General features: G+C 38.1%; 6 protein-coding genes and 1 non-coding gene across 7 annotated transcripts in view; 5 read left to right on the forward strand and 2 right to left on the reverse strand.

Annotated features, from left to right (window-relative positions):
- Window positions 1-1,271: 1,271 nt before the first annotated feature.
- On the reverse strand, window positions 1,272-8,069 carry cox7a2l (cytochrome c oxidase subunit 7A2 like). Its single transcript, XM_014968553.2, has 3 exons — window positions 7,913-8,069; window positions 3,685-3,819; window positions 1,272-2,120 (listed from the first exon to the last, which is right to left on the reverse strand). The coding sequence occupies exons 1-3, from the start codon at window positions 7,982-7,984 to the stop codon at window positions 1,980-1,982; spliced, it is 348 nt and encodes a 115-aa protein (XP_014824039.1). The 5' UTR covers window positions 7,985-8,069; the 3' UTR covers window positions 1,272-1,979.
- Window positions 8,070-14,598: 6,529 nt separating this feature from the next.
- kcng3 (potassium voltage-gated channel, subfamily G, member 3) lies at window positions 14,599-21,230 on the reverse strand. Its single transcript, XM_014968585.2, has 2 exons — window positions 20,338-21,230; window positions 14,599-15,914 (listed from the first exon to the last, which is right to left on the reverse strand). Exons 1-2 carry the CDS (start codon window positions 20,961-20,963, stop codon window positions 15,269-15,271), a joined length of 1,272 nt encoding a protein of 423 aa, XP_014824071.1. The 5' UTR covers window positions 20,964-21,230; the 3' UTR covers window positions 14,599-15,268.
- Window positions 21,231-28,822: 7,592 nt separating this feature from the next.
- On the forward strand, window positions 28,823-58,346 carry mta3 (metastasis associated 1 family, member 3). Its single transcript, XM_088016390.1, is given in 18 exon segments — window positions 28,823-29,065; window positions 31,946-32,013; window positions 35,303-35,396; window positions 38,448-38,574; window positions 38,751-38,814; window positions 39,642-39,759; window positions 39,883-39,985; window positions 40,741-40,840; window positions 41,148-41,336; window positions 42,340-42,414; window positions 43,149-43,207; window positions 43,316-43,434; window positions 44,394-44,551; window positions 47,129-47,351; window positions 50,510-50,602; window positions 50,718-50,896; window positions 51,899-52,047; window positions 58,160-58,346. Coding segments are annotated over 18 exon segments (2,118 nt in total). The 5' UTR covers window positions 28,823-29,037; the 3' UTR covers window positions 58,332-58,346.
- A 3,516-nt stretch (window positions 58,347-61,862) lies between these two features.
- On the forward strand, window positions 61,863-61,956 carry trnai-uau (transfer RNA isoleucine (anticodon UAU)). The gene is made up of 2 exons: window positions 61,863-61,900; window positions 61,921-61,956. It is a non-coding gene; the product is annotated as a tRNA-Ile (tRNA).
- A 4,195-nt stretch (window positions 61,957-66,151) lies between these two features.
- Window positions 66,152-90,786, forward strand: ppm1bb (protein phosphatase, Mg2+/Mn2+ dependent, 1Bb). Its single transcript, XM_014968617.2, has 6 exons — window positions 66,152-66,564; window positions 78,086-78,928; window positions 82,560-82,677; window positions 83,682-83,793; window positions 85,181-85,238; window positions 88,692-90,786. Exons 2-6 carry the CDS (start codon window positions 78,098-78,100, stop codon window positions 89,010-89,012), a joined length of 1,440 nt encoding a protein of 479 aa, XP_014824103.1. The 5' UTR covers window positions 66,152-66,564; window positions 78,086-78,097; the 3' UTR covers window positions 89,013-90,786.
- An 8,919-nt stretch (window positions 90,787-99,705) lies between these two features.
- six3b (SIX homeobox 3b) lies at window positions 99,706-104,805 on the forward strand. Its single transcript, XM_014968669.2, has 2 exons — window positions 99,706-103,265; window positions 103,627-104,805. The coding sequence occupies exons 1-2, from the start codon at window positions 102,571-102,573 to the stop codon at window positions 103,775-103,777; spliced, it is 846 nt and encodes a 281-aa protein (XP_014824155.1). The 5' UTR covers window positions 99,706-102,570; the 3' UTR covers window positions 103,778-104,805.
- A 3,386-nt stretch (window positions 104,806-108,191) lies between these two features.
- The window catches only part of prkcea (protein kinase C, epsilon a), a 49,630-nt gene continuing 13,642 nt past the window's right edge, over window positions 108,192-144,179 (forward strand). The window contains exons 1-7 of the mRNA XM_014968608.2: window positions 108,192-109,326; window positions 129,838-129,901; window positions 138,069-138,234; window positions 138,343-138,377; window positions 140,053-140,141; window positions 140,660-140,789; window positions 142,835-142,977. Coding sequence (XP_014824094.1) covers window positions 108,982-109,326; window positions 129,838-129,901; window positions 138,069-138,234; window positions 138,343-138,377; window positions 140,053-140,141; window positions 140,660-140,789; window positions 142,835-142,977 — 972 coding nt within the window. The 5' untranslated portion in view covers window positions 108,192-108,981. The remainder of the gene's footprint in view (window positions 109,327-129,837; window positions 129,902-138,068; window positions 138,235-138,342; window positions 138,378-140,052; window positions 140,142-140,659; window positions 140,790-142,834; window positions 142,978-144,179) is intronic.

Here is a 144,179-nt window from a genome sequence, read left to right on the forward strand (position 1 = left end):
CTAAACACATGAAGATATTCCAGCTTACTGCAGCCAGCGGACAATAACAGGGTCTTGAACCTGTTAAGAATCTCTCCATCACACTGGAGAAAGAAATCTCATATACACTTGAGTCAGGAAGGAACTTTATTGAAAAAAAAATCCAGATTAGTGATGTTTCACTCTGCTTTTATCGTTCTCATGGTCACTGGTATGATAAATGAACACAGAAACATCACTCTAAACCTTCCTTCCTGTTTCCACGAGGTTTACAAGATAGCAAGGCAAACCTTTAAGACCTCGCTCAATTTCCACATGAATGGCTCGTCAGTTGCATGCTGTAAATGTTTTATCTCATGCCAGAGGCACTCAGCTGGAGTGGACCGGTCTCTTGAAATCAAAATCAGAGGCTTGTTTTATGGAATCCGTATGCGACTTCTGCTGCGCAACATAATGCATCATTACAGGCGGCATCTGCCCACAGAAAAAGGTAAACTGTTGTCGTAAAGGGAGCCTGGAGTCCTCAGTTGCGCACTGAGTCATCATCATTACCCAGGCTGTTGACACAACGCAGATTGGGTCTGTGGAGTCATGCTATGGATGGATTAATATTTGACCCGACCATCTGGGCCTGTCGATATAAATGCAGATTTCTCAGACCAGGCTAAATGTGTCCAGCGTTCAGCCGGGCAGCTTGGTGAGCTTCTGCAGACTGCACCCTTTCATACTTCTGTTGGTGGCAGACGGGAAGATGAAGCCATGATGATCTGCTGCTCAACATGTTGGACGTTCTGAGCTTCCGATTCTCCAGAAAGTTTGTAACGCATGTCTGTCTAAAGTTACAGCTACAGGCTTAATCTGAACGCGATGCGTTTTATCCTATTAACTTCTGTATACAAGCTCTTCACTGCAAAAACAAATAGTTTTGGTCTAGATTAAATATCTTAGCACAACCCACAACTCTGCTTGTTTTAAATCAACAATTCTTTAATATTTATGAGAAAGTATTTGTTCCACTGGCAGATTATTTCAATTATAATATGGGAAAATGTCTTGCTATAATTTAAATAATTTGCCAGTGGAACTAGTGTTTTTTCATGATTAAGGCAAACCATATTTTGATGGAAGTTACGTATGTTAGTTTTGTCTTATTTCAAGAGTGCCAAGAAATTTGCACTAGAAACTACATCAAAAATACTTTTTTTTTGTTTCTGCAGAAAAGGAAGACAGGCATCAAGCCCATACCACCCCCCCCCACAACTCTGCAAGGCCAAGCAGGTACAGACAATAGATTGATGACATACAAATTTATTTAAAATGAATCTGCAGAAGAGGAAAAGCATCACCTAAAATGACAGTGAGGAGAATGTTGCATCCCACCAGCGCCCCCCACATGGTGGCTGTATTTACCAAGTGTGGGGGCACTTGTTAGCCAAGTGAGCGGCAGCTACGTTCCAGACGTCTCCATCAGGCTCGCTGATACACTAGTGACATGGCAGACAGACCCTGTAGAGTGTTTCATCACGGTACAGCGAGGTCGTTTCTTTGGTAGCAAAATGAAACAAACCCGAACTAAACCATTTTCTTTCTGGGATTTATTAACTTAGACATCTTTCTCAAAGAACACAAACATAATGGTCATTATTGGCTTTGTGTCCCAATATTGATGAGGCTAAAAAAACATTTATTAAACCTTTTCTTTTTCATATGTGGCGAGTAGTAATTGATACCAACTTTAAACCTGAATTATTTGAAAAACAAAAAACAAAGTCGTCATAATAATAATAATAATAATAATATTGATATTCATTTAATTTTGGTTAGTGTGACAGAAATTACGCCAGAAGGTCGTAAAGCTCTTCCTGTCCTTCAAAAACCAAAGTACAGAGGGGAGGTTTCTCATTTAAAAGGGCCAAAGAGGGTCTGGTGAAGTGAGACCCGGTGTTTGCAGCAGCAGCAACGAGTCAGTGGTGTAACACAAGATCCTGAGTTTGTGTTTGTCACTTCTTTTTGGGCTGAGCTGCAATGTAGAGAGCCACCAGGCAGTAGACGACGCCTCCGATCGTGAGAGCCATGGTGGTGCGGTACAGTAGTTGGTCGGGATATCCGCGCTTTAGATGGACTGGGATACCGTCCGATGTCTGAAGGTTGGGACAAACGGACGAGAATATGATTGTCAAAACACACAAAGTTGTTGCAGAGCGTTCAGATCACAACACTTTTTTTAAACATGACCTATTATGGTTCCTTGAACAGGTTAGCATAGGTTAATGGGTTACACAAACCATGTTCATCACATTTTTTGCACAAACTCATTCTTAGATAATGAGATTTTAGTCTGATCTCCTTTCAGAGTGAGCCGTTTAAGGGACTCTTGTCCCTTTAAATCCAAATAAGCTGCTGCTGGCCACGCCCCCTCCCAGCTAGGTTGCTAAGTAACAGGGTTGCTAGGTAACAGCACAGTGCCCATCTACTTGTGACTTACAAATCAGGAGGTTTTTGAAACTGCTCACTTTCCAGACACCAAAAAACCTGAACTTATTGCCAAAAAACACCTGGGTGTTTGTCTTTTTAAACGCTCGAGTTGTTTCTAGAAGCAGTTGACACCCAAATTGGAGTTCAAAACATGCAAAATGTGAATTTTGCGTAACAGTTTCCCCTTAAGCTCCAGCAGTCGATGTTTCATTTGACTGGTGTGTTTGTTTTCCTCTGAAGTGGTGAGCTGTGGTGGGCTGTGCGGCAGAGGTTGCTCAAGGCCATTCAGACCATGTAGAGAGTGAAATAAATATTAGTCATTACCTAAAATCTACTCTGCGCTTTGAAAACCGTACTTTAGGACTCAATGTGTCGCTCGTGTTTGACCTCGATGATAGAAGGGCTTTGAACCGGTATTGTTTAGCAAATGAAAAGGTCTGTAAAATCTCAAAACCTAGATTAATCTATCTTAAAGTTCTTGTGTAAACTCAACTCCCCAATCCTGCTGTTGGTTTACCATCTGTGATTTTGCACTCCCAGCTCACTGGTCGGCTGCACAATTTGCAGGATTTTTATTTTTTTAACTAGCAAAACTGTATGACAGGACATGAACCTCAGTTTTCTTTTAACAATTAAATTGTTTGTCACCTTTTACAATGATATTCACAGTCGGATTGCACAATATAAGAAAGATTGTACAATATTTTTAATGGTTGCAATGCTAAAGTAAAAAGGGTGTTGGAGAACTTGTGATGAAGAAAAAGTCAGAAAATGTGGGTTAATTATAATAGTGCAATTTTTAGAAATGGGATCAAAATAACTGGCAATAACTTTGGAATAATTGGCAATGTAATTGAAATATTTGGCAACTGCGCCAAAGTAATCGGCAATAGTATCAGATTATAAGTCAATAGCATCCAAATAACGATCAACAGCATCACAATAATAGTTTCAATGGCGTCGGACTACTAGGCAATAGCATCACAATAACTGTTTGAGTCAAGTACTACACAATAACAATACAAATACATATTTCATCAGAAATACATGTGATACCAAGTGTGCATTTTTTTTATACACACAAACATACTGCATTGATTTTAATTACATTGGGATAATTGACCATTTTGTAAAGGATTCTGATCCGTACCAGGAACAAAAAGAAATCCTGATCTGGCCATCACTCATTTTTCCCCCATTACATATGAAATTTTTAAAAATATTTATTACCTGGAAAAATTTCTGGAGGTCAGGAACTTTGTTTGCTCCCAAATACTCCACTGTGGACCCTGCTTCTGAGACCACCTTGGTGGGTGTGGCGAAGATCATGGTGGGAGACTCTGCAGGCAGGCTTTGCTTCAACCCCTAAATCATAACAAAACAAGATTTTTAAATACATTTAAAAGAAAATAAAAAATTACATTTTTGATGGCTTTAATTCGTTTCCATTTTCCAAAAGTCCTTGATTACATTCATGGGAAAATAAAACCAAGATATTTATTTTTAACATTCTCCGCTTATATAAGCTGCTTTTCTTCCCCGCCCACCCAAACCAAGCCTGTGGGTATGAGACCTTGACAGAGACCTTAATAAACACAAAAAGCATTGAATCAAATAAAATACACTAAAAAAAAGAAGATGAATAAAGGACATTTTACATAAAAAGAGGATGTGAGGCAATCAGCCAACATCTTCCAGCAACAAAGTCAAGGATTAATTATAAGAAGGATTTAAAATTTAATTACTTCCAGCTCAACACAAGTCAGTTTCATAGATCCAATGCTTTAAGTTCAAGGACGAGGCTTTCACTATAAAACAAGGCTCTTTTCTTTACATGCCATCATACTGAAAAACCTTTAAAAAGTCTAATTTATGTGCTAGAGAATGGTGAGTAAATACTTTTTCTCTTAGCAAAAAGTGAGTTTTATCAGGCACAAAGTTGTGAGCAGGTCTTTAATTATCTGATTTACATCACCATAAAGACTTGATAAGAAGTCTCTTCACATCGATCTTTTGTAAATTAAGCTCAAAAAGAGTCAATATTCATTTTGTAGGCTGTGTAATATCTCTGATTCTGTGAGTGTTTTATTGATTCAGAGTCATGTCTCGACTTGATTTAAATTGGTTAGGCTGTTAAGTGTAAAATATACAGCACCCTTAACGGCTGTTGGCAACCCCGGTGCAGAAAAAGCTTTAAAATAAATTACACTGTAGCAGTGTAATCTTAAATTGAAAAATCCTACCATTAATTGGCAGAAAAATCCCATTTTCATTTAAATCTTATGTATCACACTTAATGGTTGGCAACAGAGCATTTGAAATTTGCCATCTTATATTACCAGGGAAACGGGAAGTTATGAAATATGAATCAAATGTTTCATCTTAAAAAGGCATTTGAAATTCTAAAAAGTCAATTACATTCATGTTTTAAGAGTCGGTAGTGGTGCTATAAATTATGTCAATGATTTTGTTTAAAAATAAGAAAAGTTTGGACATTTTCCCACAAAAATAAAACAATTGTAGAAAATATTCCAGGGTAGATCATTTTTATTTTTGTTTTAAAGGAATTATTTGGGTTGCCACAATAAATGTTTCACTGGATTTTCTAGCAAAAAAGAAAATCAAGTGAACATTTCATCACACTATTTTGTGAGCATTAAAAAAGAAAAAAATGCAGCTAAACTGAGACTACTAATTCAAAAAAAGGTTATGAAGAGCAACATCCCCAGAAAAGACTAACCTTTCCATTCATTTGACCACGTTCCCTTTATGGATGGTTATATTTTCTTTTGGAGCAACATTTTGAAATCAAAGCCCGACCCGGTACGTTTTATAGTTACCTTCTATTTTTCTGCAGTGTGCTGAGTAACGCTGGTAAATAAAGCAGCGGTCTCCTGGGTGTCAGTATCCTTTAATTTACATAAAAGTTTCTGTCAAAGCGTGTGGAGGCAGATACGTAGGCGATGCAAATCAAAACCGGACACATAAAAAAAAGAAAAGAAAGGAGGGCAAACTTTCACATCAAGAGATCAACATATTTTTTTTCCCTTTTCTGTTATAGAAGTGTCAAAAAGCCCAAGTTAAATGTTATTTTTATTTGTAGAAGTACCATAAAATATTCCAAATCATAAATACGATTAAGGAACAAATAAAGAACTACATTTTATAAAATATATATTTTATAATCCAATCACAGTTAAGACGCAACACAATTTATAAATCAGATTTGTTCAAAAAAGTTTTTAGACATTACTACATTTGTCATATTTCAAAAGGACATTAGAAACTGGTCATTGTGTAGTAACTTCTACGGTGACAATAAAATACAACTTTACAACATAATATTTTAGATGCATAAAAGCACAAATGATATTTTAAGGTTGAACCTGGTGGCAGAAAAGCCAAGTGCACTGCAGCTCAAATTTCGTTACTGAAAAACTAAATAAACTTAACGTTTATAACCTACAATAGGACATTTTTGCCCAGCACAGCTGCCCTGCAGAAGCTTAATCCTTAATAATAAAAACTGCTGAAAGTTGTCAGCTGTAATGTGATTTTAGAGGATGTAGTCTGTGTTGCAGCTCTCTTTATATTAGTTGTCCAAAAACAAAAGAAGCTAAAAAATAAAATGAAGAGATGACGGCCTATTTAAGAGCATAACATTTGACAGTGAACTGTTAAACCTGTGGAACAAATTGGATCTGTGAGTGTGTGTTATGACCGGGTGAACAGCATTATAAACAACACACACAAACACACCGTTTCACATGAATTGTGGCTGTAATAAAATGGAAAATCTACCAGTGTGGGTTTACCCATGAGCTGTAAAAATATTAAATCAATGTTTATCACATTATCCGGGCCATCTGCTGCTGTTTCATTACAGGTGGAGACTGAGCGCTGTGCTGTGTGAATGACGCCTGCACCGGCTTTAACCAGATTTCAGCCCAGTGGCTCTTACACTGTTTACACTGTTGTATGAGACACGGTACATAAAATCTTCTCCCACTTAGTGAGGACAAAGTCTAGAAACTAAAATATTTGGCAGAGAAAATAAGAAAATTAAATATCCTTTTTTGTTCAGTTTAGAAAAGTTTGAATTATTCTGGGGAAAAAAAATAGTAAAAGAAAGCGCGCACACACACAAACAACCCCCTCCAAATGCTTGAACACAGCTCCTAATTTAAAAACAGGGAGGATAATCAATGTCAATTGCTTTGCAACTGTCTGCCTGTGGCAGCAGTGTAATGAAACAGGGCTGTGGTTCCACTACGAGTAAATCCTCCACATTGATTACCAACGAGAAGGTGCAGAAAAACTTGCTTTCTCAACCTATAACAGGTTGAGAAAGCAACCTTTTCCACTAATTTGACAGTGGAAAAGTTAAAATACAGCTTGGAGGAACAGGCCTACAACTTCCCAATGTTGTTTTTTCCATACTAAACATTGCTTTTATGCAAAAGGTACCATATCAGAGTTTTGATCTGATATGGTACCCATCTCTGACACTGAAAAATCCCAGTGTCAGAGTTGGGTGTTGTCAGTTCAAGTGGGCGATATGGCTTTTCTACTTCTACCTACTTTCATTTATAATCAATTTTGCAAATTTCTCTCTATGAACTGAGTGAAGAAGTAGCCTTCTTTATCTGTGCTATAGATCTGGTGGTGGAGAGATTTCAAGTGACGGGCATTCATTGTGTTGTCATCCAGGACATATTACTGTGGAATGTAATCTCTGCTATTGAGAAATTGAGCTGTTAGCATTGTCATGACAGCCATGAGACTGTCATTCAGTAACTGTCTTCAGTCAGAGGCCTTTTCCTAGTAGCTGCAAGACTGACTGCTACCAGAAATCCTCCCAACCAACAGAATCACCATGCATGATGAAGATACTTGAATGATACAAGTTGCAACATTTAAATTCTCTTTGGAATTTAAATAATTTTTAATTAAATAGAATTTAATTTTCTAAATCGGAAACTAAAATTGGAAGCCAACTTCAGCTTTGTATATATTATTTGACTGTTTTAAATGCCATTAATTTCAAATAAAGTCCGGATTAAAACACTGAAATATCCTTTAAGGTCAAAGCTGAAAGACTAAGACTTAAGAGGTGAAAATGGGGCACTGCACCGTGGAAAAAAGGCAAACTTTTCATAAGGTACCGAATGTCATAACAGGTGAAAACAGAAAATTACCCATACGTAAAATAACGATGAAGTTAAGCAATATAAATTTTCGTTGGGTTTAAGCGTAGCAAAGGGAACATCACCAACAAGTGTCCTTAATATACATATTTGTGAATATAATAAAAAAATCCCAGATATTTTTCAGCTGTGGTGGTCAGCTCAAAAGCTAGCTAGCAAGAGCAGGATCCGTTACCTAACAAACCCACGCCAAGGTCAGTAGAGCCATTAAAATTTCGGTTTGTGACCTACACACCGCTTCAAACTCTCACCTGAGGGTTGTAGGCCGCCGTGGGAGCAGCACCCGTCAATTTCTGGGTGAAACCGCTGAACTTATAGTACATTTTCCTGCTGAAGGACAGAACAAGGTGCTGGTGCCACAACAAACCGACCGGTTAAGGACCTTTCCCTCTCCAACCTTCACAGGAAGAAGACGCTGTGAGGTGCCCCCAGCACTGCCTGATTAAAAATAAAGGCAGAAAAGGTGAAAACAAGGTACGCCGATAATAGTTGTGTAGTTTGAAAGTTTTATTTAAATGTGTAAATCAAATTAAAATATTTAAATAGTAAAATGTACATTTATACCATAGATTGAAAAATACATATTGCAAAGTGACATCAAAAGTACCATAATCTTACTCTTCAGTACGGAAAGCAGGAAGAGACAAATGTCGAAAGAAATACGTGTGTCTGGATTTGTACCATATCGATTCTAAGGTAAGATTTGAGAAGATAACGATTCATAGGTTTACTGTTGTGTTTAAAATTTCTGATAAATTTATAATGTACTTTTGCTCATAAATGAAAATGCACTCATATTTTTTTAACCTTTAGGATAGTTAGTTTATATGGCTAATGCTAAGAAATTTGAAATGCCCCCTTTAGATGTATTTAGGAATGATTTTTCAAAGTAGGAAAAATGCATCTAATCTCTTCAGCCACAAACATTCAAGTTACATCCTCCATATTAGCATCTTGGATAAAATTGTATGAATGACTTAAACTATTTATATTTTACATCCTGCTTTTGAATTATTCAGATGGAAATGCAGTACAGCATTAAATTTGTTTCATATTCACCAGTACTTAGTTATATTAACAGTGATGTAAACAGACACATTCAACCCTGAAAAAGAATTCCTGCTTTTTTAAATGTTTCAAATTTGCCACAAACTACAATATTGAGATTTTATGTTAGACCAATATAAAGTCACACATAATTGTAGTGTACAAATACTTTTTACAACTGAACATCTGAAATGTGGCATGCATTTTTATTCAGTTTCCTAGAGTCCATTTTTTTAGTAGGTCTATGCAAGTAGAAAATGTCTCATTATTGCAATATTACACATGATATACATATCGCAAAGAAATGTGTGGACTGCTATAATGCTGGCTATTTGTTTTAAGTGCTTATAAAATATTTGGTGACCCCTATTGTTTTCTGCAGGGTTTTAAAAAATAAATTAGTTGTAACTATGTTGTTTCAATACCAAAAATGCATAGGTGTTGATGAAAATGGATGATTTTAATCAAAAGATTGTCCCACCTGAGCTGTTAATTTCTGCAGCTCCTCCAAAGGTACCACAGAGTCACCCACAATTCTCAAATAATAAATATAAATGGAAAAAAAAAATTATCTTTAGATTTTGTGCTTTTTCAGTTATGGGAGTCTATGATTATTATATTCAGTCTGATTGCTTAGGAACTTTTAATTTGAAATCCTTGGCTTTCTGTCTCCCTGGGATACAAATATAACTACAGACAAAGGCCAAATTTTTCCAAGCCACTCTTCTAAATGAGAATTACCAAGAAAGCGTGGCATTCGGATATAAAACAGTTGTGAGTGCCTACCTACACATACTTTTGATTTAGTTTGCAAATGTCTTAGTACACTTGAGATAAAACAAAACTAACTTACAAGTACCTTTTCAGAAAGATATGGAAGCTTGTTTTAATAATAATAATAATAATAATAATAATAATAATAATAATAATAATAATAATAATAATAATAATAATAATATTTAATTAATTATTGGCAAAAATGTCTTGTTATACATGAAATAATCTGTATTATTTTTTTTAAATCAACATTAAGGAACTATGGATTAAAGTAAAACAAGCTCCTATATTTTGCTGAAACATTACTTTTAAGTTAATTTAGTCATAATTCACATATACCACAATATTTGCACTAGAAACTACACAATACCGGGTAAAATTTTATGTTTTTCCTGTATACATTGAAGACAGTTGGAGCTGACAGAAAAACACCAGATGTAAATCTAAGGTTATCTTGCTGGCACAGAGTGCAGAGGACAGTAAGGGAGATAGATATAAGATCAGTATGAGATTATTGTAACGTAATAAATAAGGCTTTATTTCCTCACTTTCACTGGAGTTTCTCTTAAACTACTTCGTACAAAACACCAAAGGGAGACTTTCCTTGAACATCAAAAATCTGTTTTTATTGTATCCTAATAAAAGGGAGAAGTGAAGGAAAACCAAGTTTTCAGAAAGCTTATTGATGATGAGCATGAAATAGGTTTTTTTGAAGAGTTTGAACTCCGGGGGCATTCCCTCTGCTTCAGGCATTTCCTTCTTTTTGCTGCTTTTTGTGAGACCAGCAGTGGTGCAGCTTTCACCGCACATGTGACTCGGAGGAGAGCGCTGGCGGGCTCAGGTGTTCATCGTTCTGAATGTTAAGATTCAGTGCCTACATGAAGCAGAAATGCAGCTTATTTTTAGCCTACAGTTACATCATCATCACTTTGAAATTAGGAAGCACCAGCGACCCAAAGAAATCTGTCTCCCCTGGTGATCGAGACACGTGACTCTATGGACTGACAGTAATAAGATATGACACTTCATTTAATGAAGATGAATTTGGTTGGAGCAGCCAGCTTATGGAGTCTTGAAATATAAAGTGCCTTGTGAATGTATTAGTACCCAGTGAATCTGTTCATATTACAACTATAAGCTTCATGTTAGTTTTATTCAGATTTTATATTAGCACAAGGTGGTGGGATGAAGTGGAAAGAAACCTATCAAAGTCTTGGTCCATTTTTCTCTTATTTTAAAAATATGTGGTTTTGAAGTATAAATACACAAACAGATTTGTAGTCAATCTCCAATACCTGGATAATCCTAGATTAAAAACTCATTTGTTTCCCTTCAGAAGTCACCAAATTAACAAAAGGAAAATATACTTGTATTTAAATAATTAACTGAGCTTACTGTGCTGTTTGATAACTAGAATAAATTGGAAAGTATGTGTTTAAATTAAAATAATATTTGTTAAAATGCCCTGAGACAACATTTGTTGTGAATTTGCTCTATATAAAGAAATTGTTTTAAAGCATTTCATAAGAAGTGAAATGTAGAATGAGGGGAATTGTTCCTACCAGAATGGAAAACATGAACCTATAAAACTTTCTCTAGTGTTCAGATATTTAAAATGAAATACCTGCTATTTCTTCTTGTGTATGAAATTGCATTTTGTGTCACTTTATGGCACTGTTTGCTATAAAATTACTTGGCAAAATTGGTAAAAATCAACTGATCCAAAGTGTGGCCCGACATCGGTATTGGAAGTGAAAAAAGTGGATCGGTGCATCCCTAGCTGTAACATGATAAAATGTGGAAAAAGTCCAAGAGGCAAAGATACTTTTGCTTATTTATCTTATGATAAAGTTTGAAATAAGCAGTCAGACACTTTGGTTCTACATATCAGAGGTTTTATTAGAAAAGCTCAAACACTGATCACATTTATCATGAGTATCGATGAAAAATGTCTGATTGAAGGTTTCAATCAAAATGTTCTTTCCTGAAAACAAAAGCTAAATGATTTATGTCAGAACTCAGCTAATGAAATATTTGATTTCATTTCAAGACATCTGCTGAACTTAAAGAGCACACAAAGAACAACAAGAATATTCAATGTGACAAGCACGCTCTAAACTAATACAGACTTCTAAAACAGTGCTGGAAACACTTAGATTGACTTAGACATTTGATTTATTTGGGAAAAAAAAGTCAGTTTAATGTGTATTAAGGGGGAGGAAAAGGAGAAGAGATGTAGAGAAAGACTGTTGTGTGGGAGAGGTGTTGACTTGTTTGTTTGGATCATGTGTCTGTTCAACAAATCGCATCATCTTGGCAAAGAACGCCACAAACATGCGTGAGTTATCAATGTATCAATGTCAAAACCATCATTTTGTGGCAGCCCTGGATGCTCCTTTTTTTTTTTTTCAAACACACTTTCGTTCTTTTGCACTCAGTTTTATCTCGATTTGTGTTATGATTCTCCGCAAAAATCCCAGGACAAAGCTGTTGTGCACCATCCAAGAGGTGTGCGTGGATGCAGTCTATTTGTGTGCACAGAAATCAACCACCATAATGATTGGCATGTTGGAGGATGAGGTTGCCTTGGAGACTGAGAAACACAAAATGCCTCACATTCACTCGCAAGTAAAGAAGCAGCTTTTCATTCTTTGTGCTTCGGCTTTGTCTTTTTTCCTTTTTTTTTTTTTTGCAATATTTTTTCCATCCTCCATCTCAGACTCCATCTGTCCTGTTGTATCTGTGTCTGTTTTATTGTCTGCCACTTTGAGGTCCCTCCTGACCTAAGCCCATATTTCATTATTCTTGGCTTAAGGCTCATCTAACACTCTGAGTTCTCTGTGTAACCCCTCGCATTTGTTCGCGCCTCTCTCCTTATTTCACACCGGTCTCACAGAATGCATCTAGGTCACACATCATTCTTGTGTAACTTGCTCCATCTGGGTTTAAATTTCTGAAAAAGTGAGCGGCCAACAGCCAGACAAACAAACACACACGCGTACACACGTACACACACCGATGCAGCCATGTCTGCCTGATCTGTAACCATGGGGACACAGTGTAAACAGCAATCATAGATAAAATGGGATTGGCTTTACATGTGTGTCTCTAATAAATAATTCTCTCTCTGTGTGTGTTTATCTGCACGCTGTGCTTTTAAAGGTACACTCCAGGTGGTGAAGCGCGAGTTCTTTGAAGAAGGTATTAGTAGGCTGTAGCTTACCTGCAGAAGACAGAAATCATCAGGAGGTGAGGCTGGAGGAACACGGAGACTCTACCACAGGACTACAGGTCAGTACTGGTCAAACTGGGGCTGCTGTTTCAGCCTTTAAAAAGTCCTGACACCTACTTTTTACACCAACCATTATTGGGAGGAGATATAATTTAGGATATAACTCACACCAGAATGAGGAGGGACATTCCTCAGACACTTTCATCAGAAATGATGATATATAATCTGTTTATCAGATTATAAGATTATAACGTTTGTAAGGTGCACAGTAAAAAAATAATTAACAGCAATATTATGATGTATTTAGTCTGTCATAGAGTCAAAAATTGTGTTAATTTTTCAATCATATTTGAACCATGTCATTCATATGTTTATAAATGTTTTAGTTCCAAACTAAATATTTAATTCATAAACCAAATGCTTATCTTGAAAATGTATTTAATTAATTTATTTAGTTTACAAGCATTTACATTTAGCTCCAAATTAAATATTAATTTGTTAACTAAATATTTTAGTTTCAAAATAAATGTTTATTTTCCAAACTAAACATTTAATTTTCAAACTAAATATTTATTTCCTAATCTGAACTATTTTGCTTTGACCTAAATATTTTGGGCCAAGCTAAACATTTAGTTTGTGAATTAAATATTTAGTTTGGGATGAAACATATGGTGAACATATGACTTTGGAAAATAAACACCCAGTTTTGTTCTCTATGACAGGTTAAATAAACCAAAACTATTGCTGTTAATTTTTTTTTATTATATAACTTTACAAATACAAGTTGGAAAAACAACAATTTATGTCTTCAAACTATTTTTTAACAAAGATAAGCTGATTAAAATAAGAAATAACAAATTTATTGGGGGAAATAATCTATCAAAAAAGAAAAAAATCTGGGCAGGTGTGAAAAATGTATTTCCACTTGGTTCATCTATAGTCAGAATATGTGATTCAACAATAAGAAAGAATATATAGGAGAAAAAAAAAAGGTAAAATCACTGATGGATAAAAACAACAAAGAAAAAACAACTCTTCATGATCTCCAAACATTTTAGAAAAATAATCCAAAACATCTGGGGATTGACATGTTCAAAGAAATACTTTTAGAAAGGTGTACATTTTATTACACCTGCTGTACAACTAACAGAGAATTGAGAAAAAGAACCTCGTACTAGCAGTGAAACACGGTGGTGGCAGTGTGATGGTCTGGGGCTGCTCTTACTGATGCGACAGAAATCCTGAAGGAAAATATCAGACCATCAGTTCCTGGCCTCAAGCTCAATCCCACTTCATACAATGACACAATGATTAAAATACTCTGAAAATGAACACTTTGTAGTGGTATAGTCAAAGTTTAGACTTAAATCTGACTGAGATGCTGCACATAAACAGGAAGTTCATAATCCAAAATTCCTTCAAAGCAATATTAGATTCTCATCGTCAATTACTGTGATGGAGTTGTTGCTACCAAGGACTAAGTATTAGATTTATGGTATAGATAACTTTCTCCCCCTGTTATAAAACTTTTTTTTGTATTCAGGTTATCCTTTAAATTAAAATTATTTTATGATCTGAGAAATTTAAATGTACAAAAAAACAAAAACAGGAAAAGGGGATACCTTTTGACTTTTATTTTGAAAATTTGTCCTCTGAACCTCTCTGCTGTCCTCTGCAGGTAAGATACTGATTACTGATTACTTCATGTTGTTTGCTGGTCAGTTATAATCAGTTCTACTGGAGACAGGGACTATGTAGATAGAGGAAGGGTGTCCAAAGTGTGGCCCGGGGGCCACTTGTGGCCCTTCAAATGACTCCTCAAGAATGGTTCAGGTTTGTGAAACAAAACAGAACAGAATTGATTATCCAAAAAATAGGCAATTTTCTTTTATTAAAGCAACAGTATATGTTTTATCTTTAATGATTTAAAGATTTCCAAAAAAGAAAAAAAAATTTCAGCAGGTAAAATAAAAGTCACAGTTAACTAATTTTTGCATTTTTAATTTAATGGATTTTGTGGCCTGTGAGTGGTTTAAATTAGCCAGTTTTGGCTCCTAGAGCAAAAAGTTTGGACACCAACGATGTAAAGCAACAATATCGAATGCTGTACTGCAAAAACACAACATCTTACAAAGTATTTTTTTTGTCTAGATCCTAGTGCAAATATATTTGGACACTTGAAAACAAATGAATTGACTTACAAGTGGCTTTTTAGCAAGATATAGGAGCTTGGTTTAAGTAAATAAACAGTACTCACTCATAATAACGCAGTTTTTTCATGTTATAAATTCAATAATGTGCCAATGGAACTTGTACTTTTTAAAAAAATCAATATTAAAGAGTTATTGTCTTAAAACAAGCTCCTATATCTGGATGAACAGTTACTTGTAAGTTAGTTGTCTTCTGAGACATTTCACTAGAAACAAAACAAAAACACTTGGTAAGACTTTGTGTTTTTGCAGTGTGCCAAAGCCAGGAGACAGGGCAGTTCACACAGTTGGTTATTTCACAAGGAGATCCTCTGGTTTGCTGTGTTTGTGTCTGATTTGGTTCACTGCAGAATCTCTGAAGTCACGTTTCGTGCGTATCTAGCGGAGCGGAGCTTCAGTTCGTGGTAGCACTGAACAAAGCTGTGGTAGATGAAAGTGATGGGCAGAGCCAGGAGAACAATCCCGCTCACAACACACATCCCCCCGAGAACTCGTCCCCAAGTCGTCACTGGATACACGTCCCCGTACCCGACTGTAGTCATGGAGATGATGACCCACCAGGCGGCGGCCGGGATGCTGGCGTAGTCCTGGTTCGGGCAGTTATTGTCCAAGCCGTGCTCCAGCAACTGTGCCAGGGCGCTGTATATCGCCATGGCCACGAAGACAAACACCATGAGCATGACCATCTCCCTGTAGCAGCGCCTGAGCGTCAGCCCCAGAGTCTGCAGGCCCAGGAAGTGTCTGGCCAGCTTCATGAGCCAGAACACTCTCATCATCCTCAGCACGCGCAGTATCACTCCAGCGACCCCGAGCCCGGCACCCGGCATCCCAGCTCCGGCCATTGCCATGGTGACATAGTAGGGGGTAATGGCAATCACGTCGATGATGTTCAGCGGATGGCGGATGAAGTCGCACTTGTCTCTGGCCAACAGAAAGCGCACGATGCACTCAGTTGTAAACCAGCCGATGCACACTGCCTCCACTATCCTAAAGAAGGAAGATGGAGAGAGAAAGACTTCAACAATAAACAGGAAATGGAAGAGGAGCTCCAGAGAGATAACAGTACGCTTGATGTGAGATACTGCTTGACTTGGTCTGTCAGTGTGAGGCAGGAATAAGTCAAGCAAGAGGATTTAAATCATTGTAAATAAGGAGCACATCTGATGCAATTTAGACATACAAGTAAAGAAAAAGAGGCTGAATTAAACTCCACACAGGGAAAGAAGAAAAAGCCTTAAAGAGTAATTGTGACAAAATCAGCCACACAATTAATCCCCCAATTAACACAGCAACGGCCATAAAGCTGAATTAGAAAGCCATCCCGCTGGTATTTGACACAAACGAGATTCAAGAAAGCAAAGACCGCATGTTCCAACATTGTAGCGATTACCACAATTGAATCAAATCAAATTATGAAGCAGCTGAGAAAACTGCATCATCTACTGGCATGAAACTGGATCCCTTTGGCCCCAAGTACGAGCTACGCTTTTAGTTGATTACCTAACCCCCTGGAAAAGCTCCAAACTCAAAGCTACATCCAGCTTGAGAGAACAAAACCTAACCTTATATAGAAAATAGATTCCTCAGGACTTCTTCCTTCAGAGGACAGGCTGTAGCAAAAAAAAAAAAAAAAAAAACACAATGCAGAAATGGAAATGCAGGTTTTCATTTTGTGACCAAAAGAGTCACTCAGACCGAAACTGCCCTCTTGTGAGACCGCAAAAGGAAAAGGTAAGAGAAATGAGAGAGAGCTCCCTCTGTTATTAACACTTCAAGTTTAGTAGATAATATTGATTCATTATTGATTTTCTCTGAGGGGGCTTGTGTGACAGCCATGTGAGGATGCTAATGATTGATGGGGTTGTCTGAAACTCGTCAATGAGCATAATGTCCTCAGAGGCGCCAGTTTACCAAGCACCAGGATATATTTACCATGTTTCCACTAATACACTAACAACTGCTGGGTTATTTCTTAAATCCAAATGCTCAGTTTATGCTGCCAGGCAGAGGTTGGAAAGTTTAACCAAACACTGGATCAAAAATGACTTAATTCTAGATATATGAAACCTCATCGTTCTTCACAGGCCGCCATTTCGATGACCAGATCAGACTTTCCTATCGCTTCTTCCACCTGATCAAATAATGGTAACATTCTCATTTATGCATTTTAAATCTATCAATAAAGGGAAATAGATAGCAGTAGCTAACGCTCTGTTTCACAATTTGGACATTATTTGTTGTAATTTTCCATTATCAACTCATGCATGGAAATTTCATGAGTATAATAAATAACAGTAGATTGTTTAAGAGTTATTTTGGTTGCATTAGGGAACATAGTCTGTCATATTTCTGTCAAGTTAATGCAAAACAAAGCTGAGATAATGTGATGTGTAATTGATGTATAATTCAATTTAATTACACATGAGATTAGAGGATTTTTCTGAGGATTTTTTCATAATTGATTAAACTGATACCATGCAGGCTTAGGTGCATGGTAAATGTTTTTTTACAGGACACATAGGTAGGTGTAAAATAGGTATTTGAACTGTCAGTTATGATTTGATCTGGAGATTAAAACTTCTGTCTTGTTTTCAGTCTAACTGTTATGGGAATGGTGTTTTATTTTTAATATTAGTTGTACTGAATTAGTCATAAATTGACCCAGTTTGGGAGTTTCCATCAAGATCCAGTGATAGAAATATGATCAATGTTGGATCGCTGAAGATGAGTTATTTGTTAATAAAGGCTTTGCAAATATATGAGGGTGTTGTCTTTTTTCATCAAATTATTTTAAGGCAGAATCAAAATGTCTGTGTTTTTAATTGCTTTGTGTGAAGGCACGGCTTGCATGAGTTAATGCTACAGTGACTCTGTTGTTTTTATCAGATTCTGGCAGACTGGAGTTAAATTTACATTAATAACTTCGGGGATAATGCGTCTGGTATATCTGTCCATCTCTATGCTGATGACGCAGTTGTTTACCGCCATGGAAACTCCATTGCCTTAGTTTGCGATCTTCTACAGGCTGCTTTTGACATTATTCAGTCACATTTGTTGCATTTCAAACTAATTCTCAATACTGACAAAACTAAAGGTATTTTGTTTTCAAACTAAAAGAGAACCTCTGCTACTCTCCTTGTTATCCTGTCTGCACAAATTAAATTTTTCTTGTTAAAAATGGATATTACTAGTTGAAAATCTGTCTTTTATGTCAAATATTGATAGTATGAGAATCAAATAAGGCTCTTTTCATAGAATTAAAGCATGTAATTTTCATTTAACATTAATAAACAACCTGCGGCAGCTGACCTTTTACCTCACATTGATTATGGTTTTATTATTTATATGAATGTTCCTGTTAGCTCCTTACAGGCTAAATGCTGAGGTTCACTACAGGATGTAAAAGCCCGGCATTGTACAGTGCATTCTCTGGTTACCTGACATTTACCATTTTGTCTGACTTCCTTGGACTTCCTTGAACTGGAAAAAAAATATATATATATTTTCTTAAATTACAGCAGGACCTGAAGCTGTGCAGCTTAATTGAACTAAAAGTTTTAAACACCTTAAGGTAAATTGAGAAATCATCAGTGGGTGGCTGTTTATGCTCTTAATGCTTTTTTGGTATTTTCTTTTATTTTGTCTAAGTTTTACCTTGTCGAGACAATTGGATAGACTTTTATGACTATCAAATTGCTATGTACATATAAAGTAGATTGCTTTTAAAAATGAGGCTTCATGTTGCTGTGAGATCTACCTGTATAAAAAAGTGAAATAATAAAGAAATATGTTGCAACTTTACCTGTTTGACTCCAGTGATCCCAGGATAATGTGTGAGATGACAAAGTGAAGCAAAAGGTCACGATGACAATGATTTATATTCAGTACATAAAATACAGCTTTATATTCCTGATTCTTTTCATTTGATTATTTCTTACAACTGGAAAAAATACGTTTTTGTATCCTTTAACATTTGCCCTTACTGTACAGTTTTCCATTCTTATTTTTCTGTTTTTATGCGTTTTTGCTTTTGTGTTAATCTGGATGCATCCATTTACCTTAAACTTGCTAATTTTACCATTCTGGGACAATAAAGGATATTTATTTTCTATCATTTTCTGTACTAATAGAGTATTTTCATCAGGTTAGTTTTTGAGCAAGTTTGCCCCTCATAAAATGGCACCAGATGCAGTCTGCACTCCTGCTTCACTTCACTCCATCAGCTCCTCTTCCTGGGTGATGGGTGATTCCTTGTTTCTTTGATCACTACAATGGAACAGACTGTTCTGTACAAGCAAATTTTCCTGAACTCTATGATACTGTAACATTTCTCTGCAGCAAACTTAATACAAGTGAATACATCTGAAGAAAGAATTTGATTAAAAATATCGAAATGAACTGTATCAGGGTTTCAAACTTATTTTTAAGACATTATCACATAAGATAGTTAAGTCTCAGAGCAAAAGTCTATGTAAATTTCTTACATGAGTCTGAAACTTGAGTTTTTATTTTGAGCAACAGAATTATTTTTGCAATTTTACACCAAAAAAGCTGTTTTTGGCATTAAAATCCATCTTACAGGTCTATTTCTACTACCCTCCATCCTGGCATTTTAACAACATACTAACTATGTTGTACGTACAGAGTTTAAGTTTAGACGTAACTAAATGAAACTTAATGGTGCATGTTCAAGTTCCCTGTCTGACAAACAGGAGTTTTTTTTCCAATATGGCTGAAAAGGTGATATTTGTTATCACTTCTGACAGTTTGCATGTCATTAAAGAAGAGTCACACAAAGTACTGTAACATTTCTTTTTGTAATTTTGTGCTTAAGCCTGACTTTATAAAATAAAGAGAAATGTGCGGTTATCAGATTACATTGCTAATAATAGATCCAAAAAAGGGGACAAATCCGGTTTTTAGATTTGAATGCTCTCAAATTAGTGATATCTGAGCATATGGGTCCATCTTCCCTTCACATAAATAAGACTTTCTAAGACCTAAAATTGAGAGAAAAATACTAGTTTTCATTACTTAACAGAACCACATGAAGAACCTGCAGAGAAATGTGGAAAAATACTCTGAGGAGGTTCGATTCGTCACCTTATGCCTTATGTGATGTCATGATGAGAGGGGTGTGGTGTGGAATCCTGATAGTGGGAGTTTGTTTATCTTGATTAAACAACATTTTACCACAAAACAGCAAAACAAAGAGTGACTTGACATAGTGACAAACTATATTTAGAGTCAGTGTGGTGGATTTTACTCAATTTGAAAGATTTATTCATGAAGTGTCTCACTTTTACGCACAGGACTTAAGAGCACCATCTCATTGCGCCTCAATGTCTGACCGCATTTCACTGAGGGGAGCCCCTCAAGCACTGCAGTTTGGTCGCACACCACCGCCTACCTGTGCTCTTCCACGGTAGACTTCTTAGCGGTATCCCAATCCGGCAGCGTGCTGGCGCACAGCATGATCATAGAAACAATCACGAAAATCACGGACACCGAAGCCAGAAGCTGCGCCACCAGGGAAGAATTAGGGTCCTCGAAGGTTTTGCGCATCCTCTCGAGCCATTTGGTACGTCCGGTGAGCGCAATCTGTTGCACCGTCTCCTCCGGAGTCAGGCACTCATCCCCGGACAGTATGATGTCCCCCTCTGAGAGACTGTCCATCCCGATGTCGGACATCCTCTCGTCCAGGCGCTTCTGGCAGCAGGAGTCCAGGTGCGCGGTCTCCAGCCCCCAGTACAGCATCTCGGTGTAGAAGGACAGCTCGCAGACTCCGGGGACAAACCGGAGTTTGCCGGAGCGCACGTACAGCATGATGAACACGAAAGCTTGCGCGTGGCGGTCGAAGAAGAACTCGTTCCGGTCCCGGTCGTAGTCGTCGCACAATTCTAGGACCTCTTTCTCGGTCGCGCAGGCATGTAAGCGGCTGACGCGCCGCAGTGGGAAATCCCTGATCACCTCACGAGTGAAGGCGTACCGGGTTCCCCCCACATTCAACACGCATATGCTCTTCCCGAACTTCATCTTGGCGACCTGTACCCGACTAAAACTCTTCTTCACTGTCCATTCTTCCTTTCATCTCAGGAGTCAGGGCACCTGGGGGGAGCGGACGGTCTCCCCTGGCCCCCGGGGCGTGGCTCGCCTTTCCTGGAAGCGGACCTATAGGTTTGGTCCGTGTGTGGATGAAACTAAATCTCGTCTGTTTCTCCCACTGCCCGCTCCTTCTGCCTCTGTGGTCTGGATAAAACTCTCTCCACCCCACTCAGGGCGAGCCAGTCCCATCCGTGATGTCATATGCGCGCACGCAGCGAGAAACACAAACCCCCCACGGTAAAACCACAGCTTTTTGTTTTGTTTCCAAACTGAAAAAGCACTGTCAGAATTTAACCAATAACCCAGAGGTAATAGTATTGTATTTGGGCAGCTTTCAATTAATGATACTGAGTGGAAATAATGTAGAAAAATGCATTTTCAATCTATTTTGAGTCAAACATACTATTTACTCAAATGTATTGTTCTGTTTCATGCTATACATGTATAATTCTGGGCTTTTTAGCAATAAAAAATAGGCTGTAATGGATCATTTGAAAACTTTGTTCATCTATATCTTGTACAAATCTTTAGATCATCAGTCAGACATGATAAGTCAGTCCTACTCGCTTCAGCTACCCCACCTGTTTGGGCCAATACAAAACCTTTATTTTTAATTTATTTGCTAGCTTGTTTTTTTTAGCCTTTGGCTTGTGGGTTCATTCATTGCCCTGCTGCATAGCATAAGTAGCCTTGACCTGAGCAAAGGTCATGAACCGATTAGTTGGACAATTGGCTTCAGGATGTTCTGGTAGAGAGCAGAATTTCTAGTTTAATCAATTACAGCAAAGCAGTCCATGAGACACCACCACCATGTCTGAATGTTTACATTAAGTTCTTTTTCTGAAATTTGCTGTCAGTTTTCCACAAAAGCTGCACTTTTCTCTCGTTAGTCTGCATACTTACCCAAACATTTGCTGTATGACAAATGCGACACAAGCCTTTGTGTTTCCAGCAGTGGATTTTGCCTTAGAAATTTCCATTGGATGCAATTTTTAACGGTGTCTTTTTTTCGTCATGCATTGCTTTATATGCTGCTCTATTTTCTTTTGTGGCCTCCGGGGTGAGTCGTTAATGGGTTCTTGAAGTTAAGCTTTGGTTGGTCGGCCTCTCCTGTAGGCTTTCTTCACTGTGACATGTTTTTTTTTTACTTTTGCAGATAATGACTCTCTCAGGGGTTCACTGGAATTTTACAGATGTTTCGGCAACATGTTTAGGACTGTTTAATAACCTTGTTTCTCATCTATTCCTGAATTTATTTACATAGGGGTTTTATATGTTTCTTTTTCAGCGTGAGATAGTTTTTCCTTTTAGCAGTTTCTTTATTCTTCACATTTGGCAATCAGTGGACCTGGGTAAATGGACTGACTATATTTTTCTAGTCATGCCGATCAATCAAAGTGTTTAATACTATAGGGAAATTAGCGTTGACTATCTTGTCCAGGAGTACATCAGCAAGTGACAAGAGGAAGCACGAATTAAATCCAAAATAAATCACTAATAAAAGCAGTTACTTCTTCTACATTGAGTTAGATTACTTTGGCAAGTTTGTTTTCCCTTAACAAATGAAATCAAAAATTTTGGCTAGCACCAAAAAAGGCTAAACAACCTGATTAAGAAGGCTGGTTTCTTTCTGGATACTACTGGAATCACTAGATAATAGTGCAAAGAATGATTCTTCATAAAATAATAATAATAATAATAATAATAATAATAATAATAATAATAATTAAAAATTATGGGCAACCCTGAGGATCTTCTTTTTGAAACTGCTTCACAACAACAGTGTCTTCAGTCAGAGGCTCCCTCAGAATCACTGTAATACTGACCACTAGAGGAAATCCTTACTGCACACAGCCATCAGCATCTACAACAACTTTTAAAAGAATCTTCAATAATATGAGTCACAACAACATTTAATGCCTATTTTGGAATCAATAAAGTATTTTTAAATTTAATTTTAAACATTTAAGTGTGTCAAAATGCAAATACAGAGCGTATCTTTAATACTTCTCAATGTTTTTATCTGTAAAAAAAAACAACTTTTATTCATATCAGGTCATTTTACGGCTACTTTTTGTTGATCTATCTTATAAAATCCCATATTACATATTAGTTAGTTGTTTCGACGTGCCTGTGTTTGCGCCTGCGCAGCCCCCTCCGCCGCCTCCGAACAGTGAGTGGTTTTTCGGGTTTATCCGACTTCTGTCGGCCGCTCTGAGTTTACTGTATTGTAATAAGCTGCTGCTGCGAATCGGTAGAGGAGGAGTAGGAGGAGGAAGGGGGGTCTGAGACCGCGGTAAAGCTAGCCGGCTCTGACTCCAGCCGGCCCAGCACACAATATACAAGTGCGCGGTCGCTCAAGACATTATGGTACACCCATTTACGTGCTGCTTTCACAATAAAAGCGCACATCCGGTCCATGTTAGAGCTACTCAAATCCGGCCGCAGCATTTGCAAACAGAAAATAATATATGCTGAGAAACTAATACTATATATATATATATATATATATATATATATATATATATATATATATATATATATATATATATATATATATAGTCATTTTTATCTTTTTCCCCTAAGTTGCCGTGCACATTGCTGAGAAACTCTCTGTTTCCAAAGACTGCTACCACTTCTGGATGAAAGAGGGGCACCTCTAGAACAGAACCAGAAAGTGGCAACTAGATCTGATGTGTAATTTCAAAATAAAAGACCATTAAAGTAGTAGTTCAGATCTATTCCACCTAAGTTGCCGTGCCCATTGCTGAGAAACTCTCTGTTTCCAAAGACTCCTACCACTTCTGGGTGACAGAGGGACACCTCTAGAACAGAACCAGAAAGTGGCAACTAGATCTGATGTGTAATTTCAAAATAAAAGACCATTAAAGTAGTAGTTTAGATCTATTCCACCTAAGTTGCCGTGCCCATTGCTGAGAAACTCTCTGTTTCCAAAGACTGCTACCACTTCTGGGTGACAGAGGGACACCTCTAGAACAGAACCAGAAAGTGGCAACTAGATCTGATGTATAATTTCAAAATAAAAGCCTATCAAAAAAGTCATTTCTATCTTTTTCCCCTAAGTTGCCGTGCCCATTGCTGAGAAACTCTCTGTTTCCAAAGACTGCTACCACTTCTGGATGAAAGAGGGGCACCTCTAGAACAGAACTAGAAAGTGGCAACCAGATCTGATGTGGAATTTCAAAATAAAAGCCTATCAAAAAAGTCATTTTTTATCTTTTCCCCCTAAGTTGCCGTGCACATTGCTGAGAAACTCTCTGTTTCCAAAGACTGCTACCACTTCTGGATGAAAGAGGGGCACCTCTAGAACAGAACCAGAAAGTGGCAACTAGATCTGATGTGTAATTTCAAAATAAAAGACCATTAAAGTAGTAGTTCAGATCTATTCCACCTAAGTTGCCGTGCCCATTGCTGAGAAACTCTCTGTTTCCAAAGACTGCTACCACTTCTGGGTGACAGAGGGACACCTCTAGAACAGAACCAGAAAGTGGCAACTAGATCTGATGTATAATTTCAAAATAAAAGCCTATCAAAAAAGTCATTTCTATCTTTTTCCCCTAAGTTGCCGTGCCCATTGCTGAGAAACTCTCTGTTTCCAAAGACTGCTACCACTTCTGGATGAAAGAGGGGCACCTCTAGAACAGAACTAGAAAGTGGCAACCAGATCTGATGTGGAATTTCAAAATAAAAGCCTATCAAAAAAGTCATTTTTTATCTTTTCCCCCTAAGTTGCCGTGCACATTGCTGAGAAACTCTCTGTTTCCAAAGACTCCTACCACTTCTGGATGACTGAGGGGCACCTCTAGAACAGAACCAGAAAGTGGCAACCAGATCTGATGTGGAATTTCAAAATAAAAGCCTATCAAAATAGTATTTTTTAAAAATCTTTTCCCCCTAAGTTGCAGTGCACATTGCTGAGAAACTCTCTGTTTCCAAAGACTGCTACCACTTCTGGGTGACAGAGGGACACCTCTAGAACAAAACCAGAAAGTTGCAACTAGATCTGATGTGTAATTTCAAAATAAAAGCACTTCAAAAAAGTCATTTTTTATCTTTTCCATCTAAGTTGCCGTGCACATTGCTGAGAAACTCTCTGTTTCCAAAGACTGCTACCACTTCTGGGTGACAGAGGGACACCTCTAGAACAGAACCAGAAAGTTGCAACTAGATCTGATGTTTAATTTCAAAATAAAAGCATTTCAAAATAGTCATTTGTTATGTTTTTCCCACTAATTTGCCTTGCACATTGCTGAAAAACTTTGTGTTTCCAGTGACTTCTCTCACTTCTGGGTGACAGAGGGACACCTCTACAAGACAACCAGAAAATATCAAACACATATGATCTATAATTTCAAAATTAAATCCTTTTAATATAATACGTTTTTATTTTTATATACACAAATAAGTAGAAAATGTAAAGAGCTGCCTCACTCAATCATCTTTTTTATATACAGATTTTTCTATAATCTCCTATACATGTACTACTTATATACAAACCAGATTTCAAAACAGGTGTGACACTAAACAATTTGTGAATAAAAACTGAATGCAATGATGTGGAGGTGGCAACATATAATATTTTATTCGTAATAGAACATAGATGGCAGATCAAAAGTTTAATCTGAGTAAATGTAACATTTTACAGGAAATATATGTTGAGTCAAAATTTCACAATATCTATAAATCCCAAAAAAGTTGGAACACGGACATTTTGACCACTCTGTGGCATCTCCCCTTCTTAAAACACTCAGACGTCTGGGGACAGAGGAGACGTTACTGCACCTCAAACAGGAATGCCACTGTCAAGGAAACAACAGTATGGGCTCAGGAATACTTCCAGAAAGCATCGTCAGTGAACACAATCCACCGTGCCATCTGCCGCTGCCAGCTGAAACTCTACAGTGCAAAGAGGAAGCCATTTCTAAGCAGCTCCACAAGCTCAGCCGTTTGCACTGGGCCAGGAGTCATTTAAATGGAGTGAGGCAAAATGGACGACTGTTCTGTGGTCAGATGAGTCACGATTTGAAGTTCTTTATGGAACACTGGGACGCCATGTCATCCGGACTAGAGAGGACAAGGATAACCCAAGTTGTTATCAACGCTCCGTTCAGAAGCTGCATCGTTGATGGTATGGGGTTGCATGAGTGCTTGTGGCCTGGGCAGCTTGCATGTCTGGAAAGGCACCGTTAATGCAGAGAACTATGTTCAGGTTCTAGAACAACATATGCTACCATCTAGACTTCATCTCCTTCAGGGAAGACCCTGCATTTTTCAACAAGATAATGCCAGACCACATTCTGCAGCAATCACAACATCATGGCTACGTAGGAGAAGGATCCAGGTACTGAAATGTCCAGCCTGCAGTCCAGATCTTTCACCTATAGAGAACATTTGGCGCATCATAAAGAGGAAGATGCGACAAAGAAGGCCCAAGACGATTGAACAGTTAGAGGCCTGTATTAGACATGAATGGAGAGCATTCCTATTTCTAAACTTGAGACACTGGTCTCCTCTGTCCCCAGACGTCTGAGTGTTTTAAGAAGAAGGGGAGATGCCACAGAGTGGTCAAAATGTCCGTGTTCCAACTGTTTTGGGATTTATAGACATTGTGAAATTTTGACTCAACATATATTTCCTGTAAAATGTTCCATTTACTCAGATTAAACTTTTGATCTGCCATCTATGTTCTATTACGAATAAAATATTATATGTTGCCACCTCCACATCATTGCATTCAGTTTTTATTCACAAATTGTTTAGTGTCACACCTGTTTTGAAATCTGGTTTGTATATAAGTAGTACATGTATAGGAGATTATAGAAAAATCTGTATATAAAAAAGATGATTGAGTGAGGCAGCTCTTTACATTTTCTACTTATTTGTGTATATAAAAATAAAAACGTATTATTTTAAAGGGATTTAATTTTGAAATTATAGATCATATGTGTTTGATATTTTCTGGTTGTCTTGTAGAGGTGTCCATCTGTCACCCAGAAGTGAGAGAAGTCACTGGAAACACAAAGTTTTTCAGCAATGTGCAAGGCAAATTAGTGGGAAAAACATAACAAATGACTATTTTGAAATGCTTTTATTTTGAAATTAAACATCAGATCTAGTTGCCACTTTCTCGTTCTGTTCTAGAGGTGACCCTCTGTCATCCAGAAGTGGTAGGAATCGTTGGAAACAGAGTTTCTCAGCAATGGGCATGGCAACTTAGGTGGAATAGATCTAAACTACTACTTTAATGGTCTTTTATTTTGAAATTACACATCAGATCTAGTTGCAACTTTCTGGTTTTGTTCTAGAGGTGTCCCTCTGTCACCCAGAAGTGGTAGCAGTCTTTGGAAACAGAGAGTTTCTCAGCAAGGTGCACGGCAACTTAGTGGGAAAAGATAAAAAATGACTATTTTGATAGGCTTTTATTTTGAACTTACACATCAGAACTGGTTGCCACTTTCTAGTTCTGTTCTAGAGGTGCCCCTCTTTCATCCAGAAGTGGTAGCAGTCTTTGGAAACAGAGAGTTTCTCAGCAATGGGCACGGCAACTTAGGGGAAAAAGATAGAAATGACTTTTTTGATAGGCTTTTATTTTGAAATTATACATCAGATCTAGTTGCCACTTTCTCGTTCTGTTCTAGAGGTGACCCTCTGTCATCCAGAAGTGGTAGGAATCGTTGGAAACAGAGTTTCTCAGCAATGGGCATGGCAACTTAGGTGGAATAGATCTAAACTACTACTTTAATGGTCTTTTATTTTGAAATTACACATCAGATCTGGTTGCAACTTTCTGGCTCTGTTCTAGAGGTGTCCCTCTGTCACCCAGAAGTGGTAGCAGTCTTTGGAAACAGAGAGTTTCTCAGCAATGTGCACGGCAACTTAGATGGAAAAGATAAAAAATGACTTTTTTGAAGTGCTTTTATTTTGAAATTACACATCAGATCTAGTTGCAACTTTCTGGTTCTGTTCTAGAGGTGTCCCTCTGTCACCCAGAAGTGGTAGCAGTCTTTGGAAACAGAGAGTTTCTCAGCAATGTGCACGGCAACTTAGATGGAAAAGATAAAAAATGACTTTTTTGAAGTGCTTTTATTTTGAAATTACACATCAGATCTAGTTGCAACTTTCTGGTTTTGTTCTAGAGGTGTCCCTCTGTCACCCAGAAGTGGTAGCAGTCTTTGGAAACAGAGAGTTTCTCAGCAAGGTGCACGGCAACTTAGTGGGAAAAGATAAAAAATGACTATTTTGATAGGCTTTTATTTTGAACTTACACATCAGATCTAGTTGCAACTTTCTAGTTCTGTTCTAGAGGTGTCCCTCTGTCACCCAGAAGTGGTAGCAGTCTTTGGAAACAGAGAGTTTCTCAGCAATGTGCACGGCAACTTAGATGGAAAAGATAAAAAATGACTTTTTTGATAGGCTTTTATTTTGAAATTCCACATCAGATCTGGTTGCCACTTTCTGGTTCTGTTCTAGAGGTGCCCCTCTTTCATCCAGAAGTGGTAGCAGTCTTTGGAAACAGAGAGTTTCTCAGCAATGTGCACGGCAACTTAGGGGAAAAAGATAAAAATGACTATATATATATATATATATATATATATATATATATATATATAGTATTAGTTTCTCAGCATATATTATTTTCTGTTTGCAAATGCTGCGGCCGGATTTGAGTAGCTCTAACATGGACCGGATGTGCGCTTTTATTGTGAAAGCAGCACGTAAATGGGTGTACCATAATGTCTTGAGCGACCGCGCACTTGTATATTGTGTGCTGGGCCGGCTGGAGTCAGAGCCGGCTAGCTTTACCGCGGTTTCTCAGTAGCCAAATTTCTCCCCTGATAGTGAACACATCCGGAGTACCGACGATCGTAATTTAAAAATCACGTTGTCTTTTTAGAAAACAGAGTTTTAGATGTATATATTTTAAAATTAATTTATGTCAATTCGATTAGTTTATGCTTTACGTTAACACGCTGGGAGGGCAGAAATGGCGGCCAACATGTACCGGGTCGGAGGTATGTATGTTAGTGGATCCTTTTAAAAAAAAATCAAACAGAAACAACTAAGTTCTGGATCTCCTTTGTGTTATTTGGTGATGTGTTAGTGATTGTGCGTGTATTGGTGAGATGCGGTTGAGCTGCATGTTTAGATGTGAGTGAGGCTGGAGCCGGAAGGTGAGCTTTTCTTAATATTTGGGATCCAAAATGGGTCAGGCCTCTCAGCAGCTAGCCGCCAGCTCGCTAACTGGCTACCTGGTAATGTAAACATTTTTTTCAGCTGTCGGCACTGTTAGCCGCTACAGTGGTTGCTAAATACTTTCACGGTGGACGTGGAAGAGCCACCAGCTGTGTTAGCCCACGGCTGGAGGTGTATTTAAGCGGCTGGTGACATTTCATTTCGGTCAGTCTGAGGCTGCCTTTGTATTTGCTTCTTCTGGCATGCAGCCATTAGTCTACGAGTCCTTATTTAGCTAACGTTAGCGCAAGCCGCGGCTCACCGTCCTCTTCCTCCTTGTATTATCTCTGCATTGTAATTGGACGACCATCTTTGTGACATTAAAACCTTCTTTCCCCCGTAGCGCTTAACATTACACACACATTGACTTATAGTGTGGTTAGTGATCGGTCTGCTTGGTCGACCAGCTAGCTCGTTAGCACTCTGCTGGAATTCAGCATCAAATTATTGTCTTCATGGCGTCGGTGCGTCTGCTGGGCTGAACCCTTACACCTTCATTTGCTCTTACTCGACCTTTCCTTTACCTCAAAATGGAAAGTTATCCTAAATGCCTTGATGCATCATTTGTTTGTTGCAGCGTAAACTATATATTTTGCCATTCTGGCAACCACTTCCACATCACAATGTATCTTATCTTCATTTCTGATGCCTTCAGGTGCTCTTTGTTAACTCCACGTTGCATTCAAGTCCTCTCCTGCGTAATACACAGAGCATGTGCATCTCACTAAACCATCACATGCATTTATATGAATTATGCATTTCAAAAATTGAAACACATTTATTATATAAATGCATTTCACAGAGGGTAATAATGGATTAAGGGTTGAATTCTGTTTAATTTTTGATGATTAAAGGGTTTGAAATTCAAATGTACCTTTATATTAAATGTTGTCGTAACTCAACCAAGTATCTTTAATGAGTTGTTGTTGATGGTGATGCTGTGGGCAGGAAGGATCTACAGTAGCAGTCAGTCTTGCATTGAATCTGAAGAACCTTCTGACCAAATCTGTTGTTTATACTTTATGACATGCTAACAGCTCAATTTTCAGGCCGCAGAGATGATATTACACAGTAGCATGTCCTGGTTGACAAAATCAGTTGTTGGGAAGCACTGCTAATCCATCTCACTTGCTTTTGTCGCTCTTCTTTAAATCTGTCTGGCTGTACGGTCAGAAAGCCGGACAGAAACGTAGGAGATCCTTTCCCCCATTAGGGGGAAAGTGATGGCTTGAACCTCTTCCTTGTTTCTCTGCTCTGCATCACCTTTTCAACTTCTTTGGGATTTGTTGTCATAGTTCAGATATCATTTGAGCTTTTGGGACGCTAATCAGCTGCTCCAAGTTGTGAAAACAATACCTTATTGCCATGGTTATGCATCGATAATTGTCTAAAAGTCAAAAAGTAAGAAGAAAGATTCTTCCAGCTGCACAGCATCCAAAACCAACATCCAACTAAAAAAAATCTAGTCACTCCAGCATCGCTCCTGAATCAGAGACAAGAGTCAGTAGCACCTTACTTAGGCTAAGCAGAAAATAGGCTGGATTGTCGTCTAAATCTCTATTTTTAGATGGAATTAAATTTCATTTTGAAATTTGACTTTTGAGGAAGGGTAACAGAAATAAATTATGACAGAAGCCGCCATTTTAAACCAACTCCAGTCTCAGAAATATCACCTTTTGTTTAAAAAAAGGAAGCTTTAAGCAGCCGTCATGTTTCTATTGAAACCTTATTTACATAATCATCAGTTTTTATTCACAAGGAAAGCGGTAGTAGGTCTGTAACAGTGACAATCACATGTGAACTGTCTGCTGCTAATCATGTCAGAAGCATCTTGGATTTTGAGTGTGAAAATGACTAATGATGCTTTTTCACTACCGTAATATTTAAATTTATTTAAGTTGCTTCCTTGCAGAAGCTTTCAGACCTTTGGCACATTTTGTCAACTTGCAGACATAATCTTCAAGATTTTATTTTAAGAGTATATTTGACAGATCAACACACAGTAATGCATAATTCTGAAGTAAAACAAAAACAATACTTTTTTTAGAAATATAAATCATGACTTCATAGAGCCACTTTATACTCCAGTTGCAGCTGCAAGTCTCTTTTGCATGTTATATACAGAACATTTTGGTAGTTCTTCCTTGAATACTAACTCAAACTCAGTCAGATTGGATGGAGAGGATTTCTGAAAATCAGTTTTCAAGTCTTACTACAGATCAGATAGATTCCTGTCTGGACTTTGACTAGGTCCCTGTAATACATAAACAAGCTTTGATATAAACTTTTCCATTGTGGTTCTCATAGTCTGACTGTTCAATTAGATGTTTTTGGAAAATGTTGATTTAGGTCTGCATGAACAGTAGAGAACGGGTAAAAGGAAGGATAGTAATGTGAAATTGGCTAAAGTTTTGAAAGGTTACGGGATCTCTACACCCATAGTCCAACTTTTCTGGTAACTGTCTCAGAGCTACAAATCATGCTTTACAGTATTTCATAAATTTGCTTTCGGGAATTTTATTTTGGTTGTAATTCACTGGGAGTCATTTTCGTTACATCCTTACAAATAGAAATGTTCCAAGTTGAAGTTGGATTTGTTTTGTCATAAGTGTGTTTATTTTGGCTATGATGTTCTGATGACCTCTTGTTTGGCGTTGCAGATTACGTCTTCTTTGAAAATTCCTCCAGTAACCCTTACCTGATCCGTCGGATAGAAGAACTCAACAAGGTAACTGCATTGTTTGTCATTTTTGTGCCGAAGGGGGAATAACTTGGATTCCTGCCTGCAACCTCCACCTATTGCCCCTATGTCTATGTGCGCTCTGGTATTTCAAGTGTTAATTGTTTGACTGAAATTGACAGGTGTTCCTTTGTCTCCCAACTGTCGTTTTTTTATTTTTTATTCCTGGACACACCTGTAAGGGCGTGTGCGCTTGTTGACGTAATAATACCTGTAATAAAGGCTTTTAAAGCACACGTATTTGTGCTTAGCATGCACGGTTAGCTAGAATCTGATACCAGCTTTTACCTGGAATAAATCTGCAACATGATCTGATGCTGTTCTAGCTTGGTCACGTGTACAGGTTCCTCTTTTAGCATATCTGCAAGGAGTGTGTCAGTTAAGCCAACACAAAGCTTACCAAAACATTGCATTGTTAATCTAGACTTGCTTGCATGGAGTTGAATACTTAAATTGGAAACAAATATTTAGTGAAAAAAAATGACAAATAAGGTTTTATTTATTTTTAAAAAATGTATTAATGTAATGGAGACAAAACGGGGAATTGCTGCATCAGACTTTTTGTTCGCCACACAATCAAGGAATTTGACTTTGGCTGCACTTTGCTCTCAGTGGAGACATTCAGTGTAATATTGCTGCTTCGCAGAGAAAAAGGAGCTTATACGTCGCTTATCTTCGTTGTTTGCTAAATAAACTTGAGATGGTGATGGGTGAGTAACATGACTTCTGCTGTTGTATTGCTTCACTATATATTTCTTATTTTCTAATCAAAAACACACCTGGTCTGATCTGCTGATTGCAAACAAATGTGCACCTTGTTTGATTAAAATATGACCAAAAAGTGAAATTGGTGGATTATATAAGTTCATTACACACACACACATCAATTTCAAAGATTTACACAACTCGAAAGAAACTTTCTGAGCTGTTCATTATAGACACTTAATAATTGGTTGGGGCTCCTTTTGTATTTCATAGAGGTGATGAACCTTCAACTCGTCTGCATTGTTTGCTTCCTCTGAACAATACGCCATGAATTTTCCATATGCAGTTTTGGTTTGGTTAGTTTACTAGTCGATCAAACGCAGTGATTTGATCATTATTAATGAAAATAATAATTGTACTTTTGGGAACGGGGGCAGATGAGGAGTAAATAAAATCATCTCAATAAAGAAACATGAAGTGGATCAAACAGATATGTCTGTAATATGTGGAAAAAATGTTTCCGTCATTCTCGCTTATTGAGAACTGAAATATCACATAAATCTGACCTGAGTAGTAAAGCCACGTTTACTGAATCATCCTCAAACTCTTCAGTGTGCTTTGCATTTGCAATCCTCTCAAAATTGTGGCTCTCCCTGTTGATTTTGCACAATTTGTCTTCCACGAAACTTTCCATTGTTATGCTTAAAGCACTTTGATCAGAATGCAGTTTCAGCAGTGACCTTTTTGTGGCTTGATCTCGTCAGGGAGGGTTCCAGTGATTACTATCGACTCAGCAGCGCACCGCATGATGGTGTAGACCACTAGTGTCAAACTCAAGGCCCAGGGGCCAAATCTGGCCTGCTGTAGCCTTTTATGTGGCCCTCTAACCTCCAAATTACATCAACAAGTTCGTCCAATTTTTCACAAATCAGGACAATTCACACAAAATCAACAGAGCCCCAGATTTTTTCTGATTTTACTGAATTTTTTTTTCTCAAAATTGGCCAGAAATATTGGGTTTAAGTGACAGCTGCCTCAGCCTTACTTGATGTCAAGTTATAATCCGTGACCAACAGGGTAATTAATAAAGTAAATTTTAGCATCATACAAATATTGTAAAAATTCCTTACAAATATTTCTAAATTAACGCCACACAATCTGTGATTTTGATTGCAAAAAAAACAAACAAAAAGATTACGAAGTCCTGGTTGGACTGATCAGTGTGAAAAGATATTACACTTATTGAATGCTGAAACAAACAGTTATGTATTGATATTTTAACAATTTAATTGGTTTTATCTATACATTCTAGTCCAAACGGCCCTTTAAGAATATTCAGATTTTGTTGAAAACCTTTTGATGAAGCAGACAATCTGAATGAGGCTGCAGCTTTCCTAGTTTCATATATTTGCTACATTTCTTCCTTTCTCTGCACTTCTTCTTGTCCAGCTAAAAATGAAAAAGGCATCTAGCTCTGTATAACCATTTTAATAAAAACACCCTTTCCTTACTTTGTTGGTCTCATTTAGCACTAATAATTTTATATAAAAAAAAAAAACTGACTTTAAGATCTTATCAGTGGTTTAAATTGTGTCAAACTTGAGGCCTGTGGGCCATATCCGGCCCGCCATAACTTTTTATGTGGCCCTCCAAGTTCTAGACGAAACCCTAAATGTGCTTAAGTATTACTTTATCTATCAAATCAGTTCAGTTTTTATGTTTACTGCCAAATTATATCAATCAATACGTCCTGTTTCTTGAGAATTGTCATGGAAATTCACACAAAATCAACGAGTCGCTACACTTTTTTGCACTAATATTTAATTGGTAGTTTATAGCAGATTTTCCACAAAAATTGTCGAAAAGTTTCTTACTTGTACTAAACAGATGCCTCAGCCTTAATGTCAGATTATAGTCCACAATCTAAACAGCGAGTAATAAAAAGTCACATTTACAGACATAAAAAAGCAGAAATATTTCCAAATTAGTACCACAAACACTTTGATTTTTATCGCAGAAAAATCACAAAACAATTGTAAAATCCTGGACGGACTAAAACGATGTTCAATATTATTTAATTTTAAGGATTTATTAACAGTTTGTGAACAGGTTTTATCAATACATTCTGGCACAACCGGCCCTTTAAGAGGATTCATGATCATATTTGGCCCAAAACGAAAATGAGTTTGACACCCCTGAGTTAATGAATCAGTTATTTCTGAATCTATATGCCAACTTCACCTAATGAGTTGAATAACTGAAATAAATCACTTTTTCTCTATTATTAAGATGCACCTGTTCTCCCACATTAAATCACTCAGCATCAGTTTTGCCATTTAATACTTGTCAGTCCACCCGTTGGACTAATTGTACAACGTGACAATAAATCAATCAGCTTTTCTTTCTTTTTTTTGTTGTTGTTTTTTTTAAACCGTTACTGTTCTCTCCAGCTTGTCTCAACTTGACGGATGCACAAAGGAGGTGGTTCTTCTGGGAAATTGGAGTCGTGTAGATGGGCTTGTTTGCTGCATTTCTTCATGCCAACCTTGATCCTCATTCTCTCTTATTTCAGACCGCCAGTGGGAATGTCGAGGCCAAGGTGGTTTGCTTCTACAGGAGGAGAGACATCTCTCACAGCCTCATCCAGCTCGCGGATAAACACGCAAGTGAGTCGCTGGCTCAGACCATTTTCAGTTACAGCTGAAGTTTGTGTTTGGAGAAGTGCATGGATATAAACTGCAGAGGAAAAACTGGACGTTGTGTATTAATGTTAATGGTGGCGCGACTGAATGGCAGCGTCTCTTTTTGTCAGTTTGCCTCAGGGCAGCTGTGGCTACAATGTAGCGTACCACTATCACACCACTAGTGTATGAATGGGTGAATGTGTATGTAGCGTGAAGCACTTTGTAGTTCCTGTATTTGAAAAGCACTGCACAGGATTTCCTCTACATGTAACTGATCACACCGTGGCAAAATAAAAGCCACCACACCTTCAGAATAAAAGCTTTTTAGAACATTTTTTTATATTTTAGGACGATGTAAAGCATATATACATTACATATCCTAGATTTTCTTACACTCACCATAATCAGAGTTTGAAATGAATTTAAACATCATGAAAGGTTAAAATGTGCTTTATTTTGAAAAACAAACACTTCCGGCTTGAAACTGTGTGCTGCTCTCAGGAGTGAAGGAAAACTGAATACCTGTCCGAAGTAGGGGGAGAGAAAAGGTGAAAGAAATTTAAGGAAGGTTAAGTTTAATTCATTTTTAGTTTCTTAGTGTTACATTTGAACCACAGTTAATATAGTTTGGCCTTCCTTCATAATGTTTCGAATACGGTTTGAAATCTTTCTGATTTTGGTATTTAATCAGCAGCATCGTGTCTAAATACACAAATACCTTCGCAAACTGGGTCTAACATGTAAAAACAACTTTAATTTGTTCAGTCAGAGCAAAGCAGTGGAAAATAAATAATAAAGAAGCTGACAAAAACAATAAGTTGACTGCTGTGGTCAAATATGTAAAATAAACTGCAACAAACCTTCTGCCAAATGGTTCAGAAGGTGCAATTAGGAAGTATAAATATGATGTAAAATAAGTAATAAGGCATGATGTCACGGAGAGCACAAAGTACAGAATTAGACTGCATAGATCTGCCACATTGTCACAGATACGTTTAGATTTTCTTTTCAATATCGGGACTGATCCAGATATTACTATCAAATTGTTGTATCATCGCTATTTATTTTACAATACCTCACAAAAAAATGTTAAAATAATAAAAATAAATACAATATTTTATATAAATAAGACAATATCTTTTCAAAAATTGCAGCTTTCTCCAGAATCTCCAAGTAAAGTAAAATCCTCCAAATCATAAGCCGAAGACAATTATACAAATAAGACAAGAATTACAACATCTTATTTACAATGCAGATTATAGCTCCATACCTTAAAATATCACACAATATATTTATTTTTCTTTAAGTTAGAAAAATAAACTTTAGCACCACATACTTCAATATTTGAGAATAAATATCAACTTATGTTAACGACACAGGAGCCTTTTGAGCCTGATAAATTATTAAATATTTCTATTAGATTTTGGCTCATCCATTCTGTATGAGAGCAGTTGGCATCACACAGCTCTGCAGTTACACAAAATTCCACTAATATTCCATATTTATGATCTTTAACTTATGTTAACATTCAGTGTTTGCAGTTCCTGCCTGTATTTTCTGTTGGTTTATAAATCTTTACTGAGATTTTCAGAAGGCTGACAACATAGAAGGCTCCACGGATCAAACAGATATGTCTGTAATATGTGGAGCGTTCTTAGAAAATAAGGCTTCCTTTGAAATAGCTTTTTGCATCTCTCTGCTTCCTCTAACTTCATTTTTTAGAGATCTCCCTGAAGCAGCTGCAGCCCCTTTACTCAGAACATTGTGTTCAAGCTCCATCATGGAGGAAATGGAAAATTCTGCAATGAGCTCACAAACTGGTTTGATTCCCTTTGTTCCTGAAACCAGAGCAAAAAAAAAAAAAAATCAGGCTTGATGCATAACTCACTTGTTCTTAATCTTAAAGTGGCAAACCTGCATTCAGGACTGAGAATCTGAGACTTTTGGTCGTTTGAACTTGATAAAGGACTTTGATGATTGTCAGTAGATCACAAAAATGTTTTACAGCCATCATAAAACTGCATTGTTTTCATTAGTGTTTAACAAATCCACTGGAAAGTAATTTAAGGCGTTTCTGGATTGTAGTTTGAGCATTTTGCGCTCATCTGCTGCTGTTGTCTTTCTGTGTTGACTCAGCTGCTCCAAACCAGCAAATCCAGTATTCATGGATGGATCCCGCTCTTCAGGGCACATTTTAGGTTTGTCTGAAGGGCTGGTTTGAAAATAAAATCTACTTTTTTTTCCCGTACTTGGATTCAGTTTCTGATTTTAACCGTTTTTTCCTCTTTTTTTCTATTAAAAAAAACCAAAAAAAAACTGCAAATGTTAGAAAATATTTTCAAAAATTGGCTTTTATTTTAATCATCCGTTCTGTGAGTTGTATGACTTAATATTAGGGCCAGGCTTTACTAGAATATAATCATAATATCAGCAGAATAAAGATGCAATTGCACAAGAAGACTGTCTTAAACTTACAAGAAAAAATTCATTTTAATTAGAAAAAAGTTTGAATAATTTGTTGTTTTTCGTGTTGGCATTCCCATAAAATTGCTACTTCATTCTCCAAATATTGCGACTTTATTATGGTAATATTAGGACTTTATTCCTGCATTACGCTCACTGTATTCTTGTAACATCATGAATTTATTTAAAAAAAATAATAATAATAAAATAAAATCTTATCCTGATCCTAATATTCTCTCAGAGTTGACTTGAATTCAAAGTCCAAATAACTTGAAGCTGTGAAACGGATGGTGGATTTTGGGCAAACCGACATCATTCTGATCTGAACCCAAAGAGTTAATTGGCGAACATAAAAAGTCAGATTTTCCACAAATTAAATCTTCAAAAACCAAAAATTTGCCCATTCTTAATCTTACATAAATTCCATTGAAAGTTTTTGATTTTGAAGCACTTTTATCATCCAACAAAACAAAATTAACCCCTTAGACTTGTCATTTTTTTCCCCTCCTCCTGCTTGCTTCTTCGGTGGGTTTATTCTGACTTGGCCTCTTCTCTTTGTGCCTTTTGCAGAGGAGTTGGAAGAAGAGAAGGAGAACCCAACAGAGACCGAGCTCACAGACAAACAGAAACACCAGCTTCGTCACAGAGAGCTCTTCCTCTCCCGACAGTATGAGAGTCTACCTGCGACACACATTAGGTACTGAAACACAAGCCTCACACACGCATGCAGACTGTTCTCTGTGCCACGCCGCTCGTCATCTGCAGGCAGCGCACGTGGACAAGTCATTCAGCCACAGATGCATTACAGGCACAGGCCACTTCCTTTGAATATGTTTTACATGATGGGTGCTTCCCTTCCTCCCTCTCCATCAGGGGGAAGTGCAGCGTCGCTTTATTGAACGAGACGGAAGCCGTTCTTTCATACCTTGACAAAGAGGTAAGCCTGAGGGTGGGGGAAACCAGATCTGCTACCACCGCTTGATCTTTTATCTGAACATCATGGAATAATGCGCCACACTTATCTTTTTTCCTAATTTTAGATTCCTTTTAAACTCATTTATTTGACTTCTATCTTGGTTTATCTTCACAAAATGAAAAGCTGAAATAAACCTGAAAAGGTTTGATCTCATTTAGGGTGTTTTCACGATAGACTCTGTTCGATAATTATAGTTTTCAGACGTTCACATTTGGATTTACTCCGTCTGGCTTCTGCCGGTGCAGAATCATAACGCAGAAAACAATCGGATACGTATCTGACTTAGTAACACATATAAAATTATGCAAATCAGTTTTTTTTTCTCCATGAAAAGCTCAGAATTGGGTGGTTCAGACTGGCATTTGAGTCGCATTCAGCTGCTGTGTGAATGAGCTTTAGTCTGTTTGGATTCTGGTCTGCATAGATTACAATTTTAATTCATAACCTACTGCTACATATCGTTATAAACTAGATGTAAAATCCCCTAATGAACCAGTTAGTTTTTTATAATCATATTTTATTCAACATTGCCAGATTGTTCAGGCAGAACTTACAACCAAGAAAGTCTGAACTACTTAGTTCAGTTTGCTAAATGAATAAATTGCTAAAACATTCTCGCCTGACAATTTATCAGTTGCTTTTAAATGTAGCCACTCTTTTCTTGCAGAAAGGTGTTGATTTTTCTTTATTTTTTCCCACATTGCCTGGCCCTATATTGATTGTGTAGCTTCGTGGATTTGACAGAAGAGAGCAGTCATATGCAGTGACGTCTTTCTGCTTCTCTTCAGGACACTTTCTTCTACTCGCTGGTGTACGACCCGACTCAGAAGACCCTGCTGGCCGACAAGGGAGAGATCCGAGTGGGGCCGCGCTTTCAGGCAGACGTACCTGAAATGTTGCAGGAGGGTGCGTCGCAGTTTATTGTTTAAGATTCGCTTGAACATTTTGGCCGATTAGTTTCCCCTTCTTGGTTTCTCTGAAGTAATCGTGCTCCTGTTCGCTCTGTAAGAGGCTTCCTTTGTGTTGCAGGAGAGGCAGATGACAGGGACCAGTCCAAACTGGAAGAGAAGCTCTGGGATCCAGAGTGTCCTCTGACCGACAAACAGATAGACCAGTTCCTAGTGGTGGCGCGGTAGGTCACCTTTCTGTTCGGATTGCTGCCTCATGGTCACATAAACCCAATCTGCTGTCAGAAAGATCATAAATCCTGGCTGAACTAAGTTGTTCAGCTGTGTCTTATGTATAATGTTTATTTTCTCATTTAATTTAAACATTTATAGAACAAATGTGGTTCTAACTATAGTCTGTTTTACAAAAAGCATGTTTCTGGATGAATAGTGTTTAGAGTTCAGTAGTAACTAGTTACATTTACTTGAGTATCCTATTGGGGAAAAATAAAGTACTTTTGGGAGTATTTTTACTACACTGTTCTTTTTACTTGAGTAATTTTATTATAAAGTATTGCTACTATTACTTAAGTAAGTTTTGGGTGAAGTTATTACCCACTGTGAGTAATTTTACTGAATGAAGAACAAACCAAACATTCACCAGACACAGACCTGCAGTTTATATTGGAAGAAACTGATTTGGAAAAATTTTTCTTTTGCCTGATTTTTTAATTATGTTATGTGAATTATTTTCATTTTGGTCCTATAAAAATGCCAAAATGTCTGATGCTGCATTTTGAAATATTTTATTTTATTTTTTTACTTTTTACTCTTCCTGGAGTAAGTTCTTGGCTACTTTTTCCTTGAGTAAAAATTCATCATCAAAGTAGTGGTTCTCTTATTTGTGTGCATGTTTTGCGTGTTTATAGTGAAGTTGGGGAAAATTCCACCTGTTCGCTTTTATTTCACGGGTTTCTTGTTTGTCGTTGGGTTTTTTCAGAGCGGTCGGGACCTTTGCCCGAGCGCTGGACTGCAGCAGTTCAGTTCGACAACCAAGCTTGCACATGAGCGCGGCTGCAGCTTCTCGAGACATCACACTGGTGAGTCGGGCACGCTTTCTTTCTGGAAACGACCCACCATTTTCACTCTATAAATGCTTCAGTCAACAAGATGCATTTCTAAGCACTTTGAGTTCAATCATAATCAGATTAACATATCTGGGATGAATGTTTGGATGATATAAATGCTTAAGTCTCTGTTGCGTTCAATATTAGCGTCTCTATTTAGGAACCTGCAGGATGCTTTAAGTGTCTTAATGTTTTAGAAGAAGCTCTAAATGGTGCTTCCGTTTCTTTCACGCTGCTGCTTTCTAAGTAGGCTTTCATCGTAACCCTCGTTCTCTCTTAGTTCCACGCGATGGACACGCTGCACCGCCATAACTACGACCTGTCCAGCGCTCTGAGCGTTCTGGTCCCGGCGGGCGGCCCGGTGCTCTGCAGGGATGAGATGGAGGAGTGGAGCGCCTCGGAAGCGGCCATGTTTGAAGAGGCTTTAGAGAAATATGGGAAAGACTTCAACGACATCCGACAAGACTTTGTAGGTGTTTGGTTCGTTTTCTTACTGAATTGCGACTTTGGTGTTAATTATGTGCGAGTTTAAAAGTTGATCTGCTGTGAGAAACTTCAAAACTTTCGCTGATTTTAAATGGAGCACAGACTAAGTTTTATTAGGGCTACAGCTAACAATTAATTATTATGATGATTAGACAATTAATCTGATAAATCTTATATCTTTTTTTATTACCTTATTAGAAATAACATCAAACATGAAAATAAACATTTTATTGCCGTAAAATGCATTGGAAGCTTTCATTTAGTGCATGCTTGATCATTTGTAGCAAAGGATGCATCTGCAGCTAAAAATACTTCGAAAAGCTCATCTGTTTCTGCTTGATTTAACATGTCTGACTTTTTTTGTCTTTATTGATTAATAAATGGATGCAGAAGGTTCTTATTTGAGGATTTTTAACAGAATTTGAACCAGAGGAATATAAAGCTATGACAAGATAAAGGTGTTTTTTTTTTTTTTATCTTAAATGCAAAACATCTATATCTTTTGTACATTTTTGGATTGAAAGAGTATGTTGTTCTTTCAGCAAGTAGCCATTTTTTGAGTTTGTATTCTCTAATTACTAAATCAGTTGACGGTTATTTTAATAATCGATTCATCATGAATAATTTGATTAATTGTTTCATCCCTAAATTTTCTGAATGTGCAAATTTTGCAGTTTTCCCTCTCAATCCTCATCTGGACGACTCCGTCATTTTCTAATCTCTCTCTAATTGAACTTCAACAATACAACCAGGATTCAGTTGAATTAGGGCAGCTGCAGCAGGTGCTCATGAATACGTATTAAGCATGTGAATCACTGCGCGTGTCGTCGTCTGCGGCCAGTAGCGAGCGAAGTCAGTCGCTCCCAGCCTTTGTGGTCACGACGTCTCATGAATAAACATGAACGCTCTGCGCCCAGACGGCAGGAACATGAGGTATTAATATCATTAATCTGCTCTCCGTCTCCCTCTCCTCCTGGGTCGTGAAGCTGCCGTGGAAGTCCCTGACCAGCATCATAGAGTACTACTACATGTGGAAGACCACAGACAGATATGTGCAACAGGTGAGGCTGCTGCACTGATTTGTTTTTTTGTTGTTTTTTTTTTAGGTATTCAGCTACTCTGTGTTAATTAGCTCAGAGCTCCTGTGTGAAATTACAGATTATGTTTACCGTGTTCATGCAAGACCAAAAACAATCAGGACCAAATGAATAAAAACTCCACAGGGAGCCTTTTAAGCAGCTTATAATGAACTGAAAACAAACTTTCTCCCTGCAGCCGAGCCGTTTGTGCCACACGAAGGTTTTACATTTACGCTCGTCATCTTCTTTTCCTTACAGAGTGTCTCAACAAAAATTCTCCAAATGTAGTTTCTCACCCCCAGGGAGGGATTATTGATTTGAGTTCAACTTTGAAAACTTCGGCTCTAACTTTTCAAACTAAGTTATGGCTCGTATAAAACTTTGCAAGCCAGTAAAACTGCATTTGAAAGTCTGAAGGGTAGAAATTTGGTCTAAAATTTGATGTCTACGACTTTGGAAAGCCATAAATGTAAAACATGAGCTTCTACCCAGTCTGGAAAAGTTTTCTATTGTCTTATTGCTTACATTTGTAATTCTGTATCTTTAATTTCTCACAGATTTTAAGGTATTGAGCGAGAACTCACAGAAAACAGAAGAACTTTTTTAGGCATTTTGAAAAAGCAAATTTAGGATGACAGTGTATTGGTTTCTGTTCAGGGCGACTTGTTGTTTTTGATTTCCTGTTGAATAAATTCACTCTGTGTTTCCACGAGCAGAAAAGGCTGAAGGCAGCCGAGGCAGAAAGCAAGCTGAAGCAGGTTTATATCCCCACGTAGTGAGTTTCCTTCCTTTGCTCTTCAAATTAAAATGTGAAGTTAAAAGTTTTTCATATTTTGGGTGTAATGAAAGTGCAGCGTTTTCACATCGCTCTCCATCTCGACAGCAACAAACCCAACCCCAACCAGATCTCGATGACCAACGGTAAGATGGCGACTGTGAACGGAGCGGGCCCCGGGGCCTTCCATGCAGCGGGAGGCGGCCGAGCCTGCGAGAGCTGCTACAGTAAGTTTGGTTTGTCCACATGAATCCAGAACAAAACGCCAAGAAATGTTTAAAGTTTTCCGCTGGGCGACAGAATGTTTGATGACAATGTGTTTGGCTTAAAAAGAAAAGTCCTGAATTCAGATAGTTTCCATAGAAAGTTTTTATTTATTATTTATTTTTGGGAAAATTAAAAAAAAAAATTTACATATAAGATAAATATTTAACATCTTAAGTTGTTTTATAAAGAATCTGTAGTTAGTGGAATATTTTCTCTATTCATCAATTATTTGGTTAAGAAAACTGACACATTCTACTGATTTTTAATTTAAACACTTAAGTGTATTTTATGCAATACTGTACATACATAGAAATACAGATAACTCAATTCTTTTTAAATAAAATAATCATTTTTGCATAAATTGAATATTTTAATGTGTTTCTAATACTTTATAAAATAAGTTAAAGTGGCTAAATGAAAAATCTGTAAAATGCACCAATTTTTTTGTATCCAATTAATCACCAAAATAATTAATTACTGAAATAATCATTAGTTGCGGCCCTAGTTGGCAGCTGTTCAGAATGGTGCATGCAAGAATATTAACTGAAAGTTGAGTGAAAGGAAAAAGGCTGGCAGCTGTTGGCTCTAATGATAAAAGTTACCAAAAATAAATGCTTAAAATATCGGTGTGTGAGTGGTTAATCTAGACTACATGTCTATTTTTATTTGAGTCATTGACTTATATGAACTTTTTGATAATTTACTGACCTCTATGCTACAGTAAAATGGACGGACAGAGGAAATGCATTTGTGCTTAAAACCAGTTTATGTTTTGTCCTGCCAGCTGTGTGAACAGCGTTTCAGATGTTTACTAATGGAGTTCAAATAACAGCTGAATTATTTAAGGCACTGTGGACAGGTGTCGATTCTTCCAGTGCGCTCCGCTAACAGGATTTATTGCGTTTTGTGCGTTGAGCAGCCATGCAGTCGGCCCAGTGGTACTCCTGGGGGCCTCCCAACATGCAGTGCCGCCTGTGCGTTTCCTGCTGGATGTACTGGAAGAAGTACGGCGGTCTGAAGATGCCGAGCAGAGCCGAGGCCCCAGAGGAGAGGACCTCCCCCACTCCTGCAAGCAATGTAAGTTCAAGACCTTGTGTTACAAACTGGAGGTCCGCTGGCCACATCTGGCCCGCCAAAACCTTTAACGTGGCCCTCGAGACTCCAGAGGGACGCATAAGTGGAAGCAAATCAAAGCAGTTTTTATTGGTTTTCTACCAAGTTTCAGAAAATCGATTGAGATTGTGCTAATTCTCACAAACTCAGCAGACCCTCGCATTTTTTCCACACTAATACATAATTGTAAGTTCATTGCAAATTCGGCTGCAACTAATGATTGTTTTAGTAATTATTGATTATTCTGATGATTAATTGGATAAAATAGATGGTACATTCTAAAGATCTTTAATTTAAGCCCTTTATACAATATACATTGAAAGATGCAAATGAATGAAAAAATTTTAAAAGATAAAATACATATTTATTGCCTAACATGAAAAATCATTCCTAATTATGAAATCCAAACTGCATGAACCTAAAGTTTTGCTAAAAAGTGTTTTTGTCTTGAATGCAAAATGTTAATATTTTTTGTAGTTTTAGCTTAATTACTGCTCTGAATTTCTTTCTTTCAGCAAATTACCTTTTTTTTAACCGTATGCTCCAGTTAACGATTAATCTATTACATAATTAGTTGACAATTATTTTAATAATTGATTAATCACTGTTACTAATTTCAACCCTATAGTAAATTTTCCAAAATAGTTAAAAACATCAGGTTTAAGTGACTGCTAACTCCCACCTGCAGGTGGCAGTATTTCATAATCCCCTTTACTTCGTCTCAAATATGAATAATCAATACGGCAAGTAACTGAAAGTCACATTTACCGTCATACATAAGCGCAAACATAGCAAAATTTCTTGCAAGTATTTCTAATTTAGCACCACAAAATCAGTCATTGTGATTACAAAAACAATGTTCAATATTATTCAATTTTAAGATGTATATATCAAATGCAGACAGCGCTATTTATTAATATTTTTACAGGTTTTTTAAGGTGTTTTTGTGTTATACATTCCAAGGTTTCCCCCAGAAAGCTTGCTTAGCTCAGTGGTTGGGGAGTTGGCAGTCGTTCATCCAGCGGCTCGTCGTGTTTTTGAGTTAAAAATTGTTTAAAGTTGACAGGAAGTTTGAAAACATCACTTGATAATCATGTGTTATTGAAAGATTGGAAGATTAATACCTGAACACTAAGTATAAAGTCTTTAAAAATGCAAACACCTTTAAAAGACTTAAATAAATAAGCAATGCTTAGCCTGGTGGGGGCACAAGTAAAGCCTGGTGGCCTGCCAGGCTTAGAAAACACTGTGGGAAACCCTTCATTCTGACACAACCAGGCTCAAAATGTCCTAGATCAACAAAATGAGCTTTAAAACTCAAAGTAGTGGCCATTTGTAATAAAAAACATTACATGAAGAATTTGAAGCAAAGCAAAAAGATTTTAATCCATGTAGAATAAGCAGAAATCATTCAGTTGTAAGTGTGTGAAATGTACCGATACAGTGTGTCTGTGATATCTCCAGCTAGCATCAATTATTCAGCGCGCTAGCAGCATATTGTAGTGAGTTTCACATATTGGATGCTAATAGGGTCACACAGTTTCTCAAGGCCTTTTGTAATGGAGGAAGCTGACCATTTGTAACAAAGAAAATCGCCTCAGACGAGGACTGCAGCTTCATCTGCATAAGCTAAATGGAGGTCAACATAATGTGAGATAAGTTGGTATTCAAAACCAGTGGTATTAGTGGTATTAGTTAGCGCAGTAGCATACTGGGAGCCCTGGTTGTGATGGATGTGAGTGTTTTAGTTCTCATGGAACAACATAAAGGTTGTTTCTGATGCTCAGAGTTGGTTTTTTAAGAGCTTCACAGTTTCTAGTGGTGGATTAAATTACAGTGTTCAAACACAGACTTCAATCTGGAATAATCTGGATTGACTGAGTCCTTATTCCCTGTTGGGTTAAAGTGATAAAGAACTGCATTCCTAAAAACAAATAAGAAAAAGCATAATTCTGGAGCATAGAAATGTTTTAATATGTCATCCATGGATCCATCCATCCCTCCATTAATTCATTGTCATCCATCCATCTGTCATTCATTCACCTATCCATCCCTCCATCCGCCCATACCTCCATTCATTAATCTACCTCAGTCCTTCTGTAATTCATCCATTCATCCATCCATCCGTCCATTAAATAATTTATCAGTTCAGTTTCTCTACATACTTGTCAGTCTCTTCTTCATCATCAATCCATCCTTCTTGCCATTTATTCACGCTTCACTCTGTTACTTTTATTCGTCCATTAATTTGTCCATCAATGTGTTCATTTATCGACGCCCACCTATCCATCCATTCATTCATTCTCTCCATCCATCTGTACTAAATCTGAGTCTGGGAAAAGTGGTGTGAAAAATATGTAGGAACCCAGGAATCAGTTTTTCTGTAGAAGAAAATCACTAATAAAACCAATTTAACTCATTTTAATCCTAGTCTGTAAGCTTCTTTTCTGTAATTTTTTAGCCTGCTTACCACAGACTTTAGTACAGTTTAAGATAACAAAATGGCAGCCTGACCGTTTCTTTCCTCCTCTGCCCATCCAGGAGTCCCGCTCCAGGAGTCACGTTCCCCGCCAGTCCAACCACATGGTACCGATGAGGAACAGCGGCAGCCCCAAGTCCTCCATGAAGACCAAGCAGGCCTTCCTGCTGCAGGCCACCCGCCTCACCAAACTGGCTCGGCACATGTGCCGGGACATCATCAGGCTGCGCCGCGCTGCGCGCCGGCCCTTTGTCCCCATTAACTGTGGGGCCATAAAGGCGGAGTGTAAGAGCTCTTTCAATTCCTCCTAACTTCTGCCACATACACACACACACGCATACACACACACCACCCTTCCTCTTCTCTCCTCACCCCAACCTCCCCACCATCGACCACCATCGCTGCCCTCGTTTGTCTCATTCTGTTTTTATTATTATTGTTATTATTATTTTGTTTTTGTATTCTCCCACCCCCTGTTTCCAATAAAGGCTGCCTGTCCTCATAACTGAGTTTTGATCATCTTTTCATTCGTTTTTTTTTTTTTTTTTGTTCATTTTCTGTTGTTCTGATCTTTTAATTCAGATCTATTGGTTAAAATATTCATTTTGCACACTCACACGACAGATAATCTTCATATAAGTAACAATATTATAACTTGTCTGAGCCGTATCTTTGCAGGAGTTACATGTAGAGAAAATGTATTTTAGTAAGAAGCTCTATTTTGCATGGCGCCATCTGTGCTGTCATGACTCAAACGTAAATGTTGGCTGTAAATACTGAACCTCAGCTCCGCCATTTTGTTTCTTTTGCTCATGCATCTCCTCCTTTCTCATGACTGCGTGTGTTTTTATTTGTATTGGAAAAGCTGAACTGTGATTGGACGGACTCCTGAGTATTCATACCTCTGGTTCTGTTTCACATTCCTGCACAATCACCTTCAGTTTTATTTAGATTTAATCCGAAGTTATTTTTGGTAATCTACCTCATTTATCAGTCCGGTGTTTTTACGTTTTACTCTTGCTGTAGGACGGCTCTACAGGCAGCTCAACCCAACGCTCCCATTCGCCTTCAGAGAGATGGGTCAACTCAAACAAAATATCAAATGTAGAATTTGGCTTTTTATTTGTGAAATTTCTCCTCATCACTTGCTGAAATATTCCCCAGCCTCCATTCAATAGACTCTTTATAAAAATAAATTCATTTCTTTCATGTTTTCTGGACCAAAGAGTGTTGCGGAAAAAGGTTAGGGCCACAAAAAAGAACAGAATTTGATTTTAATGTCAGAATTTGCTTTTTTTCCCCCCCCTCTTCAGAATTTTTTTTTCCTTTAATCTCAGAATCAGAAATGTTTATTTATGCACCACCAGCATAGGTCTGCTCTTAAATCAAATCTGGATAAATGAATAAATGTGCATTTATCCACATTTATTCACTGTGGATAAATGTAGGTTTTCAACATAACTGACATAACACTAGCGTAGAAATATTTAGATTAATCTCATAAATGTTCTTGAAAAATCAAGGAAATCTTTAAAGTTTCTTTTCTAGCAAATTTCTGGGAATAATTTTAATGCTTGAGTTTTATCTTGCAGTTTTCCAACTTTTGGACATCAGAAATTTCCTTTTTTTTTTCTTGAAAATTTTGGAGATGGAGTTTTTTTTTTGTTATGGAAATTTACCCCTTTTTTTTTTTTGTCCCAATACGGCGTCACAGACAAACACACAAGAATGTTTGGTTATTTATTTGTGTTTTTACACAAATTGATACAGAATTAGAATTTTGACATTAAAACGAATTTTAATTTTTTTGGTGGCTCTAATCGTTTGAGACGTCATTATTGCGGGTCAGTTTGGAACAGTTCACACTGAAGTCAGATATAGGCAACATTTTTAAGTAATGTGAGCGCAAAAAAAATGTAAAAATCTAATTTTAAAAAAAAAAATCAGATTGGAGCATCTGCAGTGTGAACGTAGCCTGAGTTTCACCCCTGGAGGAGTCGGCCTGACTTTCTGGGAAAAAGGAAATCACAGCTTTTATTCTGACCCATCTACACTGAAAAAACAGAACACGTGATCCAACTTAAATATTTTGGGTTAATGGGTCACAAGGAATCAAATTAAGTTTACCCAAGTTAATTTATTTATTTTATTGTCAAGTTAAGGGGTAGGGTTAGGGTAAGTTAGCCAAACTTCATTGAATTACTTGTGACCAGTTAGCACAGCTTTTTAATTTTAGTGCTCCATTCTCTTTTTTTCAGTGTACTGTACTCCTTACACTGAAAAAACACAAAGTCTTACAAAGTACTTTTGGTCTGGTCTCTACTTCAAACTTGAAATAAGCCAAAACTAACCTAAAAGTAACTTCAAGCAAGATATAAAGGCTTGTTTTAAGTAAATAATTCCTTAATATTGATGAAAAAAGTACTTGTTCCAATGGCAACAAGTAGTTAAACAGCTAAATAATAATCCATGTTATAATTACTTATAACATGGGACATTTATCAGTCAGTAGAACAAGTACTTCATTAATATTAAGGAATTATTTACTTAAAACAAGACTATATCTTGCTGAAAAGTTACATTCAAGTTAGTATGTCTTATTTCAAGTGTAATAACATATTTGAACTAGAAACTAGACCAAAATTACTTGGTAAGAGTTTGTGTTTTTGCAGTGTAGTGAGACCTTTACTGAACAACTGGATTTAAACTTTAGCTTAAGTAACACAGACGTGACTCTTGTTTACTAATAAAGTGATTTCTATATTAAATACTAATCCATTTTCCTTTCACTACTTTGTTAGTCTCACATAAAATCCCAGTAAAGTAAAAACCTGTGGTTGTGATGTGAAAGTATTACAGGGGTATGAATACTTCTGCAGGGCACAGGAAGTGTTTGCTGCATCACCATCTCACCCACCGTAGGACGGACCGCCTTCTCGTGTCCTGCGTTCAGATCATGCAATATTCATTTGAAACCATCCTGAAGCCTCGTCTGTCTTGTAAATCCTGGAGACAGGATTTTACCGTCTTCCTCTCTTCTTCGCTCATTTTCTTCCTCCTTTGATTTTCCTTTCATTAACTGTGTGAATGTGAGGGATACATCTCCAATAAAGTCAGTCCTGAAAGCATTTCCTCCGAGTCCTTGTGCTTCATGTGTCTGTTTTGTGTCCATCAGCAGTTACAGGAACACACACCAGCCATCCTCCCCATGCATGCACTCTCATGCACATCCAGCTCCTTTTGTGACTCCCTCACCTTTTCATCTACATGTCTTGCAAGGCATTTCTTTCTGAGTGTGCATGTATGCATGAATCCAGATCTCAATTTTGGTTTTTCACGCTCATGCGTCGCAAATACGTCAAATTAAAGGGAACGACCGATGCAAAGATATATATGTGTGTGTGTGTGTGTGTGTGTGTGTGTGTTATGTGTGTTTGGTTTAGACATGTTAAGGGTGTCAGAAGGGCAGGGGACCCGGCTACCCAAAACCAGAGCGGCCCAAAGGAGCACTCTGACCAGTGTCCTGCAGTTTCTAGGTAAACGCTCAGTGATATCAGCCCGAACTCCGTCCGAACTGCGTCTGAGCATCAATTATTCAGGCGGTGTGACCGAGCCAGTTCATGCAGCTCCAGTGTGTGGTGTCTCTTCCAGAGTCCCGGCCCATGGCCCACGCCCCTCGCTCCCACCGCACCGCAGGCCTGCAGACGCCCCCGCCTCGCCGCCTCCTCTCCTCTCTCCCGCACGGACCCCACGGCATGCTGGGAAAACGCAGCTACCACCACCACAGCAGGGCTGACCCGGAGAGGCGTTCAGGTACAAGGGAGGAGTTTGTTTTTTCTTTTTTTTTTTTTTTTTAAATCAGGATATCTGAGATTATTTCAAGAACGTAGAAGATGGAAGGGGAGAAAGGCACTCTTAATGCTTTATAAAATTAATTAAATTAACTTTTGCTGCTAAATCGGAGCCACCTCAGCTAATTCTAGCAAAAACCAGTCAACCTTTGACTCTCGGTTTAAAAAGGTAGTGTTTAATAGCAGCTTAAAGCAGAAAGATGGATAAATGCATTTAATTAATCTAAAAAAATGATTCACAATTGAGTTTTCCTTGTACATGTGTGTTTAGAAGCTTAATAAACTTTGAACCTTAAGGACTTAATTGGTGTGTTTTTGTCAGATTAAGAACTTGGTGCGCAAATAAAATTTTTTTTTGTTTTTTTTTGTCATTTTCTTGAATTGGCACACAGCAAAAATTACACATACAAGTATACCAGTTTCTCTGGTTTTACTTTTTATAGGTATATGTTTGAGTAAAATTAACATTGTTCTTCTAGTCTATGAACTACTGACAACATGTCTCCGAAATTCCAAGAAAAAAAATTTGTTTTTATTTGCGGAAAATGAGAAATGGTCAAAATAACGAAAAATATGCTGAGCTTTCAGACCTCCAATAATGCAAGGAAAACAAGTTCATATTCATTTAGAAACAACAATGCTAATATTTTAACTCAAGAAGAGTTCAGAAATAAATATTTGGTGGAATAACCAGTGGGGTTCAGTGCATCAAGTTTTCTGGCATTTAGCAAATAGAAATAATTGTGCTAATTCTACCTAAGCTAAAACAAGAAAATTTTGGTCTGATTTAACTCCAGACTGTGAGAGAAAAATGTTTTTATGTAAATATCTGGTTTAAACTGGGCATGTATGTATACATATTTATTCTTGTGCCATCATTTTTATTATTTATTTTTTTGCAGAAAACCCTGGTTCAACAGGAGGACCTCTCATCGTAAGTGAAAGTCTTGTTTTTCCTTTACATCTTCATCGCTGTTGTAGTAAAACCATCGTAACCCATTTTTCCTGCAGCACAACGGCCGCAGCAGCAGCAGCGGAAACACCAGAGGAGGAGTAATGATTCGCAAGAGACGCCCCAACTGGATCGATGCTCCCGACGACAGCTTCTTCCTCGTCACCCGGGAGACCAGGTAAGCAAAGGTGACCCTTTATTGACACATGATTGTCATTATTCTGTGTGTGTTTTTGCATTTCTCACCTTGTAAGGCCCATTTTCACAACAGATGCTGTGAGGACCCACTGCTCATTAAGTTTTCACTTTCTTGGATGTTTTATCTTCTTTTTTATTTTTTTTATTTTTTTGCAAAATAGACACATTTTGTTGATCATGATTAATTTAGAAAATAAATAAGTGAAATAAAACATCCAAGGGTTGAAAACTTTTTATAGGCACCAAAAAATCTATGTTTCTACATTTGGTTTAATCAAAAAGCAAAAACGTTTGGCTGCTTGGTGTCAACAGAGTGGGTCGTAAAGGTCATCATGCTAACTAAACCATAAGGAGAGAAAAAAAAAACACTTGTAAAAAAACATCATCAACAGGAAAATGGAGATGTTTCTTCAGGACTTGCATCTCCTGGGCTTTGTGGGACATCATATCTGGGGAGATGCTGGTCAGTCGTGTAAGTTTGCAGAAACAGCTGGTGAGTCACATCGTTTTATTTTCAGCAAGGTCAGGTGGGATCAACACATTTTTTACTCTATATCCCAATTTTCTTTTTTTCCCTCCATCCCTCTAATGTGCTTCCTGGTTTTGACTCTTTAGATCCCATCTAGACAATTTCAGAGTCCAGAACAAAAGGCTTAATTCTTAATCTCGTGATCTCCTCAGTGTCTCTCTTTCACAAAACACTGGTAAAGGATGGACGCGTTTAGCCAATGGATCTGTGCCACTGATGTCATTCAATCACTTTCCACTTACTTCTGCCCTCAAAATGTCCACTTCAACCACTTAGGAGGATGAAAATGACCGCCATTTCATGCCATTAGCGCAGCTTGTGATGCATCAACATCAATTCAGCTGCAGAGCAGCCGCTCGTCATTGTGAGGGTGTGACATTAGCTTTTAGTCCAGAGCAGCTCGATGCGTTTCGCCGCAGCGTAAGAGACCCCCATGCGGGGCACAAAGGATGATTGTGATTTACCAAACTGAACCAGCAATACGTGTGAGCTCTGAGCAGAGATAATGATAATTCAAAAAAGAAACCAAGCAAGAAAGAAAGTGGAGGTTGGGTAAGGAGTCTTTTTTGCTTTCAAGAAATTTATAAACTAACTTCTGTGCATTTTTTTTTTTTAGCATTTGGTGCTTCCCTGTCTTAAAACAAGAGGTGGAGATAAACAAACAAACAAACAAACAAAAAAAAAACACACAAGTGGATATTTATCTTCCTAAATCATCACATTGTTAAAGAAGGTTACAAAAATAGGTAGAAAATACATTAAATTGTTATATTTCTTTATTTTTCTGCATTTAATTCAGATTGAAAAGTACCTTACTTATTTATCCCAAAGGGAAATTGACTGTTGTAATTCAAATCATTCAAATATCTTAAAGAGTTGTGGATGGTGGTGCAGTAGCAACAAATCTGAAGAGGCCTCTGACTGAAGACTGCTGTCATGACATGCTAAGAGTTAAATTTCTGGGATTTTAGTGAAATTCAAGGGAGCAGACAGATTATTTCATTATAACTATTACTTTTTCATCAATATTAAGGAAAAATGAACTTAAAAGAAGCTCCCATTTCTTCCTTAAAAGTTACTTGTGAGTTAATTTTGATATAATTGGTAAGATTTTGTGTTTTTGGAGTGAGCAATGAAATTTCTGGACACAAATTTGCTTTTTTATTATTTTCTGCATTTTTGTCTTTCTTTTGTCATTTTCAGATGTTAACACTTCATGATACCAGTTTAAAAAAGCAAAGTAAGAAAATACTAGAAAAATAATAATAATAGGAATTATTATTATTGGACTGAATTTGTTATTTTTGACTTTTTCTTTTTTCATTATTGGATGTTAAGACTTTTTTGATACCAGTTTTAAAAAGTGTTTTTTGACTTTATGTCCTTTTTCTGTATTATATACTACTACTACTACTACTACTACTACTACTAATAATAATAATAATAATAATAATAATAATAATAAGTTATTGTTAGTGTAGTTGTTGTCATTGTAATGACTATTATTAGGATTATAAGGGTTGATTGAAACTGAATCTGAAGTTTGAAGAAATATGCTTCTCTACTCTCTTCCCACACACACACACACACACACACACACACACACACACACACACACACACACACACACACACACGCACACACACACACACACACACACACACACACACACACACACACACACACACACACACACACGGTCTGTCCCGTGCGTGCCTTCAAGTAATCAGAGTTTTCAGCTCCTGTATGTGCCAAAGAAAGATGTTCCCCCATTAAGCCTGAGCCTAAATGAGCCACGGCACCCGGCCCCCGCAGCCGCCCGCCCTCGGACCACCTCGGCTAAAATTAGAGCAGCTAACTGGGTGCAGATGGAGCCAGGCACCGGCCGCGGCTCTGCGTGGAAATATCATTACCGCATTAACCATGGCTGCACTCACATGCATCACTCACTCACTCGCTGTGTGCTGGTGTGTGACAGAGTCGGCATCAATCTCAGAGCCTGAACAGCTCGTTATATTACCCTGTCATTCAGCCTTGCAGTGTAACAATTAATGCCTTCCTGAATAAAAGATCTGGTCTGATGCTGATGAAGGATGATTGGAAGCTGCTCTCTCTCTCTTTTTTCTGCTCTCTCGGCGTGATGAACACTCTGTGTCGTGGTGCGGAGAGAAACGATGGGAGATTTTTCCCATTTACGCAGTGAAGGGGAAAACATTGTGCTTTCAGAAACAAAGCTGTGTGAGAAAGATTGTAAAGTAATTTAACTGGACGAAAATCAGAATGTGGAACCAGAAAGTTAAAGGCGTAACTCCATCTGTGATGCAGAAAAAAAAAACTTTTTATGACACGCAGTTAAAATACGATTTCCTCGATTTCCTCTTTATATCCTGGTTGATCATCTTAAATCAAAAGTACTTGAGTTAGACTTTGTTGTGCAAGAACACACTCACTCAGTTCACATAGATAAAGATCAATTTGTTTGATGTTTATTGATCCATGTTGGAAATATGTAAAATGCCATAACAATGCTTTCAGACAGCCTCAACTTTTCTGCTTTTTGTCAAATTTAAATGTATTTTATTGGGATTAGAGTAACACAAAGTTGTGCAGGTCGGATTTACAAGGATGTGGCGCCTGAGCAGGAGCCAGTTTTGGTTCCCTATTCACTAAGAAAAAACTAATTCACTAATGCAGATTGCAGAATATTAGGTAATCATATACATTAGTATGAACTGATGAATGGCAGGTTTAATATGACCTCTAAGCAATAAGTCATTGTTGTTTTCAAAGAAATAAACGGTAACTTTCAGAATCTTAATACAGTTTAAGTAAGACAAAACTTACAAAGAAGTAATTTTTCAACGTTTTTACTAAAAAGTATTAGGTATAAGTGAAATAATCAGATGTTTTCTTGTATTATAAGTTATAATTGTTTCCTGGTATTTTTCATCAACATTAAGGAATTGCTGACTTAAAATAAACTCCTATATCTTGTTGAAAAGTTATTTTTAAGTTAGTTTTGTGTTGTTTCAAGTATAATAAGACATTTGCACTTGGAGCAAGGCAAATAATGCTTAGTAAGACTTTCTTTTTTTGCAGTGTAATGTTTGAAAACATGCAGTCATTAAAAAAACAAAAAATAAATCTGATTCTGCTCTCATTGGTTTTGCCACAAAAATTGGTTACTGCCCCTGCAAGCAGTAACCACTTGACATGCATAATTGTCAAGTGGGAAAAAAATATGCATAATTTTCAATGTTTTTTCAATAATAAAATGTATTTGTATTTATACCAAAGCATAATCATGTCAGAATGGCCTAGTCAAAGTCCTGATTAAGAAACTGTGGCAAGATGCGAAAAAGAATGTTTCCAGACGCTCTTCATCAAGTGAGTTTGATTTTAATGTAATCCAAACCCAGATGAAAAAGCACCAAAGTGTTTCTGCACAATCGCTTTCTGAGATGTCTGAAAGTGTTTGAAAAACTTTTTGGATTTTATTTGTAAAACAAAGAGAAAATAATGTTTTATTTTCTCCCACTTTATTATTATTAAACACTACTTTTTGTTGGTGTCTTGCATGAAATTCTGATAAAATACAATTAAGTGTTTGGTTGGCAGTAATGTAAAAACGTTTGCACAGGGGATGTTCACCAAAGAATTATAACTTAATCTCAATTGAGATTATGCTTCTGATTTCCTATTGTTGTCCTTTTAACGTATCTTCTTTATTGGAATCCCGCTTTAGCTGCTGAAACTCAACCAAACAAGATAAACCCTCGCTCCTCCTTTTCGACCGAATGCAACTCTAAAATGCAACACAACCCCTCAGTCGACGCAGGTTATTTAGATGCAAAGCAGGAAACACGAGGAGGCAAAGAAAGAACCACAATCATCAATCTGCGGGTGTAGTGCACTTGAAGGATCTGCGTGCAGATCCATGGGTGTTGCATGCATATTCAGACACACTTTAGCTCCACTTGGAAATGCTGCCTCGTAATTTAATGTGCTTGTTGTGTCGGCAGCAGGACTGTTTCCCAACTGAGGGAAGAAAATATGAAGATTTAAAGAGCATTAAATCTTAAATGGCCTGCAGGATAACTATGAGTTATTACCTGTACTTTGCATTTGTGTCCAATCGAATCGCATTAGCTTTGTGGCTAGCTGTGTGTCCCTTGGTCTTCCTGGGTTTAGTGCAGCAGGTCGTTGTGGGCAGCTAAGAGCTTCTTGGTCTCTCAGCAGGCTGAAATTACGTCTGTGCTCCTTTACAAGCCTGAAAATCCTCTTTGTTATCTTGTTTTTTATTTTATTTCTGCTCCTTTATGCTTTATTTTAATGTTTCCAAAGCTAGAGCTGCAGCTAACTGCCCTGAAAATTATAGATTTTATGAAATTATGTGAACTAAACAAAGGATTTCTCTGTGCGATTCAAGATAATTGTTTATTTGCATCTCATCAAACAAATTGCAAGACGATGAATGATGAATGCTTCTGAGCTGCATCCTGATACGAGACTTTGCTATAAAAAATAAATTCAGCTGCTGATTTACTGAAGCAACATGTAAACAATGACTTGGCCTTGAAACATGAGAAATTTAGGAAATAGGAATGGAAACAGTTAAACGAGTTTACTGCTGATTTATTGGTGTTTTTATTCATTTTTATTTGATTATTGGTTTTATTTATTATAAATGGTGGCTCTTTATTGATATTTGTGTTTTAAATCTAGGAATCTAAATAAAAAGAAGTTATCCATCCATCCATCTGTCCATCCATCCATCCATCCATCCATCCATCCATCCATCCATCATCCATCCATCCATCCATCCATCCATCCATCCATCCATCCATCCTTCATCCATCCATTCGTCCATCCATTCATCCGTCTGTCCATCTTCCATCCATCCATCCATCCATCCATCCATCCATCCATCCATCCATCCATCCATCCATCCATCCATCCATCCATCCGTCCATCCATCCATCCATCCTTCATCCATCCATTCGTCCATCCATTCATCCGTCTGTCCATCTTCCATCCATCCATCCATCCATCCATCCATCCATCCATCCATCCATCCATCCATCCATCCATCCATCCATCCATCCATCCATCCATCCATCTTCAATAAGCTGTAATATTATTTAAAAGTTAATTTATTCCAGTGACTCATTTTACCAAAGAAAACACATTTTATAGTCTTCTCACATAGATTGATGTTTTCAAACTTGTATTTCTGTTAATTATGATGATTTTCCACTTAAGGTTTATGAAAACAACACATTTAAGATCAGATTAATAAAAATATGTTTAATACAGAAAAGTAACCTTAATAAAAAGTATGTTTAATACATATTCTCAAAAGGTACTTTTAGTCTGACAAACAAGCCTCATTCTAATTTATTGAATATGACTACGTATAGATGAAGACAGTAAAAAAAAAAAAAAGAAGAAGAAGAAGAAGCTTAAAACATGTAAATATCCGTGGCTGATTATTTTTACATTTCAACAGTATTTTTTAACTCTCCCTCCTGCCTGATACCTCCTGTCGTCTCCTCCCATCCAGGAGGGCGCGACGGCTGCTGTCCCGCTCCCAGCTGAGGCACGCCTGTCGACAGCCCTGCGAGCAAATCACCCTGCGCAGGGTCTCCCACGGACCCCCGCAGGGGCTTGTCCTGGCCCCTCCACACCCACACCCCAGTTTGAGGATGCGGGGCCCCATCGTCATCCACGATTGATCAGTCAAACTTCGGACTCTCAGACCTCCACGCTGCGCCTGCACACCTGTTCTCTGAATACATCCTCGGTTCTTTGGAAGCTAAAAATGCGGTTTTAACCCAACAACACGATTAAACACGCTGTTTGGCAACAGAGGGATGCGTTGATGAGCCTTGATGCAATAGAAACACACAAGCCTGACTGATAACTGCTTCCTGTCTTTGACTCTCTTAGGAATTTGCTCCTACGTATTCACGCAGGCGCCTGTCAATAAATTAGAAACGTCACGGAAAAGTTCATTTAAGACAATAATTTGTTGGTTGATATACAGCTCTGGAAAAAGAAATTAGAGCCCACTGCACTGAACCCCATTAAAAAACTCATTGTTATTCCACCAAATAATGATTTCTGAACTCTTCCTGAGTTAAAACATTAGTATTGTTGTTTCTAAATTAACATAAACTTATTTTCTTTGCATTATTTGAGGTCTGAAAGCTCTGTGTCTCTTTTGGGATTTTTTATTTTTTTAATTTTTTTACCATTTCTAATATTCTGCAAATAATTACTAAATTTGTGTTGGAATTTCAGAGACATGTTGTCAATAGTTCATAAAGTAAAAGAAGAATGTTAATTTTTCTCAAACACATACCTATAAAAACTGAAATCAGAGAGGCTGGTCTCTAAATGTTTTCCACTGCTGTATATTTAATAGATTCAATATGCACACGATGAGAATTTTAAAGCATTTGTTCCTGTTCATATTTAGGATTTTGACTTTTTCACCTTCCACTCAACTTTTAGATTATATGCTTGACCAGATGTGGTTTTGAAGATTGTATTCTCTCATTAAGTGTGAATTTTTTCAAAAATTATACCAAAATGTTATGTTATCATTTAAAACAGCTGACTCTTTGTTAGCTAGACCCTCTGAAGCTGGCTGTTCAGAGCATTATGTCCAAGCATTTTAATGGAAAGTTGAGTGGAAGGAAAAACTATAATAGCTGAAATCCATAGTCATTAAAATTCACATAAATAATTGCTTGAAATATATTTCTGTGCACAATTAATCTGTGATATGACTTACTTTTGAGTCCATTTATTACAATGAATGACTTTTTGATGATGTTTTGGTTTATTGAGATGCATCTGTGTGCTGTATATGAGTGCATGTGAGTGCGTGACTGAGAGCGTGTTTATCCCAGTGACATAAGGGAATCTGTGTGCTGTTCCTAATGGCTGGACATAGCGACACGACTCTGTGCGATCTTTTGTTTTCATGGTGAATTCTTGTGAAGTTTCATCAGCTTGTATAAAGTTATTTTAGGACTGGGGAGTGGGAGGGTAGATAAAGATGGGGTGGAACGGGATTTCATGGGGGTTGTCTTTTAAAAAAAGGACCAATGTTCAGAGCTGACATTGAAAAAAAAGAAACTGCACTACGCTGAGTTTGGAACAGCTTTCCAGAACCTGCTGCTTTAAACTGGTTAACATGGGGTTGCGGCGTTATGGAACAGTCAAAGTAAATCCACTGAAGCATTGCTGGCATCAGCCTCTCACAGAAACCAGTGTATAATAATTTGTATATCTCATTACAAAACTGTAACTTCTTCACATCCAATTTCTAACATGGATACTGAAGCACCTCATTTGCATAAAAATAGGGCATGGACGTGTCACACTGACCCAGAAGGCTGCAACTTTCAGTGCCTCGCAAAAGTAATCAAACCCCTTGAACAGTTTTCACCATTTGTCATGTTAATATCACTAACTTTAATATACTTCATTTGGATTTTATATTATAAACCAACACAAAGTGGTACACCACCATGTGTCCATATGATGTGTTAGTTTTGATATCCTCTGACTTTTTTCCCTCCTGATCTCTGCAGCTCCTCTGCTTATCTGATTAGTGCTCTCCTTCCCAGGTTGAATTCAAATACACGCCACACTTTTCAGCTACACAAATTAGAAACCCAACCCTTCCTCTTCACAATCCTGCATTACTTTGTGTTGGTCAAAACACATTAAAAGTTTCCTGTCGTGTCGTGACAACACGTGGAAAACTTCAACGCGTTTCAATACTTTTGCAAGTCAACAAACCTGCAACTTTCAGAGGCAGAAAAATATGTGCAGCTTTATCAGGAGCTCTGCTTTTTTTCCTTTCCTACAAGCAAACAGTCAGGTTTTACTCTGTTGCAGCGTTGCCTCCTGAAGTTGCCCGTCCAGCCTTCAGGTGTGTCTATTCTGAGTTTTGAAACTGGCATGTCTTCGACCGACGGGTCACATGGTTTCTTCTCCTTCATTCAGAATGTTTCTGTTAGTGTTTCCTGTCTGTCATGTGTTGAATTATGAATATGCTGAGAATAATAAAAAGGGGGGGGGAAAAACACAATGCTGCCAGGTTTTGTGTCCATTTCCTGAGTCACCATGACATCCTAGCCCGTCTGCCAGCCAGCTACTCCACATCTCACACTCCGTCTTTGTTGCTGCTCTCCAGGGGAAGTGACAGATCGGAGAGATGAAGGGAGGCTTGATGCATACTGCAGCCTGTCTGTGTGTGATTGGACGTTGTAAAAATGCCCCCACAAAATATGGCAATTTGACACAGCGATGAAGAAGGCGACGTGTTCTCCGAATACAAATAATGCTTTTGCTTGCAGCCTGCCCAGAGCTGCCTCAGTCTCTGCAGGATCCTGTACATGCATACAAAGTGTGCCTGCACACTTTTTGTGATGTTGACTTTGTTCTCCATTTTCAGCTTTGAAACAATACACCAAGTGTTTAAATCTGTACACACAGATGGAGTATGTGCAGCAATTTCAAATATACAAATCAGGAGTGACACAATACTCTGAGCAAAAAAAATTTTTTTAATAAATGTAATTGAAACATTTGTTTTTTTTAATTGATCAGAGTGTAAAAGGTTCTAATTGTGCTCAAGTAATACTAACATGAAAGCATTAATGAAAATAAATAACATATTTTGATACATTTTTGGTTAATATATGTTTGTTCTTCATTCAGTGAAGTTACTCAGCAGAAATTTTGCTCAAGTAACGTGCTAATATCGCTCAAGTAAAAGTAAAAAGCATGGTACAGTAAAAATGCTCCTAAAAGTTTTTTGTTTTTTTCAAGGAAATATAACTGAGTTATTATAACTTATTACTACACCTCTGACCACAGTGTGTCGATAAGAAATATGCTAAAGAAGATCTCTGAAGAATGTTTACATTTTGTAGAAAGAATGAAAAAAATGCACAAACAGAGTAAAGGATATTAACATGAAGCTCATTTCCAAGCTAGCGGACAGAAACGTTTTTTTTCCCCCGGTTTTAGTTTTCATTTTCGAGCTGGTACTTGAAGGCAGCAGCAGAGTCAGCTGCGAGAAAACCCCACTGAACTGTGTGACCATCCGGAACCCCCAACCTTATATGGTCTGTGTTGCCAACCCGAGACAACTGATGAGAAAATAAAGCCACAGAAGGACACGCGTATGTCGCGTGAGGTCAGGAATTATTCTTAAAGCCAATTTCCGGCCGGTGACAACGGAAGTTCCAGTGGCGCAATCGGTTAGCGCGCGGTACCTATATGACAGTATGCAGCAAAGCAATGCCGAGGTTGTGAGTTCGAGCCTCACCTGGAGCAGAGTTTTTAACCTTAGTTCTCCCAGGTAACGTGAACTCATCAGGAGCCTATGATGAAGTTAAACGACACTCATGGAACTTTAATAAGCGAGTATTAATATTTTCCATTAATAATTAAATACACAGACATGTAACATGAGCCTATAATTAATAAAATACATTCATAATCATGTCCAAACATTTTTAATTTATGATATTTGAAGTTCTTCTTCAAATATCACCGAAATTTGAACCCGAAACCTAAAATATTTTATAGTTATAGCTACTGATGTAGAAAACAATCTTGAGAACTAACAGCAACCTTTTTATGTTTTACTGCAATCAATAAAGTGTTATAATTTATTTATAGTTTATTTTATTTGACAAAGTGAAAGTAACTGGGAAGTGGAAAGGAAATCATATTTGGTTTTATTTTGTTTCATTTTTTACACATAAAAAGTGTGACATGTCTCTGTATTCAGACCTCTTTTATCTTCCACAAAACCTATTTAGAAGCCCTCTTATAGGTGGAAAAAAAGTCAGCTTGTATGTAATTTGTCATTAATGGCTGTTACCGACAACAGAGGGTTGATAAAGAACATTAGCCAACAAATACATCATAAAGATCAAGAAACACAGCAGACAGGTCAGAAATAAATCTATGGACAAGTATAATGCAGATTGTAAGCGTTCTACATATAGAGAACTGTTCAATCCACCATCTGAAAATGATGGATTGAACTGAAAAATGTTCACCTAAACATTTTGACTTAAATGTAAAATACTAGAAAAACTAAAGCATCACCTAACCCTTAACACACCATAAAAATGATGGTGGTAGTAAGATTGGACCTATCCTGGAAGAAAACCCATTGGAGACTGAAAAAGACAAGAAAAAGAGCCAAGGGTTATAGTAGAGTGGTTTAAATTAAAGTATATTTGTGTTCCAGAGTGGCCCAGTCAAAGCCCAGACTATTGAGACATATGCTAAAACACCTCCTAATCTTTCTGGCTTGTAGGTGGGCGTGTTGTAAGAAAAGAAAACAATGAAACATCATGACAGTCAGTCGTTCTCCATCTATATCTGAGGTCTGCAACCTGTGGCTCTTGTGACCTCCCATGGTGGTTCTTAAAACCTAAAATATTAATAAAATTAAAATTCTTTAAAGAAGACAACGCTTTAGGGATTTCTCAAAAATGATCAATTTTTATTCTCTCAAAAGTTGATGTAACATTTGCTGCTCTAAACAGGCTTTAATTGGCTGGAGTGCGGGTCAAAATGGCTCCTTGAATGTGAAGGTAGCAGCCCCACCGGCTCAGTAGCACCCCCTGCTGATCATCTGTTGGAACTGCTACTTAGAAATTAAACCAGTTAACCACCACTAGAGGGCGATGTAGCTCCATCTAAAGCTTCCCTGCGGTAGACGAAACAAAACCATGTAAACCTAAAAATCAACACTTAGAATCAAACTGCACAAGTTTCCACAAACTCACTTAATCAGATTTATTGATATTAATTCAATTAGAGTTTCTTTTTCTTCAATATAACACACATGGACTTTCTCCAAAGAATCCCAAATCTTTGAGGACTGCTCACTTTTTTTTTTTTGCCACATCCTGTAAATCTAACTAACCAAAGACACTACCAATCATTTTAATCTTCCTTAAAGGCGTTCTTTCATTTAACCTCTCATGCCCATCAGCTGCTAAGCACACATCCGTGTCTGTAAGCCCCTGCAAAGCTGGGAATGAACAAGCAGAAGATTGCAGTAATGATGTGACCCAGTTGTCCTGGGTGCAGAAAATGAGAGTGCAGATCAGGGCCTGGTACGTCCCTCTCCTTCCGGCCTGAGACACAATCACAGGCCGGGCATTTAGCAGCAGGGTGGGTGTGCTGTGGTGTGTTTAAGCTCACCCAGATTCATGTAAGCATCAGATTTTATGTGTGTGTGCTACTTGTTGGTGTTCTGGATTAGATTTACCAGTGTGTGTGTGTGTTTTTTTTTTTTTTAATTTACTCTCCTTAGCCGCCTCTTTAAGAAGCCCCCCCCCCCTTCCCCCGCCCATTGCCCCAACCAGATCCTGAAAGGTCACCAGGTGGTTGAACAATCACACAGCACACACCCCTAACGGTGGGCTCAGCGGGCCATTTTACTCAATGAGTAGCTCGGTAATTGGAGCGGCGTAAGCATCTGTGGAAATACGTTTGTGTGTCTGGGATTGAAAAAGGGGGACAAAAGACAGAGAGTTTAATATTTGGGATAAGCTGCGATTGAACATCCTGAGATCAGAGCCGGAATGATCAAATTCTGCCAGTGATAATCCCTCATCTTGGAAAATTAAATACCACTCTCCTCTGCTCACACACACATAAACCCGCTCAAGGTCTTTATCTAACATGTGTCTCATAACCCCGACTCATTCCTCAGGGAGCTGTTCTGATATCTGATGAGTTTTTCATTAATAAGGCACAAGTCTAATCCTGAGGGAGAAGCACAAAATGACAACGGATAAGCCCCGCTTTGGCCACACAACACAGTTTTACTCAGGGGCTATTACAAAACATCTTTATACATGCACTCATATTATAACTTAATCTGCGCAACCCAGTTTTATTCAGTCCAGGATGTATTTCTGCAAGTTGCTCGCAATAATAAAATGTATGTGATCTTTAAGTTCTGGATATTCTCGGGGATACAGACCATTTCACAGGAGGCTTTAGGCATGAGTTCATCTGCTTGTGTAGGTCCAAAGGTAGTAACTTAAGTTTTGTTTCTGTTTAGCATAAGAAAGTTATAGCAATTTGTTCTATACATCTACTTAACGTTTGATTTGGTTCATAGTCACCTGATGACATCGTAATGTTGTGTATCGTCTGCATAATTAAGGTATCTCTTATTATTTATTGTAATTTGAGCTAGCAGAAGCATGTAGATTTTAAATAGAAGGGGCCCCAGGATAGAACCATGGGGAACCTCACATGTGACTTTCTGTCCACTCTGATGAAAAGTTACCTATTGAGACAAAGAAGTCCTGTTCTTTAAATAAAACTCAGACTAGACCTGATTACAGCTACATTCCAGATTCAACAACACACACCAAAAAAGACATCTTGATGATCTCCAAGACATTTAGGAAAATATTCTGTTAATCGATGAGACAAAAAGGGACTTTTTGAAAGGTTTGATGTCCTCTTACATTTGCAGCAAAACTGGCAGCATTCAGGAAAAGAACATACTGGGTAAACGTGATGGTCTAAGGCTTGTGCTTCTTAATAACATGACTTGCTGTTATGGATGTATCCGTAAATATTTACTCTCCAGGAGAAAATCTTGAAGAAAAATGCCCCCCTAATCAGTTTGTGACCAGCAAGTTCGCCTCTGAGTGGCTTAAAAACAGTTTTCCCGGTGGTCTACTCAAACTACGGCGTTAAATCCGATTAACATCGCCTGGCATGACTTTACACAGTCCCTTCAAGCTTGAAAACCCTCCAATGTCGCTGAATTAAAAATAGTTCTGAAAAGAAAAGTGGGCAAATATGCAAACAACTCAGTCAAGTAATCAGTTGTGGCGTCAACTGTGACATGAGTTATTACGCTTAGGGGGCAATTCCTTTTTCACCAGGTTTTAATATTTTATTTATGTGTATTGTTTTGCATTACTAATATCATAGATATAAATAAATGTGAATAGCACATTATACAAACCGGAACAAACATGGATTTAATTATTACTTACTACAGATTCTTTAAAACACATTTTGTGGTTTAACCATTACCACTGGTGGAGACTCACTTTCAAACCTCTTATACAATCCATGCTGCATGTAAGTGATCGGACGCTCGTTATTTACTTCAGGACGGGGAGTTTTTCTAAAACAACTTTCAAGCTTAAAAAACAATTGAATGTTTCTCTAAAACGCCTGTGGTGTGTTACATACATGTTTTCGTTTATGACCAACATCATGAGGTTAATCGACTTCGGCCTCGAAGTAGAAAGCTACTGTTTAAAGGTTTACTCCGCCCGTTCAGAGATCCTCCGGCGTACGCACGAAAATGTTACGAGCGCATCCCACATTTCAATCACACACAAGAAGTTTGTAATAGACCAATGAAAATGTGAAATAGCGAGGGGTAGAACTAACTGACACAAGATTCAGCCAATTAAACGTTGTTTTGCCCAGAGGTTTCAACCAATCACAATGGAGATGCCAAAAATAGCACCTCCTCTTGTTCAGCACCCAAAGTCGAAGGATAGCTCTGGCCTTTCAATGGAAGAAAGTGCTAGATTTGTCAGTGTTGTATAATACTATAACCAACTCTCAGGTTCCATATTTTGTTTTGGTGCGATCGCGGTTTGTCTTCACCTGTTGTGAGAGACAAGAGCTGGCGTCCAACATGCGTAAAAATCAACGCTGTCCAAGCAGGGAACCGCCGAGAAACGAATTACCGCCGCTCAACTGAGGCCAATCTCGATTTATCTTTTTTTTTTTTCTTGAATAAGGAAACATTAACTCAGCTAGCTGGCTAACATCACTTCTGCGGGTAGCTTGGATAACATCATATCTTCAACTTGTATCGAAGCCACATAGCCGGGATTGGAACTTCACTCGCACAGCGCAGGAGAAAAGGTAAGTAGCATGTCATTAGCTCGAGTTTGACAACCCAAAGAGGAGCTAACATTAGCATGCTAGCTAACGTTAGCTCACATTAACACACCAGCAAAGTAGGCCTGTGAGCGTGAAGTGAAGTGAAGTGGAGTAGAGGGGAGGTCAGCGGATTGATATTTAGCACAGAAACGCCAAATTCCTCCAACTATTTGGCCATGGCTAAATAAACCGTGTTGTGAATAGATGTTAGCGTACATGTACACTACTTCCTAAATAAATCCTGGACAAATAACTTCACTTCCGAGTGACTTAGCTACCATTAGTGAACCTGACAAGAATATTGAACTAATCACAAGTGAAACAAAGTGTTTGGTCTGGTCCCAGATGAACTAATCTGGCTGTAACAAGCTAATGACAAGTTTGCGGACTCAGTCATTTGAGTGTCTCATTATGGCCATGTGACGTTTGCTTTACAGCCTGATGTTATTTGTTGCCGTACATCATTTTGTAAACTGCTTATAACAATACTCCCATGTAACTTAACAGTATTTCTGTATCTGTTCTGCAGAGATGGTAACGAAGAGTATATGCTATACATTTATCTAGAATACCACAATGCACCTCCTAATGGGTATTTGTGAGATTTTCAAATGTTGTATGTCAAAATAAACATTGAAACAGCAGAGAAAAAGAAAAAGCAATCAAGATCAGCATTTGTAATTTTAATTCTGCAATGATTTTTTTTTATCATCATCATCATCATCATGAAGTATTTGCATAAGACATTTAAGCAACAAGGAAATTTAGATTTATACAACATCAAATTACATTGAAACTTGTATAACCAAAATTCCATCTAAATTGTAATTTTCCAAAAAATCTTTTGGATATTGGCCTAAAACATTCAAGGAAAAATTTGTTTAATGTGAAAAACAAATATAACTTAACTGGTAATAGTTGTTTTATTTTTCCAAAGGTCATATTGGAATATGAATTTTGGTCATTTTAAAAATAACCATTAACAAAATTCTGCCACCAAATAAAATAATTTTACCTTGCATTTTTAAATTATACATTAGGACAAGTTGTAGATTTCATTGTTGATAGAATTGAGACCTTTCTCTAGCTAACTAAGCATGTTGTCACTGGTACATTTTTGATACAGAAGTCTAAAGAACAGACTATGTTAATTTTAAAAACTATTTTATGTTCCGGCAAATCCAAATTGAAATAATAAAGCACATCCATTTCCTAACAGGGATTTTAAAAAAAGATAATGAATGGTATACTGTATATGTTTACATCATGTTGGAAGTTAAAACTTCAACCCTCTGTAGCAAATGGGGATCAGGTTTTAGTGGATAATGCAGCAAGGAGTAGCAATATACCTAATGGTGTATATAATCAGCAAAACATAAAGAACCAAAGCGACTCCTTGGTCAACAGCGTCTCTACCACAGTCTGTGTTCAGTCTCTATGGTCACCAACTTGTGTGTCCTATACACTTAAATTGACAAAAATGCTTCACTAGCATGCAGTGAAGCTCCACAAAGCTCTGCTAATGAGCCAATATTTGAGCCGGGTGTCTGAAGCAGAGAAACATTGACGAGTTGCAGGACAATGAGGACTATAGTTTGATACCAATGCTCTTCTTTTAAATCAGACACTCGCCACAGCATCAAGTTGTAGGTTTTGCAAAAGATTTTATGTTTTATCGTCTGGATCGAGGTATGCCAGCTTTAAGAACAGCCTGCTGGATACAGGCATATTACTATGGAGATGGTCAAAAACAAAAATCTGTGTCGGTCTTCTTTCTTGCAGATGGAAATGCTGCTTGTGTAATTGCCATCGTGATAATACATGTTCTTAATGATAGAAAGCAGTGCAGTCAATTTTTGCAGGTCACTTGTAAGTTGTGCTAAGCTAACACCTCTGCTGCCTAAACGCATGCCTCATTTTGTGCGTTCTTGCTCAGTCCGAAAAGGAAAATAACAAAACTTTATGAAGTCAAAAATAACCTTAGTTTTCCTTTTAGGAAGAGAGTCACACAGTGCTGTGTACAAGTATAGTATGTGTTCCAATAAAAAACAATATAAAAAAACCCTACAGTTCAAAATCAAAACATTAGTGTAATAAAAACATAAAGCAATATAAGTAAATAAAATGTAGAATAATATTACAGTTAATTATAACTGAGAATAAAACATTAGAAAAAGACAAGCTATAATCTGGCATTAAAAAGATAGGACTTTAAATTGTTATTGTAAAACGGTTAACTGTTTAAAGTAAAATATTGCCAATTGGCGGTTTATACGTATATCTTCTGTATCATTAACTTCTCAACATCATAAACAAGAATGTGTGAGGGATTACAAATAATTTCGTTCATAAATCAGTGTACATTGCTTTTACAGCTGTTGACATGCATTGTCTTTGAGCGTAGTCCTTAACTACATCATAACCTCAAACTACTTGAACTTTGTTCATGTTTGTTTCTCTGTTTTCCAAGAATCTTTCAAAAGTAGTAATCGGTTGAGTACAGTTCATCTCTCGAAGGTTAGATAAGAATTTACAGCCCCAGCTATTCACACATTTTTTCTGTGGAACATATCTTCATAGTCTTTGTGGAAAATTTGCTTGTTCGCTAATTTAATTTTAATTTTAATTTTTTTATTTTTTTTTTAGCATTTCCAAAGTATTCAACAGAAAATGCAGCTTGGGAATGTTAAATACTTTTAACAGAAATGCCCAAATGTAGTCATACTAATTTAGTTGTGCTTCCAGGAAGGCTTGTTGCCTACAGTGTCAATAAGCACCTTATATTTAATTCTATTATATTCTACCTTTTCGAGCGTTTCTCTACTCAAACAATTTGTGGGGTCCAACAGGGCTTTGTCACTGTTCCTCTATAGTTCACCTTACATATTTAACCTTAAGGTCATATGATTCACTGGCATAACATGATCATCCTATGCAGATTTATCTTTTTGTTCTCAGTGAACCAACTATCCAAATGACGGCACTCTTGAACTTAAGTCTTGGATGACAAGGCTATGAGAGCGACCCACAAGAGTTGTAAGGAATCAACTCTCTGAATTTGAGATGTATTTTAGACTTAATTTAAATATCTACAAAGCATTTTTAAAAAACGTAATCTCCTAACAGCGTCTGCTAATTCACTGACAAGTAAAATCTTTGCTAAAAAGACTTTTATATGCTATAATGCCAAGTTTGCAGCTGACTGTTTTACTGCCTTTTGTTTCCCTTAACTGATCTTGGATCTGTGAGACATTTCATATCACCAGCCTATATTGCAGCAGTGTATCATCACGGCGAAGGTTTATGGTGTATGTCATCATCAATTTTGTATTATGAGGTGCTGAAATGCAGCCACCCTGCTCACCTTCTCCACTATATCAAATTGCGATAAGGTGCACAGGTGAGCAGAGCATGACATCAGTCTGTGCTCTGGTTGGCAGATGCAAGAGGAGCTCAATAGCTGATAATCTCATCTGAGTCGGCTGTCAATGGGAAAACACTGAGAAGAGTTTCCTTTAATTAATAACAAGAACATTGATAGTTTCTGTTCTCTGGATAGAAACTTTCCATTACTTCTCTTTTTCCACTGTATCATTGTTTATATTGGGTTATGTTTTTATCATGTAAAGCTAGACCTGTCACAATAATCAATAAATTATCAGATAATAAATTAAAACAAGTTCAATAATTTCCTTTGGCATGATTTATCATTTCTCTTTTTAAATTAAATGTTAATTAAAATGTAAAATGTACTGATCTTTTAGAATGTGTTCTTGCATTATTATTTCACCATTACTGTTATATTTCTTTAAAATGGTCTCAAAACAACAATATTATCATTTATCGCAATAACGTCTGGAACAGTTTATCGTCCAGCAAAATTATTTATCGTGACAGGCCAACGTAAAGCACTTTGTTCTGCTTTGTTGCTGAAATGTTCTCGCTGCCTGTGGGAGTATTGGCTCCGATCTGATCAAATTTTAGGTAAAACCAAATTTTTACTTAATTCCTAAATTCATTAAAAAAAATAGACGATTATTTACACTCAGAAATTTGATTTCTAAGTAAGTAGTGAAAATCCAGAATTCAGTTTCTTAAAAATTAAAATATTACTTCAAAAACGTGATTAAATAATTATCTGTATTGCAGACATGTTTGATTTTTTTGTGGAAGAATGGTGACTTGACATTTGTTGAGCAGACTGAGTGTCTGCTCAACACTGCTCATTAAGATTCATTCAGAATCGTATTGATTCTGAATGAATCATTAAGAGTTTCACTTTTGAATTGAATTTAAGCACTGAAAAAAATTAAGATGGTAATATTCCGATTTGTTGAGATGTAAGATCCCATGTTGGTCTTTAAGGTCCACGTTGAATAAATGGATTTAAAAAAAACCCTACGGATATGATGAACCCTTCTGTTTTAGTTCAGGCTTGTTGTATCTCTTTAAAATGCTTGAAAATATTATTTACTTTGAGAATTATTCAGTTCCATTTATTTATTTATTTGTCCAGTGGACTCAATTGGCTGAAATTTGAAGTGTAATTGTGCCCTCCATAAAGCGTTTCCGTCAAGCTACGTAATCTGGAATACGTAGCTTAAAAAGATAAACTGCCACTTATTTTGTTTTCCTTGCAGTGAGTAAAATGTATAAACTGAAGTTCTGTTATGGTTCTCGCTGTCTGTAAACATTTAAATACACATAGATCAGCTTGTTTGGACTCGTGCAACTAAACTGACATCCCTTTAATATGGCACTTGAATGTCAAATGGTCCAAACTGACATCCTGTCTCAATAATTACATTATCTACGTAATGTCATTTTGTTGGAGCACCGTTGCAGAATTTCAGTGCTTCATTAGATGCCAGGTTGACAACAGTTTTGTCCCTGTCACAGTTTTAACTGGTTTCTGTGACAAGTTTGCAATGTCAATGGTTTGCAATGTATTTTTAAGTTTCTTAGGTTTAATTCAATGGTATATGTGATTTATAAATGTCAGTTCTCTTCCTTGTTTTGAGTTCAGAGTACTAATGTCTGTTCTTTGGAATTGATTTGCTCATGTTGTACAGTGCAGCATAATTTTTTCTAAAGTGTATTTTTAATTTGTTTTTATTGCTAAGTACTGCTTCTCTGGTGCCATTGCGTCTTCACCCATAATCAAAATCTTGGAATCCTTCTGGGATTTTCCACATAGGACTGATCTTACATTCAGATAAGATTACTTAGTTCAAAATGGAGATTTCTGTGTTAGATCATTATGACTTGCTGGAAATCTAGATTGAGGTCAAACATGCCTCATTTCAGTTTTGACAAATCTTTACACGCTGTGCTTCTGGTAAAGATGCACCGATGCGTCACCAGGTTTTTAGATCTTTGTAAAGGTTGTAGCTGATTTCTCTTGAAGAACAATGACACAAGAAGATGTTAGAAAAGCATTCAAAGGGTGTGTCAAATTCCAGGCCTGCATCCGTAACTCTGCGTTGGCCGGGGAAGTTGCGTCTTTTGTCTACTATGAAGATCAGAAATGAGCGGCTGTAGGATCTAGGCCCCATATTGATTTTCACCCTTACCTCTACGTATTTCCTGTTATCTCTTTAAACCTGTGGAAAAGATGGACGCCTTTGGATTTGACCAGCCTTTATTTGCGGCTTTCAACGGATGCAGTCCCTGAATTTTGACACGCCCAAAGTAATTGGTTTGCCCTCCTACCATAAGCGGTCATTGATTTATCATTAAAGGAGCATAAGTTGCTTCGTACCATCTTATGTGAGAGCAATTCCTCATGACTCTCACGACTGAGAGGTAAAGGAATTAATGAATCAACAAAACTGGGATTATTCTTGTCCCTAATAATATTCTGTTTTAGATTTAATTGTGGTTTCTTTTAGAAAAAGAAACTATTATTCCACATCAGGTAGTAATCTGAATTGTATTTTATTACCTTCTTTCTTGTAAATGTGTCTTAAAAGGTGCATATTAACCATTGGGATTAATTGTTTTTCCGCGAGATGCAGTTTTGGGGCTTGTAGTAACATTTCTTGCAGGTATCGTCTTGTCTTGGGAAGCAGCTGAATTCCTGTGAGGTTTAAGATTATGTTAAAGATAATTCCGCAAGATTTAAACCATCTACTTGCACTTACCTCTGGGAGATGCAGGTTTGATTTTGATTTTTGAAAAAGTGAGCACCAAATGTTGTAACATACAAAATTGAGGAATTAGTCCGACAAGATCCTTTGTTTCGACTGTCAAACACTTAAAATCTTTAGAGTACATTTTGTTATAGGATGTTTATGAAACCGCTATAAAACAAAGGACCAATCACACAACCTTGTGCCAATTCAAGGTTTCCTGCTTCAAAGTTCAGTAATTCAACTCTCAGTATGTCAGAACCATTCAGAACATCACGACGAGATGTTCTGTTCCCTGGGCTGCTTCGGACGCGCTGGTGAAACGTGACTCTGAGTCTCCTCTCACTATCCCACCGGCTTCCCAGGGGTTGTTAGTCTAATGCTGCATTCATGTGGTTCCTTTTTACTGGGTAAACATGTAGAAATGCCGTATGGTCACGTCAAAATTATCTGGCATTTTTTCGTTGGATATTTCAGTCAAAAATATTGAATTTAAGACCTTAAACCTAACGTGTCTTGGGGAGGGAGAGATTAAAACAAATAATTTTATTGTTTTTCCAAAAGAAAATGGTAATATAATAAAAATGGCTGCTCATCAATTAATTCTTAATTGATTCGTGAGATCACTCATTAATCATTGACTTACATCTGACGTAAAAATGGTAGAAAAATATTTGAAATATCGGTTATTGGCCATAACAGAAATATTAATATTGGAAATTGATATTGGCTCACATTTTCATATTGGTGCATCCCTAGTAAACCAGAGATGAATAATTATCCCCCAAAACTCTGCTTTGTGCATCGGTTTGTGCATATTTCACATTTTAAAAATGCCCTGCAAATCTGTTTGATGTGCTCTTTTTTTGTCACCAGCTTATTGTATAAAAATGTACCGAAAAACCTACAATGTCGAAAACTATTAGAAGTAAATTGTGGCCTTTTTTTTAATTCTAAAATTTGGCATTAATTTGTTTTAAATGTCAGCTTAATGGCTCTGCTCTCTGTGTGTAGACGACTGTCGTTCAGCCTTTTCTTCCAGGTTTGCTTTAGCTAGTTTAGAGCGACGGCTCGTATTTTCTGAGCAGCGTTTGGATCCTCTGCAGCATTATGTAATCTGTGACGTTCCGCTTCTCTCTTGAAATGCTTTTTTTGGCGGATGCGAGTTTTGCTCGTTGGTGTTGGTTTCGGCCTGCGGTTGCAACACTGGTGACAGCAGTGACTGAGCCTTCCTCGTTCTCCTCTGGTGTTTTCTGGGGTTTCTGTCTTTGTACATGTCTGTTCGCATGATTTCCCCTCGCTCTAAAGGTATTGTGAGCAGCCAGTGAAACCTCACAGTATCTGTGTGTCTTTAGCAGCCAGCCTGACACCTTTCTGGTTCTGTCGGCTGCAACTGCTTTAACGGACGGATGATGCAACGACCCGCTCCTCTCGCTAACCAGCAGCTGAGTGTGCGCGCCTCTTTTTAGGAGTGTGAGAGAGAGACTTTTGGGAGAAAGAAGGGTGGGGAGGGGGTGTTGCTGAATGAAGCTCAGGCTGGATGTTTGCACTGTAGGGTGGGCGGTTGCTAGGCAGTGGCAGTGTGTTTGTTTTATTTTTAGAGCGAATCACAGCTGGTCAATGTTACAGAATTGTCTTTCTCTCATACCTTGCACGTGAGAGCAGCTCCACATTTACTAAACCACACTAAAAACTTGGGGCAACATCAAACGGCGAGCCTGAGAATACACTTTTTTTCTTTCTTTCTATAACCGTGCGACAGGAAGGCGGCAGAAGTATGAATGGCCCGTCCCTGCTGTCTCACGCTGGTCGTGAAATGTAAGCCGACCTGCCGTATTTATAGAGCATCTTTTTCTCGCACACAGACCGTGACGGTGCACACATGCGCAGACGCACACAAAAACACACTCGGCGTCCTGAGAAAGCAGCCGGAGTCACTCCCTGCATGTAACGGCCTTTTTTGGGCACACGCTTGTCATGGCGCAGTCATGCTCATGTGGGAAGTGAAGCTCTGTGAAGAATCAGGGCGGTTTGATTATTGTTTTTGTTATTATTATCATGCTTTTTTATAGACTTCCTGGTCTTAGTATTGCCAAGCAAGAACTTTTACTTCTTCTGCATAAAACACAAAATATTTTTACCAATTGGTAACAAGAGATACCAAAAACCCTGATTGCTTATTTGGTTATTTTTCAAGCCTAACATTTTATTAGCATTCTTACTGGATAGTAAATTGTATTGGACCATTCTTCAGTTTGCCACAAATTCACTTTGATTGTGATCAGGAGGAATAAATTTTATATTTTTACTTATGTAAAAAAATAGGTTAATGCTTTGAAGCTAAATTAAGTTATCTTGTGATTGTTTAATTTTCTTCTGGATTCAAACCCACAAACTCAATCACATAATCTGCACATTTATTTGATTCCCATTTTTAGAATAAAAAATTCTGAATCTTCTTCAGATTTGTTAACATTGTTTTTTTTTGTTGTTGTTGTTAATATTGTGATGTTATTACTGTTGTTTTGCTGAAAGTTTGAAATTAGCTTTTAGTTGTTTTTTTTCAGATGTGAATACATTTATTTAATACGATTTAGATACAACAGGACATATTTAAGCCCAACTGTTCACACCTGGCATTAAAATCCAGATTATATAATGGATATATATTCATCCCATTACTAGTGTTTGTAATATTCATATTGCAAAGGACTGTTTAGAGAGCAATAATTGTTAGCTAGTATCTTCCATGTATCACAGACTTGCATACTATTGTAATATTCATCCGGTTGGGTGGAGCCTCATGGCAGCAGATGCTCACAATAAACACAAATCTCATTAGAAACAGAGAAAAAGCCTCAAATCACATCTGATGTCCTCATTGGAATATTTAACGATATTTTCACCATCGTAAAAGCTTCTAATATTGTGCTGCCGTAGACAGTTTTCAGCCTGATAAACTCTCACTTTTAACTTGCTGGTCAAAAACAAACAAAACAAAAAAATATATATACATTTTTTATCATTGCTACCATGTCCAGACAGTTGAATATGAAGTGGTGCTTATGTAAAAAGACATGTTTATGTGGTGTTGTAGTGTTTTTCAATTGTTTCTATAAATTAGGGGCGTCAAACTCATTGTCATTTTGGACCATATAAAAAATCTGAATGTTCTGAAAGGGGCGGTTGTGCCAGAATATATTGACAAAACCAATTATAAACTATCAATAAATAGCTGTTCCTCCATGATTTTGATCGTTTTAGTGTTCATTGGGATCAAAATTATAGATTTTGTGCTACCAATTTAGAAATGTTAGGAATTTTTACAGTATTTGCGCTAATGTATGATGTTGAGTGTAACTTTTTATTACTTGTTTTGAGAAAATTTGCAGTAAAATCAGGAAAAAAAATTGGAGATTTGTTGATTTTGTGTGAATTTTGCAGATTTGTGAAAAACTGGAAGGGACGTATTGATGTAATTTGGAGCCACATAGAAAGCTACAGCGGGCCAGATTTGCTCCCCGGGCCTCGAGTTTGACACAGGTGCTGTAAATCGTCACACAAACCCCAAATAGAGGGATTTAGACGGTTGTTTTGTTCAGGCAGACTTTTATTAACATTTAGTTTTAGAAATCTGGTCTCGGGCTGGTTTCAGAGAGAGGTGTCTTTCTGTGCTCCCCTCTGTCTGTTTCAAACGTTCTCAGCAGCGATTTTAATGTATCTGTAGAGACGGAGGGGATTTTCAAATTCAAAAGGGGCCCCTTTCCAGCTTCTTGCTTGGTGTGATTGTAGTTCTGGGCCTCTGGTGCTCCAGGTCGGCTCCAGCGCTGCCAGGATCACTGCTTCTGTCCACAGTTCATCTGGAAAGTATTCATAGCACTTCCCCTTTTCCACATTTTTACAGCCTTAATCCAAATTGTATAAATTGACTTTTTTCCTAAAAATTTTACACACAAATGTATGACAGTGTGGAAATGTATCAAAATAGAAAACCAAGAAATCATATTTGTTTGAAAGTTTGTTTACAACAAAGTTGTCAAAGTAGTGATAACTTTTTAAGGAGTTTTTGTTTTTTTGTAGAATGCTGTAATTAAGTTTTTATAAACCCTGAAGTTGCCTCAAGTAATAGCTGAGAAGCCATTTGGAAAGTCTCTCTTTTTTCTTTTTCTTTTTTCTTTTTCTTTTTTTTTTTTTTTTTACCATCGAGATGATTATATAAAACACATACCTGGACAATAAAACACGCAGTGGAAACATTTCCAGTCATGAATCTGCTTTACCCGAGCCCAGAAATCCACATTGTAGAAGCGGAGAGCGATCATTTTGACAGAGAACAGGACACAAGGTGTATAGACAAAATCTGGGATGTTCTTCAGAAAGCCACTCCTATTGAGTGATTTAAGAATGCAAAAAAAAAAATTATATAAATCTCTAAGCAGGCATGATTTAAAGGATAAAAGTTTGTGGATTGTAAATAATTTTATGCAGTTTAGACAGTTCTGTGCAGAAAGATTTGTCTCTATGATATTCAGATGGGGAAGGAGCAGCATTTAGGATAAGAACAATGCATGAAATTCACTGAAGCACAAATCTACTTGATATTGGACTCAAAAATCAAGTATAGGGCTGAAAGAATTCATTGAATTAGTTGTGATGAATCGATAATTGTTTCATAATCAACTAACGGGAGTACGCAGACTCGGCCATTTGCTGAAAGTACAGCAGTTAAGCCAGAGCTGCACAAAAGATATACATATTTTTGATTTAAGATAAAAAAAAACAACAACAAAAAAAACCCAACCTTTGTCTGTATTATACCCAAAACTGTAGTGGCAATTTCAGCTTCACTAGGTGCAAATTATGTAAAATTAAAAAAAATATATATATATATCTCCTCTTGCTAGCCAATAATCCAAAACATATTCAATGCACTTAACACTGTATTGATGTTAAGTCAAGCAGAAAAGGCCGAGCTTTCCACTTGTTGATGTTGGAAGTATTTTTGTAGCTGCAGATTCATCCTTTGCTGCAATTAATCAAGCGTACATGAAAGGAATGCTTTATTATTATTGCATTTCTGGCAATAAAACGTTTACTTTCTTTTTTTTTTTTACAGAAAGGACTTAAATTATTTGTTTGCATAATCTTTTTCAAACATTATATAAAGAGTTTGTAAAAGAAAAATGTGCAGAATGTGCTAATTTTTAAATCAGTTCATCATCAGAATAATCTATAGCTAAAATAATCGCTTTGTACATGTATGTTTACGGCACAGCGGTGTTTTGGTGAAACTGACTCGGATTTTAAAATCATGTCTTTGCAGGCGATCGTATAAAAGTTTTCCTCACCGTTTTTCCTCCTTTGTTCTCCAGTTGTAGGCAGCGATGGGTGCGTTCCTGGACAAGCCGAAGACGGAGAAGCACAGTGCCCACGGCGACGGAAACGGGCTGCGCTACGGTCTGAGCTCCATGCAAGGCTGGCGGGTGGAAATGGAGGACGCCCACACGGCGGTGGTGGGCCTTCCCCACGGACTCACCGACTGGTCTTTCTTCGCCGTTTACGACGGCCACGCCGGCTCGCGGGTCGCCAACTACTGCTCCGGGCACCTGCTGGAGCACATCCTGTCAGGAGGCGCCGAGTTCGGATCGGGGCCGGGCTCCGTGGAGGGCGTGAAGGACGGGATCCGCTCGGGCTTTCTGAACATTGACGAATACATGCGCAACTTCTCCGACCTGCGGCAGGGCCTGGACCGCAGCGGGTCGACAGCCGTGTGCGTGCTGCTCAGCCCCACTCACCTCTACTTCATTAACTGCGGCGACTCGCGGGCCGTGCTGTGTCGAGACGGAAAGGTGGGCTTCTCCACTCAGGACCACAAGCCCTGCAACCCCCGCGAAAAGGAGCGCATCCAGAATGCTGGCGGCTCGGTCATGATCCAGAGGGTAAACGGCTCCCTGGCGGTGTCGCGGGCTCTCGGGGACTACGACTACAAATGTGTGGATGGTAAGGGCCCCACGGAGCAGCTGGTGAGCCCGGAGCCGGAGGTTTGCGTGTTGGAGCGGGCGGCCGAAGGAGACGAGTTTGTGGTTCTGGCGTGCGACGGAATCTGGGACGTCATGTCCAACGAAGAGCTGTGTGATTTTGTACGATCACGACTATTGGTTTGTGAAGATCTGGAAAAGATCTGTAACTCGGTGGTGGACACCTGTCTTCATAAGGTAAGGCGTTTTTAACAATTAGTATCTGCTCCTATTGAACACAGAGCTTTGCTTTCACTTGAACGTACGTCTGTCACAATAAGCAATTAATTAATCACATTATTATGAGCTTGATCATTTATATTCTGGTCATTGATATTTTTGAAGGGCAGTTTTTGTTACAGACCTTGTAATCCATTTTATGTATAGTTTTTGTTGGTTTTTGTTCCTTTTTATTTTTGGTTGCAGACTTTTAATTTGGATATATAAGCCTCAGGAGCAGCGCAAAAAATGTCACAATGGGACAGCGGACAGCATAGTTTCTATCGGACCATACCTCCTTATTTAATAATCCTAAAAACGGGAATCTCCTGGAAATAAACAGTTTGTTGACTGAGTCATCTGGGAGGAGGTTTATCACCTGCATTCCAGCTTAAATTATACACACCATCCTGTTCTTCCTAGTTCCTGTCCACATCTTGGACGTTTCACTGTCCACGTGTCTTTAGCTTTGCGTCCTGGGCTCTCCAAGAACCAGCAAGCGTAGAGCAGCTGAGTTATTTTTACCTTACTGGATGGGTTATCTCAAGTATCAGCCACACAGGCATAAATCTGCTCTGCTGTCGCTACCTTTTGTGATGTATGTGAAACTGGACACCTTCAGAAATCTACTGTGACCACACCGAGTCCTTCGGTGTGGTGAGAAGTCGACGCCTTTGGTTTTTTGGGGGGGGATTTTTTTGCTGCTTTGGGCTCCATCTTCCGTCGCTGTTTGTCTTGAAAAAGGCAATTATGATGATGTCTGGTTTGTGTGTTTATTATCTTGAAAACTTTGAAACATTGAAAGGCATTTGAGAAGCTTTTCATTATAAAACTACAGGTAAAAAAAAAAAATAACTGGTCCACATCCCTACAGTATATCAACATCAACATTTACTTTTTCATAACTTTGTCGACAAATTATGATTTCCAGTTATGGTAAAGCTCTGACCTTGTGATTCTCAGTGATCTTTAAGAACTGTAATATAAAAAGGACATAAGAGCAACATTTAAAACCACAGGATTCTTCTAGTTTCACAGAAAAACAAAATGAAACTCCTTAGGAAAAAAAATAGTAACGTAACCTCAAATAATTTAAATGTTGAAATAAATATGAGGTAATCAAAACTAGAAGTTGGCTAGATTCCTGATGATTTTTTTTTTTTTTTCGATTATGAGCTGGTGTAAAAACTAATAACTCCCAATTTTTATTTTTGTTCTTGGTCTGTAAACTAGTCTACACACATACGGGTAATTCTGCAACACCTTCGTTTTCTGTTTTATTCAAAACTGCAACCTTTATTATAACTCTTTAGTTTAAACTAATAATTTGTATCTATTAGGAGGCTAAGAAAATTTGACAGACTTCAGTGAAAGCCTGGTCGGTTCCTCTCTTGTTCCTCCTGTCTTTGCGGTGTAACTCATTAAGTTGATGAGTTAGGTGATGAGTTTACCGCGACAGGTAGGCCTGTCGCGATTAACAATAAATCAATTAATCGCACGATAAATTAAACCTATCGACCTCATTTTAATTATCGGCTTTATCGTCTCTTCCTGCCTTTTCTTCTTTCTCTTGATGACACTGAATGAGAAAAGGCTCAGCTCCAGTGCTCTTCACTGACCCTCCCTTCCTCAATTCCTTAGTGTAATGTCCAGTGCACACTACACGAGTTGTCGGCCGACTGTCGGCCCATTTTCAAAACCTGAGAGACACATTAGCCGACAGAAATCCTAGGTATAACGGTTCGATCGTGCCGTGTGATGTCCAGCCACCTGGGCACAAAATAATGGCTACAAGTCCAGTTAACTAATTTTAAAATCAGGCATTAATCAATGCTTTACTAGAATCTAGCTGCAATGCATGTGGCTAGAGTCAGCGTAAAGTCATGACTGAATGAAAATCATTGTAACCTATTTATGTCACGTTAACGAAGAACAGCTGAAAACTTACCGGGTTTATCAACTTCCGTAGCGATTTGGCTCCAACTCCTCCCCTTGTCATTTCTATATTCTTTGCACGAAATGTTGAATAAATATTAATGTTGTTTCCACATATCATCTCCGATGTCCGCTGGACTCCGGGTTGCACCGTGTCAGCTGTTTGGGATTCCCCTCCCTAATTTCCCCTCAAGCACGAGGAGAATCCGCGCTTTCTGATTGGCTACCTGTCACATTCAACAGGCTGCATTATGATCCCAGTCGAGGAAACCTCCTGATTTAAATCGGAGCCGGACCTACGATCTACCTTAGCACACCACACACTGCAGGATGATCGGTTACGAAATCACCAGCGACAATCTTAGATCGGCCAACGATCTAAGATTGTCATAAGGGGAAGATGGGGGCAAAAAATCGTGTAGTGTGAACGACTGCATTAGGTAGTCGGATGTGCCCATCTTCTTTATTTAAATCTAGTGATTACTGAAGGTCAATATAGTATACAGACTTCATAATCTGCACTCTTTTGGTTGAATGCAGTATTTAATTCCACTTTGGCTTTATGTTGTTTACTTTTTATTCAAGTACGTTTTTTTGTTAATGGAGACTGAGATTCCTTTTTGTTGTTTTGTTTATTTAGTTTATTAGTTCCAGTGTTATGTGTTCTTTTGAAAATAAAGTGCATGTACCTATAGCAGGAAATCACATGCATTATTAGTCATTTCCATGAAATGAGTGTCAAAAGGTCTTGAAACAATATTGTTTATCGCAATAATTATTTAGACAATTAATCGCTCAGCAAAATTTGTTATCGTGACAGGCCTAGTTGATGGAAAAGATGTGAAACCATTTTCAGCAAATTAAAAAAGAAACCTAAATTGCTTTGCTCAATAATAAAACAAATTCTGTTGTTCAAAAATACTTAATTTACTCCAACGGGAAATTAAATGTTATAACTTAAATGATCCAAGTATCTTCAATGAATCGTGGAAGGATCTCTGGTAGCAGTCAGTGTCGCAACAAATCTGAAAAGGCTTCTGCCCGAAGACTGTTGCTGTGCGACAGTCTCATGACTATCATGATATTCCTCACCAGCACCATCAGTCGTTTGCAGTCGCTGCTAACCCACCTCATTTGCTTTTGCCACTCCCCTTTAAATTGTCTGCACAGAGATTTTATGCAACTGTGGACATTTATGATGCTGGTTACAGTAAAGCGTAGCACTTCCACGTAATTTTAGTTGTAGCTCTCAAAACGTGCCACAGCCTGGCACAGATTAAATGTTGGCTTTAGGGAGGGGTTGCCGCTGCATGCCACTGTTAAGAAGGAAGCTATATCGGATTTGTGAGGCAAGACAAAACAAGAGCAACGTTGCAAAACAGCATTTAGAAGAGCATCTCGTTTTTGTTGTTTTTAATAACCTGTGAAAAACCAAAATCGTAATTAGGAAAAACTGGACTAACTCGTGTCGTAGACGGAACGTTTTGTCTCCTGATGTCGATTGCCTCACGTTCACTGGTTCTGGGTTGTTTTATTTTCCATGCAAGCAGAGAAAACTCCTAGTCGGGTTCAGTGAACCAAAACCCTGCTATTAAAGTTTTCTGTTTGCATTTGCATAGTACAAACTTTACCCCATGAATCTGAGTTTGTCTTCTCTCTGTCTGTGTTTCTGCAGGGAAGCAGAGACAACATGAGCGTGGTGTTGGTGTGTTTGCCCGGAGCGCCTAAGATCTCAGAGGAGGCCATGAAAAAAGAAGAAGAATTGGATAAATATCTAGAAACGCGTGTTGAGGGTCAGCATTTCAAACACACTCGTCCGGAGAGACGTTATTTTGAATTGTACTTGTTTTAAGCCGCTCTACTAATCATTGCTGACGCTACACTCAATCATCTAAAAGAAAAATATAGCAACAAAGTGACAATTCATATAATTGAATACATTTTTAACAACTTTAAATAAAAGGTATTGATTTAATTACCGTCTTTCGTCACACACAGAAACTCATCTGCCAGCTATGTAACTCCACAATGCGCTCCGCGATCCGTCTGTTGCGACGGGGATTTTCCTGTTTGTCCGTAAAGCTACGCTTACGTCAATCCACTACAGCGCAGCCGCCCGCAGTGGTCAGCCTGTCCGCTCACCTCTTCCCCGCCGTTCGCGCTGAACCAGGAGGAGAAAGGCTGCTGTACCCCAAGCATCGCGTCAGTCAACTTAAAGATGCTTATTCATCCCCTGAAAAGCAACAAAAACCCAGACATTATCATCAATCAATAAATTCCTCCCAGACCAAACTGAAAAAAAGTGAACGTTATGCTGCTAGCACTTAGCAACAACTCATAGGCGGACGTGACGGCGTTGCCCAACACAAGCAATGACCCGTCCGGAACACGGTGCGCTAAATAATAAAACATAATTTAACGAAGATTCGAGGCGGATCAATTTTCCTTGAGGAATTTTAATAATCGAGGTAATCGCATCATTTGAGGAATCGCTGCAGCAGAATAAGAACATTCTGCTTAGAAATTTTGAGCTGATGGCGTTTAAACAGTAATAAGTAAAATTGTGTAAGATCAGCCTCCTATACCAAACTTCACAGGCAGCAAGTGTTTTTCTAAACATCAATTTAGCACAGTCACACTTTTGTGAGTGTACAACCAATTTCTTTCCCTTATTGTTTTATTGATTGATTAGCCTTCATGGGGGCTAAATCGTACACCTGACTTGTGCGATATAACCTCAGCAAAATGACCACAACATCTGGCCTTACTGTGTCCAATCTGCTTCTTTTGCTTGCAGAGCTGCTGGGAAGCTGTGGGGAGGACGGAGTCCCTGACCTGGTGTCTGTCCTAAGGACTATCGCCTCAGAAAACATCCCCAACCTTCCGCCTGGTGGAGGCCTGGCCAGCAAGTAAATATAACTGAGCTGCATGTTACGAACACACACATCAGATCAGGAGTAGACGCAGCCTTGACTGTCCACGTTTTAGGTTTGATTACTTAGAAAATTGGCCTCAAATTGATGAATAAACAATGAAATTCTCTACACTTTTCAAAACACCAGCTGGCAAATATCGATGTACTTCTGCTAATGCATCCAGTTAATAATACATCTATAGAATAGGCCTGTCACAGTAAACAATAAACCATTTAATCGCATGATAAATTAAAAGAAACTCAATCGTTTTCTTTTGCTTGATTTATCGTTCATCTCTTTTCTCTTTCTTTTTACCAAAAACTGGATGATAAAAGTCTTCAGTCTGGTGGTTTGGCTTCAACTAGCCCTTCTTTGAAAGAAATTTTGTATACAAAGACTTCATAATTCACTTTATTTGTTGTTTTACATTGTTTTCTTTATTTATTTTGGATATTTAAAGTGTCTTCGAGTTCAATCTTTAAACATTTATTAGAATTTAAAGGTTACTGATCCTTGAGAATGTGTTCTTACATTATTGTGCTATATTACTTGAAAATGGTCTCAAAACAATATCATCATTTATTGCAATAACTTCTGGGACAATTTGTCCTCTGGCAAAATTTATCGGGACAAGCCTACTATGGAATTATTGCTAATATTTTTGTTCGATATTAACAAAACAAGCGAATGCAGAAGTGCTTTTTTTCCCTTAAGGAATCTATTAAATAATTAAATTATTAATTATTAATTGGTGATTTTCAGCATTTGAAATGATTAAATCCCAATTGATAAATCTGTGAATATGAGCTCCTACAGAAGAAAACTCATTTTAGAAGTTAAAGATGTTGAGTGGGAATGTATTTTTATGTATATGCTGGATTATTTTTTTGTGGTAGCACAACACAAAGTAGCGTAGAACGTTGAAGAGGAAGAAAAATATGTATAATTTTCCACTTTTTTTCGTGAATAAAAGTCTGAGAAGTGTGGTGTGCATCTGTATTCTCCCCACCTGAACCAACGCGTTGCCTTCCACTTCAAAATTAAGCTCTACCTTGTGCTGGTTTATCACAAAACATCCATTGAAGTCTGAGGTTTCAACCTGACAAAAGTGTTTAAAAAAATGCAAAGGATGTTTAAAACTGATGGTTTTGCATCAGCATGTTGGTGATTTAGGTAAAAAGTGAAGCGATAAACAAGGTGGTTGTCGTTCTGAGCAGAACACGGGCCAAAAACGACGTGGCTCCGCATTTTCAACTGAGAGTTTTACTTCCATTAACCTCTCAATCAATACACATTAGTGAAGAACGAACAGAGGCTGCATTATGTTGGGTGACGTTTTTCCCCACGGACCAATGTGTGTGTGCTTGTTTTCTGTCTGCAGACGCAGTGTTATCGAGGCGGTGTACAACAAACTGAACCCTCACAGAGAAGAGGAAGGGGTGAGTTTAATGTTTTCTAAATTACCTTCCAGCTCCACACCCCTCCAAACACACACCCACACACACAAAACAGGACATCCATCTGTGTGCAAGTGTGTGCTGTGTGTTTGTGCTGCACTCTGAATGAGATTTGAGCAAAGATGGGTGAAATTAAATCATCTGTCTCGCTTCTATGTTCAATATTGAAACTAAACGCGCACAAAGTCCTTTTGTAAGCCTTCTGAATTTTTCATTTACAATCAACATGAAAGTCGTGACACACTGAGCTGATGGTCGGTTGTTGGGAACACTTTGAATGTTTTTGCCGTTCGATTCACCATCGTCAGTCTTGTCGGACCAGCACGGCGTATTTAGAGTCTCTTAGCTCTCAGCTAAGTCCACAAAGCACAAAAAAAAATTTCAAAGCTTCTACCGGGGTGTAACGGTGCAGATATTTGTGCTAAAAATGTTCTGTGCCTGCTCGGTAAGCGTCTTTAACCAGGAAATATGGAGTTGTTTTATTGTTTGTACGCGGAACTAAGTGCACTTTGCAAAAAGCAGCACCAAAACAAAACAGACAGTCCTCTCTGGGCTAACTAACCTTTAGCTAATGTTTAGCTCAGCTATGAGGGAATATTAAGGATTTTCATGCAGCTGCAGAGGAGAAAGAAAGTGAACTGAAACACAACTTTGTCAGCATGCACTTCTTGAATCAGCTAAAGTTCAAATCCGGCTTCATGGAGCATTCAGCCTGTCCAAAGCGCTGCACAGCATACGAGACGCAGCAACTGACTTGTGCCGTTTCTAGACCTTCTGACCAGAAGGGATTTCTCAACAGCTTTATTTTTACGGCCCATTTAAGTACATCCAGTAAACTGAACTGTCTAAATATCAAAACAGCACTAAAGTGGTTTAGACTTGTTTTATTCTCAAATGTCTGCACAGTCGTATTAAAAAGAAATCGTAAACACTTTTGACCATTTTCAAATGGTTTTATTGTTATATAGTCAAAACAAATCTGTCAGTTTTGCAATGACCACCTTTTGTTTCTCTTGACTGATGCAAACCAAAAACATACAAAACTATGACTTTAAAACAAAAGTATGTATCAAACATGGATTTTTGTGTACTGGTTCACCATGAGTTATATCCAACTTCGCTGAAAACATGTTGTGTATTTAAGAAAAATAATTTCTGATAACTTTACTTCATTCAATTAGAGATTTAGTTGTGTTTTTATCAACATGAAGCATGTGGTGACAGTAGGAAGCCTCTATTCTAACAGGAAGAAATCTGCAGCATAAACCTTCATCAGCAGTTGAAAGAGGGGAATGAGACAGAAAAAAAAACATGCAGGACTATTTGTGGTCCAGCAATGCCTGTGTCAAAAATAAAAAAGAACACAGGAGTGTTTTTTATGAGAAAGTTGAGTTAAAAGCAGAGGTAGGAAGCAGACATGGGTAAACATGGACGCCAGCAGTACTTCCTGTGAGGGTAAACAAAGAGAGTAATCAGTTAATTGGAGCAATGTCTCTGTTATCGACTTCACCCAGGAAATAGACAAGGATAAACACCAGGTGTGTTTTCTATCCAAAGGAAAAAACTGATGACAATGACAGAAAATATTTCCAAGACACATTCTGTCTCCTAAGAGTCGGTGTGTGACAGCTTGAGGTTTAGATTATCTTCTGGCGTTTTGATTATAACATTTTTTCATGTTCTAATGGTTATATTGAGACGAAGCAGAAGTAAAAAGAACGTCTCGTTTTTAATTTGTAAAATTAGATGGCGTTTGGGTCAACTTTATAGTAACAACATACAACATGCAAAATCTACATTTATTGTGTAATGCATTTCACTAAATTAGTGAAACAAATTAGTTAATTTATGTTAGTCCATTTCACACATCACATTTATTTCTGTTATTCTAACTTTGACTTTTAGCCAAAGAAAACACAAAATTCCTTTTCCCAGACACAAAAATATAGTTGTTTTTTTTTTTTGTTTGTTTGTTTTTTTATGCAGAACTGCTATGTTGTAGCATCGAGTGGAAAACCATCAGAGCAGCATATTAATGGAAGGTTTAGTGGAGGACAAACTGCTTTGGAAAAAGTTGGACAATCTACAAAGACTATGTTTTAGGTCTCGCCTCATCTAGCATGAATTACTGCATCAACGCTTCATCTTCCTCTTACGCATAAATTATCTTTGGGGTTTAGATCAGGCGTGTTTATTGGCCAGTGAACTTCTCTAAAGTTTCCTGACAAACGGCTGCACTGACTTTTCTTTGATAAGGCCAACGGCAGCTGGTGATGATTCGGTTCCCCAAAAATCTACTCTTCCTACAGACTTGATTAGGTTTTGCTTCACAATCCTGCTGGATGTGCACTTTTTTTCTTCTTCAGTTTTTCCTTCCACTCAACCTTCTATTAATATACTTGGACACAGTGCTCTGTGACAGTCAACATGGAAGTTTGGAAGTTGCTACTTTATTTTGAGTCGTATGAAAAGGGGGAAAATGCATATTATACCCCTTCTACAGCAAAAACACACATTCTTACCAAGTATTTTTATTTTTGTTTCTAGCTCAAATATCGTAGTAAACTTGAATTAAGACAAACTAATTTAAAAGTAACTTATCGTCAAGATATAGGAGCTTGTTTTAAGTATCTAATTCCTTAATATTGGCGGAAAAAATACTTGTACGTTAGTTTTGACTTATTTCAAGTGTAACAAGATATTTGCACTATAATTGAGTCCATATTTACTTGGTAAGATTTTGTGTTTTTACAATGTAATTGGTAAAAATGGATCAAAGAAAAATATACATACACATCCACTTACACACTGCAAAAACAGAAAATCTTACCAAGTATTTTTTCGTCTTGTTTCCAGTGCAAAAAATCTTACCATACTTTAAATAAGACAAATTAACTCCAAAGTAATTTTTAACAATGTATAGAGGTTTGTTTTAAGTAAATAATTCCTTAATACGATGCAAAAGTTATTAAGGAATTATTTGCTTTAAAAAGCCTCTATATCTAGCTAAAAACTTGCTTCTCAGTTAGTAGATAAGATTTTCTGTTTTTGCAGTGCACGCAAATATTTACAATACATTTTCTGAGTCATCCAGTTCATGTTAAATATAATATATTTAAACATAAACAACAATGGCTTTAGCACAACAAGCAGAAGAAACTTTCTTTCAATTTTTGAATTGAATTAGTAAAACAAATGAACTTTTTGATGATATTTCGATGCACGTGTACAATCATTACATCGACGACTTCATTTCGATGAAAAGTGTGTGTGAAAAAATCTTTTACTTTCCTCTGGGCTGCCCCCTCTCCCAGCTAAAGCTCGACACCGGGTCCGACCAAAAATCAGCTGTCGTGTGCCTGCTTGTTGGATGAAATGAATGCTCTTATGTGTTTGAACATGGAGGCTGTGTCTGACGCTGGCGTGTCGCCTCAGGGGGGAGGAGAGGAGGAGGAGGATAAGGAGGAGAGTGAGGAGGGAGGTGGCAGCACAGCAGCTCATCTGATGGAGGCTCTGCGGCAGTTCCGTCTCCACCACCGGGGGCAGTATCGCACAGTGCTGGAGGAGTCTCTGGCCGCCTACCATCTGCGAGGGGAGGGCACTGTCGAGGGCGCCGGGGAGATCAGGAGGACCTCTGACGACGGCGATGAAGAAGAGGAGCAGACCGACTCCCCGCGCTCGCCCCCGCCCTCGCCCGCTGCTGTGGAGGCGGAGGCCGGCCAAGATGCCCCAAAGCCTGATATCTCCTCTGACTGAGCGCGCAGCCAATCATCCACCCTCCTCCAGGGATGACCTCACTCCTCTTTCCCCAGCCACAGACCTTGACTAGGCAGATTGGCCATTGTTTTGTTAATTTTCTCACTAATTAAAAACATTTAATAATCATATTAAAATAAAAGCAGCCTTTCTGTGTATTCAAATTCTGTTTCCAACTCTCCACCGTTTAAAGAAGAGTCTGTTTCCTTGTTTTGTAGAAACCAGTCAACCGTAATATGTTGGTTGTTGCTGAAATCAAAGTGAAACTTCCCAGTGCTTACTTTGGGCTTACATTCTTCCTCCCTCGTCCTCTTCCTCTGCTCTCCTTCTCTTTCCCTCACTCCATGATTGACTCAGAACACACAGTTTGTCTCTGCACACCAGAAAATGAAATTATTATATGAATAAGTGAGTAAATGTAGCTCAGAGCGTCCGAACAAAAGCTTTAGGTGGAAAAACGTGAAAACCGATTTGTTTGCAGATGCGCTTTATGTGTTCGTAGATCTTATCTGCCCTCATCGACCTTTGACCTTCTCTTAATCCAAACTACCGGGAGGGCGAATGCAGATACCTGGTTAGAAGAAAAAAAACGAACAAAACAATTTACAACACATAATGCCTTCAACATTTATTAGCACCCCTTGGTGAAGATGTGTTTAAAAGATTTAAAGTTTTTAGAAGGAAGTTTTTAATAAAGCGCTTGGTTTTCTACTACATTTCATTAGATTGAAGCATTTAGAAAGATGCCTGTTCATTTTTGCACAACAATCATCCAGAATCTTTGGTCTTCTCTGATTTTCTCTCATCAGCTCTTCCCACCGGTTTTCTACAGGATTTGGGAGAAAAAGATTGATTTTGGATCGATATTCTGATTTAAAAAAAACAAAAAACAAATTAATGACATATTTCCACTTTACGAGGAATCGAGTCCATCAGATTATTTAGAAGGAAAACCAGACCCGCAGTATCACAGATCCCCCACTTTACTTAACAATCAGGATAAGTTAATTTTCTACGACGGAGTATTAGGGCCACATTAAGAAAATATTCACAAAAGATTACGAGAAGAAAATCTGACTTTCCTCTCATAAAGTCAAAATATGAGAATGAAGTTGTAGTATTACAAGAACAAAGTGGCAATATTATATTATTTCCATCCCTCTGTTCAACTTAAAGAAGGATAAAATAGAAATTTTTAGAGATTTTACCAATAAGTGTTAATAAATAAGAAGATAGTAACATGAATAGAGATTTTTCAGTTTGAGATTTAGCTGCTGTGCTGAAGTCTTGAGGGTTTTTAAACATCTTTATCAAGGTGGGTTAATAAAACTGGCTGCAAACATGAAACATGCTGTTGTGCAAATCTATGTCAGGTAATGCATACAATCCCTCTCTGCTGATGTTGACATGTAAAGATAAAATTCATGTGAAAGATAGCTTTAGGTCGGTGCAAGATATTTACAAGCATGCGGTAACTCCTAACTCTCCATACATGAAGCATATTTCTCTCCAGGCCTTTCCCCTCTGTAACTCTTCAGCACTGGACGCTTCATCTAAAATGTTTACTCTTCTTTAAATGCAGCTAGTCGGGGAGTATTGTTTGTCCGGTAATGCACGCACTGCAATTATCCGCTCAAAAGCACTTAGCAATCTGAGGCAAGATTTATGCTAAAACCGTCTGTATGTGTGTGTTTATGAATCAGCTGTTTGTATGTGGGACCTAATGAGTCCTGCAAGAATGACACAATTATCAAATAAAAAGATTCAAAACGCAGCGCTCTAGATTATTTGCATTTTAAAGGGTGTTTGTATCAGTGTGTTGGACGTGTGGCCCTGCGTCAGATCAGGCATCTTGTGCAGAATCTTGACTGATTCAGTAATTTGATGAAAATAACTCTGGGGGTTTGATGCAGGGCCTTTCCCTCGCTGTTTTACTGGTATTTTTCAGATTCCTTTTCTAGTTGAATGTGACTTAACTATGTGTTTTGTGTGGCTGTGTGTATCTAGTAGATATGGGCTAAAAATGCTGCTTTTATTCAGAATGGAAGAGCAAAAAATATTCCTAATACTTCAAAACTGAAAAAACTCTATTATATTGTTCTCTGCTTAGATGATTTCTGTTTTTTTTTATGTCCGATTCACCAATTTTGAGTCACTTTTGCCTTTTTTTTACTTCTCTCCAAGGTTCACAAATGTGTGATGCATTTGGGATTGTAGTTCTTAATTCAAACGCACATTGTTGGTTGATGCATTTAGAGACAGAAAATGTTGGCAGTTCTGAGTTTTTCAGCAAAAATATAGAAAAAAACGTGTTCAACTCTCATAAAACCAGATTTATAAAAAAGACTGCATGGATTTATTTGGTTTGTTTTCCCAAAGGTGCTTTAATATTTATTATTGGCTAAAAAAAAAAAAAAAAAAAGAGAAGAACAAAAAACTGAAGGATATACCGATAGGAAATTTTATGTAGCACATTTACAACAACCTCAGCCGACCAAAGTGCTTCACAACATCACAGGCTGATAAATGATGCAACAAAATATAAAATTAAGTTTGGTAAAAAATATTAAGACAATTGTAAAAATTGGCAGAAAATACCAAAAACTAATATGAATAAAATTAGGACGTACTTAAGTTCACTTGTAGCGATATGCCAAAAACAAAAAAAGTCGAATGAGTGAAGTATCAGTATCCACCCCTTTTTTTTTTTTTTACTTATATTTGCTGATAACCGAGATTTACGGATTCTATGTATAAAAAAAATTTTAAATTTGTGGAACTCATAAATTCCAAAATTTTGTTTGGAATTTCTCCAATCAAGTTTTTTCTAGAATATTGTTGTCTTTTGACATTGTAGCAAATTTAAGATTTTTATTTATTTATTTTTTAGAAATTTACACACACACACACACAAATCTAGAAAATTTGTGAGGAAAAATATCACATTTTCAGAGATTTTTTTTTCTAGCAAATTTTTGACTTTCTGGAAATTTGCTGAATTTTGTGTTGCAAATGTTTGACTTCTCAAACTCGGAAATTTTCTTTAAAAAAAATTCTAGAAAATTTCTGAGAAAAATTAAGAATTTTCTAAGTTAATTTTTTTCTAGAAAATGAGTTTTTTTTTTTCCCCCTTATTTTTTAATTTTGGCGGAAATTTACTTTTTTTCTCTGTCTTTTCTATCTACAATGACCCTAAAACGACGCCGTAGTTTTCCCTAGTATGTCTTTAAAAATACTTTAAACTCAATGGTAGCCTGCGCTCCGTTCCTAGCGTCTAGATGGTAAACCTTGCAGGTAAAACTCTCTCCAGTTTCCTCCACTCCCTCCCCGTTTCTTTTCCCAGTCTGACAGTTCTGATTCTCTGTAAGGTGAGTCAACTGAGGTTCTGCATGTGTTGGGGGATAATCTCCAAATATGAAGTAGAAAGATAAACAATAGGTTTTTGAGTTTAGTAGAATGAGTCCTGGCTGCAGTAACAAACCTAACGTTTGTCTTTCTTCCTGTCTTTTCTGTTTTTGGTCCGAACCCAGAGTGCCGTCGACCTGGACGACCCGTATTAGCCGCGTCAGCACCTTTGCCGTCTCTTCCCGGTGATCCGAGCATCCACCAGGAGGAGGCTCGTCTCTCCATTGCGCCGTGTCTTTCTCCACTAAAAAGACGACATGCAGCGTGTGCTGGAATGCGTGTGTATGTGTTGGTTGTGTGTGAGTGGGTGCGTGTGTGTGCGTGTGTTTTTTTCGCAGAAGCGGGACAAAAAAAAAGAAAAATTACAACCGAACACACACATAACTGCTTGAAACCCCCCTTGGAGGAAAAACTGAATCACTCTTCAACAACAAAAAAAAAAAAAGAAAAAATTGTATAGATTTCACAAACTGAAGCGTTTTGACGGTAGAAACTGATTTTTACCGTTAGACTTTTTTTTTGTTCTGTTTTCCTGAATGTTGAACACCTGACGTCACAATGATATGAGGACCTATCGTGCGCATGTTTTTTTTTTGTTTTTTTTTTCTGTGAGCGTGTGTTTGTCGCAGAGAGGGTGTGTGTGTGTGTGTGTGTATGTGTGTGTGCATGTGGGAGTGTTTAACTGAGGGCCAAGAGGACACACACGACGGATAAAGACTTTATGTAATTCTTCACATTTTTTTGTGCTCTAACACCCTTTTGCTTCTTCCCTCTATTAAAAAAAAACACACACACTCTCTCTTTCTCACACACACACACACCCTTCGCCTGCATCACTTCCACCTGTGCAGGTATAAATGACGTGCCACCGGCGCAGGGCACTGCATGAGGACTTGGGTTGTACCTGTACAGCTACGCGGTTTTTTAATCATCATCCTCAGCGGACAGTCATTGGTCGAGGCTGACTGAACCTGGAAGCTCTCTGGACTCTGATTGGCTGTGTGAGAATTGATTTGGATTTTATTTTTGCTGATCGAATTAGGACAAGATGACGATAATCATGGTGGGGAAGGATCAGGGAGTGAAAGAGCGGATGTTGTAACACTGGTTGGACTTCCTCGACATCGTCTGAGACGCAGCAGTCTATCCTGATGGAGGAGGAAAAGGCTTTCTTTCTTTTCTTTTTTTTATTTTTAAATGTTGCCCATGAGGTTACTAGTTGCTCGCTGTGTAGAGTGAGTGAACTCCCAGTTTTAACCCTGTTCCTGGTTCTCAGACTGCATTGGTAATGTTTGTATTGCTGTTGTTTGATTGCACTCACATTTGATTACAGAAAAGCGTCTATATATGAAATAAAATACCTGCCAAGGACACAGCGGAGGTGGTTGTGTATTTGAATGCAAGAAGGAACGTCTCCTTTGGGAAGCTCAATCAGTTCAAAATTTATAGAAAAGTTGCATCAGTAAATCAAATTAAAAAAAATTTAACTTCACTACACACAGTGATTCATATCAAGACTTTATTTTTGTTCGCTAATGAAAACCCAAATTTCAGTTCCTCAAAAGAATTTAAAAATGATGTAGCAGCAATTTAAAGCTATGTAATGTTTATGGAAAAAATTTTTTTTTTTACATATTTGTTGAAACTGTCACTATATGAAACAAAATCTGCGAAAAAAATGAATGCCTTCTTCCAGCGCTCCCAGTTCTAACTAGAAACAACCAATCAGAGGTGCTGATTCATTACAGGCTGTTTCTCCTGTACACAAGTATGATTGACAGCGCTAAGAGCCTCCTCCTAGCTCTGATTGGTTGATTTTGATCTGGAGCGACACATTTCTTCAAACTGCAGCGTTAACTCAGGGAGGCGGAGGAGGAGATCGATCTTTTCACAGATTACCTGTCTCATAACATACAGTCACTACATGGTGACAGTTTTAATGAATATATAAAAAACATTTTAATAAAAGTTACACACTGCAGCTTTAATAAAATAATACAGCAACATTTTGACCTTCACATCATGTGGAAGACTAACGAAATATTTATTTGTGGAAAACATTGTAGAAGGAAAAAGTGTGAAAAAGGCAGCACCAACTTGTGGCATGACTTTACACAGGCTGCTCATTCTGGAAAACTGATTAATTAGAAAATAAAACGTAAAGGATTCATTGCCAGTCATGACAAATGTTTTTTAACAATCTGAAACAGTCGAGCATGACAGAAAAGCAAAAACAGAACAAAATGTAATCTGTAAAGCGTTTTTTATGGACTGCAGGAGTCATTTTTAATCCTGCTGTAATGTTAGGAAACAAAAAAAGCTGAAAGTTGAAGCAATGTTCAGAATTCGGGTTAAACATTAAATGGGAATGCTGTAAAAATGAAACATCCAAGTTCCCAAACAGAAGACATACAATTCCTGAAAATGAACCATTTCAACATTTCAAGACGTTTCTTGCTCTTTTATTTTATTCTGAATTCAGCATTTTGTTTCTGATTGTCAAAGAAAAATTATTTAATGTTTCTGTCATAAAAGCAACCATTATGGAGCATAAATGGGTTTACCGAGGTCGCTTTGTGCTAAAGAAGTTTGCTAGTAATGATCACAAAACTTGAGCTCTGCTCACATATTATGTTTAATCTGTCACTCTGTCATAATTTGATCCTAATCCCTAATCATAATCACATCGTATCTTAAAGGTGTTCTCAATCTGGTGTGGGATTATTCGGGGTGTGTGTGTTGGAGTGAGAATGAGCAATCCAAATATATCATGACGGGCAAATTTAATTTGATGATAGCAGGCAGGGGGACGAATCGCGCCCGCTGAGCCGCCGTTAAGCTGCGGCTTGTAACAAAACAATACACGGGCACTGACCTGGTAAAAGTGTGTTTAGGTTTTGTTCATCTTTAATCTCTTTCACTTTAATTTGTTTTCCTACAGGAACTACAGGAGTAAACAAAACAAGTTGTGTTTAAGAGGTACAGGTCTGCTCTCCCTTATCAGACATGCCAGCTTGGAGGGTGATCTAATTCCCCCTCAGCAGCTGATGAGATGCTGGGATTATAATACATTTTCTACCTCTAAATTCTGCCTTCTTTTTTTTTCAAATAAATGTTCAACTAGTGCTTACAAAGTAGTACAGGAAGATTTAGCATGATTTGTGCAGGAGAAGTAAACAGAAATAACTGAATCAGTGAGTCTGTCCTGTAAAAACAAGCGAGAAATCCAGCATTTCTGGCTGCATTTTATACCAATTATTACTCTTTGCAACTATATATATATTAAATCTCACCTCCATCTTGATTTTAATGAATATAGAGGCAATTTATTAAATAATATTTACATTCTGGTCAATAAAAAAATTGTAAAATGAGCTAATATTAATTACAAAGTATGCAAAATCTATAAGAATTGAGGAATTTTAATGTTTGATGACAAAAGAAACATTAAAATCAGTAATTTATTCTGGAATGGGAATCCCAACTATTTCAGATTCAGGATTTGGTTCTCATCATCTCTGTTACATAATCTCATTAAAAGATTCAAAGATGTTGGAAAAAAATCTTTACACATGGGAACTGGAGGAAAACTAGTGAAAACTCTTTATCCTATCCCAGGAGACACTAAATAATCAGCTTTTAAAACCATGAATAGCGGTTTTATTGCTTTTCTAACTTCTTTAGCAGTTGGCTGCGCTGCCATGCTAATGCTAACTTTTATGTTGCTAAGTTATTTTTATGTCTGGAGAAACCCAGATGGGAAAAACCCCCAGTAAATTTATCATAAACATTTTTTTCAATCCAGGGTGAACTGAATATATTTTTCTTTTATCACTTTCCTAGCTTCTTTAGGAGTTGGCTGTGCAGCAGCACTACTGCTAACTTTTATTATGCTATGCTAATTTTATTTTGTCTTGCCAAAATTGGTACTTCACAAAAATCTGTAAATCAGAGCTAAATAATCCCAAAGCTTTAGTTGAGAAATGTTCAATTTCCCACTTTTCTGACTTTCTTTAAGCTGTGCTGCAAAGTGACCACAAAGATTCATTTAGTTGTGTTATTTTTGTAATGTCCATACAAAGCAATATTCAACATATTGATATTTATAGTAATAACAAAATTTGAAGCAATGATTCATGAAAAATGGAAAAAGCTACTTTTCTAGCTTCTGGAACCGGCTAGCTGTGCTCCAGCCATAGAACTAGCTTATATCTCTTATAAATTTTATTTTTTGACTTTTCTGTATTTTTTTTTCTGGCGGTATAACTTGTACTTCAGATTTTGTGTAATTACTTTAGCACGTCTTGCATTAATGCTTCAGACAAAGAACTGCAGATTTAGAAAACCAACATTCAGCTCTCCATTGGAATGAGCGAAAAAGCTGCACATATGTTTAAATACAGACCGTTTCTTTTCTTTTTATTTTCCTGCTGTTTTTTATTTGGAAAGAATTTCGCCGCGACCTTTCACCTGCACCATTTATGAAATTTCATCCGCCTCAGACTGTGACTTTACCTACAACCTGATTCATATTCTCCTCTTTTGGCTTTCATATATTCACATTCTTACATTTTCTATAGCTATTGTAATTGCAGCCTTCTTCCCACCAAAGATATTCAGTCCAATTGGTTTTTCATTTCAATATCTCCTGACCCGGCTGACCCCGACAAGCTGAACAACTTGCGCCAGCCGAGTAACTCGAATTCCTTTATGAGCAGGCAAAAAGATGCAAATGGTGTTTTTCTGTCTCCTCGTTCTTTCCATTTATCTCCTTTCCCTTCGCTTGTCCATTCCCGCCCACTCGAGTCTTTTCACTGTAAAACCTTTTGCACTGGCGACTTTAACCTTGCGTGAGAGGAGCTGGGAATGCGTGATTCCGCTGAGGTGTCTGTCGTGTTTTGTGGATTTCAGAACGTAACTCGCCGAATGAGATGCTATCGTCAAGCACTTTGTGAAATCTAATTCTGTGGCGACGCTCCGCCGGTGTCTGTGTGTCCGAGCATATGATTTTTGAGTGGAGTAATTTAGCAGATGAGCAACCGGCCATTGTTAGAGGGATAATCTGGCTCTTGCTGCTCAGATAGGTTAACATCCAGCAGATTAGAGCAGATTACCCCCAACCACACCAGACACGGCAGGAGTCTGCCCCCTCCCCCACGTCGCTCTCTGTCCCTCCACCAAATCACTCTCACCACTCATTCATTTCGTTTATTTAGACACTTTTGCTTCCATTCTGCTTCTAAGATCAATTTTCATTTTATTTTAGCGAAATCTCTTGTGAAATCACTGGTTCGTCCTCACTACAGTTGATTAGATTAACAAAGTTTTGAGAGTTCGCAGCTTCCAAGTTATTTTTTGAAGCGTATTTGTCACTTTAGCTCATCCTAGTTTTGTGTTTCGCATTTTGCAACATCTTGACACGGTTTGTCCTTTTCTTAAAGCATGAATAGGTTGCAGTCTGGGTTGTTTGTGTTTGTATATTTGGCGAATTAATCACACTCTAGTCGATATGAACTTAAAGTCTTACCACAATATTTTATGGTATTTTTGTGATAATAAAGTAACGATAAGAAATGTTTATTTCTTCGTTTTGTAGGTAACTGCATGAGACACAAATGCTGCTCTTGGAAAATATTCCCATGTCTAAAATGATTTTGTTAGGAATCAGTCAGGTGAAGAAATGTGATTTGTATCAGGATTTTCAAATTTATTTGTATTTATTGATGCTTTCATTGAACAAACAATGGAGAAATTAGTAAAACCTGACACTAGAGACAGTTCTGAGTGGTTTTAGACATTATTATTTGGAATTTATTGTGATAACAATAAATCTAAATTCTTATCATGATACAAAATTTAGCACGATAAATGATAAACGACACGATAACTGGTTTCCTACTGGTTAACACGTTTACCTTTGAGACGATTTCAGCTCTGATGGTATTTTATCCCAATGAGGTAATTTATTTTTTTCCTCCTCTTCTCCTCCTTTACGGCTTCATTTCCTCCAACATGGCCACCAGCAGGATGTTGATCTATTAGATATGCGCCGCCTCAGAAAAACCCGACAGCCAGCTGTTTATTCCTCTGTTTGTTTCACCCGGCCGATTAATTAAAAGCCCCGTTTTGAGTGGAGAGGTGTTACTAGCAAAACACGGGATAATTATGTTATTGGAGCCTTTACATCAGTCCCAGCTGCTCCATATTCTTAAATCAGTGGCACATGTGAGTGATTATTAGTCAAATTATGGGATTATTGTGTTTTGTGCCGTCCATCTGGTTACATATTTGTGAACATCTGTGTGTCACAGACCTGGCGAGGTGTTTGTGGCCTCTCGGGTTGTAAACGAGGACCCTGGCGGTAAAACGGCGGGATTAGCTTGGGATGGGGTATTGAGTTACATACCAATCAGGCGCTGGGATTAGTCACTCAGGTACAGTTACTTGAGTACCTGTCATTCTCGGCTCTCTTTGACAAAAGGTCAGGACGCGGTCAGACGTTGACCACACACACCGCGGCGTCCCTCGGCTTTCCTCGAGCTCAGCTCCATCCGTCCGTCCATCTTTAATTTCCACCTCCAAAAATGCTCACCCTGCCTCTCCTTTACTCGGGCGCCATTGTCCACCAGATTCTCCTGCAGCCGTGCAAGAACCCAGAAGCACAACAAAGACTCAGGAAGTGATTAGCAGCTTAACGAGGAGGAGGCTTTCAGGAGGGAGTTAGTGTGTGGGACGGTGGTGGATGGTCTTTTCCAAGAGACTGGTAAAGGGGTTAAAGTTTCAGGGCTTAAGAGGTTGGTGTTAAGTTGTGGAGGTCAGCGGGGAGGTTAATTAGGAGCCGGGCTTTTGTTTACAAGGGATAAGGAGATTCACTTTGTCTCTCCTCCAGCCGTCCTGGAAGTGTCATCCACCCGGGTTCCCTCCTCCACCCCGGCGCTAAATAAAGACGTGTCTGAATTAACGATAACCATTAAAACACCCCCACAGTCGCCACAACATGCACACCTTGAGTATGTTTGGCAAGTCCTTTCTGCTTTCATGGCATGAATGTCCTTTCAGCCTGGAGGATCTCTGAGCAGTGTGGGTTTTCCTGTTTTTGAGGCTGCTGCAATAGTCAGAGATGCTTTTCTTCTTCTTCTCTGAGCGAGGCAGACAGAGCGACGCGATGTGAGCGCCAGTGAAGAAGAGTAACGCAAAGAGAACTGATCCACTGGGCTTCTGTAGGCGCAAAATCTGGCCGGTTTCTCTTAATTTATACTCTGTGGAGTAAAGCTGCAAAGAATATGTGGAAGAAATTCAATGTTCGTACATCAGTCATGATTTCTCAAAAACCAACAAAAAGGGAGATTTATTTATGTTTACACTGAGCCAGAGCTGCAACTGTCCGATTAATTCTACAGATTTTACATTTAACCACTTATTAGAGAAACATTAAATGGTGCAAATAAACAAGTCCTTCAAAAAATAAACTGCATTTTATTGCCTAACATGCAGTACGACAGCATTCCTTTAGTGAATTTGAACCAGGTTAATACAAAAACTCCCACTTGAGGAGGAGTTTTATAAATACAGCTCTGGAAAAAACAAAGAGCCCACTGCACTGAACTCATTGAAAACCTCCTGCTATTCCACCAAATACTGATCTCCGAACTCTTCCTGAGTTAAAACAATAGTATTGTTGTTTCTAAATGAATATTAACTTGTTTTCCTTGCATTATTTGAGGTCTGAAAGCACTGCATCCTTTTCATTATTTTGACCGTTTCTCATTTTCTGCACATAAAACTAAGCTTTTGCTTGGAATTTGGGAGACATGTTGTCAGCAGTTCATAGAATAAAGAACAATGTTCATTTTACTCAAAAATAACCTATAAAGAGTAAAATCAGAGACACTCATCATTTTAAGTGGTCTAAATTTTTTCCATATATATGTATATATATTGTACAGTTTGGCTTAATTACTGACAATTTTCCATGAAATGGTTAGTTTTGAGTCTGTTAACTCCAGTTAATGATTAATCATTTACTAAATTAGTTCACAGTTATTTCAATAATCGATTAATTCTTGCACAAACTCTCTACACTTTAAGGATTTACAGCCCGGTGACAAAGTACAGACACACAGACCTTATTACCTCTTAGCCTCCAGAAATAGAAAAGAAAAATCTCTCGATTACAATAAAAACTGTCAAATGCAACCAAAATGGGTAAAAAAACAAAAACAACTGTGATTCATTGTGTTGATTCCTAGACCAGATAAAAGCAGATGGCTTTCATCACAAATGATGATTTGCTGTATAAACATCTCAATGGAAAAGAAAAAAGAGAAGAAAAAGATCTAATAATAATTTACCTCTTGGTTGCCATGGAGACCAAGTCATCACACTGTTTTTCCAGACAAACTCAGACACTTGAGTTCAGACTTGCCTTTCGTCATGTTTTTGAATTGAGGGAGGAACCCGGAGTACCCGGTGAGAACTTCACCGACGCGTTGGGAGAATCTGCAAAGTCCACACAGAAACGACTGAATTCGAACCAGAGCAGCTTTTGTTTTGTTTCGTCTTGTTGTTGTAAATGTCACTCGTTCTAATTAATCCAGGGTGAAAAGGAAAAAAAAAAAAAAAAAAAAAAAATGGCACACGCCAACTCAATCCACTAAAGAGGCACATCTGTCTGGGGAGAAAATTGGCATTAACCCTTTAAGGTGGGGTGACCCCCTTTTTCACAGTGTGTGGCTCAGATTGATTTTGTTTTGTTCACACAACAAACAGCGAGTTTACATTTACCTCATGTGACTTTTGAAGTCGACTTTTAACACATGAAATACAAGCAGCTTCCTCTGTACATGTGAACATCATGGAGGACGGCACACTCCAAAGCAAACACTAATGTCACCAGGCTGCATGTCCCTGATTCTAATCCCCAAATTGATGGATATTAGAGAATATGGAAGTGATTATAAAGTGATTAGAGTGATGGCTGAACACTTAGAGAAAAATACGCTTTCAGGTCTGTGTGAGATTTCTGGTCACACCGGTGGCAGCCGCCGTATTAATGATGCAAGCCGCTTACTGGAGGGCCTAGAAAGGTGATGAAATTTGGCCGATAGCAGCGATTTTAATTCACCTCATTGAAGGTTTTTGTGTAATAACTTTTTATTTCTCTCCTCTTGGTAATCATTAGTTTATTTAATCTCTAAGATTTTTTTTTTTTGTCATAGACATTTGAAAAGTTGACTTGTAAATTCTGGTTTTTGACCAATCTGTCATCTAAGATCCTCTTGAAAGTTTTCACAACGTCTGGAGTTTCATCACAGTAAATTTTATTCAAAACTGAATTTCTAAACACCATCGTGTTAAAATGTGCAGCGGTGTCAAACTCATTTCATTTTGGGCCATATCAAAAATCAAAAATCTGAATGTTCTTAGAGATCCAGAATGTTTTGATAAAATCCATTTAACTGCTAAAATATTAATAAACAGGATTTTATGATTGTCTTTGTGGCTTTTCTTTAAAAAAGAAAAAGAAAAAAGCTGGGTGGCCAGGGAGTGCTGAATTCAAATTAATTAAAAGTTGAGTGGAAGGAAAAACTGTAAAAAAAAAAAAAAGATGCACAAACTAAGTATTACAGCAGTTTAGTACTTTAGACTGCTACTGATTGTCTCTTTCCTTGACATCCTTTTTATTGGCTTTATCTAATGCATTAATTTAAAAAAAAAATTATTCACATTTGCTGCAACCCATGTGCATAAAATAAACTTAAAAATGTGTTTAGGTTGGTTTCATCTCTCATCTTTTGTGTCCGTTTATCTGTGTGTGTTTTTGATGTGCAGAAAAAGAAACTTTTGGTTCGATTTTGTTTTATTTGTTGAATTTTCGTAAGAAAAAGATGAGCATTTCACCTTAAAGAGGCGTCGTGCCCCGCCTTTGCATGAGAAGAGGGATAAATCCTCTGCGTTTGACTGACGGCGATCCCCCATCAACTCTGGCCGTCCAATCAGAAATCAGATCCAGGGTCCGTCCCTGACTCCCAGGTGAGCTAAATAGTCTCACTTCAGCAGATTTCTGCCAGTCTGTTCCAGGAAACCTCTTGGGTTTATCGTTTGTTTATTTTCTTTTTTCTTTTTTTCTTTTTTTTTTTAGCGTCACACTAAAATGGTTTTCAGGTCTCCGCTTGATTTTCTATCAGCCTCCCGGCTCCTCCTGCCCCACTTTTCCGACGGGCCGCCTCACCTGCCCCGCTCCCGGTCCCCAGAGGACCCCCCGGCGGCCGCCCCTCCTCTGTCCCTCCCGGGACTCTGCTTCTCCGCCACGCAGATCGCCAGCGTGTGCGAAACCCTGGAAGAGACCGGGGACATCGAGCGGCTGGCCCGCTTCCTCTGGTCGCTGCCGGTCACCGCCGACGGCCGCGACTCCATCTCCGAGCACGAGTCCGTGCGGCGGGCGCGCGCCGTGGTCGCCTTCCACACGGGGAGCTTCCGCGAGCTGTACCGCATCCTGGAGACGCACCGCTTTACGCGCACCTCGCACGGGAAGCTGCAGGCCATGTGGCTGGAGGCTCACTACCGCGAGGCGGAGAAGCTGCGGGGCCGACCGCTGGGGCCCGTCGACAAGTACCGAGTCAGGAAGAAGTTCCCGTTACCGAGGACCATCTGGGACGGAGAGCAGAAGACGCACTGCTTCAAGGAGCGCACCCGCGGGCTGCTGAGAGAGTGGTACCTGCAGGACCCGTACCCGAACCCGGGGAAGAAACGGGAACTGGCTCACGCCACCGGACTGACACCGACCCAGGTTGGGAACTGGTTTAAGAACAGGAGGCAGAGGGATCGCGCGGCGGCGGCTAAAAACAGGTTGGTTTCTTTAAATAAACAATCCTATTACTATGAGTCACGCAAATATCTGCAAACCATTCAGAAATCACTGCGACACTGAAGTCAACCGTTTTTCACTCAAACTGGCCCAGGTGGTGCGTAAAGACGCTATTTGTGCGTAAAAACGCACATCCGTTCGATTTGTTTTAGCTGGATGAGAGTTACCGAGTTTATGGAGCAAAAGCTGCACTCATTACTGCAAAGGTTATTTTCTGTTACTATACTTCATTTATAATATGCATAAATATTTAAACTCTGAGTTTTATCCAGTTACATTTTATTTTCTCATAAATCTCTCTTTAATATGTTTTTTTGTTTGTTTGTTTGTTTTTCTCGTCAGGTTGCAGCATCACCGCGTCTGCACAGATGGTTCCCGTCCACCGAGCGGAGGAGACTGCAGTCGAGACTGCAGTCCAGACGGCAGCGCGGAGCGGGTAGACGGGGAAACTTTCCTCTCAGTGACGGACAGTGACTCAGACTTGGATGTCTGAAACTTTTGGTCAATATTTTATTATTTTTTTTCTGAAAAAGGGACCTTTAGTGGACTGTGAGTGTGTGTCGAGGGGTAACAGAGAGAGAAGGAGCTACAGGGCCTTGTAAAGGTATTCATGCCTCTTAAACTTTTCTCATTTGGCCACGTTGAAAATATAAACTAACACGTATTTTATTGAGATTTTACCTCCGCAGTGTTGATTTTTTTTTTCACGGCCTCTAACAGATTTTCTCTATTTTTATCTTCATCTATCTTCTCACCAACTCTGACCAGCATCCGTAGATGGAGCCCACCCCACAGCATGATGCTACCTCTTATCTTCACATTAAGGGGATAATAATATTTTCAAGACGATTTGTAATGTGAGCTTTAAGCTGAACACTTTTGTTCAAGTCATTTGTAAGAAAATTGCAAGCCATTTAAAAATGTTTCTTGCTATACAAATACGCTCTGAGTAAAACACATTAAAGGTTTGTGGTTGTATTTGGAGGGGTCTGAATAGTTTTAGAAGTCGCTGCATTGCGATCACTTTATCCTAGCCTGACCAGTAGAAGCACAGGTTGCGTTAACAATTTTCTGCTTCCTCTGTTTTCTGGCTGATGGTTGTTTCCAGGGAAAGAGCTCGTGACCTTTGACCACTTTCTGTTCCAGCCACATCCAGTGATAATGGGTTCATCTGACAATCCAAATTAGAGCAGCACTGAGCAGAAAACCCCCCGCTGGTCTCCGTCTGCAGCAGCTGGAACTTTTTGGACTGAAACCTCATTTGGTGTCGTTTTCCTGAATGAAACTAGTTTTTAGAAACAACCTGGACCGACTGCTGTACAATCAACTACTAACTAAATCCTACCTCTTTGTCTGCCTGTTTGTATTTTTAGTCATAATGCTGGTTTTCCTCTTTACCTCAGGTCTGTTTCAGGTTCTCTGTGCAGTTTGTGTGAAGCCATGCCGCGGCCTACTCCATGTTCAATTTGATGCTGACAAAATGTTTTTAGTATTTTATATTAAAATTATTTAATTTTAAAAGGTCATTTGAATTCATTTGTTATGTGAAAAAAATGTCTAATGTTCTTTTTTTAAAAAAAAAAATGAAAACTGTTGTTGAAAAGCAAAGATCATTTTTAAATGAGCATATTTTAACATTTTCAAGGTTCAACTATTTTTTCAAAGTAAAAAACAAACAGAAATACTCAGAATATGAACCTGAAATCTACTACATTTAAAACAGTATTAAACAATCAAAATTAATCTCTCAGTTAATTATTGTAATTGTTTTTATTTATTCTTTTCCCTGCTTAATACACAAGTGCAAATATTTGTTTATTCAAAACTGAAAATGCAGATGAAGTATTTAATGATGCACAACAACATGATAATTTATAATATTTTTATAAAATCATTGAGGAGAAACAAAAGAAACTCATGCAGTTGTGAGTTTTCTAAATTTTAAGTGTGTGATTTTATTGAATAATTGTTTAGTTTTAACTTGAAAAGACAAAAACAGCATAAAACACATAATCAATTAATAATTCTGAAATATTTAAAAGTTATATGGCGTTTACCTTGAAAAATGAAAAATATTCCACAACTTTTGTTGTCTATGTTTTGTGATAAATTACCAGCAAATAATTAAAAAATGTTCCATTTTGACCGTCTAAAGAGAAGCAAAAAAAGGACTATATTCATATTTTATTATTATTATTATTAAGTGTATTTATATTTGTGGGCCACATAAGAAGATAGAACTAAGTAGTTACTGTTTTGTGTGTTTTTTAAATATTTATATTTCTAATCTATTTTAAAAATCCTGTAAGAACACACTGTAGCGCCACCCAGTGGTAGGGGAAAATACCGAGCTTCTTTGTTACACAAAATATACTTCACACCGAGTTATAATTTTTTTTAATTTAAATTTGAGTTTTCTCTGATTTGTACTTTTTTAGTACAGTGCTTTGATTAACGGCACTTAGTAATAATGATATTAACAACAACAGTAATAATTGCTATTATTATTAATACTTATAACTACTTTCTATTTTTTACTTTATTGTATTTCTCACCAAAAGGTGAGATTTAAAAAGAAATCACGCAGTGCTGAATAAACGACTGGATTTCATCTTAATGTCCGAGGAGCACTTGAACTCAGCATTTGTTGACGTCACAGAACGTTTGCGTCACCCTGTCTGCAATACAACCTTGCAGCCAGCAGGTGGCGCAGGTGACCGGGCATTAGAGTGAGGATTGATGTTTTGAGGGAATAAATTGTGATTTTTATCAGACCCGTAGTTTCAAATGATATACTGATTTAATAACGAACTAAAATAAACAAATTACTGACACGTTTAGAAACCTGATAAGAACATAAACATGAATATTTTACAGATGCTATTTCATGTATTTTAGGAGACATGGGTAAGATGGGAATTTCTCAGATTAGCTTAATTTATTTTTGCTTTTAATTCTCTGTTAAAGTGTCATAATAATATAATTATGCATTTATAACGAATCTAAAATGCGCCTCATCATGTTCAAACTTTGCATACCAAAAAGAATACACTAACAATGTCTTACTGTACATTTAATTGGTTTAAGTTTAAGAAATATAGACATTTTATTAAATACTTTTGTATACAGGCTGTTATAAACATAGAATATTTTATTGAACTAAGGCATATGCATGGTCACGCACAACACGCAGTATTTTTAATTCAATGGGCCTTAAACATTAGAGTAAACTGGTGTGAATTAATGATTTAGGTAAGCCAGCCCGATGTAGTTAACGCAGTAAAGCACAGGAAACGGGAAATAAGCGGTTTTAAGAGTTGACAACTTAAAATTATTAAAATTCAAAGTTGGCGTGCTATAGAAATATACATTACACAGAATATGTATTACACTAATATTTGATACTCTCCACATAGTCAGTTAGCTTGCATTAATTTTTCAGGTACAAATGAAATAAGTTACTCTGTATCTGCTATTAAGAAATATTTGATAATTTGGCACATTTAAGTTAAAAAAAGTAAACACTTAAGGGACAAATCCCACTTCACTAGATAGATAGATAGATAGATAGATAGATAGATAGATAGATAGATAGATAGATAGATAGATAGATAGATAGATAGATAGATAGATAGACTTGTTAGTGCTCTGACGTGTTTCTTCTGTGTGTGTATGTGCGCGCGCGCGCGTGCATGTGTGTGTGTGTGACCATGCATAAGGACAGACTGATTGACTGGCCCTCTCGGCTGTCTGGTAATGGCACGCGCCCTCACACAAACGCACGCGCGGGTCCACACACGCGCCCGACGCCTGCGGGTGAATTCCACTCCCTCTGTACGCCTCTTCCAAATCAACACGCACACGCGCGCGCGGACTCGCACGCACACACAAGGAGTTAGAAAGAGTCCGGCAGCGCGTGTGACGCGTTTTGCGCATTTCCTGCATCTCATGTATGGCAAGCCAGTGTAACATTTATTCAAGCTGAATCCTAACTCCATCTTTTCTTTTTACAATTATTGTTCCACAATGGGGAAATTCGGGTGCAGCAGCAGCAGCAGCAAGTTAAATAGAAGTATGAATATTCAAACTAAGACAAGAAAGATAAAACAGAATAAACTGTACAGTAATGGTAAGTTTACAATTTAAGTAAAAAAATACTGTGCAATTAATAAAAGAAAATTGTTGAAAGATAGCTAAAAGGAGTTGATGGAGAAACCAATAACAGCATTCTTTGGTGCCAAAACGTCAGGATTTAGTCAATGATTTAATGTCTTTTACCAAAATTGCATCACTACTTGTAAAACATGTCACAGATATTATAATTCAATTCATTTTGATCAAAAGAGAAGATTTTGGATGTCAGAAAGGCTTCTTTTCAGTCCGGTTCATTTCGGTACAATACAAACTTATAGTCAAATGGTACAGAAGTGTAGAGTAAATCCAATGCTAAGTAAAAGGGCTGGTATACCAATACCAACTTACAACAACTTACCGTTACAGGAAAACTGTATATCTGTCATTAACGGTGCCAGTGCTAACTAGTATGAGCGTTAATAATAGGCTGTGCTGGCTGCAGCATAGCAGAGAGCAAGAGGGAGAAGAGAGGGATGAGCAGTGCCACAAGGATTGGTGATTGACACTGCTAAAACCCTGCCTCCTTTCTCTGATTTGTTGTTTCTAGTTAGCACTGGGAGAACTGAGAGAAGGCAGAAGAGCTACATTTATCCACAGATAATCTGTCTCATACCTTTCTGTGACAACATAGTGATAATTTTAACAAATATGTAAAAAAACATATATATTTTTTAAAGTTGCAATACAGCGGCTTTAACCTGCACTACATTTTGTCAACACATTATATGGTAAGTCAGCTTGCCATACCCGCTCACTGACGGATTGGGGGAGAGAGAGGGGACGGGAAGCGAGGGTCGCGCGCAGGGACTGAAGGGAGGAAAAAAACGGATCGGGAGCGGAGCTCCGTGATGTGTCTGGGGTGCTCCCGAACCCGAAAAACCGCCGCATAGAGCGGATTAAAACACACTCTTTTTGACAGACTAAGCGCAAACACCCGCTGTGGTGGAAGATTGAAGCCTGGAGATTACCCCAGAGGAGGACCGAGCGAGCGAGCGAGCCGCGGCGGGGCTGGAAGCGGAGCAGCAATCCCGGATGGCTAGGCGCGGCTGCCCCCGCTCTCTCCCACCGTGACCCGGCGGAGACACTCGCAGGACTGCCGCGGAGCTCAGCGTGAGGACAGTTACACCGCGTTTCCTCCGTTCCCAGCCGTTAAACCCCGGCCTGTTTCCGCGGAAACGGGAATTTTGGGATCGAACATAAACAAACAACCGCTTGGGGTGGGAGAGTCTTCATCAGGCAGCCTCGGAGGGGAGTGAGTGTGCGGTAATAACTGCGTGTTTTCAGCCCCCTGGTGCTCCGTTATTGCGGGTATCTCGGTGTTCTGACATGGCTGTGTTAGAGTGAAGGAACCAGCGGCATTATGGGATGTAGCAGGACTGTGCAGTGACCCCGCTCATTGGAAGGAAACATTCCGTGTGCGGGAGCGGGAACAACCAGACCCAAACACACAGACAGACACAGACAAGCAAGCACACGCGCGCGCGCGCGCACACACACACACACACACACACACACACACACTGCTATCCATTCTGTTAACACACACCTAATCAGCCCGCAGCCATGCCCGTCTTTAATGGCCTGCTGAAGGTTCGGGTGGTTGAAGCAGCGGATCTGAAGCCCACCGCGTGGGCATTGCGTCACGCCGTGGGGAAGAGCGGCTCCTTCCTGTTGGACCCCTACCTGACCTTGAACCTGGACGAGACCCGCCTGGGCCAGACCGCCACAAGAACCAAGACCAACAATCCGGCCTGGCACCAGGAGTTCTGCACCGAGGTCCGAGAGGGACGCAAACTGGAGCTGTCGGTGTTCCACGATGCTCCCATCGGGTATGACGACTTCGTGGCCAACTGCACCATCCAGCTGGAGGACCTGCTGCAGAACGGAACCAGGCACTACGAAGACTGGGTATGTGCAGATGCATAACTTTAGTGTGTGTGTGTGTGTGTGGGGCATGAATGCTACAGGTTTGCATGACCACACACCAGCCTTGAGATGCAAACCACTTCAACAAATTAAAAAACATAACATTAGCAAAGCACAATTACGAATTCAAAAACACAACAACATTAACGAAGCACTACATTAACAAAACGGAAAGGGTATGTCCCAGTTGGAAACCTGAAAAATCGCTGATTGGACAATAGGCATAAATATCCTACTTACGTCACCGCCATCTTGAAAGTGGCAGTTGAGAGAACGTGCTGCGTGAACTAGTTTAAATGGTTTTACAGTACAAAGTGGATCCACTGCCTCTACCTTCCACAGGTAAGAATTAAAGATAATAATAACAACGTAAATTTACGAGCAGAATTTCTTGACTTTGTGGCCAGTACTGTTCATTTCCGTGGTGAAACTAACTTCTAAACAACCAAGAAATATTTCCTTTGTTACTAAATTGGCCCAGTTCACTACTCTGATTATTTTCTTAGCTTAGCTAACTTTTTTTTATACTATGTAGTTTTTCTAAAGAGGGAGAGACAATGAGAAACCTGTAACGGGCGCTTTTGCTGTTTGTTTATTGTTGCCGTGGTTACCTAGAAGTTTGTCTGTGGTCAAACATGATTACTTTAAGGTACGTCAGTGGTCTGTAAGATGTTTCTTGTGTGTTCATCAATAAAAACGAGTTATCAGAATCAGCTATATCAAATGTAATTATTGTGCCCCAAAACAATTAAATAATCACATCAAAAAGTTCGAAAAGTTGTCCTTAGAGTTTTCTTTTTCATTCCTATATATAATAGTGTGTGAGAGATTGTGTCAGTGACATTCATTAACTTAAATTACGTTGCAGAAAGGCACTTTACGAAGTTCGGTCCATTTACTTGTATTAGCTTGCTGGCAGATAAGCCACTTTCAATATGGCGGAGACGCCTCATGAACCGCTTTCGCCTATTGTCGCTGACGAGATTTAGGGCGGCCAGTTGGAGCGGTCCACCACTCCACTCAGCGTTATGTGTTTAGCAGGCACAATGACGTATCAGCGCATTTAATCTGTCATTACACAAATAAATAATGATTAATACTGAATAATATATATTGGATACATGTTTTCCGTTTTGTTAATGTTGAAGTGCTTCGTTTAATGTTGTGTTTTTGAATTTGTAATTGTGCACCTATGTTGCACCTCTGGGCCACCATAACTCAAAGGAACATCTTGGTTTGCAACAAAACAAAAATATAACAGGGCCTGCTTTATATGCATAGTAGTTTGATGCATTGTGTTAAGCAGTGGAAAGTACCCCCAGGTACACTATGTACACATATTTTTTGAAAAAACTGCCACATCAATCAGCTGCAATGGCTTCCCTTTCCTTCCATCCAATTTTAAGAAATCTCATAGCTGTTAGTAGACTATGTAAAACTAAGCAAGGGGATAATACTTCACAAATGATAAAGAATTGGTGTATACAGCAAACTAGCTCTGAGTTATGGCTGCAACTAACTATTATAGTAATTGATTATTCTTTTAATTTTTTGGACAATTAATCAATTAATCTGATAATAAATTAGTGCATTCTGCAAATTTTTCATTTAGTCACTTAAACTTATTTCATACAACACTGGAAATTTATTAAAATAAGCAAATAAATAATTTAATTGCTTTTTTTTTTAAATGAGAAAATAACTAATAACAGGTACACTTGATCATTTGTAGCAAAAGATGAATTTGCAGCTAAAAAATGTTTTTTTTACATAAACATTTGAAAAGCTCAGCTCTTGTTGCTTGACATAGCACCAATAGAGTGTAGGGTTCATTTGTTGATCATTTTTATGGATTAACCAATCAATAAATGATAGCTAACGGTACTTAGTTTGAGATTTTTTCTACAGAATTTGATGCAGGTGAAGCTAAAACTATTCCACTTGAGGAGTATTGGATAGAGCAACAAAGAAGGTTTTTTCTTTTACTTAAATCCAAAAATGTTTAGATTTTTTTGCATAGTTTTCCTGTAAGTACTCCTCTGAGTTTGTTATTCTTTCAGAAAATTGCCTGTATTAAGTCTGTATATTCTTGTTAGCAAGTAATTGATTACTAAGCTAATCGAAGATAATTGAAATAATCGATTAATCACGATTAATTGTTTCAGTTCTTGTTCTGTGAAGGGCTCAGAGGTTTGTTTGAAAATACTGCTAAACTAACAACATCATAAACACTAAGGAGTAGAGCAGACTGGTTGGAGTGTTTTGGAGAAGCTAAAAGCAGGTTTAGGTTCAATCAATCAATCAATAAAAAAACAACATCCAGGCATTAAACATCTCACAGTGAACAGTTCAGTCCATCATCTGAAAATGGAGATAGTACCCACCTTAACTGAGAGCGCATTAATCAGAGAAGCATCCAAAAGGCCTCATGGTTTCTCTGGAGGAGCTGCAGAAAACTGCTCCAAACAATGTATGTACTCAGGAGGGTGAATTCATATCCTTTCCACACTTTTAAGATTTTAATTTGCACAAGATTTTCCCAAACCATGAAGCATTTTCCTTCCTACTTTATAGCTGTGCACTGCTTTGTTGGTGACGTCCAAATAAAATGCATAATATTAATTAAAGTTTATGGCTATAATGTGACAGTTCGTCAAAAAGGCCCACATTCTCTATCGTCACCCTCTCAGATGTCTTCCTTTTGTTTTATCTTCTTATCAGTCTTAAAATGCGATGCCGCGCTCTCTCAAAAAGCACTGGCACCACCAGCCCAGATGTTGCGCTTGTTCTTACACTTTTACAACCACAAGTGCAACATATAACCACCAGCTTTCTAATCTGCACCTGTGGAAATTTTGTAGTGCAGAATGTAGCCAGAGTGTGCGGCTTTAACAAGGCAAAAACTTTTAGTAATTGTATGTAAATAAAAACATATTTGCAGTTCTCATCAGAAGAATGCAAGCGTATATTATTTTTGCGTGTGATAGTAATTTGGGGTGTAATAATGATCATTTCTAACATGGAAACATATAATCTTTATCAGGTCAGAATTATACATGCTGGCTCAAATATATAAATTCACCAAATTCATGCAGGTTCCACCTCAGCCACATGCTGCTTAGCCACAAAATGCTTCCATCTTATCTTCTCATCAGAAAAGAGAAGAGAAGATGAGATGCACTTTTTGAATTGATTGGTTTCCTGTTGCAGACCTTGGTTAGAAGCAATACGAAACACACCTTCAGGATAGTGCTGTTTCCACCAGTTTATGATCAAATTTAGCCTTGATGGATTGCAGGCTACTCTTGAAGACAATTTGGGTCAGAAACTTTGATACAGCAAGGTTTCCCCCAGAAAACTTGCTAAGTCTAGTGGTTGGAGCGCTTGGCAGTCATTCATCCAGCAGCCTGTCATGTTTTTGAGTTGAAAAATGTTTAAAGTTGACAGGAAATTTGAAAATATCACTTGATAATTATGTGTTATTGAAAGACTGGAACATTAATACCTGAACACCAACTACAAAGTCTTAAAAAATGCAAATATTTTAAAAAGACTTGAATAAATAAGCAATGCTAAGCCTGGTGGGGGCACAAGTAAAGCCTGGTGGCCCGCCAGGCTTATAATACACTGGGGGGAAACCCTGGTACAGTTCCAGTAATGCAAAGATCCCAAACAAACATCAGAAAAAGCAGGCTACTATTAAGCTTCCGTACTGACCTTGATACTTCACTTCAGGTTCTACTGTTTTATCTTTTTATTGTGGCTTTAAGTTTAATGCATTTCCTGCATTTAAAAATGGAGAGCAGAAGTAGTTACTGGCTGTAGATCTGTCACCTGTAGATAGCTGGTCTGGGCCTCTTTGTGTTCCCCTCTGCTGCAGAGTATTTTATGATGTGAAAAACAGTCAGGAAACTTTCAGTAAAACTGCCACAAGGCCTAAAATAAAGATTAATAAACTGTACCCAGTAGAGGTTCTGTTGGAAATGAGATCATCTGTGAAGGATATGTTTCTGTATCCTTAACTATCTACTGAGAAAACGTAGTGAGTGTGTGTTATTCCAAAAGTTGCAGTCTCAAGCAATCAACTTTTCAAAATACAAAGAAACAAAAAACAAACTAACAAGTCATTGTCATCAATCTATAAGTGGCTAGGAGTTTTTATATGTATTTTTACCCATGATTTTAAGCTCCAAACTCAGATTTTGATAGTAATTATTTGCAAGAAGCTGCTGCCAGCCAGTGTAATCAGTTTTGGTCTCTTGAATCTTCCTGCTCGTTTTGCTTTCTGAACACACAACATCCCTTGTCTGTACCCGCCCATACTGTACATGCAGGCCTGCTGCTGCCTGTCATTATGCGAGAGGCATGTCACATTCTGGATAAGTTGTTAGCCCATGTGAGGCAACACAGACACAGGACTAACAACCGCACACACACTCACTCATAAGAGCAGTTTTGAGATGCCAATTAACCCAACAGCTGTATTTTTGGACTCTGAGGCCAGAGTACTCAGAGGGAACCCACGTATGCACAGGAAGAACATCCAAACTCCATGCAGAAAAACCCCCAGGCCAGGATTCAAACCCAAGGTTTTCTTGGTGCAAGGCAACATTGCTAATAATACACCGCTCTCCAGCCTCTCGTATTATAGATACAAAAAAATAAGTTCTTGGATTTAAAATCTTGTATGCTGCTTTATTGTTCCAGCATTAACGTTTTAATATTTTTTCTACAATGTATTTTCTGTAGTTGGATAAGACTAATGGGGATTTATTGGGGACCAATACTGCAACATTGTTGCATTTTCAGCTGGTGCGGTTCACTTTCACACTGCAGTATGTCAAACTATCCCAACCCTTTGAAAAACCCGTTCCCCTCCTCGCCTGTGGTGGTGCTGCACCAAGAACTACTAAAAGAAACTACATGAAAACCTCTGAAGAAGACATGATGACAATGTACTTCTTCACAAAATGTAAACAAAAATGGAGCAGCATCAAAATTTAGCGGCTGTGGGATTTCTCTTTTGTCTTTCGTAAAAGCCACTAGCCATTTCTCCACTCGCCAAACTTGCCCGTTTGTTTTGTACCCAGAATTCCCTACAGTGTAGTCCACTGGTTTCTGGTCCGCTTGGCAGTCACATATGCATTCAAACCGCATCAGAGTTCACTTCAACCGAACTGTGACGTAGGTTTTTAGGTGGACCAGAGTTCGCGTTTTTGGACTGTGTCAAAATTTGATTGTGCGTTCACACCTCCCCAAATGAACCAAACTTTCTAGATAAATGAACTAGAGTTGATTGTATTATGACAATGATTTAATGTGAAGACAAAAGTCATTCTGATGAATTAAAGTCAAATTGAAGTCTTTACTAAGCCATTTTTTTATGATGCAATACTATAAAATCCTTATTGTAATTTCTGTTTAAGGCTTTTAGAGGCAGCATGTCCATTTGAATGAGGCCTTTTGTTTGGGGAAAAAAACAAAAGGGAAACCATTTACTATGTCAGCATACGTCAGCGTATATATAAATAGGTACACTCACACTCGCACGCATCTCACCTCTCAGCCATCTAAAGTTAGGTCAGAGCATATGGATCACTCTGTTGATTGAGCACATCCTATTGATCTGCCAGCCGGCGCTTCAATACATCTGCCTCAGAGCGACGCAGTCCCACCAACTTCCCCTCCTCCCCGCATTACTCCATTACTCACCACTCGTGCCTGCCTTTTCTCCCTCATCCTTTCTCCTCCCTCCCCAACAGGAAAAAATTCCTTCTCATCTTACACTTATCCCCTCTCCTCTTCTAACCATCATCTTCCTCCTTCCTGCTACTCTTGTGTGCCTGAGAATCCTCTTTTATCTACTTCCTCCTGATGCTCTTACCTTCCTTTGCTCTTCACTCTCCAAGTGGGGATGGGAAGGACTCAAGGAGGCAGATGATGGAAATGTTTAATAGCTTGTCTGAGTCAGATCAGTCAAGCTTTTCTTTTCAAATGCTTAAACATTTGTGCCAATAATAGAGAAGCTTTTTGTGTAGCTAAATTATTGCAAAGATAAATAAATGGAGGATTACATCAGCTCAATCCTATAACTCATGGCATGATGAGCTAGAGCTAACGTACCAAACTTTCAAGTTATTTACACATAATTTTAAAATAACAACCGTTTCAAATTACTTTTATTTAAAACAAAAAACAGCAATTATTTATAATACTGCTAAAGTGTTAAAACTTATAATGTTTATAATAATCTTACCCATAATATGTCATACTGCCATGTATTTATATAAGAAAAAATAACTTATGATACCTTTTTTGTTATTCTTCACTTACTGTCTCCTTAATATTGAATATTAGCTTCCTACGTCAGGTGTACCCAGACTGACTGATGCATCCATTGGGTGCGAACATCTTAGCTTATATTGCCTTGTGTTGGTTCATCAGTATTTATGTATGTGGTCATAACACTGGAGCACAGTCAGCACAAAATGTGACAGCAGAGCAAATGGTAGTTTGGAGTCTGGTTGAGTGTATCGTGGTTTCACATTCACTCTGAAAAATCAAAAGTGCTTGCCCTGCGGTTGACCCTTTATCCAGCCAGAAAATCGTTGCCCCTCAAAAGCTGGAATGAGGTGGAATGTGGTGCTGTTTTAGGTGGGTTTTTCCACAGGTTGGCAGATTGACAAACAACGTAGTTGGTATTGGTCAATTTTAAAATGTTGCTATTTTAAGCAACTCCATGATGATCACATCTTAATAGTGGAAAAAAAAAAGGACTTCAGTGGCTTGGCGTCATTATTGGTGATCTGCAGTTATGTGGAAAAAGGTTCCTTGATGTTAAAGGGTAGTGAGCAAATTGGTTCGAGATAATAACAAGGCAACAGTCCTTCAAACAACCACTTGTTACAGTTTGTGCAGAATACCACCTTTGAAGATCGAACAAGCAAACTCTTAAAGGAATTTGACTAAAACAGCAGAAGACCACTATGGGTACTGCTTGTATTACCCAAAAACAGTGAACTCACACAGGCTTATCAAACATCAACATATTAGAAAAATGTTGCCTGGTTCGATGAATCTTGATTTTAACTATAATATTCAGATGGTAGGGTTAGGGTCAGAACTTAGCATGGATACATCCATCCTATGTTGTGGTAGTGTAATGGTGCAGGACACATTTTCTTGGTACATTTTGGGGTCCGTATTACCTAATCATCATTTAAACACCACACAGCGACCGTAGTCCAGCCATCTTTTGATGTATCCTCCCAGCAGATTAATAAAACATGTCATAAACTCGAATAATCTCAAACAATTACAGTGGATTCACAGTACTCGAGTTCCTAAAGTATTAGGTGGTTCTCTTCCAAGGTCAACCTAAAAAAAGTGGCCATTGGGTGTGCCAACAGACTGTTTTTGTAAAATCTCACTCAAGAGACAGACTTCACTAATAAACAAGGAAAGAAGGAGGACACTGTGTAATGTTTGGTTGCAAAAGAGGACCCAAGTACAGAAACTTTACGGATAAAGGAGATTTTAAGGACAGGAAAATATGAGGGAGCTTACAATGAACACTGGGAACAATGGAGAATAAAGAAGGTAAAACACGAGAAGCCACAGGAGTGCAATGGAAGGAGCCAGTGGGGAACAATGAAAACCAGGAATCTTAAATACAATCAGGGAAAGATGGACATGATAAAACAACCAGAAGAGTTAATCTAAGGTAAGTAGAGTAGAATGGCATACTGAAGAAGAGAAGCAAAGAGAAACTGGAACCAAATCTGAAACGTAAAGAAGCAAATTCAAAGTCCAAAACACCCACCCGCCATAACACACTGCCTTTAGTGTAAACAAGAAGATGTGACTGAAAAGATGGAAAGATGTATACCTAAGGCCATATATTGCTGTCTAAATGTGGTCAAACGGCAGCTAGGAATAGGATTGATCAAATTAGCTAATTAACCCTTTAAACATGTTTGTTCAATCTACATTTGGATGGAACCTTGTAGCTTGAAGCAGATCATTTCCAACACATGTTTTGGGTTTTATGAAGACAAGGTCTGGCCAGTCCATCACATGGTTTGTTTCCTGCTCATCAGATGACTACTGAAGCCTGAGCTCCTCAGATTTTTTTTTTCACTTTCTCCCTTGTCATCTCTGCAGTCTCTTCTTGTTCTCTTTTTGTCTCTGGCCACTTCTCCATCTCCCATGGACTTGCTTTGAGTCGCTGGTGAAATATTAACCAGGCTTTGATGCTTATTAATTGTCCCACTCAGTAATTGAGATGCTCGGTGGAGCCCGTACCCATGGCGACAGCAACAATCCGTCACCATGGAAACAGTATCTCACCCACCGACACACTGGAGAGAGGGAATGGTTGGGTAAGAGTTGGTGGGAAATGCAGGACAGATGGCAAAAAGTAGAACTGGTTGTGGTTCTTTAAGGCACTAGAATAAAAGTTAGAAACAAGCAAAAGTAAGTAACTTTTATAAAAATATGTCTTTTTTTTTTTACATATTTGTGAAAAATGTCACCATGTCCTGACAGTACAATAATCTGTGAAAAAAAATCAAGTTCCTCTGCCTCTTTCCTGAAGTCCTACTGTCATTTGTAGAAATACACTGCTTTCTGTCAGAAACAACTAATCAGAGGCAGTAGGAGGGTCTTAACGCTGTCAATGAGGCCTATGTATATGCTGCTCACACCGTCCTCCACACAGTACATACAAGCTCAAGATTGATGATTTGCTCCAGCTGTGCTAATAACAGAAAAACAACCTAACCAACAACCTAACCTTGCTGTAATCTTACAGGAAAACTGTTTATCCTCAGTCATTGGTGGTCATGCTAACTAGCACAGCAGGCTACTTAGCATCAGGGTTAGGAGAAGCTGTAGCATAGCAGAGAGGAAGTGGTAGTGACTATGTGACAAGGCCTTTCTTCTGACTCTGATTGATTGTTTCTGACTGGGACAGTTTTAACAAGTACATAAAAATCTTATTTTTACAAAAGTTATCTGCAGCTTTAGTTTCTCCATTCCTTGTGGCGTAAGGGAAATTTCACTGCAGTTACCCGCATAAAGATGCAGTTGATTTTTGCAGATAACCATCTAAAGGCAACTTAACTGTGCTGTCTACCGTGTTGCGTAATTTGAAACAAAGACAGATTTAGACATGTTTCACCGGGTTATTTAAATCATAGTAACTGTAGAGGTACTCAATGGATTTTTTTAAAAACTTTTTTTCTGAAGTAAATCTCAGTAAAGCATGTAAAGTCTGGTCACGTTACAGAGCTGAGGCTGTGTGAAAACATATTTTAAAAACAACCCATGTTGAAATCTGCAACTGGAACATTTCAATTTGGAGAAAGTAAAACATTTTAGTAGACAAGGTAAAAGGAATTACAGAGCATGTTGTTAAATTTGTGACTCTACATATAAGCAGTTCCTCACTCTGAGAATATTGAGGGTGTTTCTGCTTTTTCACAGTGCCATGGATAAACTATCACTGCTTTTACCGTTCACTTTCACACTATACACAACACCCAGATGTGCTGCCATAACATTAACGGAGCACCTCGATCTAACCACAGATGTTCTTGCTCAAAATGAACAGATCATTTTTATGAGCTCTTTTATAAACATTTAAGCCATTTTATTTTAATTTTATTTTACCTTTGTAGTTTGGTCGGAGAAGGAGGTTTATATTTTACATTCTTTCAACTGTATGATCAGCAGTTATTGATAGCAATGCACCAAGTCAGCCGGTGAAATCAGCCTGTTCTGATTGATGGTTGATAGGTGAAATACTGAATAAATACCGTCCCTGATTCATTAAATGCATCACAACTAAGAACTACCAGGGTTTGGTCTTTAAACCAATGTCACTTCTATTGAGTTCAATGAAATTAAGAAATAATCTTGGAACAGAGTGTTTTCACTCATAAATGACAAAATTGTTTTAATTTATTTATTAATTTTCTGTTGGATTCAAAACTACCTCTATCCAAAAACATGCAGCAGTTTGTTAGCCTTCACAATAAAAAATGAGAACCAACTTTTAAGTCCTCAAAAAAATGGGTATCCATATCAACAAGAAAAAGTCTGGTTGGTGCAACTTTACACATTTAGACTAGATGTTTTTCTATTTAAGTCATAAGTTGTATGTAGTGTTAAAAGAAGTAGGAACAAGTCTGAGAGGAAGAGCAAGATGAGAGTTTTAGAGGAGATGAAAGGAGGATGGTTTAAACTGGGGCTGGTTGATGAAGTAAAGGAAGCTGGAGATAAGGTGTAGAGTGAAGCTGTGTGTACATGTAAATATGTCCTGTTGAAGGCTGGGAGCTCTGAGGCTTTTAAAAACTTGTGGGCTTTTGAGACAGGATGGTCAGGCTCTGGAACGCTACCTTGCAGGGCCAGATCCAACGTCAGCCATCGATAGTTTGACACTTTTCACCGGCACATGACACATGCTCAACACAAATCAGAAGATCCACAATCCATCACCACTGACTGTAACCAGGTTAATTTCCATGTTTATGAATTAAAAACTAATAAACAAGGAGATATTTTTTCCTGTATTGCTAATACAGACAACAGCTTCATACCAAACACATTTCTTATAAATCCTGAACTTATTTAGCTGTTTTAGACAAACAGTAAATTGGATTTTATTGTTTTTATTTCTTTTATATAGTAGTTTTAAGTAGCTGATGACCAGAATTGGCTGATCTTCAGCTTTGCAGTTGTTGACCACCAAATGCATCATACTACTGAGCAAGACTAGGTTGTGCTTTACCACTCTTCTATGTAGTTTCTCTTACTATTAAGTGGAAAAGACCCAGACTTGCATACAGAGTCGCGTTTCAATCGAGTTAGCTATTCTTAACAGTGGCCATATTGTGTGACTGTAATAAATGTCTATGCTTTCAGATGAACTGTGGAGTTGACTTGCTACCGATTTTGAGTTTGACTGGCTCTAACTAGTGACTAGTGATGGTGAACCTAAGTGTTACCAGGATGCAGTAGCAACTTTCTTTGGCTTGGCAGCTTGGATCTTCCCAAAAACTGAAGGTTGAAAGGTCCACAAAATTCAGGGGGTTTGAAATTATAACTTCTACCTATTGGAAAGACATCTTGAAGAGCAACATTTTAATGTTATGAATGCCAACCGTTTCTTTTGAGTTTGATCACAGAAACAAGAGGCAAAATATTACAGTTAAATTAGACTTAGTTAAACTTTGGTCATCTTTGATATTTGAGGAATTCCCATTTCCTGACGCTTCATCAAACATATCTGACCATTGCCTTTCGATAGGGTGGGCTGTAGCATATTTTTATCCTAAACTTGGGGACCACTGTCGTAGAAAGGTTAGGAACCACTGGCATTACTGACCCTTGAAGGAACCAAAAATAGAGAAAGCTGAAGTTTAAGTTGCTTTGCAACATAGACATTCCTCTGCTAAACCTAAAAAAAATACTAAAATCTTGCAATATCCTGACTTGGTTACGGTAGAATTAAAACTGAAAATGACTAGCAACAGATTATTTTGTATTTGGGACAGCAGGATGTCCTTGTTACCTCTTCCTGTCCTTTTTTTTTTTTTTGCTTTTACACCAGCTGTATTTCATCCTAACTCACCTTCATTCCTGACCCAAAGACTCCATTCCCTCAACATGGCAAGTTGCCGGACAGTGACATCATCAGACACTCCCCTTATTGACCTACTGTTTAAGTAGGACAGGCTGGATTTAAGATGCACTGTTGTCACGCTCACAATAGACTCATAACCACATACACAAAAAATTGAGCACACTGAACTGCTCACTGATGCCAAAGCAGGTCATCGCTGGGTGCCCGAGAGTAGTGCACGCTGCAGCACGGTTCATGTGTGTTCTCTGTTGCAGGTAAGGAATGGGACGAAATGTGAGAGCCTGGGGTCAGCAGGTGGAATCAATACTTTAGGCATCCTTGTTTTTCACAAACTCCACCATAAGATTTCAGAGAAACAAATCTGTTCTGTTAAATTATAGAGAGAATAACTTTGAGGATTTTTTTACTTTGTGAAATCCAGAAAATGCAAAAACTTGGAAATATCCAGATGTTGCATATGTCTAAAAAACACACATACCATTGAAACCATTACTGCACTGGCCAAGTGATTGAAATCTCTTGCTTGCTGACCAATGATCAGCTGGTTAAATACTGAAAGAAACAGATACATCGAAACTGTAAACTCAAGCTTTTCCAATCTGTAAGCTCATTAACAAACAGAAGAATGATTTGGTTATAGTTTATTAGAAATATGATAGAAGTGATATGAACTTCAAGGTGGTGTAAATACATCATGGATCTGCTATTGTTGTCTCCGTTTCGCCTTTCCTATATTTGAGTATTTCAAAATGAACATTTTATTGTACCTCACATATTTTTGAAAATGTGAGGTCAAGAAAACATGCCAGTTGAAAGTTCAACCAACTGATATCTATGTCGCTGGTTTTAAAGACCTCGGCACCAGACAGTTCCCTCCTTGTTTGATGTTTTCATCATACGAGATGATCAAACCGTCATGGTAGACACATACTGCATTAGTGTGGACAGAATTATGCATACTATCTGGTTAGATAATTTCCTCCAATCACGCAGCCCCAGTCAAGGCTCCCTTATGCAACTTGGATCTTTCTGAAGGCTGTTTTCATCCGATGGCAGAGACTAGCTGATCCTCAGAGGCTGCTCATCAGACCGTCTGCCAGTCCATCTGGATATCACACGCTCATCTGCACTGTTTGTGATCTTTAAGATGACTAAACAGGCTTTAATGATGTAACTGGGAATGTCCATTCTATTTAATCTACGGGTTCTTGCAAATGTATTCATGTATTTTTTTTCACAATTTGCTACATCACAACACCAGACTTCAATTTTATCTGGATTTTATCTAAAGTGGTGGCCAACTAATGGTTTTTAAATTTTTTCCAATAAAAATCTGAGAAGTGTGGTGTGCCGTCTTTATCTGCTGTTGCAGTTGCTACAATTTGATGCTTATCTACCAGTTTTGCACATCTGGACACCAACATTTTGTACATGTTTTCCTTTTAAAAACACCTCAAGCTCAGTGATGGCAAAAAAAAATTGATTCATTTCTGGATTTTGGTTGGGCCATTTTTCTTTGATCTGAACCAGTACTTCCCAAACTTTTCAGTAATTGACAGTAGAAGAGGTTTGTGGTCTTTCTTCTTGGTTGAGAATAGTACAAAGTCATTAAGACACATAAAAAAAGCTTCCCAGTCCTTATAGGGGAAAAGCATAGTCACAGAATGATGCTGCCACCACTAAGTTTCACTGTGAGGATGGTGTGATGAGAGTGATGAGCAGAGTTTGCCCTTCCCACCACCTAAGACAGTATTTCTTATGATGAAATTGACTCTTTAAGTTCAAGTTGACTCTTTAGTACATTTGCTGGATTTTATTTAGGTGTATCAGAGTAAAGGGGACTGATTACAAATGCATGCTGCTTTTTGAAACTTTTGTAAACATTTTGTAAAATCATGTGTACTTGTCCTACCACTTCACAATTACAGCGCCACCCCCACCACAGTTCAGATCTCATGAGTTCACCTGTTTGTGTATTTTTCTATGGAACCTGACTCCTATTTGTTTGCAAAGAATTTGCTGACTTTTTTTTTGTTGTAGAGCCTATATAAAATATTAAAAAGGAAATGCAGGCATTGCAATCCAACCAGTACCTCAGATGGTACTGGTTGCTCCTGGACTGGCAAAGCAGCCAGTCCAGGAGCACCATTTATTTTGCTTGACATTGATTGGCTGTATCCCCAAGAGTGGAAATAAGGAAAAGTGCATTAGCGCGTAGTAGTGCCCTAAATTTGGCACTTATACATGTGTTTTTGAGGGTCTATTGTGTATTCAAAGATGTTATCCTGTTGTGGTAGGTTGTGGTCCCTAACCCTGACAAATGCTGGCCGAGTATTGGCTGTTTTTGTGTCTGTGTGTCACGAAAGATCGCTGTAGACTTCATCAAAGTTTGAATTTTGTGAGAGTTGTTGAACTTTTACAGAGTTGTTGAAACCATATCTTGTGGCGGGTGACAAGCTTTATCCTCTCCCTTCGTCTCCACCAACCCCCCGACCAGCACAAAGCTCCAGCTCTTCTTACATTATTAGCCGTCTGTGATGTTACATTAAAGATGCATGACTGTCATGCAGTCTCACTCAGCACGAGCCTCCTGTGTGTGCTCGAGTTGCTGGCCAACAGAAAGAGGGACAAACACACACACACACACACACACACACACACACACACACACATACACACACACACACATGTTCGTCGTGTAAAAGTGCGGGAGCTTTCTCAAAGCCCAAATTTGTCATTTGACAGATGGATGTGGGAGGCTGTCACAGAGACTAAACGCTCCTGAGAGAGACAGAGAGAGATGTCTGGTTGGATGGCGATAGTGAGCTCGGTGGACTGGTAGTGGGAGGGGGTTAGCCACACAGTATTGATATAATACAAGCGTTGAGTGCCCTGTCTGCCTGGTTGAGTGCTTCTTTGTGCTGTGGCATATGGCTCCTGTGTGTTTTTTATTATTTCAGTCATATGTGAGCAGGCAGATTGAATGAACGTAACAGAGTTGGGTTTGTGTGTTAACCTCGCTCTGAAGTCCAGCTTAAATTAACTTCACACAAGTCTGGAAAAATATGGAGGAGTATGGCATTTAATTTAAGTGGTTTCTAAGGATGGATAAGTAAGGAAAAATATTTGTTTTTCCATCCATCTATCCATCCTTACAGTCTGTTTGTTGCAGAAATACCTCCCATGAATTTAGTTTTATCATAACCATATTTAACCTCCTCTGTATATAGGACGGACTGTGCTGCACTGATTTTGCATCTAGGACACCAAGGAAAGTGACTCAGGTGTGGTGATAAGAGGATTTTTTTTTAAATCATATTATATTTAATCATTCGTAGAGACTGAAATGAAAGGAATTTAATAAATAGCAGAGCATATCTAGTATAGGTTTTGTTGGACTATTGAAATTCAGCTGCTACACAGGACCAGATCTACACTGGACGAGTAAATTCATGACCAAAACTTTATTGCTGCTAACAAACAAAAGCATTAAAACCCCTGGAAGCTAGAGTCCGGAAAAGGATTGGATTTTGACATGTAAATGTGTTGGAGCCATTAAATATTAAGATGACTTAGTTGGCCACACACACGTCCTTCTCTTGGTGTGTGTTTGCAAAGTCTCCCTGCTCGTATCAGTGTCCTAATTGGTCTAATAAGATTAATGAGGCGAACTAGATTCTTCTGCTCTCCCTCCTCCCATCTTTTTGTTGTCAGGGCGGGGAACCTCGTCTGCACACACACAACCTGGTAAATCCAAGTCACGCTACAATCCATTTAAAAGGGTGGTGAGGTAAAAGCCATCTTCTGCCACGGTGCCTGGAATTTTATTGGCACTGAAACTGTTAATCAGTTACAGAAAATTAATGAATAACTCACTTTTCCTCAGAAAATAATAATAATAAAAAAAAATCACTTGACAAAGTCTGCAAAATTTATTCTCAAGATACACGGCATTGACCAGTTTGAGAATCTGATGATTCTGTAAAAATACCCAGTTTTCTCACGGTATTGACACACAGTTCAAATCAGAAAACACTTTATTGTTTTTCTATTGCTGAAAAACAAACATAAGTAAAATTTCACCCCAATATCTTGCAATATTATCAATTAATTTATTGATTCTGCATACAGAATTAAATATTCTTAGAATTATTTTCTGTCCATTTTGATGGCTACTGCTTAGAGAGCACAATAAATGGATTTATTCAAGATAAAGGTAACACAAAGCATGTGCAATGTACTCTGTCATTTGATATAAAAGAGTAATTTTTCCTACAGTCAAATAACTTTTAATTTTAGTGGATCCCCAGTATTGGCAGTCGGCGGACAGATGTAAGTTAAAATATCCTTTGAAAATGCTTAAAACTTAAGACTGACCTGCTCTCTAGTCTCAGCTCTAGTTCTAGTAAGCAGAAAAGAATAAAGTATTCGCCTTTTCTGACATAAAGTCACATCTTGAATTTTTTATATCCATTATCTTCTTTTTTTATTCATATTTTTATTGATATTTTTGCATATGGTACAAAGGCGTTTACATAATCCAGGGTGCAAAAGTGTTGAGCATAAACAAACTGTTTACACCACTGACTTTAAGATGCATGTTTTCAGGAACAAAGAACACATGCAGAACACCTCCAATAATAAAACATAGTGAAAGAAAATTAATAGTGAAAAAACACATGTATGTGCACATGCATATATACACTTACACAAATAAATACACATCCGAAAAACACACACAAAACAAAAAAAGGAATGAAAGCTGGGTGCGCAGGGGGTTTTACATTGAAGCAACAAACTCAATAAATGGTTGCCATTTAGAGTATAATTTGTTCAAGTTATCTATTTTATTCTTAATTGCTGCATGCCCTGGTAAATCCTGCAGATTAATCACTCATCACAGGCGTTATGTGGTTTGTGCTTCGTTTCCAACTTCTAATTGTTCCCGTGTAACTAAGGCTCAGGTGTCCTAGTTACTGTCACCTGCTTAAGGAATGATTGAGAACACTCCACATGGTTTGTGTTTGCTTTATTCTGAGTAAACTGATTGGGGGACATTTTAGCATCACTTGGTTTATGACAGCTCAAACAGAAACAGATGAGCTGAGTAATCCCAGAAGTAAAAGAGTAGAAGTTTGACCAAGGCGAAAGCAGTTCTTCCGCTGAAGGTTTTCTCCCATTTTTGCATCACTTCAATAACCCAACCACACTGAAATGTTTCCTGTGCACTTTTCATGGTTAAATCTCAGTACAGGTATAAAAGACTAACATGAATTCATAACAATGGTAAAAACAGACCTTACATACAGTAGATAAAACCTTTTATAGCTTTTATAACTTTTTCATACCTTAAAGCAATTTTATAGTGTTTCTTATTTTTATTGGAACATATTGTACAGCAGGCATCTAACTAAATTTTCTATTTTTAACATTTCATTCCAGCTACAAGATTCCAGCTTTTTGGCATTCCTAGTAATTTAATCCCTGAATTAAGCTCTTCTTGGGATGGGTCCTGGTTGCTTGGCAGCCTAAACTGATTGAAGTTCAGGAATTAACTTACATCCAGTTAAATACTTTACAGGAAAATTTGTCTGATGGTGAGAGTAACTGCAGCCATTATTGAAATAACAAATAATAGTAAAGCTTTAATTCTTTCGATGAGGAAAAAAGAAGATTAAACTCAGGCTTCCATCAGGAAAACATCACACTAAACCTCCTGTTATGGAAGAAAACACTCATGAAGGCACCACATGATTCAAGGGGCGGTCGTCAGTGATGATGTGCAGTTTTTGGCTGGCGTGTCACCCCGGGAGCCAAGCACTAAATCAATAATGGTGCTGTCCATTTGCTGCGCTCTGTTCCAAATCAGTCTGAGTCCATCTTTCTGCCGAAATCCCCACTGAGATGCGCTGTTATGCAAGAGGTTACATTTGGGGATTAGCACATCATTTTCAAGGGTAGACATCAAGAATCCAGAGGCATTTATAGGTCACAAATCCCATGCTGTCATGTATTATACTTACAACAAAAGGATTTTTCAATGCTTGTCCTTACATCATCTGTATCTTTCAGTATGTTTAGTTTGAGGCTGATTCCTTTACATAAAAAATAGTCTGCACAGACATTTTAAAGGAAAGTGTGTGAGTTATTTATGTATGCGTTTGATTACCTATTATATTTTGTAGATCTGCATTTGACAGTGTATATTTTCTGCATAGATTGCAAGTAATTGCCTATGATGAGAGAGAATAAAGAAGAGTTCATTTAGTATTTGTTTGTGTTTTTTGTCTCATGTTCACCACTGCCTGATGGAAGTGTGTGTGTTGCTGCGTGTGTGCGTGTGTGTCAGTCTGACTGTTGCATAAGAGGATCTGCTGCTGTCCCAGAGCTTAACGAAGGATTTAAGCCTCTCTTTCTCACTCTCTCTCCTGCGCTCTCTCCTTCCTGAGTCGTCTGCCCCTTTAGCACTCTGTTATACTTGCTAATCTCTGTAATTGCATGTACATTGTATGTGGATTGTGTAATTGCACTGTATGTTCCATTTTATATGCAGGTTGTCTAAGTATTAAGATTTTATTATTCTGAGTTTCTTGGATCATGCGTAAGTAGAGTTTACGCCAGAGATTACAACACAGCTGCCTTTTTATGTTTTTAACTGTTGTGAAAATGTAACAAAAAGAGCTGTTGTTTAATAATTAACTTTATTCACTGTGTGTTTTATCGTTTTTGGTGTATAAACTGTCTGAGGCGTCCAAGTATCACTCATTACAAAAGCAAATATGCAGTAAATCAACAATTTCAATTTCAATTGAAGAAATACATGAACCACGATTCAAAATATATTCTATATATTAGCAGAGATGGCAATTTAAGGCAGAGTTTCATAATTATTTTTAAACCAAAGAAAAATACATTTATGAAATTTCCAATAGCTGTTTTAATCATCCTCTATTACCAATTAGCAGTATTAATGCAGTTCAGAGAACGTAGCTCCATGAAGGGATATTTCAGGTTATTTGATGTGATTTTTCTGGGAAGTTTTAACAGTAATAGCCCCTATTGCTGTTAGTGTAGTAAACAGATGACATATTTCAATGGGTTTGTACAAAAGTAAAAAAAAAAAAAAAAATGAGTGGTGCAATCTGAACAGCTAGCATGCTTGTCTCTTGGTTTTAGCTGATTTTACACATTTAAAACGGATACAAACAATGCTAGTGGACGTAAACATTTTCACTTTTAAATGATACCGTGAAGTTTGTTGCTGTTTACTAAGCAAAGTGACTGCTGACACATCAGTATGCTGTAAATCCACCATGATCAGAGTCAACTTTAGCATTTTGTATCACACTACCAGTTGTGCAGAGACACCAGGTCTTGCAATGGCAAGAAAAGTGATTTTTTTTTTCTTTTGTTTTGGAGTGATTCACTCCAAAATTTTGAGTTAGTAACGTCTGCCCATGTGTGTAACTTATTAATAAGAACTTCACAGAACTTCAAAAAACCCACTCCATGTCTTTATGTCTTTATATTTCTGAAAATGTATATTTATAAAACCAACTGCGATTTTTCCGGCCGATGATGAATCTTTAAAAAACCTGGCCTGGCGAATCTTCATTTTGGCAGATACCGATTTTTTTTGTCTGAAAAGTCACTAAATATAGCGAGAAAGTTGCAGAGTTTTGTTTATCACAACCTCTAGTTATCAGTTCCAAACCCAGGATTTTTAATGGAAAACAGACTGAAAGATAAAAACATACAACAGGGGAACCTTTCTGTACTCCGTTTAGCCTTCCTGTTATCTGCTCAAGTCTGGCTCTCTCTTTTAAAAGAAACCTGGGTTAACCAGAGGTGGTTTCTTTGGCTTATTTTTCCCAACACATGGCTAAAAACAGCTAACTCTGAGTCTTGCTTCCTTATTATCAACTCCCACTCTGAAGATTGTAATTCAAGCAAACATGTAGCTGTGAAGTACGGTGTGTCCACTGAAGAAAGATTAGATTTTTGAGTGTCGGACCAAACGTTTGTGGCTTCAGGTTTTACACTATCTCATAGAGTTAATACATTTTTTTTTACTTTGTAATGTATCCAATGTTCCATCTATGTCTGAACAACTTTGCTGTGAAAGAAAACGTGTCAGTAAGTGGCTCCTCCTTCTTTAGTAATTGATTTTTAAGCTGACTACCCTTTTTATTGACATCAACAAAATGCTTTTGAGTCTGCGGTCAGACACTTTCTTCCTGCCTTTGTGTAATTTGTGCACCGTGTGAGGCATCATGGGAGTGAAGTTAACCCATTGCCGTTACGGCTGCTCTGAGGGAGACGCACAGAGAGGTTACAACAGCACAACATTGTGTGTTGGTACAGGGAATTAAACACGTTATGCAGTTCGATTTGGATGCTCAGCCGCTTTATCTGACTAACTGCTGCTGCACATGTGTGGGAATGGCTCAGTTTAATCAACTCTATCACTTCTGGTTTGAAACCTGACAGCTCTTTTTACCAAAGGCCAGAGTCATGATAATGGGAGAGCTTTAAACACAAGGTGTGAATGAAAAGTTCAAAGAATCCAGTTAGCACATCACATACAGATTTGCATTGAATAGCATCAGTAAACGAGGTCCGTAATGATGCTGAAATAACAGTTATAAAGACAATGGAGCTAATGGTGATAATGATACAAGTGCTGGTGAGAAGTGTAATTCTGGTGAAGATAATGACCTCTTATGTGTGGGTTGTTGTGCTTGTTTGTGCTGGAGGACAGCCCCTTCTGCTGCACTCGCTGTTCTGCTGCGTTTTTCTCCCTCTGATTTACGTTTGTTTTCTCCTCCATCTTTGTCTTTGCGCAGATCGACTTGGAGCCGGAGGGGAAGGTCTACGTGGTCATCGATCTGTCTGGATCCACCACTGAGGGTAAGATCACAGCAATGCGACATTTTAGTGCAAAACAAAGGGAGCACAGCACAGTTAGTATTACCAGAGCAGCATTTCTTCTCCTAACTGTGTGTTTTTTGGTGGGAATTATAAGAGCAATCCAGAAAGGATGGGAATATTTAGAAAGTATACGCTGCATGTATTTTAATTCTTCTGATCATGTTGTGAGCTTCATGGCGTGTTGTTAGGAATATTTAAAAATTTACTGTTTAGCCTTCGAAATTTTAATTCCCCCCAAGCAGAATAAAAACAATGCATGTATATGTTAATATCCACCACAAACCAAAACCTTCTTTCAGTCTCGCGTTTGTGCAATTTGGATGTGTGTGCGCTTCTCTCCTGCTAGAAGTGTAGTAGGAGAGAAACCTTATTTTTCCCTCAAGAAGAGTAAACATTATACACATACAGTTGACACCAGAAGTTTGCATACAACAAGCAAAAACACACACATACCTTTGTTTTTTACAGTCTAAAGTTAAATCCAACCAACATTCTCTTGTTTTAGGTCAGTTGCCACTTTGTAACCACTTTGACTTTGTGTTTAGAGTCATTCTCCATCTGGAAAACCCAATTGCCCCTGAGGTTTACCTTGTTAGATGACGTCTTCAATATTTCCACATAATATTCTCTCCTTTTTATGCCATTTATTTTACAAAATGCACCAATTCCTCCTGCAGCAAAACAACCTTGTAACATGATGCTGCCACCTTCATGCCTCACATTAGGGATGGTTTTCCCAACAAACTTCTCAATTTTTTCTCCAAATGTAACAATCTGCTTTTTTTAATGTTTCTTTTGGAATAATGGCTTTAACGCTGAGAGGCCTTTCAGCCCATGTCAGTACAGGACATGTTTCACTGTCTTACCAGCTTCAGCAGCATTTTCAGAAAATCTTTTATTCTGAGGTGGATTTGTACATTTTGGATCAAAAACCAGTCTTCTTCCTGAGCTTTATGATGGTTGGACATTTTCATTACGACGCATATAATTGTTTGAACAGATTAGCGCGGCACCTCCAAGCATCGATAAATTGTTACCAAGGATTATCCAGACTTTTGCAGCTCCACAGTTCTCTTCCTGATATCGTCATTGATTTCTTTTGACTTTCCGATTGTGTCAAACAAGAAAGCGGTTCATTTCAGGTGTGGCTTTAAAATAGATCCACAGGTGAGCCTCCCGTTAACTCAAAGGTGTTAGATTGGTCATTGAGAGACTGAATTTAAACTCTTTTCTTTGATTAGCTGCATGGATTTTGTCAATTTCAGTAAATGAGACGGCATAACAACCTTCTTTGAATGCGCGTTATCCGGACAGCTTGCTCATAAAGCACTCTGATGCAAAGCGAACAGCATGTTTTGATCCACTTCAGAAGCAAATAAAAATAAATTATTCAGGCTTTTATGTTTGCGGTCTGATTAATTGATTGGAATTATCAGTCTGCATGGATAGCATCACTCAAAATGTGTCCCATGTTGTTCATAATTACAAATAAATGTCTCCTGTGATAAGTTCTTTTCGTTTAGATCTCATGTTTTATTTATATAGCAATAAACTATGCCTGGTCTGAATGTACATTTTATTCATATAGATATGCCATAAAATTAAAGACATGTAGCAGCGCTGAATTCTGCCTTTATGTGGGAACCGGTCCACTGTATAGATAATAAACCAGTAAATACTGAGTCATAAAGGGTTAATTATTAATTTCAAATTGGATATTTCAGTCACATTACCAGCTTGTAGTTTATCTAAACAGTCAATTGCTTTATTTTACGTCCTGCACCATTTGCTTATCGATACCTTTGGTGAAGATGTGTTAAGGAAAAAGACCATAAAATACATTTGTCTTTTACTGTGCTGACATAATCTTAAACTAAAACTAAAAAGTAGCCGTCCAAGAAATGACTCAAGCGAGAGTAAACAGGTATTTGATAAAAAGGCTACTGAAGTATTGAGGCAAATATTAATCATTTCATATTTAAAAGTTATATCATCAGACGGACCAAAATATTTATGTTATGTGGACATTTTGGTATATTAAAGATAAAAATAATTCATGTAAATAATTACAAAATAACAAAATCAGGCAAAAATAATAATTTTGTCCAGATGAATTTTGTTCAATGAAACATTTGCAAAAAACTGCAGGTGTGTGTCTGGTGAATCTTTGTTTAAAACAAGCTTGTTCATCGTGCACCCAGTGTGCTTTACCACACTGGGTAAAGCATACAGATACTTTACTCGAGTAAGAGTAGTGATACTTAATGATAGTTACTCAAGTAAAAGTAAAAAGTACATTGTAGTAAAAATACTTCCAAAATTACCTTGTTTTTTTGCCAAAAAGTTACTAAAGTAAATGTAACTATCTACTTATGAAGATGAGCATTCATCTGCCTCATTTGAGTGCCATGTTCTCTTGTCTTTCCCATTTTGAAGAGGGGCTTCTTTGCCTTTGTGATGTTACGTTTGTGGCCGTGGCTTGTTTCCGCTGCCCCCAAGTGGTTGGCTGGATAACACAAACAACAAACACCCTGAAAGTTGTCAGCTCCCTGCCCGAAGGGCAGGATCTATAAAAGGTGCGCGTTCCTAAAAAGCATTCCTAGATCCGTCCTTATTACTCTTCCTTTCTCTGTCTATTCTGTTTCCATTAAATAAACATGTAAACATCCAGAATGCCTCTCTCCGTCCACACAAATTCCCTCGGTCACATGCCACCCGATAAGAGCGGTTTTTGCCCGCGCACATGCATCCTTGCACCTGGTTATAAATAGAAACGTTTTCTGCCTGGCACTCGGCGTCTGTGTGTGTGTGTGTGTGTGTGTGTGTGTGTGTGTGTGTTTTGTGATGGTGCTTGGATAACCTGAGCAGATGAGAACGCCGCAGAGAGGCCCGGCAGATTGCTTCTGCAGAGGATATCTCTCTGTTTAAATGCGGACAAAGACAGGAGACGAGAAAGCGAGCAGATTCTTAAAATAGAGGGTGATATTGAACTAGGGATTACCACACACACACACACACACACACACACACATTGCAGGAGCAGCAGCAGACTCGGGCGTCCATGTCTTGCCCTCCTCATGGATGATTGGCCACTCTGTGGTGACCTCACAACCCACTCTCCGCCCACTCCTGAACTTTCTCTCTTCAGTTCAGCCGGCTCAGGAGCTCATCACGTTAATGCATGCTGATAAAAACAAATGGTGTGTGTGTGTGCGTGTGTGTGTGTGTGTGTGTGTGTGTGCTGGTGGAAAGGAGTAATGGTTCCAGAGATGGAGGGTGAGAAGTAGAGGAAGACGTGGTATTTTTAGCAGATTTATTTTTTTCCCCTGGTGCAATCTGTTCTCTGCAGCTTTAGAAACTGGAAGGACATCTTTCTCTGCTTCTCATTTCTCCACTTTTCTCTCTATCCTGCTACATCTGTTGTTTCAAAGATGAACACACCTATAATGTCACTTAAACTGAGAATATTCAGAGATTTTATTTGTAGATGTCTCAGTTACTTAAACTTAACCAAAACTAAACAAATTGTTTGGGTTTTCTGAGATTATTTCCATAGAAACTCTGAAATGTGACTTTTAAAGATACATTTTTACACCAAATGTCTATTGTCTCTAAAACGTAGAAGCTGTATTTCACCTTTACCTTTTTCTTTTCTTGGGTAGCATAAAATTGTCAAGATAATACTTATGAAACTACATAAACCTTCTCTTCTTTTGTTCATCCTGTGTAATTTTGCTGGCTTAATTTCTGCTTGCTAATGCTTACAGGTTAGTGTTATCTTTCTTCTTAGTACAATAATGTATTGTTGTTAAAGACCTGTGTTGATTTAATCAGATTTTCAATTTGACTGCTGTATCTTGGCACATTATACGGCTTTAATGTGGTACATACTATAGTTTGGTTGTTTATATAGCAAGTACTGGATTTACGAGATCAAACCAAAATGGTGTAAAATTAAAAATCCCATTTTTTTGATTGACATAGAAAAAGTACAGCTGGGTGTCCGTAGTGCCGTCCTGGAAGTGATTTTGGCCACAGTAAAACATGGCACAAATGTGATTTGTGTTTGATGCAGTTAAATAAAGTCTCACAGTGACATGCCATTAAAAAAACATACTGGCTAATTAAAATCTTTTAAAAATGGAAGATCCATCACAAAGTGCCAATTTTTTATCAACCATGTTTTTCTCTTCTAATTGAAGTTCATAGCAAATACTGAAGAGCAAACTTTGACATTAAAATAAGTTTTTCTAAGAAAGTGACCCATGTTCTGTTGTTGTTGCTCAGAATTAAAACAATGTGAAGTTGCATTTGTTCATCCATCCACCCACCCATCCATCCATGAATGACGATGGATGTATATGTTTTTTTTTTCTTTTATTATAGCGTCTTGTTTCTGTGAAACACTTTGTGTTGCCTTCACTGTGCATGTAAAAGTCTCAATCAAACAGATTGGCTGATTGTCACCAAGTCTGATGATCTCAGTTTGTGAACTCAATGCAACGTAGCAAAGTCAGAAATTCTCTTTTTCTTGCTTTAAAGTCAGAGTCTCGGTTATAGAGACCAGGTTTAAAAAAACATCTACCTTTACATCTACGGAAAAGTCACAAGCTTCGTGAGATTGACTTCACTTTGACGAGTCACATTGTGGCATTTTATTGTTACGATCACGTGTAATGAAGTGTGGTGCTCAGGGAATACAGATAATATCAGACAACCGCGTCACAAGGTTTACTGTAGATTTATTGTTCTTTGAAGATCCATTTTGTTTCTATCAAGCCGCTGCTTTGATGTTGCTGTCGGCTTCCTGCTTGTTTTTGTCAAATTTGGACATTCGTGTTTCTGTTTATTTGGCGACCGTCTCCTAGACGCTTGTTCTTCAGGTCCAGAGTACGGCCGTCTCCAAGACAATAACTCTTAGCAGTTGTTAGGCCTCTTCTCTACTACTCAGTGTGTGTGTGCGTGCGTGTGTGTGTGTGTGTCCGAGACAGATGGACGATGTATTATGTAAAGCAAAATTATTTCCGTAATGGACTATTTAGCTGCTGCTCCCCTCCGACCAACGTGCATCACGCACAGATACAGGAATACAGATTTACACCCGTATCCACATACACAAACTCCCTAGACATCCTGTCTGTAATCGAACTGTGGAGAGGCTCAGCAGTAACCACATCTACAGCGTACCCCGGAGAGAGACGCTGGCGGAGTGAGAGAAAGGCTAACTAGGACAGGAGCGCCGAGGGAAGGAGTGTGTGTGGGAGTGAGAGTGGAGGTGGTTCTCTTGTCTTAAGGTTACTCTTGGAAAGCATTTATCTATCGGGGGGATGCAGAGAGGAAGTAAAAAGGACTGGTTGGATGTTGTTCACCGAGGAGGAGTATTTTAATATGCTGTCCTTCGTTTTTGTGCCCACACATGGCAGTATAAATAGCTTTCCACACGTATATAGATGCATAGGCCTCCGGTAGGTGTGGGGTGTCTTTTTTAAAGAGGGAGGAAGGACTGAGGAGGAAGAGGAGGCATTGAGTGATTAGACATCCTGAGCAACATGATGCAAAATCCCGATTTGGTCAAACCGTTGCACTAAGAATGAAAAGAGTGGTTGGAAGAAATTTTGTGGCTGAATTAGAGATGAGGACTTCGAGTATGACAGCTTGAGTCACATTTAAGTTGCGAAAAAAGATTTGTGGTGAGATTACAGTTGAAGCGATTAATCGCATTTATCATGATGAATGAATTATTGAAAGAATCGTCAGCTGATTCATACTTAGAGTATACAGACTCAAAAATGAACAATTTTCTTATAGCACCTATTAAGCCAATACATACATTTTGCATTCAAGATAAAATAAACCCTTTTTCATGTGTAAATCTGAACTCCTCAAGTGGCAGTTTTAGCATCACCTGGATCAAATTCTGTAAAATCAAACCATCTCCCATTAAGCACCTTTTAAGTTCAAATCATCAATCAGTTAATAGATAAAACATAATCAACAGGTCAGCCCTAGTTAATCAGAAATGGCTGAGCTTTTCACATGTTAATGTTCAAAGTATTTTTTTAGCTGCATCCTTTGCTACAAATCATCAAGTGTTCACTCAGGGATTGCTGTTACATTTTAGTCAATAAAATATTTATTTCCTTATTTAAAAAATGAATTGAATTATTTATTTTGCACCGTGTGCTGATTTTTACCAGATTTTTACCAGGTTACTAAAATAATTATTATTTACAGCTGTAGGTGAGATATAGTTAAGTTGCAGAAAGAAAGAGTGAAGACTTTGCTTAGTCTCAACTAATACTTTTTAAGTTGCCAAAAAAAAAAAACAGACTCAAGACTCACTAAAAATTTAAGACTTTATTAGTATGCAAATTGTACTTAAGTCACAAAAACAAACGCTCAAGATTTAGATTTGAATTTTGCTTAAGTGGCAAAAACAAAAACTGCTTAAATGCGCAAAAATACTTGATCATATTTGAATATATTCTAACGTAAATTACATACACCAGACTTTATACATAATAGAAGCACTGATGCAGTTGACATAGCTGACAGAATTGTAAAATTCCTAAAAACCCAGAAAAGTTGTGTTTCTCTGTCCTGCACATAAAAGCAAACAAACGCAGTAGTGTCTTCATTCTGTCTCCTGAGTTCCCGGAACAAACCCGAGACGGGTTCTGATAACGGTTGAGACGTTTCTGCACTCACTAATTAAGCTGCAGGCTGAGCAGTACGCTGTTGGGCTTCCTTCGTTACAGGATGAGAGATCAACTGACCAGTTTTGCTTCCTCAACATATCGTCTGACCACCAAAGTCCGACTTATGTCAAGTTGACATAGGGCACACACGTGCAGTCAGGTCTGTTTGCTGCCATCAAAATGACATGGTCATAAGTGTTTACATGCACAGCGTTTGGATTAACAACCGACATAAACTACGCCTCTCATCCGGATTACAATTTTATTCAGATTGAGCAGAATTAATTACATGGTACATTTTTATTTATTCTGATTACTTATGTCTATGTGAACCATGTGGCTACTGACTCAAAACTTAAGTCTGTCTTGTGGTTTGGTGTTTGAGTCTTTGTTTCATGTAATTAAGCCAGTACGTAAGGCACAGACAGTGTACACCTCTGATAAGGATGCACATTCTCCTGTGAAAGGGTGCGTTTGATTTATAGCCCCGGGAAGTTCAATGAAGCTGTGCTAACAATGGCTCAGAACAATCTGTTCTTGTGAGCTGCAGCCTAATCATCACATGGCTGTCCCTCGCGCTGACGTCAGCCAAAAGTGGATTATTTCAGAACAAAATAACTTTTTATCTCCCACTATTATAAACGTGTTTTTAATACACAAAGATGCATTTTAACAGGCATTTTGCCTGTATTTTATTGTAATTTAATATAACAATGTTGTTTGCTATGTTTTTGCATACATTTTAAAAATGCTTACATTCTAGGTTATAAAAATGATTCATTTTAAATTTTTGTAGTTTCACATTTAAAAAGCAAACTGTTTTTCTACTTGGATTTTATGTTTTCTGTCTGATTCACCGCCATCAGCTGCACCTAATTCAGCTTCATCTCATAAATTATTTACACACTTTTTAGTATGCATATCTCTATAACACTAAATGAAGATGCTATATGGTGGGACCTAAACATTACACACCAAACAAGGCAATATAAAAAGTTTTTTTTAAGAGAAATTTAAAGCTGGGGTGAAGTTATGCCAAAAGCTACTACTACAATTAATTTTCAAGCTTATTCACAGCAGTTCATGTCATGGTTTCAGTAAATACTTCAATGGGATTGGAGACCTGACTTGGATTTCCCCCTCATATATTTGAGACTTGTTTTATGCACAGAGTTAAAGACACTGAAATGGAAAACTTGACACTTTATTTTGGGCAAAACACTTAAGACATGAGCTGGACCCCTCAAAGACTTGACCCTTGACTTTGACTTGAAGTAAAAGACGTGAGACCTAACTTGGATTTGTCCCTCAGAAACCAGAGTTGACTCAGAATGAATGAATTGAGAGTCTTGACTCGGACATGGAGCGAAAAACCAGAGACTTGACTTGGAAGTGGCCCTTTAAAAACCTGAAACTCGACTCTGTGTGTGTGTGTTTTTAATCGACAGCCTCGGGGACTAACGAGAATGAGGAGAGGGTTTTCCGCGAGAGGATCGGTCCTCGCCGCCGACAAGGAGCCGTCCGAAGACGCGTCCATCAAGTCAATGGACACAAGTTCATGGCCACCTACTTGAGGCAACCGACCTACTGCTCACATTGCAGAGATTTTATCTGGTAGGCAACACATAAGCACACCTGTTGCAGCTCATTTGCATCAGAAGTTGAGTTTCTTTGAACCCGCCTGGCTGATAACGCCGGCTGCTCTTGTGTGTGATCCGATAGGGGTGTGCTGGGGAAGCAGGGATACCAGTGTCAGAGTGAGTACTTTTCCCCGACCCTGTCCAAATTTCTCATGTAACATTGCACTTTATTTATTATTGAAGCAGGAGAACACGGTAGAGGATTACATGTTGCTGGGTGACGGGTGTGATTTGTTCTGCAGCCATTCATTGTCATTACCACACCAAGTGTTAAACACTTTAAGAAATGCAGAGCAGGACTCTTCTGCAAAACAACATGCACAGTTAATGCATGAATAAGGTTGTGCCACAAACATGTGACAGTTTGTTTGTGGAAATTCTTACCAGCAAAGACTCGAACCCGACACACCAGAGTCATCAAATCCCCCAAGAATTATGTGGGAATTAGAAACCCCAGCATGGAAGTCATTTGGCATTCGATGAGGTTTAAATGCTCTCATCAGTAATTCAATCTGGGCTTCCTGGGTTTCACATCTACTCACTGATAACTTAAATAGCTTTAACTCTTCTGGGACAGCTTACTGTGTTTTAATTAGAGTACTTTTTATATGTTTATCAGATACAGTTTGGCTTAAGTTTCTGAGCAGCCTGAAGGAATCTTGTTTGTCTTAGCAAACCAGACGCCATTAGCTCTGTGCAGCCCTTCCTGCAGCTCAGCTGGTTTGCTTCTGGATATTTTGTTTTTGGAACTGCTCTTCTAAAAATACTTCTAAAATATTAAATATTGTTTTATTTTTATTATTTACATTTTTTATAGAATTAGAGAAATGCGACAGGTTGCTAAATCTCCTTTTTGTTTGGCTGAGGAGGAAACTTTATATAATAATAATTAGTGGAATTATTATTATTGACTGGAGAAACAAAATCTTACCAAGTAGTTTTGGTCTAGTGTAAATATCTTAATACACTTAAAATAAGACTAAATTATCTTAAGTATAACCTTTCTTTTACTTAAAACAAGATCCTACATGTTTCTGAGAAGTAACTAGTTAGTTTTGTCTTATTTCAAGACAAAACTTGAAATAAGTTTTGTCTTGATGTATACTTGAAACATGTTTCAAGTATACTACTACTAAGATATCTGCACTAGAAATTGGACCAAAACCTCCTGGTAAGATTTTGTATTATAAATATGTTTGGTTAGCAGAATTTTCCAGCGGTGCAAAAACAATTTTTGACGTTTTCAGAAGAAACAAAACTAAGTGGACGAAAAGAACCAGCTGGAATTACATGGCACTGGTTAGTTTAAAAAGTCCTTTTAACATCTAAAGCTTTTCAATACATGTATTGATTTTCTTGGGTAGCAGGACGTTTAGCTGCTTCCCAGACAGGACGCTTGTAGCTTAACACCTGTAGTTTAAAAAAATCTGTACGTTTAACACACTAACTGTCCATGTTTTTCCTCACTGGAAATATTTCCCAATTTCTGGCAGCGGGGTTACTGCAGCGCTACACATGAAACACTCTGGTCACTCCAGCATTTTCTATCACATCTCATGAGAAACATACCAGACTTTAAGATTTGTCTTTAAATTTGCATCGTTTTGAAGAATTGAGATGTTTTTATTTTGTCATATTAAAATAAAAAATCAGTCACTTATCCAATTGTTTCCATTTAACTTCAATAATAGTAGATCCTTTAAACTCATGTCCATTTTTTTAAATTAATCAGTATCTGCCAAACTTCAATTACAACAGCACAGGAGTGATTGCAATGCATTGGTGCTTTCAGTATGTACCTGTGTTGTCCATAAGCGCTGCCATCTGCTCATCATCACCACGTGCGCTGGGATGAAGAAGCAGGACGAAACAGCCGAGGAGGTAAATATGTGCAAACGCATGCAGTTAAACCCACGTGTCTGCATGTACTGTAAACGTCTTTTCTCCCTCTTTGTCTGACTATTAGGACCATCTAGTTCTTAAATGCCAAAATGTGACACAAAAAAATGTTTGTGCACCTTGTAAGACTTTGAAATACGCCCACAGTTGTGCCTCCATGTTGTGAACCAGAAGTTCACAAAGCCAAGACTTCATATTCTGGGCTTCTGAATTTGAAAAAGTAATCGAGATCTTTCTTATTGTTTTAGCATTCAGCAAATAACAACAAATATTTTGGCTGTAGCTCCCAAAACAGAAAAAGTTATCCGGATTTTGTCAGACAGGGAGAAAAGAAATTACGTCTAACTGTATTTATGCTGATGTTTGTGTGGGTTATGTCCCACTTGTTTCTGCTTCTTTCAAGCTTAATAAAGATGAATAGAAAATGCATCCAGAGTTTGTTACAAGTCAAACATGTGCACTCGTCCTCTGTGTAATCCTTTGTGTGTCTCCCTCTGCAGGTGGGCTCAAGGGGGTTCAGTGTTAACATTCCCCACAAGTTCAGTATCCACAACTACAAGGTGCCTACCTTCTGTGACCACTGTGGCTCTCTGCTGTGGGGCCTCATGAGGCAGGGCCTGCAGTGTAAAGGTGAGCTTCAACTCAGCCACAAACTTACCATCTGAAAAAAGGCAACACTTTTCAATAAAAGTCTAAATAAAAGCTTCACAGCAAAAGCCAAGATGAAATCATCAGCTTCAAAGGGAGTTGTAATTTGCAGTAATTGAATTTCACTTTTAAAATGAATGAATATTTCATACAGGAATTTTATGTTTCGTAGAAGTTGAGTGATTTTGTGGCAAAAACAGATTTTGGGTAATTTTTTGCTATTTTTAGGAAGAGTGCATAAGTATATCTACCAGATTTTGTATTTCAGGCGTCGTCAGTGTGGGCTTCATGAACAGCCAATCAGTTTCAGAGAACTGTCAGCACACATAAGCCTGTCGTAATGACACATTTTACTGGACGATAAATTGTCCCAGACATTGCGATAAACCGTAATATTGTTGTTTTGAGACAATCTTCAAGCAATATAATGGTAAAGGCATAATAATTCAAGAACACATTCTGAAAAATGAGTAAACTTTAAATTTTAGTGAACTGGAAGACATTTTAAATATTCAACATAAACAACAGAAATCAACAAATGTAATGAATCATGAAGTCTTTGTAAACCACATTGTCCTTCAAAAAAAAAAAGGACTAGTTGAGACCAAAGCACCAAACTGAAGACTTTTCTCATCCAGTTTTTGATAGAAAGAGAAAAACAATAAATCATGCAAATGAAAATGATTGAACTCGTTTTAATTTATCTGCAATTAACTGATTTATTGTTTATTGTGACAGGCCTAAGTACATTCGTGCTAAATTATGTTTAGCAGTGGATTACTTCAGCTGAGAGATTTAATATGGATTATATTTAATTAATTTAAGTTTATAGAAGAAAGGTCCCACATGCTGTGTAATTTTGTGATTGAACCATAAATTTTAAAGGAGGCGAAAGGAGAAATTATACATTTGTAGTTTTTGGACAAGATGGAGGACACTGACAAAAACAAACCCTTGAGTTTCTGAAGGGAAACATTGTGAGGCAGCAGAGAATAAGTTCAGTGTTTCTGCAGCTGTTTACTGTTTGATCCATATGCGATCATTCAAGTAGAAATACCACATGATACAGACAAACATGTAAAGAGGTCTCAACAGATTGGTGATTATTTTAATAATTAGTTATTTTATTGATTACTCTGACAATGAATCATTTAATCGGATAAAAAAAATAGTCACATTCTCCAGATTTCTCATTCCAACATGTGAAAAGCTAAACTCTTTCTGCTTGTTTCAACATTAATACCGTGTGGGGTTGTTATGTTGAGTAGTTTTTTATCTGTTAACATCAGACAAAGTGAGATGTAATTTTTATCCGGTGCAGTTCTGCGCAATATTGTGCTGGACAGATGGGTTTAATTCAGTGTTCTGTTATGTGATGACTGGAGACAGGACCTCATCTAGCACCTCTAAAATGCGACAGGGAAATATTTATTTTTGGCAAGCATGCAATTAAAATAAGATGCGACACAGCATTTGCCAAGAGTTTTTTCAGCTGAAAAACTGTTTGGTTGGTGTCTTTTGGAGGGACGGCGGTCGCATATTGTAATGGGAGAAAAGTGTCTTTTTAACCATCTTTCGTCTATTCATGTCACACATTCTGTTGGTGCCGGTGGCTGAACTAATGGACACTTTCTGAAAGAGCCAATCTGCATTTGGAGTTGCTGACAAGCAGAAAATGTGTACTAAAGCTTAATGTTGATTAGGCAAAACTAAACTGAATATTAGCTGGTAAAAATGAAACGGTTCATTACAGACATACCTCTTAGCCATGCTAAGAGCATCACTGAGTCATGTTTTTATGTGATCCATGTGTTTTTATGTTTATTTTCTGAAAGTTTAATACTTCACATGAACATACAGTGTTCTAGCGTCCATGGCGTCCTGATGGATACCTGTTTTATGTGCTTCCGACCTCTGACCTGTTTCCATACTCCACAGCCGGCACCTGTCCAATATCGGAGCCAGAAAGCCTTTTTTACAACAGGTCAAACCTGACTTGCTTGCATGTCCTCCTGCTGTTTTCGCAGCGTGCAAGATGAACGTGCACCGGCGCTGTGAGAAGAATGTAGCTCCTAATTGTGGGGTGGACGCCCGAGGAATCGCCAAGGTGCTGGCTGACATGGGAGTCACACCTGAAAAAATCTCTAACACAGCACAGCGCAGGAGGAAGGTAACTGGATGCAAAGTGGCCTAAGCCACCGCCATCATCACTAGAAATGATCTACTATTAAAACTGAAAAACTCTCCAGCTAAGTCCTGTTATTTAAAAAACAACTTGAGTGGTTTCTTATATTTCTAATTATGCTTTTGCTTTTCCGTCACAATTATGCTTCATCAAACATATCTTATCACCAGACAAATTTGACCTGGGTAAATTAAATCCAAAATGTGGGAAAAAGCAATCAAATTCAACCTGGATCTGTGTGAAAAACATTTCTCTTCCATTTTTAAGTCAAATTAAATGTGATCATCCACATTTTTTTGACTGAGTTCAATTTCTTCACCTAAACCTGATTAAGTCCAGACCTGTAGAATCACAACATGAAGTCGTGTAAAATCTCAAAAAGCAACACAAAATGTCCTGATCTTAGGGAATCCAAGAGAAGATAAGAAACAATCCTACCAGTTTGGAAATAACCCAGAACAGCATCGGAGGTACTGGAGCACAAGGTCGACGTTCTTGACTCAACAATAAGAGAGAGACTGCAGCAAAGTTGGCATCTATGGAAGAAGTTTGAGACAAAAACAGAACACAAAGACACTTCTGACATTTCAAAAAAACATCTTAGGGATTCCCAAAGAGCTTTGGGAAAATATTTTGTTGACTAATAAAACAGAAATTTAACTTTTTGGAATATAGGTGAAAGAACTTCACACAATAATGGTTTGGGGCTATTTTGCTTCTAGAGGAACAACCAGCTGTAATAGATGGAGGCCATTTATTTGTTTGCTGTCTGTCAGAAAATCTTGCAGTCCAGGCCTCAGTTTGTGACCTGAAGCTCAAACGGATTTTGGTCATGCAGCAAAACAATGAACCAAACCACACCTGCAGTTCCACCTCCAAATGGCTTAAAAAACGAAATAAGTTTTTGTAATGGCCTCCAAATAAGACACAAGGTATCAGTTTTATCCTCAAAGGGCAATTAGCTTTAGGATGAAGGACAGAAAGAGTAAATATAAACAACTCAGAAGTTTGGAGCGTTTTGAGCATCAAGCACATCTAACTTGCCCAGTGCTCCACACAGACTTTGAATGTAAACTAGACCCGCCTGACGCTCAAAACTCATTTGACGTGAACGCACCTTAACTCTATGCGGCAGTGCGCCGCGTGCACTACTGCTCTGCATTGAGTCGGGAATATCGGAGGTCAGG

This window comes from Poecilia mexicana, unplaced genomic scaffold (genome assembly GCF_051168715.1).
Source record: "Poecilia mexicana isolate PSO_F unplaced genomic scaffold, ASM5116871v1 scaffold_19, whole genome shotgun sequence".
NCBI classification, from domain to species: domain Eukaryota; kingdom Metazoa; phylum Chordata; class Actinopteri; order Cyprinodontiformes; family Poeciliidae; genus Poecilia; species Poecilia mexicana.

Coding starts and splice junctions, on each gene's coding strand:
- cox7a2l (XM_014968553.2), bottom strand. CDS start 7,984: ATGTACTATAAGTTCAGCGGTTTCACCCAGAAATTGACGGGTGCTGCT. Junction 3,820..7,912: donor CGGCGGCCTACAACCCTCAG/GTGAGAGTTTGA, acceptor GTTATGATTTAG/GGGTTGAAGCAAAGCCTGCC. Junction 2,121..3,684: donor ACCTCCAGAAATTTTTCCAG/GTAATAAATATT, acceptor CCCAACCTTCAG/ACATCGGACGGTATCCCAGT.
- kcng3 (XM_014968585.2), bottom strand. CDS start 20,963: ATGAAGTTCGGGAAGAGCATATGCGTGTTGAATGTGGGGGGAACCCGG. Junction 15,915..20,337: donor TCTACCGTGGAAGAGCACAG/GTAGGCGGTGGT, acceptor TTCCTTCTTTAG/GATAGTGGAGGCAGTGTGCA.
- ppm1bb (XM_014968617.2), top strand. CDS start 78,098: ATGGGTGCGTTCCTGGACAAGCCGAAGACGGAGAAGCACAGTGCCCAC. Junction 83,794..85,180: donor GGTGGAGGCCTGGCCAGCAA/GTAAATATAACT, acceptor TTCTGTCTGCAG/ACGCAGTGTTATCGAGGCGG. Junction 85,239..88,691: donor CTCACAGAGAAGAGGAAGGG/GTGAGTTTAATG, acceptor GTGTCGCCTCAG/GGGGGAGGAGAGGAGGAGGA.
- six3b (XM_014968669.2), top strand. CDS start 102,571: ATGGTTTTCAGGTCTCCGCTTGATTTTCTATCAGCCTCCCGGCTCCTC. Junction 103,266..103,626: donor GCGGCGGCGGCTAAAAACAG/GTTGGTTTCTTT, acceptor TTTTCTCGTCAG/GTTGCAGCATCACCGCGTCT.